The sequence below is a fragment of the Xenopus tropicalis genome, chromosome 1, assembly GCF_000004195.4.
Source record: "Xenopus tropicalis strain Nigerian chromosome 1, UCB_Xtro_10.0, whole genome shotgun sequence".
Classification (NCBI taxonomy): domain Eukaryota; kingdom Metazoa; phylum Chordata; class Amphibia; order Anura; family Pipidae; genus Xenopus; species Xenopus tropicalis.
Genome location: NC_030677.2, coordinates 112,698,555 through 112,842,733, shown reverse-complemented (window position 1 = coordinate 112,842,733; position 144,179 = coordinate 112,698,555). Strand labels below are relative to the sequence as shown.

At 39.2% G+C, this 144,179-nt stretch overlaps 6 protein-coding genes and 1 long non-coding RNA gene across 8 annotated transcripts; 5 read left to right on the top strand and 2 right to left on the bottom strand.

Annotated features, from left to right (window-relative positions):
- Window positions 1-29,762: 29,762 nt before the first annotated feature.
- On the top strand, window positions 29,763-35,825 carry jund.2 (jun D proto-oncogene, gene 2). 2 transcript variants are annotated; one of them, XM_004910909.4, is made up of 2 exons: window positions 29,763-30,030; window positions 30,705-35,825. In XM_004910909.4, the coding sequence occupies exon 2, from the start codon at window positions 30,852-30,854 to the stop codon at window positions 32,196-32,198; it is 1,347 nt and encodes a 448-aa protein (XP_004910966.1). In that variant the 5' UTR covers window positions 29,763-30,030; window positions 30,705-30,851; the 3' UTR covers window positions 32,199-35,825. The 2 variants fall into 2 exon arrangements, with proteins under 2 accessions (XP_004910966.1, XP_004910965.1); XM_004910908.4 differs by having other exon boundaries at window positions 29,763-30,320.
- Window positions 35,826-49,219: 13,394 nt separating this feature from the next.
- On the bottom strand, window positions 49,220-70,853 carry LOC108648926. The gene is made up of 3 exons (XR_001925398.2): window positions 70,782-70,853; window positions 51,397-51,489; window positions 49,220-50,974 (listed from the first exon to the last, which is right to left on the bottom strand). It is a non-coding gene; the product is annotated as an uncharacterized LOC108648926 (long non-coding RNA).
- thap1 (THAP domain containing, apoptosis associated protein 1) lies at window positions 69,756-76,036 on the top strand. The gene is made up of 3 exons (NM_001006737.1): window positions 69,756-70,007; window positions 72,664-72,859; window positions 75,114-76,036. Exons 1-3 carry the CDS (start codon window positions 69,937-69,939, stop codon window positions 75,522-75,524), a joined length of 678 nt encoding a protein of 225 aa, NP_001006738.1. The 5' UTR covers window positions 69,756-69,936; the 3' UTR covers window positions 75,525-76,036.
- A 5,069-nt stretch (window positions 76,037-81,105) lies between these two features.
- Window positions 81,106-100,450, top strand: LOC101733785 (coiled-coil domain-containing protein 17). The gene is made up of 13 exons (XM_012953560.3): window positions 81,106-81,502; window positions 84,939-85,025; window positions 85,792-85,927; window positions 87,240-87,393; window positions 88,155-88,280; window positions 89,134-89,270; window positions 89,732-89,872; window positions 93,541-93,722; window positions 94,095-94,180; window positions 96,266-96,475; window positions 96,828-97,050; window positions 97,827-97,937; window positions 98,774-100,450. Exons 1-13 carry the CDS (start codon window positions 81,368-81,370, stop codon window positions 98,906-98,908), a joined length of 1,863 nt encoding a protein of 620 aa, XP_012809014.1. The 5' UTR covers window positions 81,106-81,367; the 3' UTR covers window positions 98,909-100,450.
- Window positions 100,451-100,555: 105 nt separating this feature from the next.
- Window positions 100,556-106,626, bottom strand: LOC101733849. The gene is made up of 5 exons (XM_004910911.4): window positions 106,374-106,626; window positions 105,108-105,319; window positions 103,838-104,058; window positions 102,857-103,043; window positions 100,556-100,921 (listed from the first exon to the last, which is right to left on the bottom strand). The coding sequence occupies exons 1-5, from the start codon at window positions 106,439-106,441 to the stop codon at window positions 100,824-100,826; spliced, it is 786 nt and encodes a 261-aa protein (XP_004910968.1). The 5' UTR covers window positions 106,442-106,626; the 3' UTR covers window positions 100,556-100,823.
- A 12,838-nt stretch (window positions 106,627-119,464) lies between these two features.
- Window positions 119,465-121,837, top strand: LOC101733901. Its single transcript, XM_018097663.2, has one exon. The coding sequence runs from the start codon at window positions 119,696-119,698 to the stop codon at window positions 121,745-121,747; it is 2,052 nt and encodes a 683-aa protein (XP_017953152.1). The 5' UTR covers window positions 119,465-119,695; the 3' UTR covers window positions 121,748-121,837.
- LOC116406519 lies at window positions 121,761-127,257 on the top strand. Its single transcript, XM_031890216.1, has 2 exons — window positions 121,761-125,395; window positions 125,549-127,257. Exons 1-2 carry the CDS (start codon window positions 121,771-121,773, stop codon window positions 127,231-127,233), a joined length of 5,310 nt encoding a protein of 1,769 aa, XP_031746076.1. The 5' UTR covers window positions 121,761-121,770; the 3' UTR covers window positions 127,234-127,257.
- The last annotated feature ends 16,922 nt before the right edge of the window (window positions 127,258-144,179 follow it).

The window sequence follows — 144,179 nt, the reverse complement described above, 5'->3', positions numbered from 1 at the left end:
CAAGAGAGCTTAATTGAGGCTGAGCAGGATCCCTCTTAGGAGAGAGCAGGAGGATCCTGGCAGCAGAGTTTAAGATTGATTGCAGGGGAGAGAGGTGGGAGTCCGGGAGGCCGGTTAGTAGGAGATTGCAGTAATCTAAGCGGGAAAGGATAAGGGCATGGATTAGTGTTTTAGCTGTTACTTGTGAAAGAAAGGGGCGTATCTTGGCAATATTGTGGAGGAAAAAGCGGCAGGTTTTGGCAGTGTTATTAATATGGTTAGAGAAGGAGAGTGACTGGTCAAAGATAACCCCAAGGCAGCGTGCAGAATTTACAGGGTTGATGGTCATGCCATCAATAGTGATGGTGAAAGGAGGAGGAGGGCCAGGTTTGGGCGGGAAGACCATGAGTTCGGTTTTAGCTAGGTTAAGTTTGAGCTGGCGTCGGTTCATCCAGGAGGAGATAGCCAGGAGGCAGTTACCAATCTGGGTTTGAACATCAGTGGTTAGTGCAGGGGTGTCTAAATATATCTGGGTGTCATCTGCATATAAGTGATATTTAAGACCAAACGAAGAAATAAGGTCTCCCAAAGAGAGAGTGTACAGGGAGAACAGCAAAGGACCAAGCACAGAGCCATGAGGCACCCCCACACTAAGCGGAACCGGGGTAGAGTATTTGTTAGCGAGAGCGACAGAGAAGGAGCGGTTAGAGAGATAGGGGAGACCCAGGATGCAGCCTGATCCCGGATACCCAGAGAATGGAGAATTTGCATAAGAATAGAATGGTCGACAGTATCAAAAGCAGAGGAAAGGTCTAGGAGAATGAGAACTGAGTAGTGTCCCTTGGCTTTGGCAGTCTGGAGATCATTTGCCACTCTACATAAAGCCGTCTCAGTGGAGTGCGCAGGCCGAAAACCAGACTGCATAGGGTCCAGCAGATTATGGGTGCAGAGGAAGTTAGTTACACAAGAAAAGACAAGATGTTCCAGGAGTTTAGAGGCTAGGGCCAGGAGAGAGACGGGACGGTAGTTAGAAAGGCAGCGTAGCCTTTTTAAGAATGAGTTTGACACATGCTTGTTTGTATAGAGAGGGAAAAGTACCAGAAGCCAGAGAGGAATTGAATAAGTGGGTAAGAGCTGGAGTAAGGGCAGGGGCACACTGTTAGTAGGGATGGGGGCATAGGGCCCAGTGAGCAGGGAGTAGGGGGAGAGGAATTGAATAAGTGGGTAAGAGCTGGAGTAAGGGCAGGGGCACACTGTTAGTAGGGATGGGGGCATAGGGCCCAGTGAGCAGGGAGTAGGGGGAGAAAAACTGAATATGTGGGTAAGAGCTGGAGTAAGGGCAGGGGCACACTGTTTTAGTAGGGACAAGGGCATAGGATCCAGTGAGCAGGTAGTAGGCGAAGAGGATCGAAGAAGCTGAGAAACTTCAGACTCTGTTACGAGATTGAAGGAGCTGAATACGGAGAGAGGAGATTTAGGAGGGTTGAGATTACTGTGGCAGTGACGTGGCAGTGAGTGATTGCAGTAGAATCTTCTCTGGATTTCTCAGTTTGGCAATCCAGATAGGCAGTTTTGAATTGGACACTCCATTCAAAAATCAGGTTGTTCAGTTAAAAACTGCACAGGTTGCAGCCCTAGATGTAGTTCTTGTAGGGTAAGGTGACCAGATCACTTGAAAATTCAGGGACACATCTAATAAATACATGTTGCAGGGCAGCACTGATTGCATTTAAATTAAACTGCAATCAGATCAGCCCAGCTAGCTAAATTTTCAAGTGATCTGGTCATCCTATATGGTTCATTCTCAGAGGAGAATTATCTTGCATATCTAATAAAGCTTGGATTTTGCAGAGCTAGGGAGTGCAAATGTGATGTGATTTAGGAAATGTTTAGGTCCCTTTCAAAAGGATAATTAACTGGAGCAGGACCAGATCCTTGTGCAACATTAGTGGCATTCTTAGGTAAGAATAATGTTTTGTGCAGCCAGTAGTACTTTGACACATTTACATTGCATGATCATGGGCGTCTGCAGAAAATTTTCCAAGGGGGGGCAAGTAAGCTAGCATCATCCTGCAACAGACAAATATATATATATACATATACATGATGTAAACTCTCACTGGGTGCCAGACTGGAGTGGCTTTCAGGAGGTGGTGATGTTAAAGTCACGTGACCAGAATGTGGGCGAGGACAGTTTGAAGTCACTTAGGGGCGTGTCCAGCGCCTGTACCTGCTAGGGAAAAGCCCGCCTCCTCACAGTGCCACATGAGAAACGGGGAGAGGAGTTGAGGTGAAGGTTGTAGTAATAGGGGGCATGGACGGTGCAGATGTGTACAGATAGAGGGGCTGCGAGTGGAGCTGCGCTTAGGGAACTGGGGTGGGTGTGAGGGTCGTACCGGGCGGCTACAGGAGCTACAGAAAGGGCTTCAGGGAGCGGCCGGTGTGATGCGTCCAGTTGTGCGGCCGGAGGCGGGGCACCCTTTCATTTGTTTGGGATTTGGGGGGGAGGCATGGGAGTGTGTATGTGTAGGAATGCTTGGGGTGGGCAGGCTCTCTTAGCGGGGCAAATGGATAGGAGCAGCGATAGTGCTGCACATGTACATGTAGACAGAGGGCAACTGGAGTAGAACAGTATATAGTGTTGCACATATGTAATATCATACCTCCCAACATTTGAAAAATGAAAAGAGGGACAAAAAGATTTGGCGCGCGCAGCGCGGCAAATTTTTTTGATCACGCCCCCTTTTGTGGCCACGCCCCAATTACCACACCCCATTTTAAAAAAATACCCCTTTTATATAGATGAAATGGCGGGTGCAGACGAAAATGTGCTATACCCTCATACTGAACGACCTAAGAAAAACAACATAGCAACTCCTACATATAAAATACAAGTATAGAGAGAAGGCAGTGAGTTATAACTAAGTACCAGTTTTGCCGCCCCATACACAGTAGCCCCCCATACACAGTAGCCCCCCATAGACAGTAGCCCCCCATACACAGTACCCCCCCATACACAGTACCCCCCAATACACAGTAGTCTCCCATACACAGTGCCCCCATACACAGTAGCCCCCTATACACAGTAGCCCCCAATACACAGTAGCCCCCAATACACAGTAGCCCCCAATACACAGTGCCCCTATAAACAGTAGCCCCTAATACACAGTAGCCCCCAATACACAGTAGCCCCCAATACACAGTAGCCCCCATACACAGTAGCCCCCTATACACAGTAGCCCCCAATACACAGTAGCCCCCAATACACAGCAGCCCCCCATACACAGCAGCCCCCCATACACAGTAGCCCCCAACACACAGTAGCCCCCATACACAGTAGCCCCCCATACACAGTAGCCCCCAATACACAGTACCTCCCATAGGCGCAGCCTTCTTCTGCGGCTTCGTTATGCCTCTCCTTGCACTGTGCGACAGGTCCTTTTATAAGGTTGCGCCCCGTGCGTAATGACGTCACACCCACAGGCGCAACCTTATAAAAGGGCCTGTCGCGCAGCGCAAGGAGAGGCATAACGAAGCAGCCAATGAAGCAAGAACATCCGGCTACAGCAAGCGCATCCCGCTGTGCCGGATAGTTCCATGAATGTCCCGCAATGCTATCCGGGACAGCGGGACGCGCCATAAAAAGCGGGACTGTCCCGCGAAAAGCGTGGCGCAGCAGTATAGGGGTACATAGCAAGTGGCGCAGCAGTATAGGGGTACATAGCAAGTGGCGCAGCAGTATAAGTGTACATTTTTTATCATCTGAGTTTTTTGTGTTAGGGAAATTGGCTGACGAGATTTGTTGCTATGTGCAAGTGACAGATCTTCTGAAAATACCACTCCCTTCACTAACATTCATATCACAGCATATAAAACACCTTACTTGTGGCAATTCAGCATAAATGCTGAAATATGTGTAAGAAGGGAGAGGTATTTTCGTAAGATTTGTCGCCCACATAGCCAACAGTTCCCCCAGTCTCCCCTTTTGCCATAACCATTAGCACTGCTGTTGTCACGTCTCCCTCTTGTTGGTTACACGGTACCCATGGCCACCAATATGTGTTCTGGTTTTTAACCATTAGGCCTCTGGGGGGCCCTGATAGTTTTGTTGTACGGGGCCGCGTGATTTCTGATGGCAGCCCTGCCCATGTGCATGATCCCCTTACTTGTGTGCAGATGTTCTAAGGTGCAACAAGCTCAGCAGGCCTTTTCTGATGTGTGGAGGAGTGCAAAGTCCTGCAATGGCACTGAGAGAATACCGCAAAGCAATGTGAAACACAGTTTCAACACAAAAGGCAGCAAATTGGTTTTCTTCAAATCTTATTGACTTTATTTATAAAAGTAGACATTCAAAACAGTTATGTCCTTTTTTATTACACCAGTACTTATAGCTTTCTTTCACAAACCTTTACATACAGGTTGTAAGAACTGATAGCGTTTTTTAGCTCTTGATGGAAATGAAAAGCCCTATTTATTATAAAACTCTTCAAAAATAAAGGCAAAGAATTCTAAAAGACTGGTATCTAAAAGAGATTGTATAAAACAGGCTCAGAACATGTTGATTTTGATTTTTGGTTTAGCCATGTGCCACCTTAAAATAACTGAGACCGAGCGGCTGAGGTTCTTATATATCAACTATGTTCCTGCCTTGTGTTCATTTCTTTTCATCAAATGCTTTTCTGAATGACTAAAACTTTTTATTATAAAAACTGTAAGCAAAATGGACTTTGCTCTTTGCATCACTTTAATAAATGAGTCATTTTATGCCAGTTACCTGCAGATTTAGTTGCTGGTGCCTCAAGCACAGAGAGGTGATGCTGGGGGACTTCTTTGTCTGAAAATCACTAAGTGCTCTGCAGTGCATCCCTATGGGTATAACACCAGAGGTTCCCACAGGAGAACATTGAAGGTTTTAGATTAGTTGGGGGAAACTTAATCTACACTGTGCATTAAGATAGTGATTCAAGGGCATATTTAAGATGCTGATTTGGCTCCTACGGCTAATCTGCACGTGTATGGCCCCTTCCTGACTGCCTCCACAACAGATATGTGGTCAAAAATGTGTCCAGATACCTATCAGACAGGTTTGAATATCCCATTCGGTGAGGTCCACATTGGCATGTTGATGTGGCCTTCTGCCAGTAGGCCTGCAAAGAGCTCTATCATGGTCTGATTATTGGCCCATGGGCCAAAAATCAGATCAGTCCAATCTGGCCCAGCAGTAGGTGGCCAAATTAGCTCACTAAACAAGCGGGTCTTTATGTCTATGGCAAGCTTTAACTGTATTTGGTGCAGCCAAACACTGTAGGCCTTCCTGCAACATCACTCCACTGCCTAGCCCGCTATATTAAATAGTGGCACACTTGGCAACCTAGTTACCAGTGCAGCCCTAGCTTTAAGTAAAGGTATATTAAACTATCTATTTACAGGCACCCATTTCCTCTATTCGGTATTTGTTTTAACATATTACATGCTAACCCATTTTGTTCCAAGTTCAGTTTGAAAAAGAAACCATTAGTTGTATTTTGGTTGTATGATTGAACCATCATCTATTCTTTGTATAGATGTGAATCTCCCGTCCACCCATCTTTCCAGATCATCTATAAAAAAGAAAGGCATTTATTGTTGCATCAGGTTAAGTGGTCTAATTTTGGTCCAGCTCTCACTCTGCTGACCACCTCGAACAAAATAATGAAATGTCCGAAAATCTGGAATAAATTTAGGACAAACAGGCATGAGGTAATGTCTGAGACCCGAGAAAAAATATTTATCTGCCAGACAGATCTGTGGTGGATTGAATGTAAGCCAAACATGGGTGGAGATGGAGACTGCAGGGTTCTGCTTGTTCTGTTCAGCAGCAAAAATAATTTCATGAATCCATGTAAAAGTTATTTTGTACAGCCTGTTATAAACAACAAAAGTTACAGTGCCTGAACATGTTTTTTGGAAAGTTTGAAAAAATAGCAGATTATTATCAGTGTAAATAGAGAATATATATATAGAGAGAGAGAGATATAGTTATACAGTACCTGCATATAGTGCTGGAGAATGGAGGTTTCAAGTGCGATGATTTGCTATATATATATATATCAAACTCAACAGTAGAAAGCACTCACAGCTACAGCATCAATCAGGTCAGTGATTTATTTCAGCATACCATCTACGCGTTTCGATCACCACAGGATCGTCATCAGGATCCTGTGGTGATCGAAACGCGTAGATGGTATGCTGAAATAAATCACTGACCTGATTGATGCTGTAGCTGTGAGTGCTTTCTACTGTTGAGTTTGATGTATTATTTTTGTCAGCACCCAGCCTGTGCCCGATACTGGTGAGTGCCGATTCTTTGCAAGACTATATATATATATATATGTATATATATATACTGTATATATACACCTTAAAAAGCAACGTCACCGCACTCCCGTCACATCCCTCAACAACATATATGCTTGAAAAATCCACGGCACACGGATTATTTTCAAAAATTAAATTAAATTTGAATTTAAAAAAAGCACATGCCCTTTATCAAGCCAGATAAGATAAAGGACATGTGCTTTGCTCGAAACGTCACATATGTGATTCTATTTTTTTTAATACACACTTTTTGAAAATAGTCTGTGTGCCGCATCTTTTTCAAGCATATATACTGCCAGCAAAACATACAAAACAAATCATTCCTTACTTTTAGTACAAATCATAGTTTTTGTTCTTATACAGGACAGTCATAAAGACTTCATATGAGAACCAAATGTAGTGGTATTTTTTTTTTGTAGAAGTAGTTTTGTGACCATGCACCACTGTTTCACTGTACCAGGGAGAAGAGATACAATGAACCCCCCCCCCCCCCCCCCCCAAAGTACTAGCTGGTGGAGGCCTAAGGGTGTGTTAGGGTAAGATGTGTAGGAGTGTCTGTTTTCTTACGTATATGACTGTGTAACCTCAGCCTGAGGGTAAATTAGAGTGATATTTTGGAAGCACACTTGTTTGCTGTTCTAGGTAATTATTTGGACTATGGCTAAAAGTCTGATACATCAATATTTTCATACATGCCTAACCTTGTTATAAGCTAATGTAAGGGGGAGGGACTGACCAAATGTTGGACCACAAAGGGGTTTTACTGTAAAATACTAACATAAACAGTGACTTAAGTAGAGTAAAGGGACTGAATTCCATTCTATAACATTGTTAGTGCATGGCTCTGTGCTATACTCTGGCTTTTGGTAAAAGTATATACTGTAGATTTCAGAAACAACCAAGTGGGTTTATAGGCTGTGTGATTTTACTTGGCTTTGTCCCATGATCTGTCTTTCATTACTAAAACACAGTATGTGCCATAAGCCTAAAGAAAGGTGGCTGTAGCTTCATGTTTGGGATGCAAACAATAGTCACATAGATGCTTGTAAAGATCAAGGGAAAGAATGTTGTAAAATATATATGTAGATCATGGGGGAAGACATGCTTCAGCATAAAGTGAAAGCAACAATATAAAGGCTCAGCAAGAAGATTTTCAAGGGCATGGAAGGGGATGGAAGATTTATACTATGAGGTTAGCCTGTCAAGGTTGGGATTGTTTTCTCTGAAAAAAAGGTGCTTGCGAGGGGACATGATTACTCTGTACAAGTACATTAGAGGGGATTATAGGCAGATGGGGATGTTCTTTTTTCCCATAAAAACGATCAACGCACCAGAGGCCCCCCCTTAAAATAGAGGAAGGGAACTTTCATTTGAAGCAGCGTAGGTGGTTTTTCACAGCGAGGGCAGTGAGGTTGTGGAATGCCCTTCTTAGTGATGTAATGGCAGATTCTGTTAATGCCTGGATGAGTTCTTGAAGAAGCATAGTATCCAAGGCTATTGTGATACTAAAATCTGCAGTTAGTATTGATGTTGGTATATATGGTTTATGTATGTGTATGTGTAGGAGTGTATAGATAGGTCAGTATGGGTTTGTGTGTGCTGGGTTTACTTGGAAGGGTTGAACTTGATGGGCTTGATGGTCTTTTTTCAACCCTATGTAACTATGTAACATTCACTTGCCCTAATGCAGTACCCAAAGTGAATTTCAGACACAATTGACAAGTTTTTTTGCCCACAATGCACTTTGCACAATGCATTTTTTTCCCAGAATTCATGCACCATTGCAAGTGATTGGTAAATTAAACAGAGTTGCACCAAATATTTTGCCAGTCGGCCTGAGATCAATTGCTGTGTTTGCTTGTCATATTTCCTGTGTTCAGCATGTAAATGGTGGCTGCTCCCATTTATTTAGCTGCAAGTGCTCTGTATCTATTGAGGCAGGGAGCTGAGGGAACCCTGGAGCCATCGCTTGCTTAGGAAGTGATGGTAGCTCCAGGGTTAGCACAGCAATGTGTGTCAAAAGCCGCAACAAAATCAATTTGAAATGGAAAGCAGGAAGGACTGATCAGTGCTAAGCTGAAATATATGAAAGTGCACAGAGCGCATTTGGGAGCAAGCACCAAATGAGTGGTAGCACCTTTAAAGAAAGTGGCATAAAAGCAACTCACTGTGGGGAAAAGTTGTCCGCTGCATCTGCAGCCATAAATAAACACTTTATTGTACTCAGCTGGGCCAAATAAAGCCCACAACTGATCCTGATGGAGAATCTGTGGCAAAGCTTGAGGACATCAATTTACAGGCAATCGTCAAACAGAAGCACATCCAGTTTATCTCCCAGGGATGTTCTTCAGGTCTATGTCTATGTAAAAAAAGACAGTATAACAGTAGTTATACAATGTGATGAAATAAATGGCATTTATGGAATATAATAACATCTATTATAAAATGGATGGCAGAAAGAAATCAGTGACAGTTTATAAAATACGTTGTGATTAGAATGTGTTGATCTGATGAACACACAAAATTATCCAACCTTTATGTTTATTCCTAGTTATTGCCCTTTCACATAGCCAATGTATATAATGCATTAAGCAAACACAATTATGTGATTTTAAGCATTTATAGATAATTAAATTAGTAATACTGGTGCATCATAAACATTCATTTTTTTAACTATTGGGATGGGTTAGGTCTCTTATAGAGGGTATATTATAAGTCTAAACATAAAACTATTACCAACACATGCCTCCTCACTGGCAATGCATGATTTTTCTTATGAGTTTCATGTGCTCATTATCTGCCACATACAGAGGGAATACACATGCACACTGCCATGTATAATTGAATATATTTGCTTAAATTATATCTATTCCTCTTTGGACATGTTACAAGTTTATTCACATCCTCATATGATATCAATGAATTGTTTTGATTGGTTTCTCCTTTCACCCTCCTTTCAGCTGTCAGTTATATATTGCATGCAATTATTTCCATTCTGCATTTCTCATATTGCCCCTCTCTCCTCACCATCTATGAGTGTGTAACATTGGCATGGACATCAGGTCCCCCATTCTAGCACATACACAAGATTTTGGAGTGATGATGCAAAGCTTGCCTAAGAAAACAATATTGAAATCATCTATATAGTGTAAAGTTTATGTTGTTAACACAATAGAAAATCATTTGGAATTATTTCTTAGGGCAAGGGCCCAAAATTTTGTAGGCAGGCAGAGAAAAAAGATAATGATCTCTGTTTAAACAATCCCATCCTTTTAGTGCATTCTACCTTACAGATAAGCAAAAGTCCATTACGTAGGAGTTTTATCCATGCATCAGTAATCAAATTATTTACCTCACAAGAACAAGTAAGTTAGAAACATGAGTGGTCATTGACTTAACCGAAGGCAGTGTGCAAAGTGCAAACAAAGTCTGCAATCAGTCATTTTATCCTTAAAACAACAGGTAAAAATATGTTAAGCAAAAGCCCTATTCATTAAACTCATGTTGAGCAAGATAATGTACTTTAAATTAGATATATTGTAAGGTTGTGGAGATTTACTTTTGAGGTTGCAAGGTATTTACCCCTTTGTTATTATATCCAGTAATATAGATACAATAAAATGACACAAATAGTTGTAATACTTAAATGATAAAAGCATTTATTATACTTTCCTGACATAAACACCCACAATGACAATGACAGTTGCATCTAGTGGATGCCTCATGTTTCAGAATGAACCTTTATCAAGGAGACAATTGTGTATATAATTGGCTGCATTGTTTGCTTCTGTAAATTATTGCTATTGTTATTTCCTGCAGTGGAAGATAGATAAACTGAATAAGCCATGACAATGCAGGGTAATGAGTGCCCTCGCTTACTAGAGTTCGGACCGATTTTTTTTTCATATAGATTTGAACAGTACTTATTTACGTTGTAGAAAAAAACCTAAAACATTTCTTTAAATTGGACATGACCTTCATTGCCTCTTCTTTCATAACGGCTTCATCAGCAGCCACTTCATCCACAAGAGCTGTCAAATTTGCTAACAGCATTTACCTGGTAATCCATACCAGACTATAGTGAATTACATTTTCTATTTTGACTTTAGACATTTTTTCAGCCTACTTATAAATCACCTTATCAATTTGTATAACAGCTTACACACCATGAACAGGAGCAGTTAGATTAATCAGAGTTCGGGTGAGGCAGAAAAGATTATAGTCAAAGACAGGCAGCAAAATGCCATATCTGGGGGGAATCCATAGAGAAGATCATCGAGAAGACTCTGGAATTGGCACCAATATTTACATAATCATATTTTTAGGTAGTCTTGGATTATGCACAATAGAACGGTTAGAATAGAAAAGAAAATAGTAGAAACATTTTTGTGACTTTACCTGCTCACACTGGCTTGCAGGATTTCACAAAAAACAATTTATGTTGAAATGACCTTTCTGTCTATAATCCCCTCTAATGTATTTGTACAGAGTAATCATGTCCCCTCACAAGCGCCTCTTTTCCAGAGAAAACAACCCCAACCGTAACAGTCTAACATCATAGTTATATCTATCATCCCCTTTACCAGTTTAGTTGCAGTCTCTGCACTCTCTCCAGCTCATTAATATCCTTCTTAAAGACTGGAGCCCAAAACTGCACTGCATACTCAAGGTGAGGCCTTACCAGGGACCTATAAAGGGGCAAAATTATGTTCTCATCCCTTGAGTCAATGCCCTTTTTTATACAAGACAGCACTTTATTTGCTTTAGTAGCCACAGAATGACACTGCCTGGAATAAGACAACTTGTTATCTACAAAAACCCCCCCAGATCCTTCTCCATTAAGGATGCCCCCAACACACTACCATTTAGTGTATAACTTGCATTGATATTATTTCTACCAAAGTGCATAACTTTGCACTTTTCAACACTGAACCTCATTTTCCATTTTGCAATTGGGCTTATGTAATAAAAGGCACTAAATTTGCTCAGGAGCAAACCAATTGGATGTTTGTTTTTAAACAGGTGACCAGTAAATGCTACCTGCTGATTGGTTGCTATAGGTTACTGCTCCTCGTCAACCTTAGTTATTACCTAACCCCATATTTTTTTCGCTGTAATAATTAAACAGTACATTGTACTTGATCCCAACTAAGGTATCATTTATCCTTACTGGAGGCAAAACAGTCATATTAGGTTTATTTATTTGGTTGAATTATTGTTTTTTTGAGTAGGGAAATCAAAATTTCTGAAATATGCCTTATTTGGAAAACCCCAGGTCCTGAGCATCCCATACCTGTACTAATATCAATAAACCCTCTTGTAATATTGAATTGCACTGCTTGGCCACATGATATAACCCATGTTTTATCCTAATATAGCACTTGCTATAGAAAAGGCAAAACACAAGGCATGCAATAGGGTCCTCCATTTAGAGCTTGTGATAAAAGATTGAATAATACTTGTAGCATGTCTCCTAAACATATACCACAAACTATTTTCCAAGAAAGGCGCCAGAGTTTTGTTTTTTAGAATTTTTTGTTTTTGTTTCCTTTTTTATTACATCCCATGTGATAGGCTTTCAATACCAACCCTTATCTTTTCATTATAAATCTTTATAATTAATAGGCCATTAAAATGATAATGCAATAAAACTTTGTTTAGCCAAGCCAGTCAAACTCCTTCTATGTTACCCTAGTAACAATGTAATAAATATTCAGTGTCTGTCAGAACGTAGTAACTGACCCTTTGAATCACCCTCAAAATGTTACCCTGCCTCTATTACCTGACGATGAGTCAGAGAAAGCTGCTAATGTAAAGCCCACCACCATTCTAGCTGCAGGACTGTTTTACATAATTATGCTAAAGCTTTAGACTGATCCCAGCATGGAAGCACTTTACAGGCGTGTTTGAAAACACGTTATTTACTAAGCATTATACTCAATTTAGGAAAAAGGAAGTTTTTTTTTATTACCTTCTCAATAAGTTTTAAAGTATTGGTTACAGTTTTTCCTGTCATGGGTCATTGTTTTCAGATTTATTATAGTATTGATTAATGTTCCTATGACACATTTAGTATAATGTAGATATTAATTGCAGATATTTAATTGATAACATTTATTAAGATCATCTGCAATTTTTTCTGTTTTTCACTAGATTTTAAAGTACTATGTAGTCCGTAGCAATTCGGAAGTTGACAAGGGTGCAAGGGTGATTTCCTTCTAGGTGTGCACATCCAGGCCTGCCCCTCAGCCTGTCTTATACCATAAACATTTAGTAAATGTGGCCACACCAATCTGTTTATATGGAGTATTAGTTGAAAACATATAACTTAGTTTTGTTACATTAAAAACAAATAAACAGTACATTTTCATGGCTATATGATGTGCACAGACATGCTGATAAGTGCAAAAAAAATATAAATGGTATTTATACAATAATAATAGAATGTTAGTTTGTTGTAGCCTCCTTAATTGAGAAGTATTTGGGCACTTTTGTGGACAACAAGCTGTGTAACTCTAGGCAGTTTCATTCACTGGCTACTAAAGCAAATAAAGTGCTGTCTTGAGTAAAAAAGGTATTAACCCTGGTGAGGTCTCACCTTTAGTATGCAGTGCAGTTTTGGGCCCAGTCTTTAGGAAGGATATTAATGAGCTGGAGAGAGTGCAGAGACATGCAAATAAACTGGCTAAAGGAATAGAGTAAACTATTAGGAAAGGTTGAGAATGTTTTCTCTGGAGAAAAGGAGCTTGAGAGGGGACATGATTACTGTATACAAGTACATTAGACAGATAGCAGGAGATTTTTTCCCATAAAAAATATCAAAGAATCAGAGGCCACCCCTTTTGACTTGAGGAACTGGACTTTCATTTGAAGCAGCACAAATGGTTTTTCACCATGTGGGAAGTAAGGTTGAGGAATACTTGTGCACAGTGGAAATTGATTGGGGGGGTAGGTTTTACAGATGAATAATACTTTTCCTGCATACCCAGCTCCCTGCCCAACCACGCACACTGCACAGCTGGGTCCATGGCTGCCTTTGCCCTTACAGTTGTGACATGCATGCTGCCAGGTGATGTTTTAATGGCTTAGATTACTTCTTGGACAAGTATAATATTTTTATATATATTTTTATGACGTTATGTGACGTTAGGTCTTTATAGCTGTTTATATTGAAATATATATCTGCCCACTACACACATTAGAAATAGAGCTCTCTAGCGATAGTAAGTGAGTATATTCTGGAAAACAACCTGACCAGTATAAGGTACTAAGTAAATAAGGCACACATACACACATTTTATGAAATGTATAAAAGGTACCTTTATTTATACAAACAAGGTATCTATCAGCAATTTAAAATCATTAAAAACCTGCCATGATCATTAGCTGTTCAATGACTGCCAAATTGGTAAACAGAGGAAATAGTATTATTATTACCAAAGTATATAATATTCATATGGTGATCTAAGCACAAACCATATGGCACAAACGATACAGAAAAATATAACTCTAGAACTTAATCAAACCATGGGCTACAGTTTACTGTCACAGTCTGCAGTCAGCAAGGGAGTTGCTTTTCAACCAAGTGCATGGCCATACAGCAGGCATTAGTACGCGTATAGCTGCAGCACCCGGTGATCACTTCATAGAAAAGAGAGGCATTTCGCCCAGTGGGGGCTTTCTCAAGCAAGTACCACTCTCTCACTAAATGCATACTGTGACAATGGATTATCGCCCATGGGGTTGTTGAGTACTGGACTTATTGTTGGATCTGCTATATTTTGGGGTGTTTAGCTATTGCACTGAGACAGCCTAATCTTTAAATAAGTGATATATTTATTTACTATATAAAAAGTATAAAATAAAAAAGGAACTTAAATGGATGGTTGACGAAAGGGAGAGGAAAAGGTGCAATGGAGGGGGAAGTGCCTAACTAACAAGGTATTTGCAAATGCTGTTTATATACATGAGAAAAACCATTCATTCAAGCATAACCCATACTACCCTTTACCCAGTACAGCCCATTGAGTCCAATGCTGCAGGTATTCCTTGGCTGATCCAGCAGGCTCTTCTTTCTTTTGGAAACTCTGGCCCTGCACTCACACCAGTGTGTCCAGTGATGTGCATCTCTTTGATATAAACTGTATTGTAACTGTAAGGATTGTTTATGGCAGGGCATCTATTGTTCTGGCTTACATGTTCACAGCTGCCACATGATGGAAAGGAAGATATCTGTTAACCCATTGTGTGCATGTGGGCTCACTATGGAATATCCAAATGCAGTACTACAATATGATTATAATTTCTCTGTATGGCCTGTAACTGTGTAGGTCACTATATGAATATGAGATATTAATTATTATTAATTATTAAGCCCAATGTGTTTTGTGCCTGTTGGGACACTTATTCATAGGCCTATGAATAATTGCTCCAACAGGCATAAAACGTTTTAGGCTTTTTTTCTCTTGAATATGAATATATGAATTATTTGATTACAATGGACTCTATGGGAGATGGCCTTCCTGTAATTTGGAACTTTCTGTATAACGAGTTTGCAGACAATAGATGACACACCTGTACCTAATATACCAGCCTGTTTGTATAACATCAAACAACAAGCTAAAGACTTCAGTAAACATGTATGTTATCTACACATATTTCTTATAAACATTATTGTTCTTATAGTGACATCTATCTGCTACTAATAGATCTCTGCTATCGCGGGTGACTCACCGCTCCGAAATGACTTTCAACCGGTAACAATAGGAGTCGCCAGTGGAAAGCCCATCGCATTGCTTCATTTTCCGAAGTTGCATGCAGGAGGAAATTTCACTTGACTTTGGAAAACGAAGCATTGCGCAGTGTGGTGAAAACCACGGAAAGCCATTTCAGAGCGATTAGTCGCCCGCAATAGCAGAGATCTGTCAGGGGCGAATGAACCTCTCTCTTGGTCCGTACCCTAAGGGGCAGATTTATCAAAGTACGTATAAAAAATCGCATGAAATAAATGCCCGAAAAGTACGATTTTTTCGTATCTGAATGATCGTAAACTGCAGGAAAACCTTTCTGACTTTGATCCTTCTGTGCATGATTTTGGAAGCCTCCCATAGGACTCAATGGCACTCTGCAGCTCCAACCTGGCCAAAGGAAAGTCACGATAACGAAGCTTTAATGAATCCGAAACTTTCATACTCAGCCCAACAATATGATTTTGTTGCGCTTTTTGTCGCTCTAAAGATGGACATACAGATATTGTACTATCCTTATTTGTTTGTTTTGTTTTGGCTAAGACAAATGATAATACATTTTAATGCATAGTAAACCTAGTAAATCTAATTATAAGTCTAAGGCAAAGGATGACGTTCCTGACATGTTGTGAACTGTTCTTTTAACACGCATGGCCAGTCTGCTGACCAAACCTTTCTAACCATGATACTCACAAGACAGCAACCTTCAGGTTAATGATCTGTAATTCTATATAAGATCTACGATCTGTTACGAACATTTTTGGTTATACAATAATATCTCTGATCGTATGGCAGCCTTTAAGCATATGCTGCCCTATCAAAATATTTGTATAATGTAACAGATTCTGTATCATTATAATAATTTACCATTTGTCTCAGTTGAATCCTCATTCTTCAGCTAATCACAATAAATAGCAGCTCCTTATGCAGCATGCTCCAAAACAACCTCTTCCATGTCTGATACTAAAGGGTTGTGCCTCACTGTCTTAAAGCTTTTACCTGTTAGCAGTGCAATGAGCGCATATACTTTAAGAGCAAAAAAATAGGTTTTGCCAAAAAGCAGTTTTAATTACTCATAAAAAAGATCACGACAGCAAAATAGAAACAATTGCTTTCTCTGTCAAAAAACAACATATTGCATAAGGGGTTGGTAGTTTATTTCCCTGTCACTGAAACAGATGGCACCCTAAACACTGCCTGAATAACTCCTTCTCACAAGAGAACAGACGTGTGCGTTGTGTGGGAGGTTTAATCGATAACATGCATTTAACTGCCAGGCATCTTTGGTGAAGATCTTCTGCCATGGCTTCTGACTTGTTTTAGCGAACCAGGTTTTGAAGCAAAGAAACTGGGAATACTAGGAACCGAATAATTCTGGAAAGTTAAAAATATGAAGAACTTGTTTATCAATAATGATATGTACTTGTTAACTAAACTTGAAAAAATGCTAAACATATAAATAGCATTCATCGTTATGATATATATACAGGAGTACATTGTGATTTATGCAGGAGCCAGTGGCTTGAACTGCTTTGGAAAACACCTCTGAGCTTGTCACCTGCATTATCAGGCCAGTCACCCTCTGTCAGAAATATCACTCTAATTTTACTTACCTGACTCCTTGGTGAAAAGAGATGCACTAAGATCAGCATTGGACCGGGGCACTATTAAACTCTCTGCGATGCGGACCCCCGCGGCATCAATCATGTTGTGTTCCACCTGCGTTTGATGCTTACATGCACCTATGTGAGTACTGGAGCATTAGGAACAATAGGGTGCACTACCCCAGCAATACAGATTTTTCATTATTCACACATACAACTATGGACAATTTTATTAGGAGCCACTTTATTTTTTGAAGTGTGGGTGAAAACCAGAGTATCCTGAGAAAACCCGCACAGGCACAGGGAGAACATACAAACTCCTTGCAGATAGCGCCCAGGCTGGAATGGGTTAGAATAGACATACACATACCCACCAGCCATCATATTTGTGACATTTGTTTAATAAAAAAACCTGCACATTTCACTTACTGTGTTCTTAAAGAATACTAAATCTTAGCCAGCAAGTCTATTGGCATAGCAAAACTACTGACCTATGAATATATGGGCTCCTGCCAAGCACCACTCCAATCCCATCCCTTGTGTCATTTGATACTTACTCCACTGGTTGCCCCTGACCTCTAACCCTCATATTGCCACAATATTCTTAATGCCAGGCCCTACTCAGTGCAACTGTTACTGTTACACACTATGGCAAGCATGGGCATATCCTCCCCTGCTTTGTGGGGGGTTAGCTGCAAGAATTGGCAAAATATTTAACTAGTCTACATCTATCAATCTGCAGTTTGCTTTTTTGACTTTTATTGCCTAAAATCAGCAAACATCTGATTGGTTGCTATAGTTTCCCAATGCATGTTTTTTTTCCCATTGTTACCACCTAGGCCTTGCACATAACGTGCAATATTTAGCACTGTTTATTCAATTTTATGTTGCTAGTATATAAATAACTTAATCCAACGTAATTACTGTTATTCTGTTTATTGTTTTCAGTCAAATAAAACTTTGACATAATATGTCAAAGGATATAATTAGTTCTATTAGCAAGTTGAATGGACTGCAGAAGCAGTGGTACTTGAAAAATATGCTTGGCTATAGAAGAATGGCATGTGGTCTGGGCGACTTAAAATAACAGTAACACCAAAAAATGAAATTGTTTTTAATAATTAAAATATAACACACTGTAGACCTACACTGGTAAAAGATATAGTACGTGTTTGCTTCAGTAACACTACTATGTGTAGCCATGAGGGCTGCCATTCAGTCTTGAAAAGGCACAGGCTACAGATAAGCTCTGTAAAACACTATTGTAATCTATTACAGCGCTTATCTGTTATCTGCTATGTGTCTTTTCTCCTTTTTTCAGTTTGAATGGCTGCCCCCATGGCTACACAGCAACTTATTTATATAAACTATAGTAGTCTTTCTGAAGCAAACACACCGGTTTGACCAGTGCAGGGCAATATCACATTATATTTTAAAATACTTTCATTTTATGATGTTACTGTTCCTTTAAGATGACTATACAGTGAAAGATCTCCTTGGGGGATAGAGGGAACTATAGAGGAAGCAGACCACAGGGGGAAGGGGGACCACAGGTCAGCATCCTCTTTAGATAAGAAAATCCCCCTTCCACAGCCACTCTCCTACCTCTGCACAAGTGGATGGGAACCCAAGGAGAGGGTGGTGGTGGGGGAGGGTATGCTGTGCATGCCAGACCCCTCCTAAGATTTTTCTGTTGGGGGGGGTTAGCACCTTATAGTTACGCCCCTGGATCTTTCCCTGATATGCCCACCTTGACGTGGGTGATATCAGACTGGATGGATCACATGATGGGAATATAGGATGATTTTCAGCCAGATATTGGTATTGGTATATTGGATATTGGGAAGGCCCACTGTAGAGCCCCATACATAGGCAGATAAGATGCTGATTCATTCTGAAGGGGCTGAGTCGGCAGTCTATACCTGTCCATGTATGGCCACATTTAGATGTTGTAATATCCTGTCTTGCTAGGTATGCACAGTGTCAGATAAAAAGAACCTAGTGTCCAGGGCTGTGCCAGAAGATTAGAACATAGCAGGGAAGTAAATATACAATATGGAGAGCCAGCTATGTGTCAGGCTGATCTATCTAAACCTGTGTCATCACACCTGCATATTCCCACTCTGAAACCAGTCTTCTACTTCCTAGGAAAACACTATTCTAAACCATCGATGGTGTCTATGACTAAGTGCCCCATATAGACATGAAACTTGCCAGTCTGTACATGAGGTTAAAGGGTATATAAACTTTTTAAGGTCCTGTTTGTGCCAGTCCATTTGTGCAAGAACTGTTGGCTATTCTCCTTAAGCTAAGTCTGGGGCAAGTGCACCTGGACCCCCGTGTGATGTGGTGAGTCTACTGTTTCTCTTCTGGATACCTGGTCTAATCTTACAAATCCCATCAATGGTGTGACCTAAACAGATACCAATTTAATAACCTTCTGCTCTGTTCGAACAGCAGTGCCCCAAATGGTCAGAACATTCTATGCTCATATGCACACAGCCACCAAAGTGCCAGAATCTGTGTCTAATTTGCTTTAATGGAAAGCAAACATGAGTGCTGAGTGTAACCAGCACAGTGACACAATGGTTACCATTGCTACATTCAAGCACTGGGTTCAATTCTGATTGAGCACTATCTGCATGAAAGTTTTATAGTCATGGAATTCCTCCACATATTTCAATTATTTGCCATACTCCAAGAATGCATACAGACTAACAGCATACAGTTTAAATGGTTCCTCATGAAACTGACCATAATGTGTGTGAATGTGATATGGACCATAGACTGTAAGCTCTACTGAGTGTGGGACTGATGTGAATGATAAACAGTCACTGTTAAGTGCTTCACAAATGTGTCAGTGCTATATTATTATTATTATTATTAACATTTATTTATAAAGCACCAACATATTCCGCAGCACTGTATATAAATAATGGATAATAAATAGATATGATTCAGACCCTTCAGAAAATATGCCACTGATAGGACTGAGCTGCCCGGTGTCAGTGTGATCTCACTGAGATGCTAACCCAGATCTACTGAATTCCAAATGCCACACCCTGTTCCACCTCCCTACTAAACCCTAAAACAATGTGCTGTAGAAATGCTGTTTTTTTATATACTGAACTTACTGCACAGGCCTAAACTTTCCAGAATCTTTATAACAGCAATGATTCAGGCCTTTAAAGTTGTGCAAAGGGAGTCACCGTCTACGAGTGTCAGTGACACTCACATGCTCAGTGCACTCTGGGCACCTGTTGCTAAGCTTAGGGGTCATTGCAAATCCTCAAGCAGAAAATGAGGTTCATGTGCAATTAAAAAATATGCTACAGGACTGATTATAAAATTCTAATGCTAATTGCACAGGTTTCTGAGTTGCCATGGAACAAGAATCTTAATTAATTCCTAATCAGCCTTGTATTGTGACTTTTATATTTTAAATATACAGTACAGAGCATGTGCAGTGAATAAGCAGAAAAGAAGATGGGGAGCTACTGGGGGCATCTTTGGAGGCACAGATCTACCCTGCTAAAGAGTTGTGGTTGCCTTGGGCAGGTACAGAAGCCCAAAACATAACGTGAAGCATTTCTACCCTACTTCTTTGTAAGACTTTGTTTCTCCTTTAAGAGTTCAACATTTTAGTTGGAATGGTAACCTTGTGGCTTTCACCAAGCAGTGTACATCTTAGAGCATTGTTATCCAACTAGTGGCTCATGAGCAACATGTTGCTCACCAACCCATTGCATGTTGCTCCTTGTGGCCTCAAAGCAGGGGCTTATTTTTGAATTTCTGGTAAGGAGGCAAGCTTTGGTTGCATAAAAACCAAGTATAATGCCAAACAGAGCCTTCTATAGGCTGCCAGTCCACATGGGGGATATAAAGTAGCCAACTATAGCTCTTATTGGCACCCCCAGGAATCTTTTCATGCTTGTGTTGCTCCCCAACACTTTTTCCATTTAAATGTGGCTCCCGGGTATAAAAGGGTGGGGATCCCTGTCTTAGAGACACATATGGTTTTTGAAAAACTGTATACACTGTATTTGAATATTTGTAACTAGCACTTATGGACAGATCTCTTTAATTTTGAGGATTCTGCGGGCCATATTTACCAAAGCATGAAAATACACTCCTCTGTTTTTTATACCCCCTCAGAAACCTTGTACATTATCTGGCAATGTAAATACAGATTGGCACATTTTTAGAAGGTTTCTAGCAATTTAAAGATAAAAGCAAAAGTCCAATGCTTTTAGGGTAGTTAAGAGTACCATTAAGTGAATTATTGCCCCAAATATCCTATTAACAACACCAGATGGCAGTGGTGGATTTTATAGCTTTTATAATTAAAATTATTTTTTACCAATTGGATGCAAAGGGAAGACATGTTAAAAGGCCAGGAGTGAAATATCCATAATACGTTTTTACCTCACCACAGGATATTGGCAGATATACATCTTAGGCAGTGCCAAGTAAAGACAGTTTGTTTGTTTTTTTCCATCTCAGAAAGTCTCTACCAGTTTACTGAGTATTATTTCATATTGCCCTTGGCACAAGAAATATTGTCAGTAATTAGGTACTGTACAGACTTGCTGAGCTTATACCAAACTATGACTGAAAAGAAACAGAAAGAAAGGCCCAAAAGGGACATATTTATCAAAGAAGATAACATTTAGCAATGTGGCTTATAACCCTTGATAAATATGTGCCAGCATGAAGACATTTTTGGAGAATTAAAGTTGTTTTTTGTCCAAATTTCCAGTCCTGATAATCTCATGTTTAAGGTGTAAATTCATAATGCATGTGCCTGATGTTGGCGTTGTTTTGCTGGCAACACCCTATGGGCTAATTTAACAAGGAAACATTATGCCATATCCTTGTTTACTAAAGGTTTTGGGACAGGAAGCTTCATATACGAAGTGCAGGGCAGAGTTCAAAGAACAAAAAAACAGAACAAACCACCATGTTTTTTTAACTTTGCACCCTGCTTTAAACTTTGTGCTAGGCAGCATGAGCTTAAGTACAGAACTGTATTGCACTGACAGTGCAGCGCTTTGCACCTGATTCAAGACAAAGTGCAGGTGGCACTGGAGATTTAATAAATGACCCCTAATTATAAAAAGCAGGTGATTTCACTCTGGTGCAGTTCCTAGAGTCAACTAACAACTTATAGCCCCAATTAAGAGATGAAATCAGCCATCTTGCTGGCCCATTGCACACTTTGTTTTCCCACATGAGAGGTTAGTTACTCCATTAAAAGGGACACTATCATGAAGTACCGAAACCTGTTTCTAGAGACATGGAAGACAGGGGGCTAATCCAAAACAGGTGCAATCTGCCATGTTGTTGCACCTTCCACTCAAGGTCTCATTGGCCTGTCTATAGAAGCACTTTAATTATGAGGTGCAGGTAGGGGAGGCCTGTAGGCGTTGTAAACTGCATGTGTGGTTTGGCTTGAATTGCATTTTTTTAAGCCAGGTTGGTGTTGTTTTTTGAAGTTCGGCATGAGAGTGACGCATGTGCCCTATTCTTTACTGTGATGTGCCAACTGCCTGGTTGATGATTTTTTTTTTTGCATTTAAAGTGTTTGTCCCTGAAATACCCTGTGTACCATGTGCTTACTCAGCTGAGGTGCACATTTTTATATAAAGGCCTGGGTTAGTGGCACAAGGTGTGGTCATAAGCCCTTTTAAGCCAATGTCAGACCAGGCCTATGGCGTATATTTTCGGCAAGCTAAAAAACGCTGAAAATATACGCCATACACCTGGTCTGACATTAGCCTAAGAGCATTAATGACTGATTGAGATAACAGAAACTAACAGAAGACAGAAATAACACCCTAGCAATTTTAAAATGTTATTTTATAAACTTAAATTCTTACTGCAACTCACACATTCTTAAAGAATGAAGTGGAAGAACTGTAAGTAATATGGTATTACCATCTCATAATTTTAAACAACTAACATCCAAAAATATTATATATATTTTACTGACATTGCAAGTAAAGAATTACAGTGATTAACGCTGCTGCTGGAATATCAAGAGGAACACTAGTTAAACGGTTTGTAAACCCCAAAATACTATTCACCATAATGAAATGCAATTTTAAGCATCTTTCCAATATATATTATTTAGACATTTCCAATGCTAATATTTATAATATATAAATGTAATTGCTATTCAAAGCAGTATCTGTTCATCAGTGTAGCTAAAGCCAGTTGCCCTGCAGCCAAGACTCAAGTTCTGGCAATGGCATGCATTCTTCTCTGGACTTTTATTGACTGATTTCTGCTACCGTATATACTCGAGTATAAGCCGATCCGAATATAAGCCGAGGTACTTAATTTTACCTAAGAAAACTGGAAAAACGTATTGACTCGAATATAAGCCTACCCTAGGGTGGGAAAATGCAGCCGCTACGGCTACGTTTCAATAATCAAATAAATAACAGATAAATAAATAATAGATAACAAAAATGCTACAGCAGCAGATAAAAGCAAGTTTGGGAAGGCTAAGGAAGCTGCTACTAATTATCAAGTACTTGACACAGTTCACATGAGGGGTTGTTACTAGGGCAAAATAATTCTTGATGCTGGACTTAGAACAAATTTATTTTTTTTAAATAACAAGTTATTTTACCACTTACTGACTGGCTCGTTGTGCAGATACACTGTAGGCATTTAACACACCCTATATAGCATTAGTACTGTGTTTTTTTGTTATTTTCTATAATGGTGTGTAATACTAAGTAGGGGTCCAGATTACATCTGTATTAGCACCATGGTTTTACCTTCTTGCGCGCAACCTTGCTATCCCTTCTCTGCCCCCCCAGCCCCTCGCTATTCCTTCTCTGCCCCCCCAGCCCCTCCCTGTCCCTTCCCTGCCCCCCCCAGCCCCTTGCTGTCCCTTGTCCCCCCCAGCCCCTTGCTTTACTTGCAGCCCCAAGAGTATAAAGATAAAATAGCTGTAAATGACAGCAGGCAGAAATCGCAGTCGCACAACTGGTGGGAAATAAGCAGCAAGCAACTTACCGGCTGCCCAGCCAAGGTCACGGCGGCTCTATATCCTGCTCAGTGGGAAGTGGAGAGGAGTCTTCTAACTCGGCCTGAAACAGTCTGGATTCTAAACTGCCGCGCTTTGTCAGGTAACCCTTTCACCACCAGACGGACGGATGGTGTTATCTCCTTGCGCGGCCCCCCCTGTGAATGGACATGCGTTGTGCGTCCATGTGTACCTGTGCGCGTGGTGGAGATAAAACCATCTGCACAGCAAAGCGAGTCTGCACATCGATGCACGCCGCCCGGTGGGGGTGCGCGCGAGGAGGTAAAGCCATCATCTGCACAGAGAGTGAAAGTCTGCCTATCGATGCACGCCGCCCGGCCGTCCATTGGGGGGTTGCCCGCAAGCAGATAGAACCATCTTCAGAGCAAGTGAGACACTGCACATCAATGCACGCCGCCCCGGCCGTCCACAAGGGGTGCGAGCAAGGAGGTAAAACCATCTGCACAGCGAGTGAGAGACTGCACATCGATATACTTGAGTATAAGCCGAAGGTTACTTTTTGAGCACATTTTTAATGCTCAAAAACTCGGCTTATACTCGAGTATATACGGTACTTTGTTTTGAGACCCAAAACCTACAGAATGATACAGATTAGCATTAGTAGCAATTAAACTGAGACATAACTAATGCCATTAACAATTTTAATCAGGGTCGAGCCCACCAGGATACTGGGAAAAATCCTTTTGGGCCCAACCTTCTTGAGCCCTGCCACCTGCCCTCAAGACCTCTGTATCAAAACATCAATGCTCCCTACTCTGCTGCCATCTTTATTTATTAACAGAGAAGTAGCTATGGGGTATATTTATTATGCTGTGTAAAAAGTGGAGTAAAACATCACTGGTAATGTTGTTCATAGCAGCCAATCATATGCTTTGCTTTGGTTTTCTAACTGTTGAAATCTAATTGCTGATTGGTTGCCCTGGGCAACATCACCGGTAATGTTTCACTCCACTTTTTACACAGCATGATAAATGTACCCCAAGGGGTATATTTATCATGCTGTGTAAAAAGTGGAGTAAAACATCACTGGTGATGTTGCTCATAGCAGCCAATCAGATGCGTTGCTTTGATTTTCTAACTGTTGAAATCTAATTGCTGATTGGTTGCCCTGGGCAACATCACCGGTAATGCTTCACTCCACTTTTTACACAGCATGATAACTATAGCCCCAAGTGTAGCGGGAGAGGTAGTGGCTGGGGGGTGGAGAGGGAGTGGGGAACAGCGGTGTCTAGTGATGGCCCTTCGGTGGCTGGGCGGTGGGACTCTGAGTCTGATATCCAGTGGGCCCCAGGTACCCCAGTCTGACTCTGTTTTTAATGAATGTACATTGGAAAGTTGCTTAGAATAAATTTCCTTCTTTTATGACGACGACATAGAAGTTAAAGGAAACATCAACATCAATTAGAAATCATTGTAAGTAAAGCATATACTTCCTGACTGAAAGATGCAAGGCAAAGCAGACAAGCATGTTTCATCAACGGACTACACATATCAATCTAGGCAGGGAGTCAGCAGGCAAAGTAATGAAGGAGACTGAGTCAATAACTTTAAAGGGTGACTATAGTCAGATTGCAAAGGATAAACATCAAATACCCCTAAAAAATGCAGTAAAGTTGTGCAAAGAAACCAGGCAAAGGTCTACTGGAAAACAATTACATGGTCATGAGTCATTCTTCATCTATTCCTCACTAAACAGATGACTACTTCTGTGGTGCACGCCAAAGCCCTACAGACTTGAGTGGTAATTTCCATCCCACCTATGCACAGTTCTAAGAATGATTCCTTAGCAACTATTCCATGCCTGCGATATTTTAATTAAGAAATGTAATTTATCAAGTTGCAGGAATCAGTATTTTAATCTGCTGACACCAAAGTGTCACATGCACAAAAAAAAAACTGCTAACTGCAAAAAATCATGGTCAGTGACGGACTGGGGTACCTGAGTCCCATCGGAGAGCCTGACATCAAGATTTTACCAACACCTCCCACAGCCACCACTAACTACTGCTGCAACTGGGTGATCTGCTACCCCCTGCTACTCTGGTTTTACCAGTATGTTTTTACTAGAGTTATACCTGTCTGGTATTGTTTTCAATAGGGCTGTCCAGGTCAAAACTACCTGCCCGGATTTAGCAATTTGGAAAACCAAGCAGGATTCTCTAAGTTTGACATGGTGATTTGCCAATCGCTGATCACCACGTCATTGCCCTGCCCCCTTGATGGCGCGGCCCATCCCGTGATGTCACACCCCGCCTCCATGCCTGGAGTTCCAGGACAGTGGTGGCAACCCTAGCTTTTACCCTGTTAAAATAAAAAAAATAAACCACTGCTTTTTTTTTTCCTTTGCCTTCTTTTTATAATTTATATTCACCTCTACTTCTCTGGAATATGAATAGGAAAGGGCCTGAAAAGAAAGATATGCAATAAAAATAAAAGTAAAATAGAAAGCTGGAAAGAGTAAAAAGAGGAGAACAAATAATTTAAAAATGATAAAAAATAAAAAAATGAAGACCAACTGAAAAGTTGCTAATTACTGGCAATTATATAACACACTAACTTGATAGTGAACCATCCCTTTAAGCCTTCCTCACCTATTCTACTTTTCCCACTTTTTTCCATCTGCCAGTTTCTTCTCTTTATCTGCTTTTCCCACACATGTGCTGTTCTTTCCCAACCCATATTTTCAGTTCTCTGCATTCTACTACACCAAAGACCTTGTGCTATTCTCCCCATTATTCTTCCTCATTTTACTCATTCATTTACTCATGCACCACTTACTTTAGCTTCCCCCTTCAATCCACTGACCACAAAATCTGGTTCATTTCAACCATCATTAAGCCTCATTCTTCTCAAAGGCCCCTTTCCCAAGTTTTCCCCTAGTTTAATTTAAAGGACAGTGTACCTCATGTCAGAGTGCGCTGCTCCTTAGTATTGCTATAGAAATTGTTATCCTGAACTGCAGTGCATGCAGTTAAGTCTGAGAATGAGTCAGGATTCTCAGGACGGGTGTTCAAGATTTCCATGGTAATACTTAAAAGGAGTGTGCTCCAGCAGGTAATAGTTTGTATGTATATATTTCTTTATATAGCACCACAATTGTACGCAGTGCTTTACAAGGTGCGAACATAAACATGGGTATATTTATATTATTAATAATAATAATAATAATAATAATAATAGTTAAAAGGGGTACTAAACCCTGCTGCACTGCACAACCAAACTTTACTCAACTGTTGCTGGATTACAAACCCCAGAATAATGTAACATATAACAAGGTTGAGGCATGCTGGAAACTGTAGTCTAGCAACATCAGGGTTGTATTCTTAAAGCAATATTGCACAATAGAACTTTTCCAAATTTTTCACCAAATCTCCAAAGCCAGCAGCTGCATTAAAATGCAAAAAATCCTCAAATGAGAATCCCAGCTGATCTGTGTAAATAAGCCTCCCTGTTCTTTGTTCCTGCAATTGGCATTGGGAGCAATAAGCACAGTTTTCCAGCACTGAACAAGTCTGTTCTTTATTCCCATGTCTGATTCCAGTGTCATATAATAAAGGAAAAAAATTACATCATTATCTCTATATGTAAGATACCAGCAAGATCCCTGACGTAGTGCTGGGAGTCAGTGTTCTCATTGGTTACTTTTCTTGCATTTATAATGAGGTTTTTGGTCATTAGAATTCTCATTGGTAAATTTACTTGCATCTATAATTATGTATTTTAATAACTATAGCAAAACTAGGGGGCACAGTGGGACAGTCTTATGAATCATAGAACCCCCCCCACTGTAATTTTCACTGTGCCAAAATTTTAGAAAATACATTTTCCATTGACTTCAATGACACTGCAAAAGGTTTTACATGTCAAATTTAGCATTTTGATTTTTTTCCCCAATGGGTTCTGCTGGGAGGTCACCAGGGGTGAGGCTGCTTGGAGACACATTGTGGTAAGGAGGACAGGGGGTGCCCTGGGACCCACAGGTCACTAGTTACGTTACTTCTACAAATAGATGTATGCCAGGCATATTTTTCTTTAGCTTCAAGGTGTTTAAAAACAGTTTTATCTTGTAAACAAAGCCTTGTGTATCAAACTGCATTTCTTTCAGAAATTCTTTTATTTACCTTGAATTACTGGCCATTTTCCATAGAGTCCATTTTTAAAAATATTTTTTTTTTCTGTAAGGCTGATGCCACACAGGGCTGGTTCTCGGCCTGTGGAAAAACAGAGACTGATTGTCAGCCCCTATGCTGGCATCAGCTTTCTTTCTTGCTTGCTTGCTTACACCTGAAAACCACTGATCTGGCCCAGGTGTAGGCACACATGACAGATATTGCCTATGAAATGCATCCCCTTGTGCTTTTTCGGCACGTGGTTCCGGAGGCAGGCGAAGAAGGCGGCTGATACCAGTGCGTGGCATCAGCCAATAATAAAACAGTACCTTGTACTTGATGGTAACTAAACTGAAATAATCCATATCAGTGGCAAAACAATCCTATTGGGTTTATTTAATGTGTAAATGATTTTAGTGGACTTAAGATATAGTGAATAGTGAAGCATCTTAGGGTGGATAAAATATGACCACCCCCATACCTAATTTAAGACAGTATCTTTGCAGAAATTTATTTTTTGGCAGAATTTGTCCATATTCATAGAATTTCCCACAGTCCAATGCTTAGCTGCTGAGTTTTAGATTCACAAGGGAGTGTTGTACATAACCAAGCTACTGTTCAGATGTGCTTTTGTAGTAGCTTGCCTGTCGCCAAACATTTTTACTTTATGAAACAATTGCCTGTAAAGTAGTAAACAGGGTCTTTGCTGGTTTACAATACTTGAAAAAGTATTGCACATTGAGCTGTGTGGCTCTGTACGAACAGGGATGAAAATAAATGTTAAACTTAGAAAATCTCATCAGTTTCCTTCCAATAGCCAAATTATGTCAGATGGCAAATCTTTCATGTAGTCTACAAACCAGATTTTTATATCATATCCATTATTTTTAGACTTTTAAATTTGCTATAAAGCATGAAATAAACCCAATTGGATTGATTTGCCTCCAATATGAATTTATGCAGCTTAGTTACCATCACACACAAGGTACTGTTTTACTATTACAGAGAAAGTCTGTTACCAGCACAGGCAGGGAAAGCAGTTCACCTCTCTGTATATACTGGTTTTCAGCAGACAGAATCATAGATTTTGCAATCTTAAATGAGAAGTATGGGATCCTTTATCCATAAACCCATTGTCCAGAAAGTTTTGAATTATGGGAAGACCATCTCCCTTAGAGTCCACTTTAGTCTCTGTTTTTTCTATGATTTCCTTTATCCCTCAAATACAACTATTTGTATTTTAGTTACAAATACATACAAATATTGGAGTATCAAACATGCAGCAATAAACCCAGGACCATCTAGGATAGAAAAAAAGCTTCCAATAGACTGTCAAGCTGGGCTTCCAGGTGTATGTAGGAAAGCAAATGGACATTCTCCCCAATTCTCACCCTACCTGCCCCTCTGGCTGAGTCCCCCTGAATCTCTCCCAACTGGGGCCAGCCCCACAGTTTAGGAAGCAAAGCTCAAATGGTTTGCTACACTACATAACAAGAGGGTTTTTTTTGTTAATTTTAATTTGTGGATCCTGGCACTGTTCCCTATTTGGTACAGGCAATATCAACTCCTTTGGGGCCCACAGTAATATTCTTTAATGTGGTATAGACGTTTAGGAGGAGTATAAACAAAATCAATGGTAGATGGGGGGGGGGGGTAAAGAGCATAACTATACAGAAGGAAGGATGCTACTAATCTGATACAGATAAAGTGCATTGTAGTACATTGCAATGCTAATGTGAGGGCAGCAGGTGCTAAACTGAGTGATACGATTTAGTGGCAGAGCATTTACCTGTTGCTTTACCATTGGAGACCTGCCTGTCAGAACTATTGAACGAGTGCTGTTTAGCAGCCAGAGCTCGCCAGGAGGGGGCTACAGGTGGCTTTGTGCCCGTATGAGGCATTCTCTATAGAGAATTCGCCGCTGAAGGTCTATATGAAGCCCCTGCAGAAAGAGCAAGCCAATAAATATATATTTCTATGTAAGACAATACGCCAAGGCAGCAGCAATGGTGGATTTAACGCGAGTAAAGGAGGAGCCACAACACGTTTGACATCAGCTCTGCTGGAGGAGTTTCAGGAAATGCAACAAGCCAGCCACAGGGAGGGAGACAGACTTCTCATACCTTAGCGAATGGAAGAAGGGAGCGAGGGACCGATTTAGCCGCATTTGCTAAGTAAGGAGATGAAAACCCCAATTGCAGCTCTTCTGTGACAAAATTCCGCACCAACAAGCGACAACTTATTTAAACTAAGCGAAGAGCGGGAAGTGGCCGAGCTCGTCATCCCCATGCGGCGGGCTGTCTCTCTCGCATCCCTGTACTGAGCGATCCGATAAAGCGCCTGGATCCATTCAGCACTTTCCTACCGTCACATCCCTCTGCTGCTTCTGTCTCCCCGTGTGGCTGTCACAGTGACAGGAGGCAGCGGCAGTCGCATCTGCACGTCCATCCCACGGCGCTGCGGGGTAAGGTGCTCAGGCACGCGTGGGATCGCTATTGCGCACACACACACACGCGTGGGATCGCAGCGCTTTGCTACTAATGGCACACTGGCGCTAGTCAGCGGCTCTTTACTGTCTTGATTTAATGATACTGGAAATAAGAGCAGGTTAATATAATTAGAAGGCATCTAGCTGCTCAACTCCCGACAAAAGCCATTCAGGTGGTGCTGGGAGTTGTAATGTAACATCTGGCGAACACTAGTTATCCCCTCAAATAAAGAATGAAACGCTCACTAACAGCCCATATATACTATAGAGTTGCGTTGGGGAGAGTAGGTAGGGACCTTGCGCTTGGTGCCAGGGTTTGGGGTTGCGGTGGTAGTGACAATGTACTGTTTCTTTCCCCAGGTGTAGCTTGATAAAGAAGAGAAAGAGCTGCTTCAGTAATATTGCACTAAATATCGCTAACTGCCACCTGCCCCCCGTCAGGGACTTATAGGGGCAATCCGCCCTACAGACCGATTACCTTAACCCTTTGCCAAGAGTGACCGCACTATGATGATGACCAGCAGCACCAGCACTGACCATGTCAAGCTGGAACCCCCCTTCTACCATGAGGAAACGCTAAACCTGCAGGAGTTTGCCCAAATGGCGGGCTACAGTGCCAGCGGCTCTCCTGGCAGTAGCGGGAGCGGAGGGCAACAGCAGGGGGCACACCGAGAGCCTGGAGTCAGGTACCAGGACCATAAGCTGATGGGTGCCAACATCATTATTCAGGGAAGCAACCTGAAGAAGAAAAACATGGCTACGGTGGCTCCCGCAGTCATCCAGCAAGGCTTCCCCGGAGAGGCGCTCAAGTTGATGCCAGGGAGCGGGGAGACAGCGGTGGGGAATAACCCAGTGCCAGCTGCGGGGGAAGGAGGAGCTGGAGCCGGCGCTGTGCCGAGTGCGGCCGCGGGGAGCACTAGTAACAGCAACTCGAACGGCGCGGATGTGCCTCTCCTTCCTGGTACCGCCGCGGCCTCCTCCGCCGCCCTCAGCCTGCTCAAGCTCTCCCCACCGGAGATAGAGCACCTCCTCATCCAGGCAGCCAACTCCGGCAGCGCCCCCAGTCCCGCTTCTTCGGCACAGCAGCCGACAATCCAGATTCCCCCCTTCTTGTACCGGAGCCAGCCAGTTATTACACAGGAGCAGGAAGGCTTCGCAGACGGGTTCGTCAAGGCCCTGGCCGACTTGCACAAACAGAACCAGCTGCTGGGCGCGCCTATCTCCCCCACTGCCCTGGCTGCCGGGTCTCCCTCCTACCCTGTGGCGCGGACTCTGCTCCCGGCCGGGGAGGTGCCCGTCTACACAAACCTCAGCAGCTTTAACCCGGCGAACGCACAGCTCAGCCCACCTATCCCCCAGGCTCCCCAGCCTACTCCATACAGCGGCAACCCGTCCCCCGGTGCCGTACAGCTGCAGTTTCCAGGGCTGGGCCGCCTGCACGCAGGGAGGGGTCCTTTGGACGAACCCCAGACCGTCCCTGACGTGTCTCAGGCCGGAGCCGCTCCATCAGGGGGATCCACAGGGGGTACTGGGGATTCTGCTTCCCCCCCTACCCTCTCCCCCATCGATCTGGAAACTCAGGAGCGGATCAAAGCGGAGAGGAAGCGGCTGAGAAACCGAATCGCTGCCTCCAAATGCCGCAAGAGAAAGCTGGAGCGCATCGCCAGGCTGGAGGAGAAGGTGAAGGTGCTGAAGTCGCAGAACTCGGACTTGGCCTCCACCGCCAGTCTCCTGAGAGAACAAGTGTCTCAGCTCAAGCAGAAGGTCATGAGCCATGTCACCAGCGGCTGCCAGATAGCGGTCTCTAAGTCTGCCCCAGGGGGTAAAGGTGCGGGAGAGAGTCAGGGCTGCTGAGCAGGAACCCACAGCCATGGCCGACATCACAAACCCAGCCTGGCCCCTGAGCCTATGTTACCTAACAAACAGCGCTAAGTACTGCTTTTCAGTAATGGATGTCATTACAATAGCAGAGGGAAAAGGACTCCTGGCGCCGTTTTATTTCCCATAAACACATGGGATATAAGTTCTTTCCTCAAAGTCAATGATATCTACCTGATTACCCTCCAGATGTTGAGCTACAGCTCTCAGCCTTCAGGGACAGCCAGACTGTCAGTGCATGCTGGGAGCTGTAGTGCAGCAACTGGAGGCTGGATAGGTTACACATCCTTGGGCTCATGGCCTGGAAAGCTGGAGGAACAAATAAGCTATATATATATATATATATATAAGGAAGACCCACCCAAAATAATAGGGAGCTGAGGCACCCAACCAGTATTTATGTATGGAAACACAAGGCACAGTGCAAGTAAAGGTTTCACCATGATAAAGATAATGTTTTCTTGAGGCCTGGATTAGTGACATACACCAGCCATTACATGATCTTAATGGGGCTCAATTTCCAAATGGATGTGTTGTTTTGCAACAAAGCTAAATGCCTAGAAGGATACAAAAATGGATTAGGAATCTCCCAAGTTGGCCTCTGAGAGCTGCATTACACAGCCCCTCCCTTCCACCCAGACTAATGAACTTGCTGGACCTGTTTTGGTGTGCAGACTTCTCAAGAAAGGATACCCAGCCCAAGATACAAGAACTGCGCTGAGAAGAGGCCTCCCTGTTCAAGTGGCAAAAAGCCATTTAGGAATAGTTATGCAGGAGGGAGGCTAATGCACATGTTTAAAGCCTGGGTGTGTTACTGGAAAATGGAATGTAAATAGAAATCTTAACTTATGCAAGACTTTATTTAATACTGCTTGTGCCAAAAGGTTATTTTGTTTTTGTAAGTTTTGTTAAGTGATCTTAATTTAATCAGCAGGTATTAGTAGAGCTCTTCTTTCAGACCTTGCAGTACATTACACACTGCCATTATCAGCCACTCTAAGCTGAACAACGCTGTTAAACTCTTGTTTCAGAGCATTCTCACAATGTGTGGGAAATGCCCCAGTGTTTATTCACTTTGTTCATGGGGTAGATATTGACTGGTTAGTCAACACCCAACATCCCCTTTGCATTTTTACAGGGATGAGACTGTACAGTTGTGGGTGTCTGTTTATTAAACTTATTTTATGTCTAGGTAAACCTCAGTTCCTGTTCTGCTAAAATGTCTCACTGCAGATTTAAAGGAACAGTATACACCACTGTTGAACATGAGGCCAATAATAGGGCGCATGTTAAAAAAAAATTGAATCTGCTCATTGTTTTAATTAAAACAAATCTATGCTATTTGTTGAAGTGACTGATGCAGAACAGTGACATTGAAAATACTCTCCTTTTACAGTTGATCCCACCTTCTATGTTTTTTATTGGGAAGAGCACAAAGTTGAATTACCCTTCCCATTCAAACACTGTGCATAATGAACACATGAAAAGAAACGAGTAGGCAGAGAACATACAAGTGTATTTGGCTCAGGCTGAGAAATGGTGTATACTGAACCTTTAAAATGCTCAGTAAGGTAATATCCATATTATCTTAACAGGCTTTGACACTGGCATTTATTAAGCTTGTGTCTGATGACAGACCATGGTTTTCTAATCATTTCTTTGGCATCCAGTTAGTGAGTTTGTAAATATTTAAAGTACTTGGATGACAAACTTGGACTCCAACTAGTGGCAACTCTTATGTAACATACAGAGTGATTTGTGCAGGCATCGCCACAAGCAGAGCAGGCATTTTAACACTGCTTAGAAGACATTGGAATAAGTTAAGCAAATAGACCCTTTTTACTGTATATAGACAATGATATTACCTCAAGATATCTTGATGGTTTAAATGCACTTATAAGACTGAATAGATTCAAATTTGACAAAAGAGGTAATTTCATGAAATTCATCATGAATCCTTATTAGCCTAGATTTTTTTTTGGGATGCTAGATTTAACTGTTTAAGTGCTTAGACCGAAATTCATAGTTTATTTATTGCAGTCGGTCTTAAGAAACACATCAAGTATTACACTTGTTGAGATTTATTGCTATTGCACTAAGTTCTATAGTTTTGTACACCTAGTGACGTGTTATTCTCTACGCAATCTATTTAATGTTCATTTTATAAGGTCAATCTAGGGACCATTCTGATGTTTTGTCTCCTCAGTGCTTAAACATGAGAGTAACAAATACACGAAGACAATAATGAATTCAAAACTGGTGTTTAACCCTTTAAGTGCTGGCAAAAGTGAAATCTATGGTGCCAACATAAAAGCACCATAGCCATAGAATCTATATATCCAACACTGAAGTCAGTTTTGTATCAGATAAACCATATACATATATCTAAACATGGAGGACTGCGTTTTCACACAAATGAGTGTTGCAGAAGCCTCAACCTAACAGTTTAGTTTAAAACTGTTAAAAAAGGGCTTTTCACAACACTTTGTATAACGGAAAAAAAGTAATTCTAAACAACTTTTCTATGTATACATTTTCAGTGGATTTAAATGTATTTGTAAATGTAAGGCTAGTTGGATATGGGGCTGAATCTAAGCCTGCATTTATTCCCTTTGCTGGCATCGGTCTGCACCCAGATCCATTGTGTCAGCCTCAATACAGCTACACAGAGCAGATTTCAGCATCAGAACGCGCTGCTTCGTGTGCCTGCACCTGGGTTCCGGCATAGTGTTTCCGGGTGTAGCCAGTCTGATGCCAGCGCAGGGGCTGATTCTTGGCCTGTATTCATACACAGACAGATAATTAGCCTGAACTTTTGAAAGGAGCATCATTCTGGCTTATTCTGTTCTCTAGAGTCTGGTTCTGACTCCTGAAACAATGCCGCAAAAGTCCCTTCTGTTACATTGTTTCAGAGTCAGAAAACAGAAAGAGATAAATGAATGCTTCTTTCAACTGCAATTACAGTTACAAGCAACTTTTACAATCAACATATACTGGAAAGTTGCTTAGCATTATTAGTTGCATAGCAGTTTTTAGGTGGAAGTGCCCTTTAATTGGTACAGAATATAACTTCCTAGATTCAGAAACTAATGCGTAGACATATATTATAAATTTGACTGCCACAAATGTTAACACTTCAGACCAGATTAACCTTTCAAATGTTTTTATGGTATATATTTATTTTCTAAATATAAATGTTGTATTTTTGCTAGGATTTGATAAATATCTATTAAACAGTATAGTGGTTGAAGATAATATTCAGTTTGCAATTCACACAAATTGCATTTTGGAATGCCCATAGCATGAATGGAAGCCTTCTCAGATTAGGGCACCGAGAAAGTGCCAGAAGAACTCTGTGTTCGGTTATTAGGCAGTGTTTTATGGTCTTCAATTAAGCTGTTTTATTTTGTTCCAGTCATACTGTGGGCATCAATATTTTATTTATTTCTTAAAACTTGAAGATTTTTGGATGTCAAGTGAAACCTCTATTTTTGTATTAAATCTATAGTCTAGAGAGAGGCAGGTTATACAGAGGAGCAAGGAGCCATGATACGCCTCTCACCGTCACTGTGTACATTCCAGCTGGGGGATAGTATTTGTGAAGTCTGAAAGGAACAATAACACCCAATAATGAAAGTGTTTAAATAAGTATTTTGCCCTGCATTGGTGTGTTTGCTTCAGAAATACTACTATAGTTTATATAAATAAGCTGGTGTTGTAGCCATTGGGGCAGCCATTCAAGCTGGAAAAAAAGAAGGCGGCACAAGTTATGTAGCAGATAATAGATAAGCTCTGTAGAATACAATTGTGTTTTACAGAGCTTATCTGTTATCTGCTATGTAACCTGTGCCATTTTAGCCCTATTTCAATTTGAATAGCTACCCCATAGCTACACAGTAATTTTGTTTACATAAACAATAGTAGTGTTTCTGAAGCAAACACAACCTTTACCAGTGCAGGGCAACAGTACATTATATTTTAATTACTTTTGATACATTTTCATTTTTTTGGTGTTACTGTTCCTTTACTCACAAATCAGAACCCTGAAAAAAATGAAATGTAAAGGGCTCATGCTTTTCAGTTATAGTTTGTATTTTGTGTGAAAAATAGAAAGTAGTTTTAAAAACAGTGGTGACTGTAATGGAATCACTGTAATGTGGGGAAAAAAAGTATCTGGAGGAAGAGAAGCCCAGCATATGTATTTATAACCGGACATGCCTGACTATAAAAAAACAGTTTCATCTTGATGACTTTAATATACAAACGCAAATAAAGGGAAGTTAAACTGCATTGTTATATATTTCTTGCATTACAGTGGGCTTTAGAAAGATTGTATCTTTTTGATGTTCTGTGTGTTCATTTTGTAAATGGGTGCAAAACGATTTGTGATTTGTGCTCCACCAGTTTTCAGTAATTGTTTAATTATATTTTGTCTTGGTGAAGCTTGGTAAGCGAATGCAAAGATTTGATGTAGTTGCTGCAAACGCTTGTTTGTGCTGAGAGAAAAAAAAACTTGCTAGGTGTGTAAAATTGACCCTCCTGCACCTTTTTTTTTTTATATTTGTAGTAGCACATTTGGAGGGCCATCTGTACTACAGGAAAGGATTTTAATACCATGCTTTACTGTAAACAATTCTTTGCCTCTTGGTGGGTATGCCTTGTGCTAAAAACCAGAATATTATGGTGCACAAACACAGTAAGTTGCATTATTTAGACATATTGGATGCCAAGTTCAGTTGTTTGTGAGTGTGTGTGTTAGAAGCAGTAAGATCAGCATAGCTTTAAGTGCAACACCACATGTGCAGACTCTTCTCAATTTTACACCTTTACTTACATTGGCTGCCTGCAGGATTAATGATATTGTGAATAAAGTACCCCCCATTGTAAATATAAGGATATTATAAATAACCCAGGAGTTCCATGACCATTTAAAGGCACAAGGCCAATGTCCGAGTTTAGGTTATGGAACTCTGAGGCGACTTCTAATATTGCTAAATTTTACAACAGGGAGTACATTATTTATTATAATACACAAGTTTTGGTGAATTGTGACAGAAATTACATAACTGTACACCGATTATAACTGATGACATCACCAAGCATATAATTTGTAGTATATTCATTGCTCTTGTGTAGCAAGATGGGCTATGCACAATAGCACTTAGAGATGCTCTGGCCTGACTGCTCCTGACTTCTGCAGAACTCTACCTAGCAGAGGAATGGGTTGGTCTGTTACAGTTAGAGTTACCCTGGCTGTGGATATGATACAGTTCATCATGCTTTCAACACATTCAGATGTCTGTCTATAATTAGGCAGATAATATGGTGGCTCCCACTGTAAATTTAAATATGTTTTAGATATGTAAAATGAAAATGGTTTTCTATGGGTAGGTTAAGAGTTAAATTGGCATATAAAATTCTTTGAAAACGAAATTATTTACTCTTGTTGTCATGTCAGCTGAGGAACATGACAATGTCTACCCAATCGCACTAGCTTTTTGTGGCAAAATATTAAAGCCCCAGTATGCATTAGGCAACATTGCAAATCACATTGGCATATAACAGGGTACATGTTTATTTGCTTGCTGTCTATTCCAGTAAGTCATCTTTAGCCTTATTTTTCAAAAGCAGAAGCCCTGCCATGCTACCTTATGTTTTTGCAGCACCTGCCTGTTTACATGATGGGATTAGAAATAAACAGTGAATTTGTACAAGTCACCAGCTGTGCATTCTCTGAGATGCCAAATATGTTAAGCAATGTCATAGCCTCCAGGTGTATATCAAACCACCCATGTAGAAAAAAAGATAAGTATAACTTTATTTGTTATGCCAGTTCAGCCTGTAATGGATAACCCCAACCAAAGGTTCACGTGTAAACTGAACAAAACATTGTATGCATGGCATACTGCTGCAATGACAGGCACTTCTGGAGGTTGACTTCATGGAGAAAAAGTTGAGGTGCTTCTTCACAGTTTTGTAACATGCAGACTTTGCATGATTTGAGTTTTCATTTTAAAAAAATGGTAACACCAAAAAATTATCAAAGTAATTAAAATATAATGTACTGTTGCCCTGAATAAAAGTTGTGTGTTTGCTTCAGAAACACTACTATAGTTTATATAAACAAACCTGCTGTGTAGCCATGGGAGCAGCAATTCAAATTGAAATAGAGGTTAAATAGCAGATAACAAATAAGCTCTGCAAAACACCATTGTATTCTACAGGACTTATCTGTTATCTGCTATGTAACCTGTGCCCTTTTTCCAGACTGCCCCCATGGTTACCCAGCATTTTTTTTAAATTAACTTCAGTAGTCTTCCTGAAGCAAACACCATTTGTACCAGTGCAGGGAAGTAGTACATTATATTTAAATTACTTTAAACACTTTTTTGGAGTTACCATTCCTTTCCATATTTGTTCTCATGGACTGTAGTTCTAATCTTTAGTGCACTAGGTTACATGCAGTGGTAATATTTTATGCTTCTGGTTAAGCAAGAGACAAATGCTATAACTTTTATCCCTACATTCTTGCATTTGACATTTACCTAGCACAGGAAAGCAAAGCCACAAAGTGCAATTTATTTTTTGCTTGCCAATATCCCCCAGTGAATTCAAGCCAGTATAGAAACACTGCCGTGAACGTTAATGATTCCATGCCAGTGGCTTACTATTATTAATATACTTGTCAAGTTAAATTTGGGAGGAAAAAAATCTGAGTGAAACAGAAAGTGAGGCAATCTCCCCACGTAATTCCTAAAGCATTCAACTGGAATTAATCACCATAGTTCTTAGTTAAACATACAGGGTTGGGCAGCTTAAGATTCCATTGACTGAATGATACCATTCGTTGCAGCTGTGAGCTCCAAGGGAGGAGAACACAGATATTACTTGTTTGCTTTTCAGTGACATCCGACCAGAATGTATGTGTTTAGGAATGGTGACATTCCTTCTAATGTTGCCCTTATACAGTAAATGCCAAAGCCTTATAAAACCAGCAGCAGTGTAGGTTTGTAGAATCAGTAAGTATGATATAAATTAAGAGTACAGTTTTGCACTGAAGTTTTACTATTTCAAGGACATGTCAACTCTAAAAATAAAAGTTTGCCTTATAAAAGAAAACAATTCTGAGCAACTTTTCAATATGAATTTATTAAAAATGATTGTGCTATAATAGTTATGTGTAATTGCTATAGAAAGCAGCATTTTCTGAACTCCTGGTTGTTACTTTTTAAACAATGTTGCAAAGGTCAGTCAGGTCTGTCAGTCTGCTGCCTTGTGTTACATTGTTTAAAACTCCAGAGCCACCAGGGCAGAGAATAGAAAGGACAGGCAGACACTGTTTTTAATAGCAGTTATATATACAAATAACTAAAAAAAATTACAAATTTGTAATGAATGTATATTGCAAAGTTGCTTAAAATTAAGTTCTCTTTTATTAGGCAAAAAAATTTTTGGGGCTGACTTGTCCTTTAAAAACACGGTTAAAGGGAAACCACAGTATCAATGGAATAATCTTAGAAATCAGTGTATCTATGTGAATAATATGCCATCTGAGAAAAATTACAGGGGCCTTATATTTAAAATGCATGGTAACTCATTATGAAAAAAACATTTTGTACCCTTGTCTGGAAAAAAAAGTCCAGTGCTATAACAGAATACAATATATTTTGGAATAATTGGAAAATGTGCAAATTTATTTTCCAGGCAGATTAGGTTCTGAATGACTTCCTTAAAGGGAAAATAAAGCCCACATCACATAAAGGCTTTGGTGGGAAAGTAACACACCTATGGGCTTATTTATCAATTTTCGAGTTTGTCAATATTTTTCTAATTCAGATAAACTCACATCTTGAATGCTTGCTTATTTAGAATTAAAAAACTTGAATTGTCAAGTTTACAAACTAGAAACTCATATCTCAAATGAAAAATATGGCTTGACTTTGCTTAGGACAACATCCAATGTCCAAACTCTCAAGCTTTTAAATGGCGAAGTTTTACAATCGTTGTTTTGCACTTAATACCAGACGTGAGTTTTTGAACCAAAATTCGAATTTAAGTTTTTTTTAGTGCAAAAAAAAAACCTTGAATTGTGAAAAACAATCAAACTCAAATGTTGATAAATTACCCCCTTATTGATGATCAGCTGGCTGAAAAATCACCCAATGTACTGCCACTTTTTAGCCTGAAAATGTTTTTGTAGGAGGCCCCACATGTGCCATAGCCCCCAGGCTATTCCATGTTTAGCCCTCATTTACCTTCTGGGTTCCTCAGACATGACCTTCACTCTTTTCTAACACCATGTGCCACATTCATAGGCAATTAGGCAACTCCAGTGGTATCGGATTGGAAACAGAAATGTTGGAGGGAAAAAAGTTAGGGTTAACTTCAGTTTCCCTTTGAAAAGATGAGGTTATAGCTTATTATTATTAGCCTCAAATCTTTCTCATTCCCTGTCATCTAAATGCTAATTTGGGAAAATGTATATTGATTTGAAAGGGCAAATTATAGGGCAATAAATGCTTTTACACTTTTTTTTAAGGGAGTAATGAAATTTGCCTGTAGTGGCATTTTAATGTAATTTCCATTTAGAGCAATAAGCCTTTGGAATGTTTTTACCTACTGACTATAGCTAATTGCCTAAAAGTTGTCCTACAGGCCTTAGGAACAAGTAGTTGCTGTTACCTGAACTGAACTGAGAGGTGTGGTTTTAGGTTTGCAGAGAGTGCCTTGGCAAACAAGCCTCTGAGGCAGAAAGTAGTGAACGAAACTAAGAAATCAAGCACAAAAATAATGATATCAGTGGTAGAATCTCCCTAGTACAAACATGGGGTTAGGATGCTAATGACCCAGACCTTCAGAGTAAGGAGCTGATAACAAGTATATTTATTAGGGCTAGGCACTCATGGAGACATGCTAGAACAGTACAGAGAAAGTTAATTTAGCGTAAAAACATGCCAAGAAACAAGCTTAATGTGTTTGGTGCTTGAAGTCATGGGATCAGTACATAGAAAGTGCAACCTGTTTAAAAGGATAAACTCAGCCAATCAATAGCCACACTTGTAGAACCACTAAAATACAGGCAATGTGTCCAAATGCAAAAACTTTAACAATAAAGTTGGAACTAATAGGATACAACAAAATGTATACTTAAGTTTCATCATGAAGGACACAAATCCATTTGATTAAAACCAAGTGCCTTCAAGTATGGCAAGCATGAGGATGTTTCTTGGCATGTTCCTGCAATAGAAAAACGGTGGTGTTGCAGATTCAAATGGTAACTTGTGTGTGTGTGTGTGTATTGTAGCTGATTAATCATTCTGATGGCATGCCAGCATTGTCAGAAGCATTTATATAGAGGTAATACAGACATGAGCAGAGAGAGAGAGAGAGTTTGTGCTGGTATTATCTTGTGCACTGTGTTAAACATCAGTGCTGCTGGTCAAATTGGCCATTTCAACCAAACCGACTGACCATTACTACATATCCAGGGCAATTAGCCTGAAGTCTTTTCTAACTGTAAAGCTGGTTAACACTAGACTTCTGACTGCCCATGTGGGAGGTCAAATGTATTACAGCACAATTGCCCTTGCTTGTAAACAAGCAGCAATATTTGTCCACTTGGTCAAGATAATATCTGCCTTTATAGTTTCTTTCTTAGGGCAAAGACACACGTGGCATGCACAGGCCCAAGAGTGTTTGCTTATTAGAAACTGTTTATCTGTTGATCTATTCTGATCCTATACCTACTGAGAATCATTTCAAATTTAGTTCACCCTTTTACTCTGATTGTAAAACAATTTATGGGCCTAATTGCTTGGTAGAAATGGAGCATACCAGCACTGTTCTTCCCAACCTTCTATTTCTGAATGTATAAAGATATCACGTATGTGATAATATTGTGATCTATTTCAGGTTTAGTATGATTTTTTATTTGGTGGATTTTCCTGCCTGGCATGAAAATGTCTTACATTTTCAGGCAAATAATGACTCTCTTTATGGCTAAAAGAACATATAGGCTTCTTATTAATAATGAGCAATTTTTTCGGCAGGCATGGATTCGCAGCGAATTTCCGCATTTTGCCATTGGCGAATTGTTTTGCAAAACTTCTATGAAAACGAGCCGCATAAAAATTAGCTGCGCGTCAAAAAAAGTGTAGGCAACAAAAAAAAACAAAACGTGGGCGACCAAAAAACATGCGGGTGACAAAAAAGACGCGGGCGAATTATATGGCGAAGCGAAACAGGACAGATTCGCTAATCACTACTTTTTATATCTCAGTACAGGAAAATAATAAGCTAAGTCAGACAGATCCTCACCAGAGCTTGGTACAATTTACATAAGAATACTTTTTCTACATTTAGAAATCTAGTCCAGAGGGTTTTTACCCAATCATATTAAACATGCATGATCACACAGCTAAACTTAAATCTAAAACAGCTGTAAAGTAAAATATTTTTAAGAATTGTCAGCATATGTTTCTTATAAATTCAGCGCAAGGATTTTATTGACTCAAAGGTATATAATTGGCCAATTTTTTTTTAGAACCAAAAACGATTTTTAGATATATATTGTGTTATAGTAACTGGTTGTCATGCACATTGTGTATTTTGTCTCCTGTTATCTGAAGATTAAATGCAATGTTGTCATTTGTTTAATAAAGTCAAAGCTGTGAACAAGAAATTATTTATATTGTATGTTTAATTATGCTCTGTGCGTGATCATTGAATGTGTGCACTAGTATTTAGTAGGATTCAAGGCTGGGTTTAAAATAGACAGGATTACTGGTTATTCTCTCTTTCTCCCTTCAATATATTTAGGCTGGCCAACTACATCAAAGTCTTCCCTGGTATGGCCAGTCCTACTCTCAAAAAAAGCAGGCCAAGTTATTTTGCAGTTTTTAATTTGTTAAATTGCTAATATTTGTGGTTTCAAAGAATGTTTTTGCTCATATTTTTTCCTGCTTTTTTTGAGAGTAATAGTGAAGATTTATCGTGGGTGACTAATCTCCCCATGTGCCACTGACCCCTAGTCTAGTAGACGCACTGAGCTACCAGTAACAGCTGGCGCTGCGTATGCCATCCCACCGACAATTTACATTTTTGTCGTTTGGATGGCATATCGGGGAGATTAGTCGCCTGCGACAAGGGAGATTTGTCACAGGCGACTAATCTCCTCGTGTGCTACAGCCCTAAAGGTGAAGATGCACTGAGCTACTAGTAGCAGCTAATTTTTAAAGGAACAGTAACACCAAAAAATTCAAGTGTATAAAAGAAATTCCAATATAATATACTGCTGCCCTGCACTGGTACAACTGGTGAGTTTGCCTTAGAAACACTTATATGGTTTATATAAAGAATGCAGCTGTGTAGTCATGGGGGCAGCCATTCAAAGGAGAAAAGGCACAGGCACTTAGCAGATAACAGATAAAACACTATTGTATTCTACAGAACTTATCCATTATCTGCTATGTAACCTGTGCCTTTTCTCCTTTTTTCCAGCTTGAATGGCTGCCCCCGGGGCTACACAGCAGCTTATTATATATAAACTATAGTAGAGTTAAGCTGGCCATACACGTGGCGATCTCACGATGTTTCGTACGACCGTCGGTCGCACGAAACATCGTCAGATCCGCCACACACCATTCAGGGCTGAATCGGCAGGTAAGGAGGTAGAAACAATAGGATTTCTACCTCCTTCTGCCGATTCAGCTCTGAAGGGAGAATTTTGGTCAGGCGCCTTCTATGGCGCCCGATCAAAATTTTCTAACTTGGCCGATCGGCGAGCCGACCGATTTCAGCAGCTTCCTGCGATATCGGTCGGCTCGCTGACATGCCATACACGCACCGATTATCGTACGAAACGAGGTTTCGTACGATAATATCGGTGCGTGTATGGCCACCTTTACTGTAGCAAACACACAACTTTTACCAGTGCAGGGCAACAGTGCATTATATTTAATTTACTTTAAAACTGTTTAATTTTTTGGTGTCACTGTTCCTTTAATGGCTACTAGACTCCAGAAAATACCCTGTCATAGACAATACTGAGAATTTCCTCTGCTAAAACACACGTAGAGACAATTATCAGCAAATGATCAGCATTGTCTATTTTAGTAGCCACGACAAGTAGCTGCTACTAGTAGTCCTGTGTGTCTTCACCCTAAATGCTAGTTTCTCAGTAGTCTATGGAATTGTCTCAGGCAACTTTATTTCCCAATCTATAAAAGCATTTAAGATTTTCAGCTTCATTGAAAATAAATGGAACACTGTGATTTTAGCTGGTGTGTGAATTTTCTTCCTAGAAAAACTTTAACTATTCTGCCAAGGTTTTCTTTACATAAGCCAGTGCTTGGGAAAAAAAAAAAAAAAAAAAGTATGAAAAAGTTGTCTGTATTTTGTTGCATTTTTTTTTTTACACAAAATCTTGTCATGCAACAGACCAAGATTTTGTGGGATGCTACAAAATGTGATCCCCACAGCTGTACTACAAATCGGATCAAATAAAGTTGGATGGTGGGTTTTGTTCCTATACCTTCCTCTGGCAGTCAATGTATTCCAATGAGAAAAAAAATCTGTCAGACACCCTGATGAAGGCACAGGATGCAGCAGTTCCCCTCTAACAGGTGTGTCGTGATGACAACAGTTCATGCAGTTTACACAACAGATTGTCGCTATCATTCCAATTATTTTAAAGCCAGGCAACTACATCCAACCTCTAGAATGTGATCTATCGATCTGACGCCATCCTAAAGGCTGTGGCAGACGGGGAGATAAGTCGCCGGCGACTAATCTCCCCAAAATGCCATCCCACCGGCTAGAATGTAAATCGCCGGTGGGATGGCATACCACTCAAGGCAACTTCAGCAATTTTGCCAAATCACCACGCCGTGTATGCCATTCCCACCGGCGATTTACATTCTAGCCGGTGGGATGGCATTTCGGGGAATCTCCCTGTCTGTCATGGCTCTAAATAACCATTCATGTACTTTAGCCCTAATGTAAGTCAGATCAGATAAAGTTGTACGGTGTTGTTTGTTCCTGTATTTACATCCGAAAGTTAGTGTATTTCAACAAGAGTAAAAAATCTATCAGACACCATCAGATTTTATCATGCAGCATTCCCTTCCCACAGGTGTGTTCTGTCAAATGGCAAAGCTTCCATGCAGCTTACACATCTAGTTTTACTGTCATTCCCATTGTTTTTTTACCCATGCAAATATATCTGACTTGTAGGATGGGATCTGTCGATCCAAAACTATCCTACAAAATCTCCTGTGTAGTTTACCTCTAAATTAACATTTTTACTCAAATTTAATGGCCATTTTGGTTTAGTGAAACTTTTTTTAATTCCCCCCATATGTAAACTTTGCGGATTTGGTACATTTGCCTGGGTTTTTTCACCTATGCATAGAACAAGGGATTTCAGGTGACTGTCACACAAGTAAATGCTGGTTCTTTTAGCCTAGGGTGTTCAACTGCTAAAAAGTTGCTTCCCTACATCAGTTTTGGTGTGCCATTGCAGCCTAACTATTTATCATTCTTTTAAAAAAGATTTGCACTTTAAAAAAATATTGCACGTTATGCTCAAACATACACAGAATTAGGCCAGTATTAACATTACCCACATTCCCAATCCATGCATCACAATCCTATTTAGCTAATAGACCTGGGTTTTATGTATTTTTTTTTATATCCTTGAGAAAACAAAATAATATGCATAAAATGGTAAAAAAAAAATATAACCAAATTAGCAACATCTAAAAACATTGCATTGCATTAAAGTTACTTGGATATGTATTAGTAGCAATGTATTAGTTTTTAATTATTATTGGTTAACAGTAAAAATGTGGCCACATTACATTCTTTCTCCAGCACTGCAGATAGGAACCAGAAAGACTTTTAAACAGATGCAAGCCTTTTGTCCTCTCACTTTGAAGGAATGTGTTATAGAAAACTGACTGAAGCATGATATATGGCTAACCTCCAGGGATCTTAGACCAGACACACATAGCCTGTAAGTCAGAGTGACACACAATATGCATTTTAGCGGAATGATGGTGCTTCCTGTTATGGCACTGCTCCTTGCGTAATTGAGGTGGTGTGACAAAATCATCCTTGGCATTCCCCTTTGTCAGGTTTGTGATGTCTAGCACTGTCCCTTCTCTTTCTTTCTTTCCTTCTTTGGCAGCTGTTGTAGCTTTACCGCGTGTTTTGTCTAAAGCAGGACTCGTACATTATATCACTATCAGGGCAATGGTAGACACAAAGGCTCTTGGAGTGTCTCTGTCAATTCTGTCATCTTATATATATGCTACCTTACTAGCTCGTTCACTGGTTATCATGAAATGTGATTCTGTGTTCAAACATGTGGGTATGGAATCAACAAGGGATGCAATGAATCCACAATGTTTGGGTTTGGCCAAATCCACCACAAAATATTTGTTCAAATCCTGAACTGATTCTGAATCCTAAATTTCATATGCCAGTTTTTAATTCCCCACTGATAAAAATTAGAATATGAAAAAAATTCACTTTCAACTATTTTGACATTTTTGTAAAATAATTTAAATACTGTACTTTAAAAGGTTTGTTCACCTTTAAAGTACAGTTAACTTTTTGTATGATGTAAATTTTTTATTTTATTTTTTTAATTATTTCACTTTTTGTTCAGCAGCCAAATTACATTAGTAACCAGGATGTGGTTTGAATGAGAGGCTGGTTTATGAATAGGAGAGGACCTGAATAGAAAAATAATAAAATAGAAATAATAGAAAATGACCCCATTTGAATGCTAGGAAAAGTAAGAAGAAGAAGTCAAATAATTTAAAAACTATAAAAAATATGTAATGAAGACCAATTGAAGAGTTGCTTAAAATTTTCCATTGTATACTGAAAGTTAACTTAAAGATGACTAAAGAGGGGTATAGGTGTTTCCTAGCTAGAGCTCTGTCCTTAAAGAACAAGTTCTTCAGAGTCAGAGATAAGAAAAACTATAGTATGCATACGCTGTTTGCTTGCTTTATGGTAGTTCAATTGTCAAAGTGTGATCATTAAATAAACTATAATATGCCATGTGAGATTTATCTGCCCGCCTGTGGTACCTGTAATAAACTGTCCATAAGTTGCATATCTAGTTCCCTCATATAGTATGTCATAGGACACATTAGTCTGGATGTTAAGAAAAATTCTAGAAATATTGTGTTGTAATTTTGCAGATTATTTAAAAAATAAAAAGCAGTGGCATTTTAAGTGATTTATTGCCAAGTTTTTTGTTTTTACTCATCATGTAAAAGGCATTTATATATTATTTACAGTCCGTTTGTTTGGACTTCTCGATAACTATAGTTAGCTGTGGTTTTAAGATTAATCTTTGTGTTGAAGGACAGCATGGGGCACCCCAGTTACCATGTTTAACTTAGTGAGTTCTGTTGTATATTAAAGGGCAACTATAATCTAAAACTTGTTTCCCCCAGTGGACGTGTGGGCTAATAGAGCCCACATGCTGGCTAAGGGAAACAATAGTATTTTGTGTAGGACCCTCCCTCTTGTGAGTGCTACATGGAGTATAGGACTGGAGGATGATGCCTTATCTTACATCACACATATGCATAATAAGCGAGCTGGGGCAATAACTCATTATGCACATGTGTATGCCTCAACAGGGCCACCTGCAGACAAAGTAGTGCTTGTGAGGAGGTGTTACTTCCCACAGGAAGGTGTGGGCACCCTCAGGCCCGGATTTGTGGCTAGGCCACAAAGGCCTAGGGCGGCACAAATTTAGGGGTGGCATGCCGCCCTGCCGCAAACAAATTTTGACACTTCGCTCCCATAAGGAGCAATGGGGACTGCTCTGTACTGGAGTATAAATGCCTGCGCATGCACGCTTGCGGCGGTGTGGGGGGGGGAGGGGGTGGGAGAGAAGAGATGTTCGTGCATGTGCGATTGGGGAGATGGTTTGCGTGTTTGCGCATGCACGTGCAGGGTGGGGCGCAAATGGGGGTCGACCTCGGGGCACCCGGATTATTATTATTATTTTATTATTAACATTTATTTATAAAGTGCCAACATATTCCGCATCGCTGTACAATAAGTGTGTTTCATACATTGGACATTCAGAGTAACATATAAAGCAATCAATAACTGATACAAGAGGTGAAGAGAGCCCTGCCCAAAAGAGCTTACAATCTGCCCGGATTTGAAAATGGGGGAACTAATGCCCATGCTCATGCACAGGATACATAATTATAGGAAGAGGGAGGGGGAATGTGAGGAGTCATGTGACATTTGAAAAGTCCTAAATGGAAAAAAAAATTGTGTTCTAGCTTGCACTATAGGGGCTAATCTATTGGCAATAAAACGCCATTCCTTCTCCTTTAAGGCACACTTTAAATTGACTGCCTTTGAATTCTGGCAGTAGGACAGGGGCTGCTATTTTTATTCTCCTTTAACCCTAGGTTTTTTAATTGAATCCAAGTTCTGTAACTGTATATTTACATAAATGTATTTGGCATAAAAGGCATCAATTTTTTATTAAATCCAGATATTTTAGAAAAAGGTTTTGGAAGTCATGGAAACATACTTGTGTTTCCACAACCTCCATAACCCAACCTCATGATAGATTGAGATTTAACTAACTTCTATTGCCAAAAAGGCAATCCTTGTTAAATGGATGCATCTGATCCCTGGACAATAAGCTTTTGCATAAAAACAGGGTTGTACTTTCCATCCAGAAATGAACCTGTGAGAGCAGCATGGTCTGAGAGAAAATAAAGAAAATAAACCCTTTCTGGGTTTGTGTGTGTGTGTGTGTGTGTGTATATATATATATATATATATATATAAAACAAAATGTTATTTAGCACAGTGAAGCTATCCTTTAGAAGAAATGTACCTTCTTTTTGTTATAACCCAAATAAAAACAGAACGAAATAATTTGCAAATAGTTAAAACTTTATTTTTTATATATATATTTATTTTAATTTTAAGGCAGCAACACAAAGGTTAGGACAGGGCCAACAAAAACTAAAAAAGTTGTGTAATGCAAAAAAAAAAACAAAAAAAAAAACACCTGGTGGAACATCCCACCAATTGGCAACAGATTATTAACATGATTTGGTATAAAAAGAGGAAATCCCAGAGAGACTGAGTCTTTTAGAAGTAAAGTTGGGGAGGGGAACATCACTCTGTGAAAACATTGCAACAATTTAAGAAGAATGTTTTTCAATGTAAAATTGCAAAGAATAATATAATAATAGGCTGAAAGCTAATCTTCTTTAGGTGTAACTGCATTAGAAACAGACATGATTCTGTAGTAGAAATCACTGCATGTGCTCAGGAATACTTCCAAAAACCATTGTCCGCGAACACATTTTGTCGCTGCATCCACAAATGCAAGTTAAAACTTTACCAGGTGGAAACCATATATAAACACCCAACAACACTGCTGCCTTCTCTGGGCCAGGCTCATTTACAGTAAGATAGACTGAGGCCATGTGGAAAAATGTCCTGTGGTCTGATTAATAGTGATGAGAGAATATGTCCTGCTTTGCCAGAAAAAATTGATTGTGAATCGGTAAAAATATGCAAAACGCATAGAGAATTTTTTTGCCTATACATCGCAACTTTTTTTACTGTGTAACTTTTTTTGTGGCCATTTGAGTCTATTGGTGTTTTTATGCAGGGAAATCTGACAAATATTTTCACTCATCACTACTGACCATTTAATCATTTTAAATCATGGACATTACATCTTCCAGGCTCAAGACAGGAAGGATCATTCAGCTTGTTATTAGCACCCAGTTTAAAATCCAGCATCCATGATGGTATGGGGGTACATTAGTTCACAAGGTAGCTTGCACATCTGGAAGGTATCATTAATGCTGAAAGATATATACATGTTTAGAGGACCATATGCTGCCACCCAGACAGCATTTTTCAGGGAAAGCCTTGCTTATTTTATAAAGTCAATGCCAAACCACATTATGTATTCTATTGCACCTGCATGGCTCTGTCCTAAACTGCCCCCCTGCATTCCAGACCTGTCACCCACTGAAAAATTTGGCACATTATGAAATGAAAAATACAACAAAGGAGACCTCAAACAGTTGAGCACCTAAAATCCTATATCAGGCAAGAAGGGGTCGATATTTCACTTTCAAAACTACAGCAATTGAGCTCCACAGTTTCTAAATGATTACATAGTGTTGTTAAAAGAAGAGGAAATGGAAAACATGACACTGTCCCAACTTTTTTTGAAACGTGCTGCTGGCATCCAATTCAAAACTGCTGGCTGCTGCTGGCATCAAAACAATAACATTTTTCAATTTCAACATTTAATATGTTGCCTTTGTACTATTAGCAATTAAATACAGTGTATAGGGTTTCAAAGATTTGTACATTATCTCATTTTCTTTTTTTTATATTTCACAGTGTCCCAACTTCTTTGGGCATAGGGTTGTATTAAAGCAATGATCCCCAACCAGGGGCTCTTGAGCAACATGTTGCTCACCAACCTCTTGGATGTTGCTCCCAGTGTCCCCAAAGCAGGTGGTTTTTTTTTTGGTGGAAAGTATAAAAACAAAAGGTACTACCAACCAAAGCCTCCTGTAAGCTAATAGTGTGCATAGAGCAGGGGTGGGCAAACGGCCCGCGGGCCACGTCCGGCTTGTTGGTCTTTTTAATCTGGCCTGCCGAGGATTGGTGTGTCTCGCTTTTTCTAACAGAAACCGCAGTCTCCCCGTTTGCGCCTTATACTGTTGTTAAAAAGAAAAAAAGAGAGAGAAAAAAGACTTTACTTTTGTGTTGGTTGCCCATCGTGCCGGCCCTTCTGTCAGATTTTAAAAGTCAATGTGGCCCCTGAGCCTAAAAGTTTGCCCACCCCTGGCATAGAGGCTACCTAATAGCCAATCACAGGCCTTATTTGGCACCCCCATAATTTTTTATGATGTTTGTGTCCCCAAGTCCTTTTACATCTGAATGTGGCTCACGCGTAAGAAAGGTTGGGGAAAAAGAAATTCAAAAATAACTTCAAACTGTAAATTCATTAGATCCTAAAATACAGGCATACACATCTTACTATCCTGTGAGTAGAAGGATTTGCATTTATTACATGAATGCCTACTACAAGCTAAGCAACCGTTTTAATGATGTAAATGCATTTTCTTTTGTTACATACCACAGGTCAAAGATTATCTGAAGTGCCAACTGAAGAAGATGGATGTCCTAGCTTTAGCTGCAGTACGTTACTCTTCATATGAAACTTAAATTCCTAGAATGATGTGAAAATTTACATTCACTTAACAGATATTCTGTAGGTTTTTGAATGTTGTGCTTTCAGCAATACAAATAACCGATTAAGAAGCTTTAAATGGCATTGAATAATGCCTTCACCACCCAAGGCCATAAGTAAATGTTACAAAAATTGATGTGTTTGTACCAAAGTTTGGCCAAAATATGTAAGCTCACATGCCATGACCATACCTCCCAACATTTTGAAAACGGAAAGAGGGACAAAAATAAATGTTGCGCACAGTGCGGTGAATTTTTTTGACCACACCCCCTAAACACCACTCCTATTTCACTAAATTTGGCAGGTTATTTAAAGTTTGAACACATTTTTGGGGGTTTTGGAGTTTTATGTGTTATTACAGTTTTGCTGAAAAAGATGAAATTGCCCTTTTAGCTGCAAGCCTCCGTTCCCCCAAGATACCAGTTTATTAGTTATAATTGTATCTCAGTGCAGGTGGGGCTTTTTACCTTTCTGGGCTCTTTGCCAAAAGCCACTTATTTAATTAAAAGCGAGAAACAATGTTTCTAAGTGCAGGTGACGCTTGTTAAGATTTCTGGGCTCTCTGCCAAAAGCTACTTTTAATTAAATTTGTATATTTTTTAGCTTCAGAGCAGGAGATCAATAGGAAAAAAGGGACTTTTCAGTAAGAATCCAGGACTGCGGGTTTAGCTGTCAAAAGAGGGACTGTCGCGCTAAAATCGGGACAGTTGGGAGGTATGGCCATGACCCTCTCATAGGGTCATACCCGTGCCATCATCTGTTAGGATGTTATGGAATTTCAAATGATGTGGGAAAAAAAACATGGTGATTAAGCTCCAAATTGCACTTTGGTTACTCCATTTATAGACTTAAATGTACTTATTTACATATTTATGCTACCTTATATTAGTATGAATAATACTGTAGCTCTAGAACAAAGAAATTTGCTCCCATGGTTTCCGTGGTAATTTTAGTCTCCCTTTTTCATGATCTAAGTAGGTTTGTATCTCTGGTGAGCAGGGAATGATAGATGAAGCTGTTGCAATTCATTTAGCACTTATTAACTTACTTCTTAAAGGTCATCAGCTCTTTTATAAATCCTCTAACCTTCTTTCATTAAAGTGTAAATTAGATATAAGCTTTGCCACCAGTGTTAAAATCATAAGTAACTTCAATTTGCCTTTTGTTAATGAACCTCACCCAGGCCAGCATATACACAGAAGCATAGCCAGGCCTGGTTTCCACTGGATGCTGGATATAGCATTTATTTTAACACTCTCCAAATCACCAAGCATTAGTTTAATGTTCTTTGTCAATCATTTGCTTCTATAGGCATCATAGAAATACAGACATATTATATATTACTCTTTTATTGGAATTAATCTGCAGGGATATTGTCCAATAACGTACATTTGGTTGTATTGTATTGGTTTCCAGTCAAATTACTAATAATGTTAAACAGCTTAATATAAGACACTTTTTCACTGATCCCTATATTGTAACACTTCACTGCAACAAATGTTCAGAGCCAAAGTCCTCAGTAATGGTGCTTTTTACAGGAGATAAATTTAAACCCTACTATAATACAAACTTTTTTTTTTTTAATAGTAGATTACTCACAGTATGGTGCAATTTACTGAAGTCAGTGATTGAAAACAGATCTTTACAGGCTTACTGCCTTTGGTAGCAGAAATTCCACCCATTCCTCTGATCCAGCCAAAAGTAAATAGCTACCCCCACTCTCTAAACGAGTTCCTCCACAAATAAGATAGCAAGAGAAAAATTTGATTACCCAGAGTATAAAGTGAGTTGAATATTCAAGGGCACAACAACCTAAAGACTAATATTTGCTTTGGTACTAACACAGAGGAACATGCTAGACATTCTTTTATCTGTTTCTGCAGCAAATCATTTTGGACATACATAAGCCTATCTATGCTCCACTGCATAATCTGATCATTGGCTCCATGGGCAGAACTCTCCTGTTCATTCCTGCAACTCCACCAAAGCTGTCAGACCTGTTGGGTTATTATTATGCATCAGGCCAGAGGATGATCCATTATGATTGGATCATTGTCCGGGGGGGGGGGGGAGCAAATGATTGCAATCTCATCAAACTTCTGGATCTTAATATTTATGGGCAGCTTAGGTGATTAAGAAATAGTTGTTTGCTAAATCTGCAACTGAAACTAATAATGCACTAGAAGAGATTCCTAAAATGACCACATCTAGCATGGGATGTTAATAAAATCATCAAAAATGGCCTTAGTAGCATATGATTACTGCAAGATTATACAACAAAATAAAACTTACAAATTAAAATTTGCAACTGGTCTTCATTTTTTATTATTTTTGTTTTTTGAGTTATTTAGCTTTTTTTTTTTTTTTTTTTTTTTTAATTTTAGCCGCTATCTAGAGTCCAAATTACCCTAGCAAGTCACAACCAGTCAGTGGTTTGAATTAGAAACTAGGAGAGGCTTAAATAAAAAGATAATAAAAAGTAACAATAACGATACAATTGTAGCCTCACAGAGCAATAGTTTTCTGGCTGATGGGGTCAGTGATCCCCATTTGAAAGTTGTTAGGGAGTGAGAACAAGAAGGCACATCATTAAAAAAAACAATAAATAATATTTAATGAAGACCAGTTGAAAAGTTACTAGTTGCTACTACTAATTGCCAATTATATAACATACTAAAAGTTAATTTAAAGGTGAACCACCCCTTACTATTACACTCTAAGGGGCATATTCACTTACCCACGAACGGGCCGAATGCGTCCGATTGCGTTTTTTTTCGTAATGATCGGTATTTTGCGATTTTTTGGAAAATTGTCGCGACTTTTTCGTTGCCATTCCGAAAGTTGCGCAAAATGTTGCGATTTTTTGGTAGAGTTAAAACTTGCGCGAAAAGTCGCGCCTTTTTCGCAGCTTTCGCGCCGAGTACGAAACATTCGGATTCATTCAAGCTTCAGTATGGTGACTTTTCTTGGGCCAGGTTGGAGCTGCAGAGTGCCATTGAGTCCTATGGGAAGCTTCCAAAATCATGCTAAGTCTGAAAGTTTCGCCCGCCGCTTACGAGCGCTCAATACGAAAAAGTCGCAACAACATACGAGCGAATCGTAATGGCTACGAAAAAGTCCCTTTTTTTCGCGCAAATCGTATTGGTAACGAAAAAGTCGCGACAATTTCCGAAAAGTCGTAAAGGCGCCGAAAAAAATCGCAAAATATACAAAAAAGTCGCAAAATGTTCGTTTTCCAATTCGAATTCGTGTCTTAGTAAATCAGCCCCTAAGAGTGTAAGATAGTTAGGGCTGATCTAGAAAGAGTAGTTCTGAGCTCCAACATAGGAGTGGCATATTGGAGGTATCTTTCCCAGGTCATATTGCCTGTAGTGTGGGGATCCCAGTAGATGGGGAATCTGGATAGAGGAATTCCCTGATGTGATCCAGGCCACAACAGGGTGTCACGCAGGTGATGTGAGATACCTGCCAAGTCTGTTATCAGGGGAGTGTCAGCCTGTATTACACGCTGCATGTGATGTTGCCTGTACCACTTGCATCTGAGAAACTGTGCTGTGAACGTTCAATACACTCTTTCTGTGTTGTTGTTTGTAAGAACCTCTGGCACCTTCTGTCTTTATTTTTTTGAATAGCATGAAGAGTGGTGAAGTTGCACAACACCCTCACCTTTCTCTTCCACTTAGTGAAGGCCCATTCTGGGTGAGAGATTCCAGTGTAACCCATGTTCTACTGGTATTAGTCTGGGAAGGCAGTTATTGAGCCAAAACAGAGGTTATAGTAGCATTATATACATACAAATATACATTATTTATCAAATAGGCAGTGTTGTATGATTGATTCAATTTGTTGTGCTTTATGCTGGTTGCTTTATTTTCAAATTATTAAGCACCTAATTAGTTTATTTGGTGGGAAGTCACAGTACAACTAACTGGAAAGAAAATCTACAAGCATATATGTTTTATATATCTGGTTTTATGTTTTTGGCTAGATTTTGAATTCTAAATAACCCTGGGGTAAGCCCAAGTAATTCTTTAATATGCTTCAAGCAGTTAACTAAGACATTGCTTGTAAAAATATGATGAAAAAGCAGATTTCTTTTTTTTTTTTAATTCACTAAGGTGTGGCTCCTTCCAAAGTATGTGTTTGCTAACAATGTGTTCAGTTGCTGTGGGTAACAGCAAGCACATACTGGACTGCAGAAGGTTTAATCTGCAGCAGGGGTGGGGCTATCTGAGTTTGAATTTCCAGTTTACAGTGCCTTGAGACTGGGTTTACATTTTTCTGACTTTATGGAAAAAATGACTTTCCTAAGACATGACACAATTAATAAAGCGTACAATATATCTTCTATAGCTTCTGTTGCTAACAAGAGTCGTGTCAACTAAAAAATTATAGTCTGACTCCTAAAAAGCATTTTATACGGGCCGGACTGGCAATCTGTGGATTCAGGCAAATGCCAGAGTGCCTGCTGTACGATGCCATAGACAGTCACTATTTATTGGGCTGATAGGGGGGGCTGTTTGGGTCTCTGTGTACTTGAAATGCCAGGGCCTATTTTAAATTCTTGTTCGGACCTGATTGTATACATTTATTAAATGTATCTTTAAAGCAGATGTGCACTGAGTTTGAAAATGCCCACTACAAGTTAAAGCAGAGATCTGATTGCTTGCCATGGGTTATTGCAGGGGTGGGCAAACTACGGCCCGCGGGCCACATCCGGCCCCTTGGCCTTTTTAATCCGGCCCGCCGATGCCGCCAAGTCTCATCACGCGAGACTTGGTGTCATTGGCGTGCCGGAATTAAAGAGACGAAGGGGGCTGTAACGCTGGCCTGGCCATGCCCGCCCTGGCCCAGTCCGGCCCGGGGGTGAGTAAATGTGGCCCGTGAGCCAAAAAGTTTGCCCACCCCTGGGTTATTGCATTCTCAAATGGATGGTGAAAAGTTGTTGCGAATGGCGAATATAAACTTTACTGCAAATTAAGTTTTTTTTTTTACTTTCGGGTTATTCAGTTTTAAGAATGATTGCCAATTGATTTATAATATTACATATTTTTGTATATTTTTTAGTCTGTGGTAGTAGCCTGCAGAATTAACCATGAGCATTGCTTGCAGCAAGCTATTTAGAGAGGTGTCACTGTCTCAGCCACAAGTGATTCCTAAACCTGAGCACTGCATTTCTGGCAGTTTTTGCAGGCAGGATTGGCAGCTGCATAACACACTAGACAGTGGTTTTAGTGGAACTTATTACAGCTAGTGCCCATCAAAACTTTCAGGAAGATGATATGTTTTACAATAATAACGTGAAATTGCATGTCAATCGGAACCACATGGGGTTCTTAACTCTTCTGGATCTGGGCCTGCTGCCCCTATTTTTGCTCCTTGTACCAGAGAAGGTAGAACAGATTATGCCAATTTGTTTTTGCTGTGGCTTACACATTACTTACTTTTAGTCTCATTCATGCTTTTCCACATACACCACAGATTTGGCTATATATATTTATTTTGTTGTATACAATGTGCCTATGCTATTTTATGATACAGAATGCCAGTAAAGTCTGCTCCTTAATTTTCTAAGATTGTATGCTTTGATAAATGTGGGTAGGCTTGCCCCACATGGGTCACATTCCATATGCCCCACATGGGTTCAATTCCAGCTAGGGCACTAGATGAAAGGAATTTGTATGTTCTCTCTGACCTTGTCTGCAAAAACTTACAGTTACAGTCTTATTATACACTGGTGCAGGGGCTGATGTGTATAATAAACTGTGTACATTTGTTACCACTATAATAAACAGATAATTATCATGTGTATCAGCATTTTTACCTACATTGCATCTTTTAAAGAGCCACTTTCAACACCTTGCAGACTTGCCTAAGCAGCCAATGTTTCACTGACAGGCTGGACATAATTTTCATTATCATCAAGCAAAGGCAATGTCATTACAAGAAGTTAGAATGCATGTGGCTTAGCACTTCATGGAATATGGTCAGATAAACATTTTAGTAAATGGCACTTTCCCATAGTGAAGACAAATTTCTAGGTTTTCTCTTAACCGGACACGATAGCAAATGTCTGTAAAAAGCTGTTTTCTTCATTAAGATTTGAGGGTAAGGTGACCATAAAAACATATATTTCAATTCTGCACGACATTGCAATAGATGAAGGAAACATTAATGCTATAAAAAAGGTTCCTTATCATATTATCAGCCCACTACCCTATTCCAACCAGCTCAGTCCAAGCTTTGTTATAACATCAGATCATTTACCCCTGCTGCTGCATGCACAAACCAACTGGGGAAGGTCTGCCATAGGGACAATATGTTTGGAGAAAAATGTTCCCAGTGATACTTTCCCTTTCAGAATGACAATCTCTTTTTCAAGTTTCATTTGTAATCTGTGGCTAGATATATTAATGCTAGCGCTGTGTTATTTTCATTTTTTATCAAACATTAGTTTGAAGGAAATGTGTAGCTGCAACAGCAGTAATAACCGTTTGCTACATTGTAAACACAATACAATGGAATACAATGCAATACAGAAACACAAGAGTGTTTTTATGTTCAAATACAGCACAACATAGTTATAATGAAGTTATATGAATAGAAGCAATTGTGAATAGAACCAAATGTTACATGATTTTTAATGTTAGCAAGTTTGCACACTATGGGGGCCATTTACTAACAGTTTTTTTTTCCCAATTCTGATATTTTAGTGCTAAAAGTTGTAGGAAAAAAGCTGCAGCTTTTTTGAGATTTACTATGCAACAAAACTGCTACAATTCTGAATCTGAAGATACTCCATCTAAAACGTGTCAAAATCATGTAAAAGTCAATGGCAGATGTCCCTTCCCTTCCCTGGAAGATCCTTCTTTGCTTTGAATCTATAGGTTTTAGAACTTTTGATGCTGGCTTTTGTGCGCTATTAATGAATTTATTTGAATTTTATGAGAATGAGAAAAAAAAAATAGTTTTAGTAAATCTGCCTCTATGCATAGAGGACTGAGTCTGTGGAATAAAATGTGAGAGTGACTTTCTTTGCTTTCACTTGAAGTTTCTTTGAGGAGGGGTCCTTTGCCACATAGGCCTCCTATTCCCCTGTGGTAGGGCTAAGTAACTGATGTAAGAAAAATGAATCTGCACACTCTAACCTTGGGGCAGTTAAGCTAAAATACTGGAAACATTTTGTAATACTATGATAGTAGTATGTGTTTTCCAGTTAAGAACAGACAATTCGTAGTATTGTTATGAAACAGAATGTTACTATCACTAACATGAAAACATGAAACATTGTCTTTTGCCAAACATCTCCCAATACCGCTTTCAGGGGAAGTAATATTTTATAAAACTAACTTTAAAGGGACCGTCCATAAAAAGTTGCATAACTAAAGCCCCTTTCAAATTAAACCATCTGTTCAATTTATAAATGTATTTTAGATCTTAGCTGCCAACCATGTATTGCCTTTCTTGCCTTTATGCCACTGGCATAGCAATCACTTTACATACTGCACTTCCCATCTACTACTCACATTCCATCTTCCTTCTCACTGTCTATAATCTGACATAGCCGGTGATTGGGTGTGTACATCAGGCTTACATTTTTGGTGCATACATGAGATGTTAGAATGATGAAATATCTAGTCTTAAAGGACAAGAAAAGGCTTAACACAATAAAGGGTCTATGGAAAGGTATTCCTTAATACAGTCCAACAGAATTCCCACAATGCAGCGCTCTATTAGCAAGACCAAGACCAAACGCAGGCGCACTGAACAGTCTTCCGAGTAGGCGCAAGCACAGATAAACCTAATTGTGAGCGAGCTTCCCCATTGTGAGCCGGATCACTCACATATATTAGCACAGCCAAGCCTGCCCTCTCTCTGCTCGTGCGCTATTTTTGCACAGCAGGTACAAGCAGGGTAGAGCGGGCTCGCATGTGCAGTTGCTTATTCTCGTCCCTCTTTGTGACTTAGGCTCATTAAAGATGGTGGCTGCGACTGATACACGCATAGATCTGCAGATTGACGCAGCGACTGCTACAAGCAGTATGTAAGGATTTAAATTTAGCAATCTGGGAGAGGAAGGGGTGACTTATTAAATAATGTATACGTGAAAACAAGCCTTTCCTTCTCCTTTAATGGGTAATTTCCACAAAATGGCATCTGCCAGCTTGCTGTGACCATGGATTCCAAAATCCTCACGGAAACCAAGGTTTGACTAATTTATTCAGAAAGTTTACTTTACTTGATTAACAAGATAACCAAGACTAAAAATTTCCCCTTTACAGGGGATCTATAGTCAGGGAATGTTGCTGGTCTTAAATTTCTTGAGGTGCTAGATGTTCTGTTTCTAAAAAATTGGAAAAGTAAGACCCACACCCCACCCCCAAACTGGGATTCAACTGGCATTTTAAGTGCACAGAGGCCCAAACAGCCCTCCAGCTATGGCAGTGATCACCAACAAGTGGCTCATGAGCGACATGTTGCTCACCACCCCCTTTGATGTTGCTTAGAGGCAAGTTTTGGAAGCACATAGTTTTAGTCCACGCAGAGTCTCCTACAGGCTAGCAGCCCATGGGGTTATCAAATAGCCAATCCCAGTCCTTATTAGGCATAACCAAGGACATGGTTGGACCAAAAGTTTTTGTCAAGGTATGCATGTTAAAAACTAAATAAAACATTTATTTAAAAAAAAAAAAAAAAAAGTCAAGAACAAGACTTTTCTAGTTGGAAAAAACTTGTAGCCCTGATCCTTCTCCTTAAATGGAATATATGGCTGTATAGACCTGGAACAAACAAAAAAGATAATTTTTTTTTTATTCCAAATACTAAAACGGATACATACTAAAATATATACTCTGGGGGGCTATACACTCCAACCCAATCTCAGTATAAGGTAATGTGTAATCAATCTACCGGTACCCTTACTACTTCACTTTGACTTCCCTACCCTCACTCATCCATGTTAAATTGCCTTAATGTTTGTTTAACTTAATTAAAAATATAAAATGAAATGATCGCTTAATTTACTTGCTTTTTAAATATCATTTGATATTTGCTATGTAATGAAGTTTAATTAAAATTATTTTATAATAGAAGTTTTTCTGTTCTGAAACTACCCTTTAGTTATGTAGGGAAGAAAGAATTAAAAATATTAGTACTTGGGAATGAAGCTAACGTAATATTGGGACTATTTGGCAAAGCTTCTCCATCAGATGCTTGAGTGTAAGTTTGTAATGGAATAATGTTCAAGTTATTTTGGCTGAAGCCAAAGAAAACACATATGAAAATCATTATCAAACTGCATGACATCAGGTTTTTTGGCAGCTGAAAGTATGACCTCACTAAATGTTATATTTGTGTGATACAAGCCATGCAGGATGTTAAAGACCAGTGTGGTTGATGAATGTTACATTATGTACAATTTATCTGCATTCTGTATGTATATATATACAGTGGAGGAAATAATTATTTGACCCCTCACTGATTTTGTAAGTTTGTCCAATGACAAAGAAATGAAAAGTCTCAGAACAGTATCATTTCAATGGTAGGTTTATTTTAACAGTGGCAGATAGCACATCAAAAGGAAAATCGAAAAAATAACTTTAAATAAAAGATAGCAACTGATTTGTATTTCATTGAGTGAAATAAGTTTTTGAACCCTCTAACAAAAAAAGACTTAATACTTAGTGGAAAAACCCTTGTTTGCAAGCACAGAGGTCAAAAGTTTCTTGTAATTGATGACCAAGTTTGCGCACATTTTAGGAGGAATGTTGGTCCACTCCTCTTTGCAGATCATCTCTAAATCCCTAAGGTTTCGAGGCTGTCTCTGTGCAACTCTGAGCTTGAGCTCCCTCCATAGGTTTTCTATTGGATTAAGGTCCGGAGACTGACTAGGCCACTCCATGACCTTAATGTGCTTCTTCTTGAGCCACTCCTTTGTTGCCTTTGCTGTATGTTTTGGGTCATTGTCGTGCTGGAACACCCATCCACGACCCATTTTCAGTTTCCTGGCAGAGGGAAGGAGGTTGTCGTTCAGGATTTCACGATACATGGCTCCGTCCATTTTCCCGTTAATGCGAATAAGTTGTCCTGTGCCCTTAGCAGAAAAACACCCCCAAAGCAAAATGTTTCCACCCCCATGCTTGACGGTGGGGACGGTGTTTTGGGGGTCATAGGCAGCATTTTGAGTTAATGCCAAAGAGCTCTATTTTGGTCTCATAAGACCACAGCACCTTCTCCCTGTCACTCACAGAATCATTGAGGTGTTCATTGGCAAACTTCAGACGGGCCTGCACATGTGCCTTCTTGAGCAGGGGGACCTTGCGAGCCCTGCAGGATTTTAATCCATTGCAGTGTAATGTGTTTCCAATGGTTTTCTTGGTGACTGTGGTCCCTGCTAATTTGAGGTCATTAACTAACTCCTCCTGTGTAGTTCTAGGATGCTTTTTCACCTTTCTCAGAATCATTGACACCCCACGAGGTGAGATCTTGCGTGGAGCCCCAGAGCGAGGTCGATTGATGGTCATTTTGTGCTCCTTCCATTTTCGAACAATCGCACCAACAGTTGTCACCTTCTCTCCCAGCTTCTTGCTAATGGTTTTGTAGCCCATTCCAGCCTTGTGCAGGTCTACAATTTTGTCTCTGACATCCTTGGACAGCTCTTTGGTCTTTCCCATGTTGGAGAGTTTGGAGTCTGCTTGATTGATTGATTCTGTGGACAGGTGTCTTTTATACAGGTGACTAGTTAAGACAGGTATCCTTAATGAGGTTGACTAATTGAGTAGAAGTGTCTAACCACTCTGTGGGAGCCAGAACTCTTAATGGTTGGTAGGGGTTCAAAAACTTATTTCACTCAATGAAATGCAAATCAGTTGCTATCTTTTATTTAAAGTTATTTTTTCGATTTTCTTTTTGATGTGCTATCTGCCACTGTTAAAATAAACCTACCATTGAAATGATACTGTTCTGAGACTTTTCATTTCTTTGTCATTGGACAAACTTACAAAATCAGTGAGGGGTCAAATAATTATTTCCTCCATTGTATATATATATATATATATATATATATATATATATATATATATGTGTGTGTGTGTGTGTGTGTGTGTGTGTGTGTGTGTGTGTGTATATATTTATATATATTTCCTTGCAATTTTTATAACATTATGTATTTAATCATCAACGGCAACTAAAGAAAAAAATATTTAGCATTACATTGCTGTTTTATGAAGCAAGGCTAGAATATAAAGAATAAACTAATAAAAAGAAGATATATGGAACAAAAGATCAGTGGTTGGGTTTACTGATTTATGAAATCTATTATGCCAGTGGCACACAAGGCTTTTTATCTGTCTATGTAGAAATAGAACAGCTTGTAAACGCATGAAAGTGATACTGACACTAAAAAACTATTCAATATATTAATGTACATTAAAAGTTACCTAAAGGTCATACAAATTTTAGATGTAAAAAAATGTTTAATTTCTACAGTCAGTACCTTATAGAACACAGAGTGGAATGGAACAAATGGCCTTAAAGAAGAACTAAACCCTTTAGTATGGCCAGAAATGCCAGATTTGATATACTGAACCTGCTGCACTAGCCTAAAGGTTCAGCATTTCTATAACAGTTATAATTTAGGTTTTCACAGTTGTTACAGGAGAGCATCATGCTGGATTTTGTGAGGAGAGTCAGTGACACTGCACATGCTCAGTATGGTCTGAGCAACTGTTGAGAAACTAAGCTTAGGGGTCATTGCAAATCATCAAGCAGAATCTGTATTATTTAGATTTATATTCTATTTATACAGTAATTGTAAGTTGCTCCCTAAGCTAAGTGACAGCAACACAGAACATGTTCAGTGAATCAGCAGAAAAGAAGATGGGGAGCTAACTTTGGAGGCACAGACCTTCCCTGCTAAAGGGCTGTGGTTGCCTTGGGCTGGTACAGAAGCCCAAAATATAATTTCTAGCCTACTTCTGTTTTTACCAAAGAATACAATTAGAGCTCATTGCAATAAAACTCCATTGCTGTTTATTTCAATTGGATTTTTAGAGGCATATTTATCAGTGGGTTGAAGTAAAACACTAAGCCTCTAAAAATTCCATAGAAATGAACAGGGAGGGGTGGAATTTCTCTTTGATAGACTGTGCTCAGCTCTGATTTCAATCTTTACCACCGTAGCAAAAGCATCCAACTTTGCCGATGATAAAAAACCATCCCAAAATCTTATGTAGTGTTTCAATGCAACTTTTGAAGTATGGAATTTTGGTTGTATGTGTTTTTAAATAAGATGTTTGATTTACTGCAAAGGGCAAAACACCTGAAAAGCAGGGTGCAGACATGCATGGTACTCTCTTAAAGGAAAAGTAACACTAAAATTTTAAGTAAAAAAGCTATTCTACCCTGCACCAATAACTGCCCTATCCTGCAAACCACTTAGTATTTTGAATGTTTTAATAGAAAATACCTGCTAAAACTTGGCTTCCTGTCAATTGAACTACGGCGATGGAAGGAGCTGCATCCACTATGCGACGATCGATTGATCGAGCCTAGCCTTCCTTCTGTATAGGAAGAAGTCAGGCTAGGCTCGATCAATCGATCGTCGCATAGTAGATGCTAGTGGATACTGTAAATACTTCCAAATATAGTGTTGAAGTAATTTCTTGCCAGTATACGATTTTTTTTTTTTTTATTTCTGTGCAGCCACAGTTCAGACAGGCATTCCCCAGCTGGGCTAAATATAGTTCAGTGATGCCCTACCAGCGGCTTTCTCTTGCTTGGATATGCCCCAAATTCCAATAAGCATTTGTTTGCATCACAGTAAAAAGGGTGAGGCAGACTGGTGAACAATTAGGGTAACATTTAAGGATGAACACTGATTTCAAGTCTTGGATATCACTGGAACTCTATATGTGTATCTCCCTTATGAGCTAAGGAGGCCTGACAAAATGTATGGCACCAAAAGGGTGTAGACCCGCCTTAAACAAACATAGTAAATGTGCTCAAGAGGACTTAAAAAATGTTTTTAAGTTTCAATACGAGAAAACAATATGAACTGCATCTCTCAAAGTGTTGCACTTGGCAGGTCTTCCAGTATGATATGCCAATAAGGTTCAGAGGGATTTAACTTATGATGTATACTATTTTTACTGATATAGTACAACATAAATAATTCAAAAAATAACAAGAATGAAGAAGACAAAGATCAGGATTACAGCTAAAACTGACTCAACACAAGAATTGGAGTATACAGATATTAAATTGGTTATGCAGTAATTCTCAGGGGGAGAACCAAGGCATCATTTTCACAGTAATCTAAATGAAGACTTATTTTTGATTCATTGGTAAGTGCTGCAACCAGGCATTCAATGTTTTGAAAAGACCATTTAGCAAGATGGGCCAGGAATAAAACACAAGGTTGCCGCAGTTACAATAACCATAAAGGCTGTGACACAGGGGGAGATTAGTTGCTGTGCGACTAATCTTCCTTGACGCGGACAACTAATCTCCCCGAAATGCCATCCCACTGGCTGGAATGTAAATCGCCGGTGGGATGGCATACGCGGTGGTGTGATTTGCTGAAGTTTCCTCTGAAGGCAACTTGACTAATCTCCCCGTGTGTCACAGCCCTAAGGCTTTCAGATAAAGGATAGCTAATATTGTCAGCCCATACATAAAAAGATTCACTTATTTGGTGGGCCCAATTCAGTCCTAGCATGATGAGCCTTGTCAGGTCATCATTATGGTCCCAGACATAGGCCAAGAAAATGCACACTTTGGAGTGGCAGAGTTGGTAAGCATTATGCAGCCATCTTTGGTACAAACATAACCTTCTTTTCATTCATGGAATTATGGTTCCCACCTACCTTACACAGGAAGAAGAAAATCCATGACAGAAGGGGTAGTGAGGGGTGTAGAAACAATGGACACCAGCCACTTTGCATAACCATTAACTTTTATTTATATACTGCAAACATAACTACAAATCCCTTAATGCAGTGATCCCCAACCAGAGGCTTATGAACAACATGTTGCTCACTACCCTCTCTGATGTTGCTCCCAGTGGACTAAAAGCAGGTGCCCATTTTTAAATTTCTAGCTTAGAGACAAGTTTTAGAAGAATAGAGACCAAGCTGAGCCTCCTGCAGGCTAGCAGTCCACATGAGGTTACCAAATAGCCAATCACAGGCCTTATTTGGCATCCTCAAGGAAATGCTTTTATGCTTGTGCGGCTCACCAGCACTTTTTACATCTGAGTGTGGCTCATAAATAAAAAAAGGTTGGGGATCCCAGCCTTAATGAAAACCATACATTATTGACATTAGTCCCTGCCCCCAGTTTAAACTTACAATGAAAATCCCTTGTAAGTTTACAGTGTAACTCCCTATCATATTCACTTGTATATGGGGCCTGCCCATATACAGGGATTTTCCTATTGCCCCTTTGCCCTTTCTGGATCACAGAGCATTAACTCTTTTCTATCTTTTCCAGGTTCTGCTTGTGTTTCTTTTATTCCCAGCAGTGGGAAAGATAGGAAAGAGTTAGTTTAGAACTATGTGATGGGGTCATGAAATTGACAGAGACCTAATTTATTGCCACAGATAAACAGGAGAATCCAGAGAGGCTGTTAATACCAAACTGCTGGCAGGGGAAGTTTCCCAGGAAAAAAAATGTATAGAATGTAAATGGGAGAACAAGAGCTAATAGATTCCCATATATTTTCATGCCCAATTTTTTTTGTATTCAGCATTTACATGCACTCCTCAGTTCAGTCCCCCTAGAGAAGACTGGAGTCAGTCAACGCCTGCATTCCTGTGTTTTAAACACCCCTGTAAAAAATCTCTTAGGAGAGACAATGTGCTTGGGACCAGGGCAAAGATCTGATGCACAGGCTGGAGGACAAAGGTAAACAGTTCTCCCAAAGACCTTTGCAATACAGGTATGGGATCCATTATCCGGATACCCATTTTCTAGAAGTTCTGAATTATTCTCTGTAATAATAAAGCAGAACTTTGATCCCAACTGAGATATAATTAATCCTTACTGGAGGCAAAATACTACTACTGGGTTTATTTAATGTTTAAATAATTTCTTAATAGACAAATTATTTAGATATAAATTATGGTAAGATCCCTGATCTGGAAAACCCCAGGTACTGAGCATTCTGTATAAAAGGTCCCATGCCTGTACCAATATTGATGGAAGCTGTGTGCATGTAATATATACAACTGCACATTTCACTTCCTTTGGTGTTACTTTTTTAATGCTACACTAGGGGGCCCATTCATGAAAGCACAAATTTTGTGTGGTTAAAAGCACGATTGGAAAACATTCAGAGCAACCATGATAATTTCTGATGTCCGAAAATTTCATGAAAATTCTTTTATTGGTCGTACAAAAATATTGTGGTTGCGATCCAAAAGTCATGAACTTTTCGGATCCAAGCGATCGTAGACGTGAAAACCTTTCTGGCTTTGAAACTTCAATGTATGATTTTGGAAGCCTTTCATAGGACTCAATGGCACTCTACAGATCCAACCTGGCCACAAGAAAGTCATTAGTCAATACCGCAGCTTGAATGAATTCCGAAATGAAAACTTAGGCATCTGTTTGTTTTTGCATTCAATTGCAGTTATATTTGTAAGTCAGTGTACATTCACATCTATTGCTAAGCTATTCTACATATAGGTAATTGCACCCATATCTTGTATAAAATTTCCTCTCCACCTTTGACACAGGGTGACCTTTAAACAACTATTCATCCTAGGCGATCAATTTATATTTGTGATTTCAGTGAAATACATGAAGCATCAATAGCTACAATGTTGTAGTCTTTCAGTGGCTTAAATATATTTCAACTGTGACATTTAAATGAAACGATTAATAAATATCTATAAATGAATAAAGTTAGTAGTAATTGAAACAGGGTTATAAGAAGTGCAGAAATTATTAGATTACTGCATTGTAGAGTGCATTTTTTTGTATACTACAAAGGAATAATGAACACATTGTTATTGAGTGCTTTTTTTGTTTAATCACATACCTACGCACAATAAGTGGACTACATACTCTAGATTGCGCAATACAGCCCGACAGCTATCTAAGCATGAGAATCTAGTTCTGCAAGCCCTTTGGGTGTGACGAAACATGGTCACTGGCAAGAAACAAAGCAGGAACCCAGACAACTACATTAGACCATGGTCATTATTACAACCTGTAGGGTGTTATTTTGGTGAGTGGGGGAGGTGGGTTCTAGGACATGAATACAGGACTGACAGGCTTTACAAATGATCATAAAAGGCATTTAAAGCACAATTCTATGTGTTTGGTAAAAAGATTTAAATATCCTAATCTGCTGCTGGAAATTTACTTGCTGGTTTTTTTTCACATTTTTTTCCCCCTTGACCATGAAAATTGGTAAATAAACCTCCCCCTATGTTCCTATAACTTCTAATGCCAATATAGTTATTACTACTAGTCTTTCAGTTTTAACCGCTTTTGTACAATAATAAATCATTAACTTTCATTGGGATTGCAAGTGGATTGGGTAAACAACGCTCTTCGAGTTTATGATCAATGAGGACACATTTATCTTTATGTTGTAGTGATTGAGGAGGATTAAAAAAAATGAATGAATGTGTGTGTTTAATAAACAAGTTTATTTTAAAAGCATAAGTTATTTGTAAAAGCATAAACTAAGGTTAAAAGCACCGTGCATAGTTATTCTAAGGGCCATGGCTCAGAGGCAGATTAGTCACCCATGGTTAAAGGGCACCTATCAACCTATATTGTTTCCCCCACCATAGGTGCGGGCTAATAGAGCCCACACTCCAGTTGGGGGAAACAATTGATTAAAAAAAAACTCCCCCTCGCCAGCACTGGGCTACCCGCACCAGGAGGGAGCCATGTTGGTCGGCACGAATGCGCATGATAAGCACATGTGCCTGATGTAGGAGTGGTGAATGTAAATTACCCTTCTACGTCACACACATGTGCACAATGAGCGAGTTGCAGCACTCACACTCGCGCATACGTGTGCCCCGACATGGCTACCTGCAGTGGTGACTGTGGTGCAGTGGAAAAACTATTGTTTCCCCTATCCGGAGCATGGGCTCTATTAGGCTGCACCTCAGGTGGGGGAAACAACATAGGGGCAATTGGTGCACTTTAAGGGCTCTGGCCCTTAGTCGCCCGCGACAAATCTCCTGTGTCTCGGGCGACTAATCTCCCCGAAATGCCATCCCACCGCTGCCGTGTATGCTATCCTACCGGCGATTTACATTTTCGCCGGTGGTATGGCAATCTGGGGAGATTAGTCGCCCGCGAACAGGGAGTTTTGTCGCGGGCAACTAATCTCCCCGTGTGCCAGAGCCCTAAGGGCAGTGGCAGACTAAGAGATTAGTTGCCCCGCAACAATACGGCATATGCGTTGCTACGATTTCCCGAACTTGCCCTAAGTACTTTGGGTGAAATCGTAGCGACACGTATGCCATCCCACTGGCGATTTACATTCTTGCCGGTGGGATGGCTTTGCGGGGAGGTTACCCGCGGCAACAAAAATCTGACTAATTTCCCCTTGTGCCACTGCACTAAATCTCAGCTACTGTGGGTAACTAGTCTCCAGGAAATGCCTTTCCACAAAAAGCACTTCCTTTCCCAAAGTTACCTGCAGGAGGCCAAGTATGCCTTCCCACCTTTGGAGCATTGTTTCTCGTTACACACAGGTAACATTACAGACATACTACTCATACAGCACCCACAAGTTGGGCAGCGCTAGAGAGATTGTTTTTCATTCACACCAACTCGTACATAGTGGCGCTTACAATCCAACTTCCCTACCACTTTTAACTAGCGCACAAGCGGGCTGATTACGAACCGATTAACCTGTTCTCGCTAATCAATAATACACGCCAACTAAATAAGGGTACTGAAAGACATACATGTGTTTAATGATCATATAAAGGTACAAAGTCGCAAGCCCTTGTTACGCTTCTGATTACTAAAACAAATACGTCGAATAAAATCCTTTGAATCCTACATATACTCACACCTTCCGAGTAACCTACTCATTTTCTACAGAAATATAAAGAAACCCCGGCTGGCTAAATCAATTAGACGTAAACATAAGAATAGGCGGAGCAAATATTGCACCACGTGGTACACCCTCGCAAATCGTAGTCCAGCTCCCGCTCAGCGAACGTGACGCCGACCTGAAGCGCTGTCAGCCATCTTGGAGCCGGGAGGAGCGCAATTCACCAACAGTCTCTGCAAAATTATTGTAAATTAATTCGGTGGTGCTGTCAACTCGGTAGCCAGCGATACACCAGATCGAGAAATTAAAGCAATCTACGGAAAACCCGTCGCGCTTTTCAAGGTGCAATAAGGCGGTACCGTCTGTAGCAGAAGAAACTGGGCGCGTCGGAAAACATGGTGCAATCGTGCTCGGCTTACGGTTGCAAGAATCGCTACGATAAGGATAAACCCATCTCTTTTCACAAGTGAGTGCATTTTGCGCTTTGCCCGGTAATATTTAGCTGGATAGTATTCTCGGTCCCCTGAAAGCAAGAGACGCATGCGCGAAGCTCGGTGCTTGTTCTAATGCTAGGCGCCTGCCGATACCACGTGGTCAGGGGCTGGGAGTGCGCGGCCTCGCCTTGTGTTACTGTGTGTGAGCTGCATCCAGTTGTTCAAACTTTGAAATAAATGGACCTAAGAAGGGGAAGAGTGATTTTACCTCATTTTTATTTTATCATATAAATATGTGGACTGGTATATTTAACGCTTTTGCCTTTTTTTCTGGTAAAAATTGCCACAATTGTGCATGTTATCTGAGTGAAACTTGTCAGAAAATATTCCCCCTGTACATAGGGTTTATCTGTGAAACAGTTGTATGTTACACAGCCTTCTCCTTCTCCAACATTGACTTGGCAAATTTAAGCTCTCAGTGCCTATGTTAAATAAAAGAAAACCCAAACCCATAAATATTTGTTAATTTAAACAAATAAAAAGTATGTCCTATTCAATAATAATCTTAAAAAGCATTTGCACAAAGTAATGTATCATACTGCTAAAATACCCCTTGGGTATCAAGCCTATTCATAAGTTAAGATAATATCACTTAGGAACATCGCATTCCAGTTAGGGTATGGGTAGGGAAAAAAGGAAAGGGATTTTTTTCTGAATTGTAACACCCTGTTAAAGAGAAATACATATATTTTCCATTATTATATTGTTGCTGTAAAAGTTGCCTTTTATGCAGTAGCATACCTAACCTTGGGTACACTTATTCAACAGCGGCGTAGTCACATGATGGAAAACTCCTCCATTTTGCTTCTCTGGTGGGCCTAGAGGGGTGCATTTCACCCCCTTGTAGTTACGCCACTGCTTTTATGTATGCATCTTCTTTATGGCTAATTAACCAATCATTTAGATCCCTGCTGTTGTCTTGCAGTTGGCCATGGGGGCTATATTCAGCCCTTCAGTATGAGTATGTTGCATTTATTAAAATGTATTGTAGTGTAGTGTGCTCATTACCAACATCAAATCTAACCTGCAGTCCTTTTGATATGTCTGGGTTCAGTGTGAGACCCCTGAAACTTCAGATGTTGCTCAGCAATGCTGTAGACTGTTCTTGATTCTGTGATCAATGTGGCAAGAATCTAATTTAACTGTTAACACTTTTAGCACTGGGATTAAAATGTCTGAATTGAGGAAGCCGCAATTGAAATAATATACTCCATACTTTCTTACTTTGCAATAATTTGTTTTAATGTCTTATTTTAAAATTTAAATTGAATAAATATTTGACTTTTTAAGAACATTGTTAGTACCGTATATACTCGAGTATAAGCCGAGTTTTTCAGCCCTAATAATGTGCTCAAAAAGGCACCCTCGGCTTATACTCGAGTATATACGTTCTCCCGGCCGTGCGCTCGCTTGCTCACACCGCCCAACCCTGGACATATGCGCTCGCATGCTTGCGAGTGTTGACTTACTCTATTTCATTGATCCATCACCTCGGCAGCCATCGGCGCGCAACTTACTCTATTTCATATCCAGCACTGGGCATCCGTCGCAATCGCATGCATCCCCCCGTGCGCGTGACATGTGTGCGCGGATGCCTGGTGCTGGATACGTGCATGCGATCGCGCCCGATTGCTGGAAAGGTACGTGATATGTTGTGCGCGACGAATGCCCGGTTACAGCATGATGGCTGGCGCCCGATGGCTGGCGAGGTGCTGGATCGGTGCTGGATCAATGAAATAGAGTAAGTCAACAGCACAAAAGGGCATTTAAAAGAACTCAGAGTTGCAACATGGGTCAACTACAAGGTAAGGGCATATTAAGTTGTTCGCTTTGATATTTTGAGTTTTGCCACAGAGACAGGCCCTTAGGCAGCAGGGATACACAGACTGACACACATAGACTGTACACAGGCTGACAGCTGCTCACTTTACACCTCCTGCCTCAGACTTAAGGTTCATGATTTTTGGAACATGTCCTCCCTCTTAGGCAATGGTTGACAGTGAATTATTACTAAGAAACCTAATGGGTTAAATAGGAACTGTGATCGATATGTGTTACTATGAGTATAGGATAACGTGTGCACTGCTTTCCAATTTTTGCCTCCTAAAAACAGACACTGATCATTTTCTCCCCTGATATACCTAAAAAGCAGCTGCTCTAAAGTCTTTGCATTACCAGGGCTAATTAAATACAATAATGTTGCACAAACTAAGGTGGCTTAACACAAGCCAGTTTTCTTATGGCCGGTCATTTTGAGTGTTTGAGAGACTGGATATACAGTATGTTGTTTTGTCAAACGCAAGGGTGGTTCTGGATGCTTCTCAGCTGGCCGAAATACACAGGTGGAGAAAATGCCCAATTTATTTATCTATTTTATTAATATATTATTTTCTCATCTGCAATGTTTTCTCTATCTTCCATGATGATGATAGCGTTTTGTGCAGGTGTGTTAAAAGAAATGGATGCCTAGGCTTATACTCGAGTCAATAAGTTTTTCCAATTTTCTTAGGTAAAATTAGGTACCTCGGCTTATACTCGGATCGGCTTATACTCGAGTATATACGGTAATATGTTGAAGTTGAAGGACAACATTTTAAAAATTTGAATTCCTCTTCTTTGCCCCAATAGGTTTCCCCTTAAACGCCCGCTACTCTGCAGGAAATGGGAAGCAGCTGTACGTAGAGCTGACTTTAAACCTACAAAGTACAGTAGCATTTGCTCTGACCATTTTACAGCTGATTGCTTCAAAAGAGAATGCAACAATAAGCTTCTTAAGGATAATGCTGTGCCAACAATATTTGCACATACAGAAATAAAGAAAAAGGTAAGAAAATCTTTTTAAAATGTCCAGTGAGAAATCATCATGAGGTTTCAAAGATTTTCAGCACATAATTACCTAACAATTATGTAGTGCAATAATTGTGAGATATTTTATGGATACCTGTTACACTCTTGCACTAAGGCTTAAAGGAGAAGGAAAGGCTAAGTCACTTGGGGGTGCCAAAATGTTAGGCACCCCCAAGTGACTTACATGACCTACCTTGTACCCCAGGCTGGTGCCCCCGTTAGGAGAAAACAGCACCAGCCCGGGGCACCTGTAGACACCGCTTCCTCCTTCCTTTGCGCGCTGCTGGCGAAATCCGTGGGCCAGCGCATGCGCAGTAGAGTGAAAAGCCGACTTTAATGTTTAAGTTCGGCTTTTCACTCTACTGCGCATGCGCGCGCAAGCGAGGAGGAAGCAGGTAGCGCCGGCAGCTGCCCCGGGCTGGTGCTGTTCTCTCCGTACGGGGGCACCAGCCCGGGGTACAAGGTAGGCGTTCTAAGTCACTTGGGGGTGCCTAACATTTTGGCACCCCCAAGTGACTTAACCTTTCCTTCTCCTTTAAGCCACATGGGGCTAACTTTCGGCTTTTTGATAAATGCAGGCCAGTATTTAAAAAATATTACCAGCACTGTACTTGCTGGAAAAATTTGTAGTTTCTTTCCTTCTGTCCAGCCACCCTCACTAATGTTCCCTTTGATTTTTTCTTTGCTGCGTTTTTCTTGCGTGCACTTTTTAAACCCCTGTGCACACTTAAAAAAAACTGTGAGTCAGACTGACAAAATGATTTGTTTTCACAAAAAAATTCTTTGTGCACACTACAATTTGTGTGCCCTGGCTTCACAATTTGTGTGCACCCACACCTTAGAGGACCCATTAAAGTTGTCAATCCCTGCCTTTAGCATAGTCTGTTCTCCAGACCCACTATGCCCAGTCCCCATCCCCATGCTATCACGCCACTTGGAGACTGGTATGTTATACTGGCCAAGGCAGAATCTCTATTTTTATTGTCCTAATGTACTTGGCCAAAGGTAGTCTCATTGGAGCTGGCTCCTTTTCAGTTTGTTTTTATTGGTATGCAAATCTGCATACCAATAAATCTGTTGAGTTCAGTACAATTAATTTTTAGGTTGTTATTCATTTTAATAAACAATCTTTTAGTCATTTATTTGTGTGCCTCCCAAACATTTTCTTACTAGTAAAGGCTTACATGTATAGTAAATAGCATTTGAAAAAGCTGCAGTCTGGGTTACATTACAGTTAATTAACTTCCCATGCTGGTTTATATATAGAAACCAGGTATGAACATTTTTTGAGGTGCATATTAGGTCTCAACTGCTTTTTAAGACAACCAGTGCGCCATGCCACACCTATATAAGCCTCTAGTCTAAACTATATTGTAAATATGTTTGCACCATGAATGTCAATAAGATTCTGCTGGTAGTAATTCACTGACTTGATTAGAACATAATGTGGAAGTATATTAAGAAATGTGCCTTAGGAAAGAAAGGCACCTTATGAAATTTTATCAGATTATGTAATGCCTGCACAACTCACTGTTTTCAGAAAAAAAAAACTGAGTGTAAAGTGAGTAAGAGTAAAGGTGTCCATACACAGTAAGATTCTTTCCCCCAATATGCCCACCGAGGGCCAAATAATCACATTACAATGAACGGGATACGAAAAGTTTGATCCAACAAAAAAATTCAGTCTTCCGATCAACATCTGGCTGATTTTTGGCCAGATATCAGTCGGGTAAGGCCTCTGGGAAGGCCCCATGCACAGGCAAATAAGCTGCCAAATCATTCCAAAGGACGCAAAAAGGCAGTTTAAATCTGCTCATGTATGGCCACCTTAGGGGCCGTGACACACAGGGAGGTTAGCCACGACAAATGTCCCTGCAATGCCATCCCACCGGCTTGACTGTAAATCGTCAGCGGGATGGCATACGCGGTGTGGCGATTTGCCGAAGTCACCTGGTGGGATGGCATTGCGGAGAGATTTGTTGCGGCGCAACAAATCTCCCCGTGTACCCCTGCCCTGAGACAACAAGGTCATTGTGAGTGGAGGAGATAAAAAAGATTGTCTCTAGGCATGCAAAGTATATACACACAAAAAGTTGTAGCCATATGACAATACACACACTCTGTTTTTACTTAGTATAGTATTCACTGAAAAATTGCTACAGAATATGTCAATACTATATTAATGAAGGCTAATGTATGTGTATATATATATTTATTTTTTTTTGCAATAGAGTGGAAAAGCTGTTAAAAAGGAGCAGCTGCCAGCTGAACCTGAACCAGTCCCGTCTGTTCCTGAAGTAGACCCTGCTATTGGATTGCTACTCCCTCCTCTGTATACACCAAGTCACATTGCAGTGATTTGTGACCACAATTATACAGTGGAAGATACTGTTCATCAGAGGAGAAGGATACAACAGCTTGAAGAGCAAGTTGATAAACTTAGGAAAAAGCTGAAGATAGCTAACCAGAAGTGTCGAAGGCAGGAACGTAGTTTGGAAAAACTGGAGAGAGAGGTTTCTGAATATAGGGAAGCCAAGGGATCTGGCTACGTTATCTTCCCTGGCAATTATTATGAAGTCTTAAATGAAAATGAATACAAAGAACTGGCTCCAGAAATAACATATAAAGAAATCATTCTGTAACTTTCCTACCAATTTGACTTTACAGTAAACTAGTAAATTCCAGAAACCTATACAGTACAGAGTGATTTTTTTTTACTATAATTGCTTTGCTAAAAATGTTCTTGCTTATTTTAATACACATGCTTATAACAACCCATGTTTTCTATTAACTGTATCGTTACTTTCAAAGTTTTGAGATCTTGCCAAAAAAAACATTGAGTACAGAAATACTAAAAAAAAGGGCGGTTTCTTTTCAGTTGCGAGAATTTGTTTATGTATCTTAAATCTGATGTTAATGTGTTAGATATCATTTCAAGTTGCTGCTGTGATCATCACATCAGTATATGTATATAGGCTATTACATGCTTTCAGTTTTTATAAATCTGCTATTAACATGATTTCTGTAAGGCAAAGCAATTGCTAGTATATGTCTTTGAAATTTATTTGCCATGAAAGCATCCAACAGCATTTTTGCATGCCTTATTTTTGCTTTAGCCAGTTATAAAACAATAAATCTAATAACTGTCGAACAATATCATGCATTATGTCTTATTATTTGAAAACCAAAACCGATATGACTGATTTTTTTTCAAGTTACATTTTGTATTGTATTGTATTGCAGTATCTATTCCTAGAATATTTAGACATTTAGATTTATCAAAATGTGAGGTTAGAGTTTACTTCAGAGAAATTCACCCACTTTTTATTCATTCCTATCAGATTTTTAGAAGCGTATTTATCAAATGGTGAACTCTAACTTACACCCATTTATAAATACACTTCTAAAAATCTTATAGAAATGAATAGATAGTGAGTTTTCTGCTCCGCTTTGTTGTGGTAAACTTTAATTTCACATTTTGATAAATCTGCCCCAATCATCTAGAACTCTGAAGAGGTAGGTAAGTGGGGAGATAACAGTGGTGAAATCATGATTACCAGTACATGTATGGGATCCCTTATCCGGAAACCCATCTTCCAATTATCCAGAAAGCTCTGAATTACGGAAAACCCATCTCCCATAGACTTAAAACTGATTTCCTTGCAAAACAATCCTATTGGGTTTAATTAATGTTTTATTTATTTTTTAGGAGGCTTAAGGTATGGAGATCCAAATTATGAAAGACCCCTTATCTGGAATACCCTTGGTCCTGAGCATTCTGGATAGTGAGTCCTATACCTGTATGTTGAGAACCTTTGTCCAGTATCTGGATATATCAGGAAAAGAACATAGCTGAAGGGGTATTACATTGGTGGCAGGAGGAGTCTGGTCACCTTCCCATAGTATGAAGCCTACGTGGAGTTTTATGCAATTGGTGAATTTTCTTATATTGTACTAGTCAATCCCTGATTGAGATCAGGTAGTTAAAGCAATTGTTGGTAGCATCCTCCCAGTCCTCTTTTGTCACTTGGGAAATGTCAGAAGCCATCAGGCTTTAGCCTCCTCAAAGGTTTTTGGTCCCATTGAAAGGACAATACAGTATAGTTTAAAGACTAGTTTAGTGGTGTCAGATGTATGTGGAAGGTGTTCTAAAGTTAGCTTAATTTTGGTGTCAAGGAGGAGAATTTAGCATGAAATGCATGTCAGAGCTAAAAGCATTGGTACAGTTGCGGTTTGTCAGATTAATACTTTAGGGATATTTGTTCATAGAAGAGAGAGGTGGATTCTGCAAGGAGATCGCCCAGGAATTTGAGAACCTGAGTTGGCCAAAATATTAAGTCATGGAGCTATAGGAAATGTGGGAGGTACAAGTTACCCCACAAAGAGATATGAACAGATTTAGAATTTTATTCTAAAAAAATGTATTTTTCAAATTTTACGAACATGGAACATCCACTTTCCTGGTTTTTTTTTTTAATACTAGAAAGTGTCAGTATGAGAGATGCATGTCAAGCACAGTTTTTCCTCCTCAGAGTAAACTATCTCCCATAACTACCTGGAACTAGCTGTAAGTTTCTGATGCAACATTTTTGATTGTTTTATTCCTTCTTTTCCAGGCTATCTGAAATCTTGTTCCAGTATGACATTCATATCACTGCCTGGTTATTAAGTCATAGATGGGTTGTAGTTAAGATCCTGCACTAAAAAAGTACAGAAAAAAAAATATTTTAGAAAACGTAACATTCAAGGAACATTCTCTTTCAGTACTAGAAATAATGTGGTATTCTTTTCATTTTTCACAGGAGAAACCAAGCATAAATACTGGGGCAAATGTATTAAAAAGTTAAAATAGAGCTCCCCGCCATCAATAGAGAGTGGTGGAATTTCACTCTGGCTAACTTTATCAAGCTCTATTTTTCATAGTTTAATAAATATGACCCTTAGTGATGCTCGGGTGGCAATTGATTGAAAATTTTTTTTTAGAAAAATGTGTTTAATGGCATGGGCTACTCTAATTTAGAAACTTGCTAAAAAAGTTTCAAAAAAGAAATTCTGGAGTATTAAACAATTGAACTGAAATACATTTTGGAAGGTGAACTACCACTTTAACTCTAAACTAATGCCTAATTTTACAAACCGGATTCCAAAAAAGTTGGGACACTAAACAAATTGTGAATAAAAACTGAACGCAATGATGTGGAGGTGCCAACTTCTAATATTTTATTCAGAATAGAACATAAATCACGGAACAAAAGTTTAAACTGAGAGAATGTACCATTTTAAGGGAAAAATATGTTGATTCAGAATTTCATGGTGTCAACAAATCCCAAAAAAGTTGGGACAAGTAGCAATAAGAGGCTGGAAAAAGTAAATTTGAGCATAACGAAGAGCTGGAAGACCAAATAACACTAATTAGGTCAATTGGCAACATGATTGGGTATAAAAAGAGCTTCTCAGAGTGGCAGTGTCTCTCAGAAGCCAAGATGGGTAGAGGATCACCAATTCCCACAATGTTGCGCAGAAAGATAGTGGAGCAATATCAGAAAGGTGTTACCCAGCGAAAAATTGCAAAGATTTTGCATCTATCATCATCAACTATGCATAACATCATCCGCAGATTCAGAGAATCTGGAACAATCTCTGTGCGTAAGGGTCAAGGCCGTAAAACCATACTGGATGCCCGTGATCTCCGGGCCCTTAAACGACACTGCACCACAAACAGGTGCAGTTAAGGAAATCACAGAATGGGCTCAGGAATACTTCCAGAAACCATTGTCAGTGAACACAATCCACCGTGCCATCCGCCGTTGCCAGCTGAAACTCTGCAGTGCAAAGAAGAAGCCATTTCTAAGCAAGATCCACAAGCTCAGGCGTTTTCACTGGGCCAGGGATCAAAATGGAAGACTGTTCTGTGGTCAGACGAGTCACGATTCGAAGTTCTTTTTGGAAATCTGGGACGCCATGTCATCCGGACCAAAGAGGACATGGACAACCCAAGTTGTTATCAACGCTCAGTTCAGAAGCCTGCATCTCTGATGATATGGGGTTGCATGAGTGCGTGTGGCATGGGCAGCTTGCATGTCTGGAAAGGCAGCATCAATGCAGAAAATTATATTCAGGTTCTAGAACAACATATGCTCCCATCCAGACGTCATCTCTTTCAGGGAAGACCCTACATTTTTCAACAAGATAATGCCAGACCACATTCTGCATCAATCACAACATCATGGCTGCGTAGGAGAAGGATCCGGGTACTGAAATGGCCAGTCTGCAGTCCAGATCTTTCGCCTATAGAGAACATTTGGCGCATCATAAAGAGGAAGGTGCGACAAAGAAGGCCCAAGACGATTGAACAGTTAGAGGCCTGTATTAGACAAGAATGGGAGAGCATTCCTATTCCTAATCTTGAGAAACTGGTCTCCTCGGTCCCCAGACGTCTGTTGAGTGTTGTAAGAAGAAGGGGAGATGCCACACAGTGGTGAAAATGGCCTTGTCCCAACTTTTTTGGGATTTGTTGACACCATGAAATTCTGAATCAACATATTTTTCCCTTAAAATGGTACATTTTCTCAGTTTAAACTTTTGTTCTGTGATTTATGTTCTATTCTGAATAAAATATTAGAAGTTGGCACCTCCACATCATTGCATTCAGTTTTTATTCACAATTTGTTTAGTGTGGAATCCGGGTTGTACATTAGCTTTTACACTTTATACCAGATGTATGCCATCAAAGTAAAATGGACAAATTCAGGCAGATTACGTATTGGACCACTTTGACAACCTGCTTATCAATATCTGGCCCAACATTGACCATATATCTGTCAGGCACCTAAAAAAAATATAATTGCGCAAGGACCAAATTAAGTAGTTGATAAAGCCCTCTCCTAAGGGCAGTGTCCCACGGGGATCTCTGCAACCACGGATGACTTATCTCTCTGAAAAGTCTTCCAACCAGCAATAAAGGGAATTAGCGTTGGAAATGCCTACTCATCGCTTAAGCTTTCTGAAGTGGTTACCTCCTGCAGGCAACTTTCCACTAGTGATTCCCTTCATTGCTGGTGAAAAGGCTTTTCGGGGAGATTAGTAACCTGCAGTAGCAGAGATTTATCACAGTTGACTAATCTACCGGTTTGATACTACCCTTAAGATGGCCACACACGTGGAGATTTTCGATCTTTGCACGAAAGATCGTTCCAACCCTCCACTGACATTCAGGGCTGAATCTTCAGATATGGAGGTAGAAACAATAGGATTTCTACCTCCTTCTGTCGATTCAGCCCTGAAGGCAGATTCTGCTCAGTCGCTTCTGTGATATCAGTCGCCTCACCGAGTTGCCATACACGCACCGAATATCGTACGAAACAAGGTTTCATATGATATTATTGGTGTGTGTATGGCCAGCTTTAGGAGAGGGCTCTATTAACTACTTAATTTGGTCTTTGGACAGTAGTATCAGTTGTTAGCCTGGGGGCAAAATGATTAGATAAGCATAATTTGGCCTAACGCCAAAGGGTGCCAAACAAGGGATCTTGGATGTATAGCTAGCTATATGAACAGCTCACAAGTTATTACATATGATCACAATATAAAAAAGAATAAACACAGGAATGTATTGCCTGTTTGTCTAATGTTGAAGTTAATACTTTGTTCTAATCTTGTCACTTTCATTATAAGTGTTTTAATGGTGATCACAAATATATTTTAATCTGGGAATCACAGAGTTCTAAACTCTATGCTGGGATCTGCACTATGAGAGTTACATTTTGATTACTATATATTTATTTTATTTATTGCTGCCATTGTAGCCCAATTGTCCCTTTAGACTGAAATGACTGAACTATTAACTGTATTGTAAACATTTTTAGAACTGTGTATATAAGTAGCACTATATAAATATATGCATGCGTACATAAGTATTGGAATTAAAGAAAAACAACAGCGTATCAAATGTATTTGGGATTTCTATAATTTAATTTTCTACAATGTAATTTTATTACAGCTCTGCAAAAACAAAAGTTTGTGAACCTTTAATTCTAATTATTCTTTTTTTTCCCCTTTCTCCAGCTATAAGTGAGACAGTTGGAAGTAAATGATATACCAGGTCTGCCTGTAGGTGGTGCTCAAGGGTTTGTTGAAGCTGCATGCATGAGTACATTGCCATGATTGAAAACCTTTGTACACACAAACACAGGTTGCTATCCAACATTCATTGTTAGCATACAGCAACAGAGTGAAACTCCCACAAGCTTTGTCACTTGCGACAGCCTTAGAGATCCTATTTGTATTATTTTTATACCATTAGTTTAATACACATCAGTGTTTAAAATTTATATTTTTTTACTGGAAGCATAAATGATCTCATCTTCAGATGTATCTATGGAAAGGCACTGAGTCTGGCTATAAAACTGCTCCTGACTGTAAGTCCAATGTATAGAACTTTGCTGCTAAATATTGTTCATCACCAGCCCTGGGATTTCTGTTCAAAATGAATGACTATTTGAGATGCCCAAGCTGCAACATGACTTTTAAGTCATCTTTCTTACTGGAAAAACATAGAGAAAAGTTCTGTATTGGCGGAGACATTGGACGGGCAAGGCAAACACAGACACCAGAGGAAATGGTAACTATCTGGATTTGCATTTATTTTGTGTCATTTCAATCTACTTTTAACAGCTGCTTTGCCCAATATCAGTTTCATGTGTCAGTATCATGTTTATCACAATTATGCATCATCTTAGTGGAATACCTGTATGTATGTTTTTGTTTTGATTTGATGGGGTTTAAGTAAGTAAGAAAAGTAATTTCATTATAAGTTGAAATAAAGGAGGAATTTACTAATGTATCTCATGGTTTATCACTTGAAAACTCATGGATGATATTCAGTTCAAGGAGAAAAAACTTTTCTCCTAATTCAATGGCAGTTTTTTCCATATCCCTTTTCCCATTTTCAATCGAGTTTTAAAATGATAAATTTTAAGTTGAATTTTTCTCAATTGAATTGTATCTCAAATTGAATCTTGTCCATGAGTTTTTAGGTGATGAACCTTTTTCTCACTGAATTGAATCTGCCCCTTTATCTAAAATAACATCCCAAATTGTCTCCCGAAGAAACTTCAGCCCAAGAACTGTTCACAGAAAGCATCCGGGTTTTATGGGTTGTCAGAAGCAAACAAATCTTACATGCAAATGTTCATGCTACTCACTCACTCTGGAGTTGTGGAAATGCATTCTGTGGAGTGATAAATTGCATTTCATCATCTAGCAGTCTGATAAAAACTCTGGGGGAGATGCCAGGGGAACACATCCTGCCTTAAGGTGGCCATACATGTTGAGATCTGCTTATTTGGTGAGGGTGTCAAAGAAATGGATCTTCTCCCGATATGCCTATCGAAAGTGGGCAATACCAGGCTAATTTAATTGTTTGGCCCTAGAGCCAAATAATCAAACTACAACGACGGGCATAGGAGTCATCAGGCTGAGAACCTCATCAATAAACTGGATGAGAAAATCAAACCTGCCCAATCAACACCTGGTTTATTTTCAGCTAGGTATTGATCGGGGAGGCCCATCTAGTGATGTGCAATTTTTTTTATTTTGGGTGAAACATATTGTGGGGAGAAATTCATGGTGAACTTTGCTCACTTTTTGGAGCTTGATAGCAAACAAGGCTCATTGTCTTCTTGCAGAGGTGGTATAATCATGAGTGTTTGTGTGCACTGTGAACGCATGCCCAGCAATGACCCTTAGTTCATAATGTAAAATGGACATTGTGTGGATTGTAGACACAGTCAGAATCTGGGTCAGACACACACACTGCACACTGCATCCATATGCATTTGATACATATCGATAATCTATGCCCATGTGTATGAAGCCTTAAGATGACAGTACATTACTTTATGGTGGCCTACCTGATCACATCTGGCAGCATGGGGGATCACCTGGCCAGCCTTGGTGATTAATTAGGGTGAAGACACACAGAGCTACTTAGTAGCTGCTACTTTTTACGCCTACTAAACTCCAGAAAACACCCTGCCATAGACAATACTGAGAACTGCCTCTGCTAAAACACACGTAGAGACAGTTATCAGTAAATGATCAGCATTGTCTGTTTTAGTAGCCATGACAAGTAGCTGCTACTAGTAGCTCTGTGTGTCATCACCATTATATTACACATGAAAAATAGTTTGTGTGCCTACAATAGAAGGTACCATTGTTTTATATAGTCAAAGATTCAGCATTAAGTTTTCTTTAGAATTTCATTCTAAAATATTTGTTCATGTATAAATACTGTATGTCTGTGTTCCTGTGTGTGCTCAAATTTATGGGGATGTGAGCTTGTTTTTTTCCTGTTTTAACATAAAATGTTATTTAGGAGGAGTCTGACTTTTTTGTGAATGAGGAATTTTTCAGGTTTATGAAGTGGCATTTTCACAAAATGACATTTCAGCTTGAAAAAAACTATTTTTGTGATGGCTTATCAATCAGTAAATAAAAACAGGCCTGGGAGCATAGCAATTTTTTTGTAATTCTCCACAACCATGTTATTAAAGTGTCGAGAATTTCTGCACTTGATTACTAGTCTACAGAGAATAACACAGCTTTTTCTACATCCATAAATAAATATAGGCCCTCAAATATAAATGAACACAGGCTAAAAGCATCTGTATTCTTTTATTTCCTGCCAGTAATTCTCCTGTCTTGTACTTGACTGACAATACAGTACAGACGTTCTTGAGATCAGACTCAACTGGTACAAACTCAGAATGCTATACTGCCTGGTTGTCACAATTTGATAGAAAAATGATTTGCCAGTAGAAAATAGAATATATTTGTTCCTCAGGTTTTCATTTTTTTATCCTTATTATACTTCTGTACATAAAGGCATCTTGTTTTTATGTAAGCAGTTTTTAGGTGACCAAGAAGTGCAATGTTCTGGGTCCCACTAAGGTTAAAAAAAATCTATAGGCATAATCAGGGTAATTTTTTTACCTTACTCATAGGTTTAGGACTAAAGTTTTCACAGTCTTGAAAATATGAAATTCCTTCCTTCAAGGAAATGTTTAATTAATACATACACCAATATGGCCATACACATTAAGATCCTCTCATTTTGTGAGGTCGCCAAATGAGTGGATCTTCTCCCGATATGCCCACTTAAGGTGGGAGATATCAGGCTAATTCCGTTAGATTGGGCAAGTTGCAACAATGTCACAGAAGCCGTTGGACCGAGAACTGTATCAATGAGCGGATGTTGCCCCTGATCAGACAGGAAAATCAAACCTGCCCAATCGACACCTGCCCGATTTTCGCAAGATATTGAACAGGGAGGCCCATTGGGGGGCTCCATACCTGAGCAGATAAGCTACTGAATCAGTCTGAAGGCCTCGAATCGGCAGCTGCATCTTTGTGTAAGAAGCCTTTGTAAGAAGTGGATCAGAAATTTAGAACTCTGGCAGTACAGCATTTAAGAGGGGCAGCTACCAACTGCAGGAAATACATACCTGTATGTGCTAAATTAAGCTTATACAATTAACATATTTACATACCTTTAAGTTATTTGAAAAGATTGATACAACAAACCAACAGATATGCTTAAGGTAACATTAATCAAGTGGGATTTTAATTTGACAAAGCCAGGGTGACAGAGACCAGTGGCAGGGAATTAGGAGGTCATATATTATCCACCCTTCCACAAACTCTGGAAATGCGATGCATCCCCTTCACATGTCGCTTCCCCCCCCAACTTATGGTTTGATCCACCATTTAACTTTTTTTAGGGCGGGTTCTCAAAATTAAATAAATACTTCCAGCACTTACTTATAACTCCTCACCACCTACTTGCAAGGGACCAGAGATGGGGGATCTTAGGTTTTGGTGTTAGTATCTCATAAAGTACCCTTCTTTCTAAGGCACCAAAGTTGTTACACCAATGGTATTTGTTTCCATCTATAAATATCTTCAAAAATATCTTATATGGATAGATTGGCTGTTGGATATTAGTTGTATTAAGCTTTGTTAAGGCTCAGATACTACATAATATGGCCTTTTTTTAGGTTAACAGGTTTTATTCAAGAAGAAAACCTGTAGAACAACTGAGGACTCATAAAATGAATGAAACATTGGAAGAGAAGACAATGAAAGTATGTAGCTATCTATCAGATGCACTAATTAAGGCTGTTTCAAGCTAGTACTTCAGTTACCTTAAAAACGCAGTCTCAATGTAACTGTTTGCTCATGCTAACCTAAGCATGTGGTGATTATTCAAAATCTTCTAAAAGTGTGTGGCACAGATACTGACATGAAAGAGCACCTTGAGCATATGAGAGCTGCTTTCATTTATTAAAAGAAGGGGATGAGCCGAAAAATGTTGACAGAAGGTGACTCCTTATATACTTCCACCTCTAACTTGACATTTTGTTGATAAAAAGAAAGTTTAACTTATGTGCAAATAGAAAAGGTTATATAATTGGTCTTATAAGTTATTTTATTACCCAGGAACTGATTGGTTAGATGCACATTGCTAGATTTATTGGCCTCAGAGAGAATTGCAGTGGTTAAAAGAAACATCTTCACCATGCTATTGTATTGTTCCCATCTTATGGCAGATGCTGATCTTGCTTTAGTATTCCCAAGCACTGCCTAACTGACAGTGCCAGCATCTTCAACTGGAAGTGTTTTGGATTACTATGTTTCTGCCAGAGAGGACCCTAGTGGTCACTGGCCTGCATGGAGTATGCAATAAGTAGGAACACCCATGTTAGGTACAACCAGGCCCCTTAGATTGTTTGTGGGAAGCAAGTACTCTGGTAGGGAGTCTATTTATCTGAGGTAAATAGTGCATACTTAGAGGGCAAGCAAAAAGAACTGCCTACAGGTCTGGCTTATTGATCATCTTTACCCTTTCAGGTCACTGAAAATCCCACAGAGGAACCCAGCAGGACCAAAGAGCATGAAGCACAACTGCGTTATCTTTCAGAAGCTCACAGGCATCAAATAAATGAAATTATGACTCAAAATAATATTCTAGAAAAACAACGCGATGGTATGATAAATGGCAAGTCTCGTTATAATAAATCCTTCAGTGTGAGGCAAGATTTTTACCTTGCCTAATGGCACAAATGGCACTGTTAATATATTTAAACATATAAACTGTTGTACACAAGTTTCCACACTCCATTATATATTTCTCTAGTTTAGGCTGCAAGGCTATATAAGCAGATAATAAAGCATCTAGTAATAACCATTGGCTGGAAGAAAGGTTTATAAAAACTGGAAGTAATTTGGTGCAAGAATACATTTTAATTTCTTTATACATGGAATGCCCTTGAGACTGAGCCTCACCCTCTGGGTTTTAAAACACAGCCTTTGCCTTTGTGATAAAAGCTCTGACCAGACCACTTTAGGGACCACTCTGCTTTGTTGAATGAGAGTATGTAGAGTTTTTATTGTTTCTCTTTCTTTTGATACCTTCTCCTATTCATTTTCCATTCTGACTTCTAACCTGCTTCCTGGTAATAAAGCTGGATAGTAGCTGAACTTCCAGGCCAGAGAGTTGTAGGTAATAAATATATGTAGTTTTTTGGAATGTTGCTGTCTACGTCATGCTAATAATTAAGGTAACCTGCCATTTTAATTGTAATGAGAGGGCCACAAGACTTTATGAGGAGATTAGGATATATTCATATTGCATAACATACAGTGCTAGGTTGTAGCCAAGCATTCCCCTCCTACACCATAATAGCATAAGTCAAAAATCAATCTCTGGCGCTATACACCAAGAAATCCCCCCATTTCTAATTGTATTTTTTCATTTTATTTTTTGTTATATTTGCAAGATATTAATTTAATTACTAATTTAAATACCCCTTAGCAGAGCTTTTAAGTCACACTGTCTATTCAAACCTCTAGAGTTTATGATTTGAAGAGTATAAATCCAAAATGTCTCCCTTTGTTTTATCCTTCCTTATCACCACTTCATTTGTTTCTTTGGGAATAGGATGACTACTTCGTTGTCATATGTGAGTTGCTGAAGGAGGCTTGAAATACTCAGCAGTCATTTTTAAAATCTTTCTAAAATGGCATATGAAGCATATTTGTATAGCAAAAATCATAAATTTTTTCCACTGCAAATACTTGTTTTTATGTTTACTTGCCTGCCAACTGTTAACATTTTTCAAGAACAGTGCTAAAATGAAAAGTACGCATGCAACATAGAAAGGGCTACATCAGATCAGCAGTTTATTGAAAATATTTTCAAAACAAAATGCACCAATCACAGTTTTAGATTAATAAATAAAGAGTGTGGTGTTGACTTTATAATTTCAGTTTTAAACAAACTTTTGGCTTTATTCTAGATATCGTGCAGAGACTGAATGAAATAACAGCTCAGAGCAAAAATACAAGCTACCTTGACAAAATGTTAAAGCATTTAACTGCTCAAGAACAAAAGAATGAACTTCTCTTAGCAGCCATGAAACAACAAATTGACATGCTGCAAATGGAGTCCATGTAAGATTTTAAGGAAATTTGGGGCAGATTAATGCTATTTAGGACCTTGGCTGGTACTAAAATCATATGGCACCCTCATCCTATCTGTCCTTTCCATCAAGACTAGAGTTTTACTGGGGCTCAATTTATCAACATGGGTTACTGCCCAGGTGCACATTTGCCCACCGTTGATAAATGACTATGTTCAGTGTAGTAGTATTGTGCAACTAAATTACTGTTTGAATTTCTAGTGCTTTGGGGACCAGTAGTGGTGGTGGGTTACCTTCATAAGCCATGCAGAAGCTAACCTTCTGGGACACTTGAGTGTCTGGCAGCCAATTCAAGCTGGCTCTGTGTGGAGAACTTTTTTGGTTATCGGCAGGGTGAAGGTGGTATAACTAAAAAAAACCCATTTGCACTGGCTAAGGGCACGAGAGGACACAAATTATGACACATTTCAAGCTTGCCTTGGTTGCCATATTGCTCTTTTCAATTTTAAGTTTTTTCTGTTGCCCTCTGCAAAGTTTGCTTGTATGCTAATCCGTGCTCGGTTTAAGCACCTCTAGAACTGATTTTTCATCTCTTTACTGTGTAGGGACTTTTCTGCCAAAAACTTAAAAGTTAGAACATAAAGGTTTTAGAGATCAGCACATACCAAGACAAACTATTTAATTCATTTCAGAAGCATGTTTTCCTGTGCATTATTTTTTTTTTCTCTCTGATTGTTGTCCTTATAATGATAAACCTTCCAATTTAACATATTTGTACATTTTTATTTGAAGGAAGAGAAGAAATAAGAGCAGACAAAGTGAAACACCATCCTCTCGAAAAGCAGAAAAAGCACAGCCATCTTTTCATCCAACCTACATCCCCCTTTATGGAAATGGCAGCCTATGCACAGAAATCAGGCAAATATCTAAGATCATCTTGCAGTCATAGCATTGTGTTAAAATAAGCAAATAATTCTATTTTTTTTTTAAATGATTTCCTTTATCTCTGTAATAATAAAACAGTACCTTGTACTTGATCCCAAATAAGAGCATTTTCCATACCTGTATATCTTCTGGATACTCAATAATTTTATACCAGTTAAACTGGTATACAAGTTTGTCAATTGCACTGTATCCTGCTTTGAGGGCTTTTCTTTTTGCACCTACTATTTTAATTGTAGAGATACATTTCACTGTATTAACAGGGAATCATGGAGACCCAACCTAACGGCATGAGGATCAGTTTCTGGATCATGACCCATAGGTTAAGAATCTCTGCTATAGATAGGTTACTGAGTGAAAGCACAAAGATAGTAATAGAACATGAATAGTTTCTTTAAGGAATGAAAAAATAGATATTGTATAGAAGCAGGGTTTTACACCAGAACATTTGATCAGAGAAATATTGTTATTGTATTTGTAGCAATTAAATAATGGGCTATTTTATTTTGTTTTATCATTCCCCATAGGTGTGGTACATTGCCTGTGTTACCTACTCATTGGGCATCATATATTAAGATTGTGTATATCTGGCACAGTAAGCAATAACAACCAATTAGTAATTAGCTTTGATTGATCTACTTCAGATGTTATTATAAGCAAATCTCTGATTGCTTGCTATAAGGTATTGCACACCTATTGCTATTGAATGAACCCCAATGTTTACTATCACCCACTACAGTGGATAACCAGCCTTCACCCTGCATGCATTGCTTTTCTGTATCGCTTGTAAATATCCTGACATATCTTTTGCTTTAATATGTATACACAGTGCTTTACGACTGACTTACATACAGAGTGGGGGAAATGATCAACTGATTTTGGCTCACCTGCAGGACCTATTAACTGAAGCACAAGTGTTGGAGCAGAAAGAAAAACGCCTACGAACTGTCAGAAAGAGAAACAAAAGTAGGCTGCATACTGAATTGGATTTGCTTTCAAACTTTATTACACTGTCACTTTAATATAAATGTTGCTTTTAAGTATTCTTTGCTTGTTACTAAGGCTGGATTATGAATTATGCATGACTTTAATAAAGTTAATGTCAGTCATTGTTACATTTCTGCTACACATTTAGCAGGCTTTGAATGAGAAAGTAAAATGATTTGTCATACTTTAATTATTGGGGTGAAAGGCATTGCCACTTATCGTAGTGTGAGTGAGTCAGTGCTCTTTCTATTTTATGCTGATATATTGAACTGTTTTTCTTTTTTGTAATTGTCTAGTTTCTGTAAAATGCAAGGTATTGGTGGCAATGTACATGTATATCATTTAACTTAAGATGAGTCAGGACTATAGCCTATGCTCAGTATCCCATTTCTCTTGGGGACTTGCGTCATTAGCTTTGCATTGTTTTATTCTTACTGTAGAAGGCTATGGGAATCCAAACCTGCACCTGAATGATAAGCTAATTAATCTGGAAATGGAAAATCAACAACTGGAAGATCACATTTTCAAACTTCAGCTTCAAAGGCAAAGGAATATACGACTTCCCAAGACATCAGTTAGAGGTAATATTTGTAAAAGTACAACAATGTAGACAAAATTTGCTACCAGCATAAAATCAAGCACAGTGGTTCATATATCAGTACTAAGAGAACACTTTTAAAATCTGCTATGCCAACTATCAGTTAATCTGGTTTGGAATAATTAATAATGAGGTCTTATTTGTCAGTAATCAAGGTAAAAAGGCAGAGAAGCATGCAAAAACCTCATATCTGTTATAAGTTCTGATAAGACAAAGGTGGTAAATCTTACCTTCCTGATACTATATTCCCTGTAAATTTGTAAGATAGGATAGGTAGAATAATATGGAATAATAACATAACAATCAATATGAATAAAAGTAAAAATAAGTCAAAGAAACACCAGCTGAATGAGAACAAAAGTAGGGCTGAAGGTGGATTTAGGGCTGAATGACCAGATCATCTACAATTTTAATTGTATACAAACTTATGGAGAAGACAATCAGATGATAAAGGAAGAACATTTGGCTTATGCTACACAAGGCTGAATCTCATCCTGCGGATAAACACAGGGCAAGGATCAGCCCCTATGCTCCGATCAGCTTACTCCTGTGAGCCACTGCGTCAACCCAGGTGCAGACACACAGAGCAAAATATGCATTTTGGCACTGAAATTCACCCAGGCAAAGGTGTGTGTGTATCCACAGACTGGTGTGGCCTTAGCCTTTCTTCCACTCTTCAAACTATTCAGGCCTCTGTAAATATATTGACATAAAACAGCCTATAATTAAAACACTGTATTATATAAGTAACACACCTTTCTAATAGTATGTGCCATTGTATCCATATTAAGTATATGTATATATATTTTGTACATGCTATTTGGATTATAATTTCTTTTAGATAGGAGTAAACAATTACAGGTATGGGATCCCTTATCTGGAAATCCGTTATCCAGAAAGTCCTGAATTACGGAAAGGCCCTCTCCCATAGGCTCCATTATAAGCAAATAATCCTAATTTTTAAAAATGATTTCCCTTTTTCCTGTAATAATAAAACAGTACCTTGTACTTGATCCCAACTAAGATATAATTAATCCTTATTGGATGCAAAACAATCCTTTTGGGTTTATTCAATATTTACATGATTTTTAGCAGACTTAAGTTATGGAGATCCAAAAGATCCCTTATCCGGAAAACCCCAGGTCCTGAGCATTCTGGATAATAGGTCCCATACCTGTACTGTATTAAGTACATCTCTGATATTTTTTAAATGCCAGCTGCCATTTAAAGCTTTTTTATTACTGGTTTCTTTACCATTTTGGTTACCCAGAGTGGCCAATCAGAAATTAGTTTAATCATTACAAGTTACAAAATGAAGCAAAGATCCCATTTGTGTTAATGGGTAACTGCAGCAGTGCAACCTGGCAACTAAGTTAGTAAAGCAATTCCAATATGTTTCTAATTAACAAATAATAATAATATTTATATAGAAATAAGGTGCATCATAAATATGCCTTCAATCCCAGACAGAATTTATGTGGCATATCTTGTTGGTGCAGTAGTCCTTTATTTGTGTGGGGTATCAGTAAGGTGAGCTCATACCTAGTAACTAAGAATACACAATGTTTAATTAATTGATTGGGCAATGTTAGGTGAGATTAGTCTAAATAAATAAAGGCGTAGCTGAAGCTTAGTTACCTTTAATTGTTACCAAAACAAAAATCATCTCTCTGGAAATATGGTAAATAATTGCTACTGTACATGTGAATATCTTTAACTGGATTTCACAACAATTAACAGTTAGAGGCAGATTTACTAAAACTTTAACTTTTCTCATTTTTTTATTTTAAAAAATTCTAATAAACTAAAGTTCGGGAATATCTGACAGTTATTAAAAAGTCTGAACCGAAAAATTCTGTAAAGAGAAAAAAGTCGTAAAACCTTGACTTTTTAAAAAATTGTTGTGCCGAAACCTCTACTTTTTTGAATTGTCGCACAAAAAAACGAGCGTAAAAAATCCAAAAGCCTGTAATGTTTCAAAGCAAAGAGGGATCTTCCAGGGAAGGGAACAGACACCTGCCATTTACTTCTACATGATTTTCACAAGTTTTAGCCAGCGAATTGTCAGATTCAGATTTTTAGCCTGTTTGTTGTATTTTAAATCTTGAAAAAGTAGCAATTTTTTTTGGTGACTTTTATCACTAAAAACTTTGGATTGTGAAAAATAAATCCGACTCTTAGTAAATGGCCCCCTAACAGCCATGTACATTGAAGAATTAACACTTCTCAATGAGAATCGTGGTACCATTGTGACTGGATCACACCTCTAGTTCAATGGAACCATTGTTATTGGATGTTGGTGTCTGTATTAGCCTGAGGCTGATGCCACATGTGGCGTTTTTACGCTGCGTATTTTCTAATTCTCTCAGCGGCTGAAAAACGCCCGATATCATCATCCATAGAAATAACTTGAAAAGACTCGAAGCAAACCACACAATGCGTAAATACGCTAGAAAACGCCTTACCACGGATTTTTCAAGCGTTGGCTGAAATACGCCAGTATTTGCAAATCAAGCTATTCCTATGTATACACGAAGGCAGCTGCCAGACCTAGTGGAAATACGCTGCGTTTTTTACTATTTCGCACTATTAGCACCATGGAAACGGGATTTGCTACGTCACCAGTACTAGGCTGAAAACCGCCATAGTCAGGGGCTGTGTGGCTTGTGCGGCGTTTTGAGGCTGAGAAAAAACGCAGCGTAAAAACGCCACGTGTGGCATCAGCCTTAAGGGTTTAAATGCCAGGAAAGTTCATCCTTCAATTATCTTTTATATGAGGTAAACATTTTGCAATTGGTTTCCAGTGTTTAAACTTTCTTACACAAAGCTGTAATTAATCTTCTCTCTGATTTCTATGGTAATTGCCTATAAACACAACACCAGACAACGGTTTGAGCATTAGCCTAGAAAATGAAGTACTGCAGAGGACCAGGGCCATTTTAACAAATGAGCAAAAGGCTATTTACTCAAACAAAGGGCATTTGCCCAAGGCCGCTCAGGACAGAAGTTCCACCATCAGACCATTGCCTAGTATAATATTTAACTGAAGGATTCCCCAGAAATGGCAATTTTCAATGTATTACTTTTTTGTTTTTACATTTTCTCTTGTTATATGATTATGATTTTTCCACTCCCATAACTGTTGGTCAAGAGCGGCTCACCTAGTCCTTATGTCTATTTCAGTAAGCACATTTCACTTTTTCTACTGCCTGCAGGGACTGCAGTAAGGATAGGCAGAAAAGGCACATACCCAGGGCACAACTATGGGGAGGGTGCTAGGACCCTAGTACGACTGCCTGCCTTATGTTTAACTGCACTTGTTTTATGGTAGTTATATCTTCCTGGCTGGGGGGGCACCAATGAGATCTCTTCTCTACATCCATTGGCATGTTAAAGTTGCCCTCTAAAGGACTGTTTTTTATTAGTAGATAACCATAGAACCCAAGGGTATTTCTTGAGAAAATAGGACATTTCCGATAAGGGCTGAATGTAATGGACATATGCTTTGTTTATTCTAATCTTCTGTTTTACTGTGGGCTGATATTTGTTGAGCTCTTGCATTGAGAAAGTACAATAGCAACAGTGTCTGCCTACAGCTGCCAAATCACAATGTTATTGGCTATAATATCCACTCTCACTTTACTGTTTCAGAAGTGGAGAAAAGCTCACAGTTCCCATGGTTCGTGAAAGAGCATACGCACAAAAACCTAAAGGCCCTAAATGCAGAAATGGAAGTTCTAAAACAAGATTTAGAAATACAGAGACTAAAAAAGCGAATAAAGACAGCTGGAATGCAGCGTGCCAATCGTCTAATATCTGCATTCCCCCATATGGTACAGTAACTGCAGCATAATGATACATTACATTTCATTTCATACATATGACCTGTCAATGAGTAGAGGTGAGTAAACTACTCACTGCATGCTTAGAAAGTCTGCCCTATCCAAATTCATCTGTTATATAGAAAGTTATTGGTGTTTGTGCATTGTATCAGTAACATCAGGTGGCAGCCATCCTAGCATAAGCTGACCATTGGAGTGACTGCCCTAGTGTTGTCATGCATCCAATTAGTTTTCTCTGCATACAGGTGGAAAGGTTTGGTAGTGTTTCCAATAGCCATTCTAGCCATTTTAGAAAAGAGGCTGAGAATCAAATCTTATATATTCTGCTTTGCCATGAAAATAGCTAAATGTATACTTTCACAGGAAGGACAAAAGCCAGTGACATTAAATTATGTGAAAAATGCATTAGACTATGACAATGAGTTGGAGCCTGCTCCCTACGATCCGATGTAAGTGCTCTTTTCTTAAAATGTAATTCAACTTTAATAAATTTTTTCTTATGTTATAGAATGTTCTATTCTTATTATCTCTTATAGTTTTTGAATGATTTGTTTTCCTTCCTCTCTTTCTTGCTTTTCCAAAAAATATTGTTCTCTGGGTCTACAATTTTGTTATTATTGTTACTTTCCATTCCTTATCTTTCTGTAGGGGTCCTTGCATTCTCTTACTCAAACCACTTCCTGGTTGATAGGGTAAATTGGACCCTAGCAACCAGATACCTGCTGAAATTCCAACCTGGACAACTGCTAAACAAAAAGCTTAATAATTTAAAAAACACAAAAATTAAAAAAACATTGTCTCAGAATATCACTAAAAGTTAATTTTAAGGTGAACAACCCCCTTGCACTGATGAGCAAAACTCGTGTTGCTTCCCTCCAGCATACATTTTTTCACCAAGTTTTTTCTTGCACAAATGCTTAGAGTCAATGGCTGTTTTTTTCTTGCATCCTTCTTTTGGGCCAAATTCATAGTAGTCAATGGGCATTTTTTTATGCCTAATGCATTGGAGTCATGGGGTGGGTTTATATTTCTCGTGGATTTTCATGCTTTTTTCCCCATGTGAAACAAAACACATGGCACAGATTAGCAACAGTTTTCACCATGATTCTATTACATGATGATCAATTAATGGTATACTTCTTTAACACACTTGTTGCTTGCTTGATTTATTGGGCCCTTATAAAGACAAATACTTGAATACACCTTACATTTAGCAGTTACACCATGTGGTTGTATTGTATTATAAAATAGAGGAACAAGCCATTTCACAGAATGGGCCAAATTCAGTTAGACGAGAAAGACTTGCCTTCTAATTCAATTATAGATCATCCCTCAGAGCCATATGCAATGAGGAAAACGTATCTCGCTGTTTATCACATGACAACTCTATTGAAGTCAATGGGAAAAACTGTAACTGAAATAGGAGAAAAGTTTTTTCTCCTCTAATTGATTCTGGACCATAAGTTTTCACACAATAAACCATAAAATAACATTAAGTCATCTAATTGTATTTGGCACTATATGCTCAGAATAAACTGAACCTCATGCTCTTCCTTGCTGTCACCCACAACCGAGACTCTCATAATGATCTTTGCAGGATGTTCTTCATCAAAAGCCAAAAGGTTGTGCCTCTTCTAAATTCCATTTCAGGCTTTCAAATGTAGAATTTCAGTCAGTGCAGTGCTGTTTCTTTCCGTGGTAAAATTATAAGGTCCCTTTGCCTGTATGTAAATATGCAGAGGCAATAGTTTCAAGTTTATTGTCATATACAAATAACAATGAAGCATCATTACTGTAATGAAATTTTTTTGACCCGTGTTCCTCCCAACTTTACATAGACAAAAAAAAATTACAAATATTAAATATCATAGGAGATGATTTTTTGCAGGTTGCAAAAAAACTAAAAAATAACACAACAAACATAAGAAAAAAGCAAAGTTGAGGAGGACACTGAGCAACGGCTGCCATCCTCACCGGCGCCATCTTGAATAATAGGTCCTTGTAACTAGCTAAAAAAGCAATACTTTTGATTGGTCTGCCCTCTTCATGGCAATTTAAATACTTCATATTAGATCTGAAATGTGCAAGTATCAAATTTCAATCCGGATGATGTAGATTGGGATAAACAATAGGAGCTAAAGGCAGCAGTGATGCAAATACAAGCCACAGCAAAACCCACTTGCATTCTTACTTGGAGATCTGGTGCCTGGATTCTACTATACCTGCTTATTTATTATTAAAGAAATGATACTGATTGTAAATACTTAATATTATTCACTGCCTTATTATTAACAATTTTTAAGATGACTAATGTAAGCACATACAGTAATGATTCATTAAATAATTACATACATACGTACACATACATATGTCTTTGCAGGGTTTAATCTATCTATATCTATCTATCTATCTATCTATCTATCTATCCTTTGCCATAGGCTAAATGTAGCAGTTAATTATCTTGGAGGTTGTACCTACAGTATGGAATTGAGGATGTTGAAGATGTGACTTGACGGATTATGTTTGCCTTACAGTTCTGGCTTTGTTGTATTTTATGACTTTCTCCTTGGGCTTGATCCATCTTACCGGGTATGCCGATTAGCGGTGAGCCTTTGTAGTGGTGGACTGGAGGTTGGAAGTTCTTCATCCCTACCCCCTGTCTATTGTGGAGCTGCTCTGTCCACATTCCATGACAACAAAAGGCAGAACACAGCTGTTTTAGCCACAAAACAGGCTGTGCCCCGGTAAGTACTGAAGTGTTGTAGCAGTTAATGATATTGTATGTAGAATTAATGGTATGGAACTGTAATTTGAAGAATCAGCTAGTGAAACACACATTCAGGTTCTGAGTCAAATAGGCAGACTTACGTGTGTGTAACCAGTTTTATAGCCTCAAGCAACCCAGAGATTTATACTTAAGAGAATATAATAACAAATACAGTACAGATCACAATGAGATAAGTAAAAAGTGCCACAATGTACCTGGAAATATTGTGCTAAAGCACAAAGTGCTTAAGTGCCATTTATAAAACTAATATTGCTACCTTGTCATTTTAATCTTGAAGTGATTTTTTTCTGTCTTCAATTTAATTTTAGGCTGAGACCCTCACCAACTACTTCACTGATAATGGAGCTTCAGGCATCTGGAGGATATGATCCCTATGGCCATGAAGTGAGCCAATTAATCCCCAGAGGATGGGTTAAAATTGATATTTTTGATCAACAAAACAGAGTGATAAGTGGTCAATGGAAAGTTCCAATTCGCATCCTTCCAGTCAAACCTTCCCTGACAACAGGAGCGCTAAATGCTGTACCACAGGTGCTTATTTTTACAATTGGGAGTTTAAGTTTGTCAAAATAATTGTAAAATCTAAGGGGGTTATGTAATAAATGCTGCAATGTTTGTTACACCTCTAACCACCTATAGCAACCAGTCAGCAGATATCATTAACTGGTCATCTGTTTAAAAGAGAATTCTAATTGGTTGCTATGAGTTACTTTACCTAGGCAAACTTTGTGCTTTTTATTCCTTATGGCGGGCAGTGATTTAATTCCTAAAACGACTATATAAATAATATTTAGAGCATAGTTGTTTCTATTGCTGCAGTAACAGTAGTTAGAGTTTTACCTTAACTGCAGGAGGAGCTAGTGAAAGATAAATTTAATGCAATGTGTGTATACATTGTAGAGCTTATGTATGATTGCAAGGTGCAGTGTAAAGCTCAAAATTGCATTCCAATAAAAATGGTGTTTTACAGGTAATTGCACTGATACATTCCCCTCTATGGTATATAACGTCTTTGCTGTGTTAGGTACAAGCGCAAAGTATAGCCAACTTTTTACCCTGTTATTACTACAGAAAAGTCCAGTATCCAGCCATTATTTTACCAAATGGAGTGTTATGAGCTCACAGAGCCAATAAATACAGTTTAAACACTAATGATGAATCTAAGCCACACTTGAAACTACAGAACGTTTTCCATATTGGCCTGCCCCAGCCAGAGCACGAATGTGACCACATTGACCAGTGGTACAAATATGCACTTAGAATGCCTTATGCTTACTATACTTACAATAATTTTTTTTTTTAAATAGTTAGAATATGCTGAACTGTATATCCGCCTTGTCAATGCAAGAGACGCTGACACACAAAGTGCATTGCCTATTGACATCAAGAATGCCATGATCTACAAGTACCCGCCTTTGGTAGGTTACCAATCTTTATCATGCATTTGTTCAGTTTCATGCTCTTGTAAATAACATTATTAACCCACATCTATGGTAATTAAACATGGGCATATTATATAAGGAGTGTTAACAGACAAATAGCAGAATTTATTCGGTTGCATTTTATCCTTCTCCTGGATTCTATAGAAAGTAAAGTCCCCTGCCTAACACATATGCAATAGGGTGATAAAAGTACCTGTATTGCAAAATGCTCAAGCATTTTGGTGCTGATGTCTATCTGTCATAGATCCACGTGTCTCTAATAGGGTGTTTTATATTAAATAGTATTAGGAGCGGCGACAGTCCACCTCTATTTATACTGAAAGGCAGCAGGAGACAAATTGCCTTGAGTGACATAATTCTGGGGGCAAAGGAACGTGAGATGTTTTCTAGCCATATTAGGCTCACAGGCAAGCCAGCAACCAAACACTTAAATATACCTTTCCATTAAATAGCATTGTCATTGTTGTATATCACTGCTGGTACACTTATGTTATGGTTCACAAATGTTCAGGGCTGCTCTTTCTGGGAACCACTGTTCTAAGTTCTGGTTTTGACCTACAAATGATATATAAATGTCTGGTGTTTTAATTTCTAGTACTGAGGGCCAGGCCAAATTAGACACCCCCCCCCAGGCCCAGAATCATTAATATTGCCAGCCTAGGCAATTGCCTTTTCTACCTACCTCAGGCCCTGCTAGTACTCCTAGGAAAGAGATGAAAGATGACTGTGGGCATCTTAATATCACATTGTTGGGATAACTTTGTTACTGACAGCTGGTGTCTCAGGTTAACAATATTGTTTTTCTTTTGTAGACTGCAGCATATAATTTTCCAGAAGACACCATGTTTCCATCTACATATTACCCATCATACTTTTTGCCAAATATGCAACATACACATGGAGATGAGGATTCCCCACCTTCAAGACGAAGAATCATGACACAATAGTATTTTGTAAAAAAAAAAAATGAACCAAAAAAGACTTCCAAAACCAATTGTGATTTTTTTTGTTCACAATAAATGTTTACATTTTATTGAAGTGATTAATATTAGGTTGAGCTGGTCCTTTTATCATGAAAATGTATACAAGGGGGGATCTTAGATTGATGTTCAATACATATTAAAGCAGAAGGAAAGCTACTGATGCAGTTTCTTCCAAATAGATTAGTCACAACAGGGCAAGCTAGAACACTATTTATTCTATAGAATGCTTTACCATACCTGAGTAAACAGCACTAAAAGCTCTCTGTGTTTGTTTAAGAAAGCAGCTGCCATATTGCTTGGTCTAATGTAACTTCCATATCCTTCTGCATGTGTCTCTAGCTGGCTCCTAGCTCTTAGTTCAGATTACAGCAGGGAGAGAAGGAGGGAGATGGAGGGGGAGAGGGAGAGAGGAGCAAGCTGAGCAGACTCACATCTGTGCCCTGTAGGTTTGAGCTGAGGGAAGGAAATCTGATACCGAAGCCCATGTGTAAACAATAGAAGCAAAGGAATGCTGGGTTTCTTTGCAAAGAGGACTCAGAGCAGCATTTTATCTGACATTGGTCAAAAAAACATGAAATTTATCCATTGTCCAATTGTTTGCAGGGCCAAGCAGGCAGCTACCCACAGTTTTCCTTCTTCAGCTAGATGATTTCGCTTGAAATGGTCATTGCATACTTTTAAACTTTTTGTTTCAAGATGAGCTTGGTTGTACAATAATGAAAAGATCTTTTAAAAATCTATACAAGTATGGCTACCTTAAAGGTGCCCATAAACTCACCGATTTTATCATATGATAATCGGTAAGTGTATGGTGGGAGACAAGGTGCTATTGGCAAAGGCCTTGGATATCGGCTGTCTTGCTGATCAGGCAGTTTAGAAAATTTTGATTGGGTGTCTTTGAAGGCGCATTGGCCAGCATTCTTCCATGTTTCTCCAGTTCAGGCTAGCAGAAAGTGCATCACGCATTAAAGAGAAGGTTTTACATACTGTATATGGTCGTTGCTCCTGATTCTTATATTTAAGCAAAAGTGGACCTGCAATATTATTATGGGCATGAAAACAGTAGATCTGGTTAAATGTTGATACGTATATTACTATATTATGTACATTTGTGTTACTTTTATCCCATAGCCTTTGGTGCTGGATGGGAGATCAACAATTTTTCCCTGTGCAAAATCATTACACTTATTCAGTGGCCTGTTTTGTAGCAAATACAGATTTTTTTTGCCTGGCGTACATATTTAAACCCATTAATTGGTAGATCATAGAAATATATTTACTTTCTATTTGTATTTGACATTATACACTGCATTGCTGGTAAAAAAAAAACACGGCAAATTGGGTCTGAAAATTGCACTTTGCACTTTGTAAGTAACTGACCCTTCTAACCTTAAAACTGTCTGCATTTGCCAAAACAGAGAACTGCAGGGTATGCAACAAATGAAACAACTCAGCGGTTTTCATAGTATATTGGAAAAGGTGTATCTTTTATGTAGGAAGTGCATTGTTTTTGTTCCAGTGGAGCTAGGTGCTCATTCCTGTTATCCCATTATAATTAGAATAGCTACAGAGCATTGCGGCAAATGTAATCATTTATTTGCAATAAGTAAATAAATTCTGAATGATTCCTTTATTTAGGTTTGGTTCTTTGTTAACAGGATGATATCAACTGTGTGTGATACTATAACAGTGAGAATGAAAGAATGCTATTGATGCATTAGAGGATTTCTGAATCATGGTTCTGCTACTGATCTGCATACTAAAATCACACCTGCATGCAGACATGTATATTAAATCCCAGCTGGCTATTTATTATAAAGAAAATGTAATGATGTGTTGCCTGTCTTGATCTGGTTGTTATTCCAGTTACTAGATCAGCTCAAAAGAGTGAGGTCCAAAGAAAGGGTTGCTCCTTTAGTTTTCCAAGCGCATTGACACTGGTCTTTCCCCAGGTCTTCCCAATAGCAAACATCTGACCTAATTCAAAAAGTAAGCAAAATGTAAAATGGGTTTTGTTTATAACACAACATTAAAGGGATTCTGTCATGATTTTTACGGTGAACTTTTTATTTCTAAATTACACTGTTTACACAGCAAATAACTTTACCATTTAAAATTGTATTCTTGAACCAACAAATGTATTTTTTTAGCTGTAATATTGGTGTGTAGGCAGCCATCTCAGTGCATTGTGCCTGAGTCTGAGCTTTCAGAAAGAGCCAGCGCTACAGAACTGCTTTCTGGTAACCTATTGTTTCTCCTACTCCCATGTAACTGGAGGAGTCCCAAGCCAGACTTGACTGTCTTACTATTGAGTGCTATTCTGATACCTACTGAAAGCTGCTATCTTGCTACCTTCCCATTGTTCTGCTGATTGCCTTCTGGGAGGGGGTGATACCACTCCAACTTGCATCTCAGCAGTAAAATGTGACTGAAGTTTATCACACAGGTCACATGGCTGTGGCACCCTGGGAAATGTAGAAGATGACTAGCACCATGTGAAATTTCAAAACTTATGTGTTTTGAAAAAAAAAAAAATTCCCGCTACAGTATTCCTAAATGTAAACATATACCTTCTTTATAAGTAGTCTTTACATAAAATGTATAGCACTTTAACCATATAGTGGAATGCATTTGCTTGGGCAATTCTATTTGGTAAATCTTATTTTCCTTAGGGATCATGACTACATGCAGCAAAGACAATACACTAAGGGGCCCATTCATTAAAGTAATATGGGCACGATTACAAAAAAATTGTATTTTTTCTAAACTTTAGTACTGTTAATGATAATATCGTTAAAAAAGTACGACTTTTTAGTGATACGTTCATTCTTCCACGAAAAAGCCACACTTTTCGTACTTTGTGCAATGATAACGAAATTTTCGTTATTCATTCAAGCTTTTGTATCGGGACTATCTTCTGGCCAGGTTGGAGCTGCAGAGTGCCATTGAGTCCTATGGAAGGCTTCCAAAATCATGCAATGAAGTTTCAAAGTCAGAAAGGTTTTTTTGCCGTTTACGATCGTTCGGATATGAAAATTTCGTAACTTTCGGATTGCTACCACGATTTTTGAAATGACCAAGGAAAGAATTTTCGTACATTTTCAAACATCAGAAATTATTATGGTTAGTACAAATTTTTTCCAATCGTACTTAGAACAATCCGAAATTCGTACTTTAATGGATGGGCCCCTAAGCCTACTTGCACTCATCTAAAGTAGAATTGTGGGCCAATTTGCTACTTGAGTTAGCTCGCTACATATTAAGGGAGCCCCTTATCTAACATCTGCCTTGAACAAGTGGCTTGCATGTTGTGCCTATAGGTGCTCAATGTTTTAATAAATCACATGCATGTGTTGTCCCTTACCTTACAAGTGCTGATTGCACAAATATGTGCACAGTTTAACCGGGGCTAACCTGATTACAGCAGACATACCTACAGTACAATTTTGCATGGGTTTAAATGGGGGAGCCGTGGCTTTACTTTTCATTTTGCGTGGTTAAAATCCCTTCTTGTTCTTTCTCTCACCTACATTTTCAGTAATGACCTCTGACTCTATGGGAAAGATTTTGTTCATTCAAATGGGATTTTAAGAAGCATATTTATCAATCGGTGAAAGCCAACTTTCACCTATTGATAAATACACTTCTAAATATTTCGTAAGAATGAATAGAACATGGAAAAGTTTTTATGTATTAAACTCTAAACTCGCATTTTAATAAACATGCACTTTAGGTGGGGATTTACAATACTGCCTTACAAGCTTGTGAAGAGATTATGCTACCAATGTAAAAAAAGATATATTTGTAATTGAAAGTATTTAGCCAATTACAGCATTTCTGGTTAAAAAACTGAATATAAAAATAACGTATCTAAGAGAAAGCCTCATGGTATAAGTAGCCAAAACTTCTTACCAGGTATGTATCCTCCATAATTAGGAAGGATTCCAGAATCAGTTCGGTAAATCAGTCTTTCTTGTTGCTCGTGATTATTGTAATTTGTTTTGTATGAGTTTGGTATCGGGTCGCTCTCATTTCTTTCTTTCTTAAGCAATCTCTCCTTTTTCTCTGCATATGGAGAAAGCCTTGGCAATGGGCGCTCCTGTAGAAAGTGAAAATATAGCAACAGTCATTGTGGGTACACAGGTTATAGATACACCACTGGGAATAATCCACAAATTTAGTCGCAAAACTGCACCACTACAGTAACTCATAGAAACCAGTTAGCTATTCACTTCAATTATCTAACATACAATAGACTTAAAAGCCAAGTGCTGATTGGTTGGTATAGTCTACTACACTTCTTCAGTATATGGCTTATCATAAGTAATAGAGCTTGACTGACCTATGTAATATACTAAATAAATAGCTGCTACCCATTCTGAATATTTTACATAATATAGGGAATTTCAATATACTACAATGCAGTAACATTGCCTCCAAAGATTGTGGTGGCAAAAAAAAGGTACCTTATAAAATTAGGTGATACTTAGGAATAACAGGGGTAGACAATTGTCAAAATCACAGCTCAGTAAAACGTTTGTGAGAAATTAAAATGACAGAAAAGCAGAAAATGAGTTATGTTCCAGACCACTGCCTGTCAGCAAGCTAGGTAAGCAAGGTAATTGATTATCAAGTAGATTGCCAAGGGGTTGGGTAGATGAAAGTGCTGTTCCTGAGTCTCATTCATCCATTCTTATTCACTCTGCAGGATAACAAAACCTGTCTGAATGCTTCATGAAAAGTCTCTTATTCCCAAAGTTTAAGGGAGCCCTAAAAGGTTTACCGTGCATATGCCATAACTACAATTATCATTTATATTTTGCATAAAAACAAATTAGCAAAATCAGCTAAATATACTTGTACTGAGATATATTTAATCGATTCAAAATCTACCTGCTCAGATCTTCCGTGAAAAGTAGCTTGTCTTGAACTTCCCCCAGGTCTCCCCAAATGCCCACTGGTGTCACTGATATATGTCTTCCACTGACCAGGGCTGTGTAACTCATGTTTTATTCCTTCCACTGTCTGTATAGCGGATGAAATCCTCAGGTCTCCATTATACACGGTATTTATTCCTGTAGCATAATTTCTTCCATTTACTGGATACAAATATCCTTGATATGAAAATGGTAATTAAATTATTACTGATAGATAGTTATTAACATCACAGCTGAAGTTTTACCCCATTCCCCTAACCAATAGCAATAGCTTTCTGTTTGTAAATGTATGGGATTTATTATCCAAAATACTTGGGACCTGGAGACCCTTAGAGATCTTTCCATAATATGGATCACCATACCTTATGGCAGTGTATTAAAAATCATTTAAACATTATATAAAACCAGTAGGATGCAGTTTAGTTGGGATTAAGTATGAGGTACTGTTTTATTATTTAAGAAAAAAAGGAAATCATTTTTTAAATTTGAATAATATACTTAAAATAAAGTTTATGGGAGACAGCTTTTTCATAATTCTGGATAATGGGTTTCCAGATAAAGGATCCCATATCTATACTAGACCATGAACAGTTTACTGTTGACTTTTTGTTGTGTTGGGCTGGGATAACACCACTAAATATTTTTGAACTATTGGGCATTATTATGGCCACACAATTTATACAGATGAAATCCTCTACACTCTAAGGGGCGCATTTACTGATCCACAAATCTGAATCCCGAATGGGAAAAAATCGGATTGGAAACAAAAATTTTGCGACTTTTTCGTCGCGTCACGTTTTTTTTCGTATTTTGTGCGATTTTTTTCGTCGCCATCATGACTTTATCGTATTTTGCGAGACTTTTTCATCACCGTCGCAATTTTTTCAGATTGAGCAATTGTACACGGCGGAAAAACCAATCCGATTTTTTCGCGACGGAAAAATACGGCGAAAATATACGATAAAGTCATAACGGCGACAAAAAAAATTGCGGGAAATATGAAAAAGTCGCGACGGCGGCGAAAAAGTCGCCAATATACAGATCATTACAAAAGAACGCGTTCGGTCGCTTTCGGTTCATTCGTGCATTAGTAAATCTGCCCCTAAGTCTCTTATTGTGTCATGTTTCCAGTAATAATTTTCCTAAAAATCACCACTGTTAGGATCTTAACTGCAGTAGAAATATTGTGTGTATATATATATATAATATGTATGTAAGAACCATACCTTTTTTAACATTCCAGCTTTCAGCCTGCTCTTTAGGGATGGCTCTTGTGCCAGAGTGCATAGTGATGACTGGTCCTTGTCTATCACACCATCCTGTGAGAGGCAAGTTTGTAGCTCTATGTACACCTGGTTCATGGTTAACTACCGTTTGGGTAGCGTTGCCGTATATGTTTCCAGTGTCGCTTCGAAGCTTTGGAATTTGGGTTGTATAACTGAAATAGCGGGTGTTAAGAAATTAATTTCATGTTCTATCGTTCTTATACCAGGCCCATGCTTCTGAGCCAAAAAGAACTATAGATCTTACGCTAGGCTCAAACTCCTGACAATTAAAAACATTGCTTTCTCATCATGCACCAATTACAAGTAGATGATCATATGTATAACCCAGCCACCAGTGCCATATAGCTAGTTCAGTTATCATTAATGTAAAGTGATCTCTATACAAAGTCACAAAGGTAAAAGTTGTATAAAAAAATCTAGGTATGGCATCAGTTAAGCCTATGTTATTTATTGTTTAGAAATGTTTGGAAAATAAAGTTCTGGTTTTTATACCAATTAATAAAGTTAATATTAGGAGGTATAATTAAGAGAATGTGTATTTTTAAGCATTCAGCATTGATATTTTAATTCTACCTGACATGTCATTTTATAAAGATGCCTTTTAAATTGCTATAGTATGCTATTCCTTTGGAGGAGTTTGTATCAGGATACAATGAAGGTATGACCCTCACTAAATGCAATATTTCTGACTCCTATTGAACTAATTAAGCCCCAGGGACTCTCTCTGTATACAACCAAAAATTACAGCATATTTTGCATATTTTTTATTGGTCTCTCCTTACTGTTAGCATTGTAGCATAACAAAATATTCATTGCAACTCATGTCAAAGAGTGGCTCTTTGTATCTCTTAAAACTGTATTACTGCACACTCCATCACGTTCATGTACAATATAAAGCACTTAAATACCCAGCTATAAAACTCACCCTCATTTTCATGTCTGCAATGAAAAACAACAGAACAATATTTTATTTACCACAAACCTGCTGCTTAGTAACTATTGCCCCGCCTTAAAGTACATGTATATATATACACAATACAGTATATTTGTTTGATACAGTATGTAAGTAACACATCGTACATAGGCTTAGTAAATGAATTTTGTTATCAAATACCACAAATTATTTGTTACCTAATTATTTACATATAATTCTGACAAAAATTCATGTTTAGTAGAATATTACCTGTAGAAGAAGACACGGCTTACCCTGGTATGTACTGTGGGTCATATGTAGAAAACATTACTTCGGGAAGCTGTGGCAGAATGATGGGCATTTTCTTCTTAAATAGAAAGAGCAGAGCTTTCAGTTCTCCAGAGCTTTTTAGTTGCTTTCAAATTAGTAACCAGACACTCACTAATTGGTTTGTCATCACAACCACTGACTTGTTTCTAGGCACAAACATTCATAGCCATCATCTACTACATATTCTCAGCCAGACGAACAGACGAAGGTTTGAAGTTGTCACATCCGGAAATTTGGGAAGTCTCTCTCATCCAATAATTATACAACATTCACGTTACCTAGTATTTATTATAAAATGTTACAGAGGTTAAATACATGGTGTCCTTGTGACAATAAACACAAAAAATCAAATCATGTAGAAAAGAAAAACAGTTAATTGCTTTATTTTTTTATATGTTAAAGGCATGTACACTTTGTCCTGTATTCATTTTTAAGTGCTAAAAGATTGAAAAGAAGACATTTAGCTTGTGTTTGTAATTGCTATAGAAACTAACAGGGCCACAAAAGTACAAGAACAATACCCTCTAGTGTCATGTTAGGGTTACTGCATAAAGTACCCATGTGAAATATAAAGTATTCTCATATGAAAAGATGTGTATGTATATGAGATTGGATATATATATATATATATATATATATACACACACTGCACACACATATACACACATTTAAAACATCAGCAGGACTCCTTATAGAATATCTGTGAAATGATGCATATAATCTTCTTGGTTAAAGTTATAGCAAACTTTTTAGAAAAATCCAAAACGTAGCACTGTATAATATAATATAATGCACTTAATATATATAACATACCTCCCAACATTTGAAAAATTAAAAGAGGGACAAAAAGAGTTGGCGCACGCCCACGCCTCAATTACCACACCCCATCCATTTTTTTTTTAAAAAAAATACTCCTTTTATATAGTTGAAATGGCGGGATCAGACACAAAATGTGCTATACCCTCATACTGTACTACCTAAGGAAAACAATATAGCAACTCCCACATATACAATACAATTATAGAGAGAAGGCAGTCAGTTATAAGTGAGTTATAACTATGTACCACTTTTGCCCCCCCCATACACAGTACCCCCAATGGCCCAATAGACAGTACCCCCCATACACAGTGCTCCCATAGACAGTACCCCCCATACACAGTGCCCCCATAGAAAGTGCCCCCAATTGCCCTCATACACAGTTCCCCCCATACACCGTGCCCCAATTGCCCCCATAGACAGTAACCCCCCCATACACAGTGCCCCCATAGAAAGTACCCCCCATACACAGTGCCCCCTCTATGCACATGTTTCATTCTTCTTCAGTTGCTGCTCTGCTTATGCGGCTCCTTTCCTGGCGGTGACAGGCCCTTTTATAAGGTTGCGCCCCGTGTGTACGTGTGACGTCAATACGCACGGGGTGCAACCTTATAAAAGGGCCTGTCACCGGCACGAAAGGGGCCGCATACGCAGAGGAGCCACTGAAGAAGAAGAAGGAGTGCCAGCGCATCGCGCTGTCCCGGATACTTCAATGAATGTTTCGCATTTCTGTAATCTATGCAGGACATTCATGGAACTATCCGGGACTGTCCTGCTGAAAGCGGTACAGTTGGGGGTATGAAATAATAATTTGCCAAAATACCCCTGTATGGCAATGTGTCAGAATGCAATTATAGATCACTTGCAACTTAATATTGCTTTATTGGCAGCTAAGGGCTTATTTATCAATATTTGTGTAGTTTTCATATTTTTCCTACTTTTAATACCCTAAAAATGTTAGGAACATAAATGTTACTATTTTTAAATTAAAAAATCTGTATTAGATAAGTGTGACCAAATACATTTTCACATTTTTGACTTCTATGTGACCTTGTTTAGAAGCCAAAGATTTACATTTGCAATTTTTGTGTTCTTTTTTACTTAATAAATATTGAGTAAAAAATTACAAATGTTGATAAATACCATCACAGGATATTATCAGTCGATCAGCAGCTCAAAGTATGAAGATAAAATTGCAACAATTCCAATGCTTACAAAGACCTTAAAATCAAACTTATAAATATACATAATAGTGATGTGAGGGGGGGCAGGTTTGCCGGTAGGTTGGGCCCGACCTTCACACAGTACTTGCGGGTTGTGTCCAGGTTTAGGCTGAGCTCTCCCTTCCGCACACCCACAAACCTTACTCCCTTACCCACATTCCCCCTTGTGATGTTGGGGATGGGGCGAGCGGGTCTATAAATACAGGTGCCTTGCTGGGTCAGGATGGGTGCAGGTTGGGAGCGGGCAAGTTAGGGTCAGGTGTATGTTTACATTTTGTCGACCCGCACATCACTTATACATAAAGATCATTAGGGCTCATTTGGGTTCATTTATCAAGCCAGGGAAATGTGTAAACCGCAAAAAATGGGGCAAAAGCAGCCAGTATTTTGCACTTCACACTTTGCCCCTAAGGTTGGAGAGGAAAGAGCACATATATTGTTAAATAGGAATCGCAGATACTTGTTGATAAGAGCTCCTAAATGTCATTTTGAATATATTAATTATTTTATAATTTGTCCAGTGTTTTAGAGCAAGCGTTGTTTTTCTCATTTTGAGGTATTTTGTTATAGGGTGTAAGGGAAAACCAGGAAAAAAAGCCAGGGCTGCCTTCAAGACACAGTGGTACAACATTCCCTATTAACTGAACTACATTAAACCTTGTTGTCTCCTCACTCCCAGCTCGGATTTAAGGGAGTTGATTGTTACTCAGATATAAAGCAGAGTTTCTCATACCAATATATAAGAATAGGGCCCTTACCCACGAGGTGATCCTATCCTGGAAAGCCTTGTAGCACAAGATTTTGATTTATTTGTGCATTACCTTTAGATTACTGCTGTGTTTTGTCAATATGTAATCCAGACGCACACCAACATGCAAACTAATATGGCTACAACTATTATAGTCACAGCGGCACCCTATGGAATTGCCTCATAGAAGAGTGGACATTGGAAATACTTTAGGGCAGCCCTTAGGGGTAAGAGATCGCCCTTAGCTAGCCAAAAACATAGACTAAAAGTACTAAAAGTATTAAAAGTATTACTGTCCCCATGCACAATAATCCTTAATTCCCCCTCAAGTTAAGTTACTCTAGGATACAGACTCTGGGCAAACAAAGGTACTGTATCTAGTCTATGTACAAAATTATTCATTTAGGAAAATTAGCTTCCTGGGATTCCATTAAAGATAAGTTTGATGTCTTGCCAAATAACCCACTACAGTGGCTTGCAAAAGTATTCGGCCCCCTTGAACTTTTCCACATTTTGTCACATTACAGCCACAAACATGAATCAATTTTATTGGAATTCCACGTGAAAGACCAATACAAAGTGGTGTACACGTGAGAAGTGGAAGGAAAATCATACATGATTCCAAACATTTTTTACAAATAAATAACTGCAAAGTGGGGTGTGCGTAATTATTCAGCCCCCTGAGTCAATACTTTGTAGAACCACCTTTTGCTGCAATTACAGCTGCCAGGCTTTTAAGGTATGTCTCTACCAGCTTTGCACATCTAGAGACTGAAATCCTTGCCCATTCTTCTTTGCAAAACAGCTCCAGCTCAGTCAGATTAGACAGCGTTTGTGAACAGCAGTTTTCAGATCTTTCCACAGATTCTCGATTGGATTTAGATCTGGACTTTGACTGGGCCATTCTAACACATGGATATGTTTAGTTTTAAACCATTCCATTGTTGCCCTGGCTTTATGTTTAGGGTCGTTGTCCTGCTGGAAGGTGAACCTCCGCCCCAGTCTCAAGTCTTTTGCAGACTCCAAGAGGTTTTCTTCCAAGATTGCCCTGTATTTGGCTCCTTCCATCTTCCCATCAACTCTGACCAGCTTCCCTGTCCCTGCTGAAGAGAAGCCCCCCCAGAGCATGATGCTGCCACCACCATATTTGACAGTGGGGATGGTGTGTTCAGAGTGATGTGCAGTGTTAGTTTTCCGCCACACATAGCGTTTTGCATTTTGGCCAAAAAGTTCCATTTTGGTCTCATCTGACCAGAGCACCTTCTTCCACATGTTTGCTGTGTCCCCCATATGGCTTGTGGCAAACTGCAAACGGGACTTCTTATGGTTTTCTGTTAACAATGGCTTTCTTCTTGCCACTCTTCCATAAAGGCCAACTTTGTGCAGTGCACAACTAATAGTTGTCCTATGGGCAGATTCCCCCACCTGAGCTGTAGATCTCTGCAGCTCGTCCGGAGTCACCATGGGCCTCTTGGCTGCATTTCTGATCAGCGCTCTCCTTGTTCGGCCTGTGAGTTTAGGTGGACGGCCTTGTCTTGGTAGGTTTACAGTTGTGCCATACTCCTTCCATTTCTGAATGATCGCTTGAACAGTGCTCCGTGGGATGTTCAAGGCTTTGGAAATCTTTTTGTAGCCTAAGCCTGCTTTAAATTTCTCAATAACTTTATCCCTGACCTATCTGGTGTGTTCTTTGGACTTCATGGTGTTGTTCCTCCCAATATTCTCTTAGACAACCTCTGAGGCCGTCACAGAGCAGCTGTATTTGTACTGACATTAGATTACACACAGGTGCACTCTATTTAGTCATTAGCACTCATCAGGCAATGTCTATGGGCAACTGACTGCACTCAGACCAAAGGGGGCTGAATAATTACGCACACCCCACTTTGCAGTTATTTATTTGTAAAAAATGTTTGAAATCATGTATGATTTTCGTTCCACTTCTCACGTGTACACCACTTTGTATTGGTCTTTCACGTGGAATTCCAATAAAATTGATTCATGTTTGTGGCTGTAATGTAACAAAATGTGGAAAAGTTCAAGGGGGCCGAATACTTTTGCAAGCCACTGTATATCAAGCCTGTATCGATGGATGAACAAAGTCTGATCTACTTGGGGACATGGCAAATACTTGATTGAATGTTATTATTAAAGAAGAACTTTATAAAATCTTCTATAATTAGTAATAATAGTATCCCCACACATATATAGAAATGGGATTCAGGCTACCAGGGAACATGCTTTTGGGTTTGCTGTGCAGTGGCAGAATAATTGGTGGGTATGCCCGGCAATACAGCAAGGCCAGACCCCATCAGGCAGAGGCTGATGGAATGGGCCAGTGTTGGGGGCCGGTGGCGAGGCCCAGAGAAGACAGTCTTGGGAGCTGGTTTAGGTGAGTAACCTGCGTCTCTGTCTTTCTGTACTTAGGGTTGGGGTGGGCTTTTGTATTGAGTAAATACTGTATATGTATATATGTGCAGAGTTATCTTACCGACATATTTATCTTTATACTTTGGTTGAAGTTGGTTAAATGCATGTAAATATATGTATATAAGTTCAAGTTTATTGATGCACATTTTGTTTATATTTATGGATTTTTGTTTTTCAATATTAAAAATAAATGGCAGAAGCACATGGAATGGGCCACTTTTGGGGGGCTGGTGGTGTGGGCCAAAGACAGCAGCCAGTGAAAGGGGATGCAGGCAGAGGCCGATGAAGTGTGCCAGTGTTGGGGGGGGCAGGTGGCAAGGCACAGAGACAGCAGCTGGTGGAAGGGGCTGCAGGCAGAGGCCGGTGGAGTGGGCCAGTGTTGGGGGGGGCGGGTGGCAAGGCACAAAGACAGCAGCCGGTGGAAGGGGCTGCAGGCAGAGGCCGGTGGAGTGGGCCAGTGTTGGGGGGGGGCGGGTGGCAAGGCACAGAGACAGCAGCCGGTGGAAGGGGCTGCAGGCAGAAGCCGGTGGAGTGGGCCAGTGTTGGGGGGGCGGGTGGCAAGGCACAGAGACCGCAGCCGGTGGAAGGGGCTGCAGGCAGAGGCTGATGGAGTGGGCCAGTGTTGGGGGGGGGGGCGGGTGGCAAGGCACAGAGACAGCAGCCGGTGGAAGGGGCTGCAGGCAGAGGCCGGTGGAGTGGGCCAGTGTTGGGGGGGCGGGGGCAAGGCACAGAGACCGCAGCCGGTGGAAGGGGCTGCAGGCAGAGGCTGATGGAGTGGGCCGGTGTTGGGGGGGCCAGTGCCAGGGCACAGAGACAGCAGCCAGTGGAAGGGGCTGCAGGCAGAGGCTGATGGAGTGGGCCGGTGTTGGGGGCCAGTGGTGTGGGCCAGAGACAGCAGCCGGTGGAATGACCTGCAAGCAGAGGCCGATGGAATGGGCCATTTGGGAGCCATTCTGCCTGCTGCCATTCTCACAGTATTAACACCAGGGTCCCCAAACCTTTCAGTTAGTCACTAGGGGACTGCAGTTTTAGTTTTAAAAAGTGGGCAGAGCCACCAACAACCAATCAGATTTCATCTATTGAATTTTATTGGGTTGATGCCAGGGTTCCCAAACTTTGCACAGTTTGTCACTGGGTGACTACATTCCAAGTGGAAAGTAGGCGGGCCAACAACAGCCAATCAGATTTCACCTATAGACTTCTTACCTTTACATTTAAACTGTTGCTGTTTGTTAACTATTAATCCTAGAGTCCCTGAACTTTGCAGAGTAAGTCACAGGGTAACTGCAGTTCCAGGTTAGAAAAAGTGAGCCACCAATCGCCAATAAGATAGAATAAAGTCGTTGACTTTCAGTGGGGAAATTTAAATTGCTGCCATTCAGACACTAATATAGCTGCAACTACGCGGCGGAGCGATTTCGCACAAATCGCCGAAAAAGACTTGCGAGTCTTTTTCGCCGATTTCCTGAAATCGCCCCGCTGTGTCTGCCATCCCGCCGGCGACTTACATGTTTGCCGGTGGGATGGCAGGGGTAGGCAACTCGGGGAGATTAGTCGCCCGCGAACAGGGAGTTTTGCCGCGGGCGACTAATCTCCCCGTGTGCCAGAGCCCTAAAAATCTGGAATGTGTCACTATCTCTTTAAGGATCACCAACCTGGGTAAAATAAAACTTTATTTCAATGTGAGGGCACGTGTCTTAACATTTTAGCACCCCAATGTAAAGCCTTTCCTTGTCCTTTATGACTGTGACTTGCCATTCAGGGCAGATACTGACAAGACATGTATAGATCTATACTGGATCTTTAGTATCATAAAAGAAAACAGAAGATCCAGCACAAATCCTTGAGGTACATCACTTAACAGGGGAATAGATTATGGGCGCATTTGGCACAAACACAGTAAGACAAGCTCTCACCTTCTTGAGTGGTTTCTAGCCTACAATTTCTTTTCCTTGGACTTTGGACAGAGAACTATATGGCACTGTTGTCCTACAGAACTACTTGCTTAGGCTTAGTGAATAGTACAAACCTCAGGAACACAATGACATCTCGTTCCTGGCCGGCTCCATAGCAGAAGAGGTATGAATCATGCTGAGGGAAATAAATGTTTGCTTCAAGTAACTTTATATCTTCAGTTGTCTCTTGGCTTCTTCTATGGCCAGAGATCCCATCAGAAATTGTGGCTCTGTACAACCTGAATGGCACCCAATAACAATTCTAGTACTTTATAAAAATAAAATATGTTTGGCTAAAGGATATGAAGCCTGCCACCACGTCAAGGTAGACTCGCTGAGCAGGTCCCTAACCTATCCTAACCATCTTATTAAATGAGTAAAATATAAGTACTGTGGTATTTGGAATATATATTTCTATTCAACTAAACTTTTATGGCTAGCTCTTGAGAGAAACAACTTCATTCTCCCTCATGTCTAAGCGGCACTGATCAGCATAAGAGCTGCTTGGCCCTGACATAGAGAAGTTAGCCCTAAAAACGCAATATTTTATCCAAACAGGTACCAACAAGTACTAATATTTTACCTTTAGACTAATATGGCTGCAACTATTCTATCCACCTTATTAAATAATACTCTGTTGCTAGTTTGTTGAATTCCAATATTAATTTCCACTATAACTATTCTATCCATCTTATTACGTTTATGGAATTTCTTTTATACTACTTTACGTTCCTCTACTACTATTCTATCCATCTTCTTAAATCACCTAGTTACTTCTACCCTGTATTACATCCACTAACTCTAAAATACATGGGCCAGAGAAGCCAGTCCCATTTCACTTCTGATCGCTTAGGTGACATTAAATAGCAGCCATTGCCTTTAATGTTATTCTTTTCAGCTAAATTTTATGATAATCTATTTTTATTTTCTGCCATCCTATGTTATATATTTCATTCTACTTGTATTCTATTTACCTTACACTGTACTCCTTTAAGCTATAAGTTCAGGCCAGCACTAGCATATTTGTCCTATTAAGATGGCAGTAAGTGAAAGTGATTCTATAATGAGGAAATATGTAACTATCCTTATTTTTTTACCATCTTATCCTTATTTTGTATTATTTTTATTATTATTATTTTTATTTCTTTATTCTGTATCCTCATTGTTGTATTCCTTATCATTATTATCCTAATTTAAATTTCTTATCCTTATTAATTTATTATTTAGCTTTATTTCTTTTTACAATTTTTTATGATCTAATGTTATGTATTCTTTGATATTTAGTGCTTCTGATATAATATTTTTAATCATTTCATCTTATCCAATCCTGCTGAACTTTATCTATATACAATTATGGGATACATTATCCAAAATGTTTGGGAGTTGTGGTTTTTCTATAATTTGGAAGTATTACAAGGTACTATCTACTTATTAAGGGGGGAAAATATGGTTAAATTTAAGCTTAAACTTTAAATCATTAAATTCCTATTTATCTTAAAGATGATCAAGAGGAAGGAAAAAAAAAACCCTCGGAGGCTGTGTCAAATGTGTCTCAAAAGGGGAAAAAAATCCTTCCTGACTCCAATATGGTAATTGTACTGGTCCCTGGGTCGCTAATGTACTATGTGTAGTGGTCCTTATTTATTCTGGTAGCCTATATTCGGGTAGTCTTTTTAATGTTTATGGTTCTGTCCCTTCCTAATTATACCATATGGCTAAACAATGTAAATCTACCTCTTCATTTTTAAAATACGAGTCCTTTAGTTATATCCTTTGCCACACATAATAGATATAATCAATGGAGCTGAATCTGGACCCAAAGGTGTAGATAATTCTAGGGTTTAAGCTTGGGGCTACTCAAAGTGTTGGGGGGCCAGTGGCAAGGCACAGAGATGCAGCCGGTGGAAGGGGCTGCAGGCTGAGGCCGATGGAGTGGGCCAGTGTTGCGGGGGGTGGTGGCAAGGCACAGAGATGCAGCCGGTGGAAGGGGCTGCAGGCTGAGGCCAATGGAGTGGGCCAGTGTTGCGGGGGGTGGTGGCAAGGCACAGAGATGCAGCCAGTGGAAGGGGCTGCAGGCCGACGCCGATGGAGTGGGCCAGTGTTGGGGGGGGCGGTGGCAAGTGACAGAGACAGCAGCCGGTGGAAGGGCTGCAGGCAAAGGCCGATGGAGTGGGCCAGTGTTGGGGGGGGGGTGGCAAGGTAAAGAGACAGCAGCCACTGGAAGGGGCTGCGGGCAGAGGCAGATGGAGTGGGCCGGTGTTGGGGGGGCGGTGGCAAGTGACAGAGACAGCAGCCGGTGGAAGCGGCTGCAGGCAAAGGCCGATGGAGTGGGCTGGTGTTGGGGGGGCCAGTGGCAAGGCACAGAGACAGCAGCCGGTGGAAGGGGCTGCAGGCAAAGGCTGATGGAGTGGGCCAGTGTTGGGGGGGCCGGTGGCAAGGTACAGAGACAGCAGCAGCTGGAAGGGGCTGCGGGCAGAGGCCGATGGAGTGGGCCAGTGTTGGGGGGGCCGGTGGTAAGGCACAGAGACAGAAGCCAGTGGAAGGGGCTGCAGGCAGAGGCAGATGGAGTGGGCCAGTGTTGGGGGGGGCGGTGGCAAGGCACAGAGACAGCAGCTGGTGGAAGGGGCTGCAGGCAGAGGCCGATGGAGTGGGCCAGTGTTGGGGGGGCCGGTGGCAAGGCACAGAGATAGCAGCCGGTGGAAGGGGCTGCAGCCAGAGGCCGATGAAGTGGACCACTGTTGGGGGGGGGGCGGTGGCAAGGCACAGAGAAGGCAGCCGGTGGAAGGGGCTGCAGGCAAAGGCCGATGGAGTGGGCCAGTGGTGGGGGGGCCGGTGGCAAGGCACAGAGATAGGTGCCGGTGGAAGGGGCTGCGGGCAGAGGCCGATGGAGTGGGCCAGTGTTATGTGGGTTCTCATATTTCAAAATTTCTACATCACCCATGGTTAATACACCATTAAAGAGACAATCAGAAAGTAGATCACTTAAAGGTCACTTTAAATCTTTTTGTAGGGTCGTGTTCCAGTGAGATGTATGTCTCTTTATCAGTTAGTTGTCTCATTACCTCTGCTACATAAGCCGAGGCATCCAAGACAACCACTGAGCCACCTTTGTCTGCCTTTTTAATAACAATACTTTCATTGTGGCTCAAAGATTGCAATGCTTTACGTTCGACCATAGTAATATTCCTATATTTAGTCATTCTCCTTCTATTACCCTTATCCTCAATATTATTCTGAACCAACTTGTGAAACATTACTATCTGTTGACTCTAGGAATTATTGGATAGAAATCAGAGTGTTTATTCATTCCAGAAACAGTCGCTACTTTTTTAGGAGTCTCTCTCCATCTGAGTGGATCCCTCATCTTCCAGATCCTGTAAATCAGATCACAAAAGTCCTGAAACCCATCTTGGCATACCAATATATTTTCCACAGGGAATCTTCTATTTAATCATCTTTTTTGTTAGTAGTCATAATTCCATCCTCAGAAATATCATTTTCATCCCTTAATTCAAGTGATTCTCCAACAACACTTTAAGTAGCAAAATGACGTTTCAAAGTTAACAGTCTCACAAATTTATTAAGATCCAAAATGGTGGAGAACATATCCAATTCACTATCCAGAATAAAGTTCAGATCCCTAAACAACAAACTACACTAATCGGGGGATAGGACACAAGAGGATAGATTTAGAACATTGTTAAAGGATTCTGAGATAGTCAAACCATTGACATTATCTGTATATTCATTAGGAGTGTACGTAGCAGGATGAGATGTGGATAGGTCGACATATGTATTATTCGATACATCAGAGATAACTTTAACTACATGACTTATTACCACCATGACGGCTTCCTGTTCCTCACTGAACGTTTTACGTATGTCTATTGGCCTGCCTCGCCATCCACCTCTCCTCTGTTGCCTCGATACCTGCGTGTCTTTATTGGCTCTTTCCTCTGTGTCGAAGACTTTCCCCTCTTTACAAACTGCATAGTGGATTCCCGGCTCTCACCTGGATCGCTCCCTGACAGATCAGGGCCTGACATTAAAAAGGAGAAGGGGGAACAAGACCGTGACTCTTGAGCGATATAAGGCTTCCCCTCATGTTCCGCAAATTGGACAGACTTGCTTGATTTTAAAATTGGTATTTCTTATGTCTTTTAAAATGCCGCTGAGGGGTAAAGGATTCATGATTAATATTATTCCATATATAAACCATATCATAATCATGTTTATTCCGCATGAATTTCTTTCTTTTAGCATTCTTAACAACATATTTATATTGTTTAACCTGGTTAGTAAGTTTATCCAGTTGTATCACATCTCGTGACTCTGCTCCTGCATGGAAGCGAACATTCAGCTGTAAATCAGTCACTTCCTTTTGCACACGTTCCAATTCCTGCTTGTCATATGTTACAATGAGCTCCATAAGCTTTCTAGAGCAATCAGACAAAATTAAATTCCATGCCAATACAAAATCCTGTGGAACATCAGTAAAAGGGGGGGAACTTTTTGATCCTCAGGTCTAATTTTCTATTCTATATTGTTTATCCCAGTGTCGGATTTTCAGATAAGATAATTATTAATTACAAGAATATTCTGATTTGTTAATGATAACGTGATTATGTTACTTAATAGAATATATATTCATGAATGATATTATGCTTTTTGATGAATCATATAGGAATAAATAATGAATGTTATTTTGTTTAGTTGATCAGAAACGTATATGTTGAAAGGAGGTTTGTATCGGATTACTAGCCCAGATGTATAACCTTTGTGTTAAAGCAAATATCAAAGGTTATATAATCCTTGGTGTCTAGGTGAACAAGATGAGAACACCTTAAAGGATCTTACAAACTCTCCACAATATAGAGCATACCTGTTGAGAGGGTAATAATTAATCAAGGACAGACCAATGACATATATTGTATGTGTACTAAGGTATTAAGTAGTTACACAGCATTGTTCTAGTGTGGAGCAATGTCAACAATAGTGTGTAACATCGAATTAAGGAAGGTCAAAAGTTATTTTATATTTTCTGAATATTTTCAGACCACAATATTGAGGAAACAGTGACATCCACAGATGGTGGAGGACATTACGGGTCCAAAGGTCACTGTAATAAATATTTAAATCAACTGGTGATAGTTTAACTTAAAGACTGCCCTTTGATGCCAGTTGGCTAGTTGATAAATCCCTGAGGTGGAGTTTTAGATAGAGATGAGGGATAAGTTAGGAGACAAGAGGACTAGAGAAAAAAAGAAAGGACTAAGAACTAATAAGAAAAAAGAGGGATCTAAAAGAAAGAACCTGAAAAAGAAAATCTAAGGGGATCTAAAAACTGGAAGAGGAAGGAGAAACTACTCTCAACTATAAGAAAACTCTACTCTGGTAAATATAAATTTTATTATACTTTTTCTCGATTAAGTTGTATGCTTGGATATTTATTATTCCTATGTATATTATAGTCTTACCCTAAACATTGACTTTCCCAGAGTTGCAAACTGGGAATAATCTGCTTAATTTGGGTCCATTTTATTTTTCATTAGTATAGATATATGATATCCAAGTTAGCGATTTAATGGAGAAATAAGAAAATTTAAGGATAGAATTCCTTAAGACCTCAAAATCAATTATTTACCCTTCCTTTGATTCAACATATTTAATTACCTTGTTATTAAGTATTGAAAGTGAACGTACATATATAATCTTGTGGATGCTTGCCATTTATTGAAGAATGTCTATTGGTCAATGTTCATTTTGATTAATTATTAGATAGATATCAGGGAGTGTTAAGTAATAATTTCATTTTTGTAATATTCATATTTAAATAAATTAATTATTTTATTAAATAATTGTCATGATTTCTCACCTTTGTACCAATTGATTGGGAAAGCTCGATATCGAATTCAGAGTTGGGCATATATTATTTAAGACTCCTCCTGTTACTAATAAGGAGCCTTGAATTCTTTTAGATATACGCAGAATTAGCCCGACATATATTTGGAGGCACTGCTGAGATAGAGATTATTTTCTCATATTGGTACAAATAGTGAAAAACCATTCCAATACTTCTGTCAAGCTAATTATTTTGTTTATTAATTGAGACCATGAGTGTTGCAAGCAGTGAGAATGGGAATACCCCAGAGCAAATGATCCACAGAATTGTTGAATTCATATATACACGGGTAAAATTTGATCAAGGAATGGATGTTTGGATTAATGATTTGAAGAGAAATGCTAGAGCAGACCTTAATGATATCTGGGCAACAGACGGCCTGGTTGAACGCTATTTAACATGTATGAACTTAGCCTCTAACAGTTCAGAAAAAGAAAAAAAATTAATATGTGCTCTACCTCCTGTTTTATATGCATTAATGGAGGTAGATACCCTATCAAAAGCTAGAAAAGAAAATGTAGAAAAATTGATGTCTCAGTTACATGAGATAGAATCAGATATCCAACATATGAAATCTGATAAAAACCAATTAGAGATAGATATCTCAAACAAGGAAGCTTTTATTAGGGATTTAGAAACTGATGCTGAACGTAGTCGCATAGCATACTGTAAGCTCAGAAAGGATTTCGAAGAATTACAGCAACAGCACATTAAAAGTCAACAGTCAGGTGTATATGGTGTTGAGAGATCTCCTGATCCTCCAATAATCACTCCCCAATATAAACATTGGGCACCATATATTTCTAGAGCCAAACCAATTGATAATGTTGATTCAGAGGCACAAGATGTTTTGGGCCGGTTGGCTGAAGCATGCCAAGCTGTGACCACCTTAATAGGTAATCACAGAACAAGGGTTCTTAGAGATTCTTCTTCAGACACATCCCCAGAGAGGAATGTGATGAATGTGCGAAATCAAACACCTATGTCAAATGTATCCCATAGAAGTAGCGTTTCCAATACTGATGCAAGTGAAGTTGAGAGTGATGAGAGAGCATGGGGATCCGGTCCTTTCCCAAACAGGGGGAAGAATACCCATAAGAGGGGTTCAAAAGGGAAAAATCCCCAATCTCCAAAAGAAAAACAAAATTCTGCCAGCATAATTAAATTTTTAAATACTGCTATACCAAAATTTTCTAAGAAAGGTTCTTCCCAAATTGCAAACCACTTAGAACTATATGAATCTACTATAGATTCATTAAAATTATCTGAGGCAGACAAAATCAGGTTTCTTCCATGGGCCTTTGATGACAGATACCGTCATTACTTTTCCTCCTTTAAAGAGAGAGGAATCACCAAATGGCAGTCAGTCCTACATGAAATTAAATCGGAATTTGGGCCCTATCGAACTATCACTGCCGCAAAGAGAGAAATTTATAAACTTACATGTAGATCTAATCAAAGCCCTCGAGAATTTCTCTCTGTACTTAAAAATGCCTATGGTTTAGCTTACAGAAACCCCGATTGGGAATCTGTGGAATTTAAACAAGTATTCTATGAGGCCTTACCAACCCAGATCAAATTAAGTCTAGCTCATGATCTGGATTTTGAAAACCCTCTAGAAAGACTGGTAACATCAGCAACTTTGCTGTTTAACATTAGTGAGGGCCAAAACTTAAATGATAGGAAATTTAAAAAATTCCCAGAGCACAATGTTGATGAGTCCAGGGTAAAATCTCATTTAAATTTTGAGTCCCAGCCAAAGAAAATACCTTCAGCCACTGGGCCTAATCAACAAAACCAAAAACAGCTAAATCCCAGACAAACTAAACCTCAAATTGCCAAGGGGTCAGAAGGAAATAGTTCAGGTTCTGGAAGCCAAGATTACCGTCCTCGTTTCAACCAAGGTTACCAAGGATACCGAGGTAACCAAAGATATGGGGGTTACCAAGGATACCGAGGTAACCAAAGATATGGGGGTTACCAAGGATACCGGGATCCCCAGGGATACAAACGTTGGAACAATAGGCCCAGGCAGCAATGGAGAAAAGGGCAGGAATCACCAGATTCACCCAGGGGTAAATCACCCACAGGGAACCAAAATGGTCCACGGAATCAAAACCCAGGTAGACCTAGCAGATTTGATCAGCTTGCAGATCAGGTTTCCAAGTTAACTGACATTGTAAGTAAATTATCTCAAGTTTCTGCAGGAAAACAACCTGAAGTTTTTTTAGAGGTAAAAGCGGGGCCAAGCTCCGCCAAATAAAGGAAGCAGAACCAAATTGCTATATGGAAATGGACAGGAAAGAATTAAATACAGTCAATGATCATGTTTTGCATTGCCCCGACCCTAAATTCAGGGCCGGGAAGGGAAAATCTAATATTTCATCTGTTTTACAGCCTAATAAGGACAATTCTTATAATCCGGTGTTATTTGAACCAGTGTGTGAAGTACCTTCGGTTCAGTCTGTTCCATTAATAGAATCCATAGGAACACATATGCCCTGCAGACAGAACAAGGAGGAGCAATCTCCAAATATCCTGACGCTGCAGAGAGATCACTTTTTAAATCAACAGATGATAAAACACTCCAATTTCCTCTGTAATCTCTTACAGTTAGATGGCCGGTATTTTATAGATATTTGTCTTCAGGATGGATGTGTCGGACCAATCCAAGGTTTATTGGATACCGGATCTCAGGTCACTATTTTGTCTTTCAGCTATTTCCAACAGATCTTAGAGTCCTCAAAGAATAAACCGAGATTGACGGTATTTGATGGATCTCTGGTAAGTGTAGGTGGTGATAGTCTACAAGTGAAAGGCAAGTCCTGGCTGACATATAAGATTGGTAAAAAGACCATTAGACATCCAACGTTGATTGTAGATCTTCCATATGATCGGCTGATCATTGGAATTGATCTGCTCAAAAGGTTAAGATCCATAATTGACTTTATTAATGAAGCAATATGGACTCAGGTAAAAACCCCAATCTCTTTTGAACGTGCCCACAATGCAAAACCGCAAAATAGTTGCCATATGATTGAAGAAAGACCTAATTCTGTCGAAATCCATTTCCGGAACAGTCAGGTACCAGATGTCTCAATCCTAAAAAACGGTAAACCTGAAGAAAGCATTAATACTTCCTTCCACATCATTAATATCCAAAAGGACAAAATTGAAAAGATAATCCTAGAGGATGATGTGTTAACCATTTCTCTTAAAGGGGGAAATCGGGAAGTAGCAAGCATAACCAGACATATCCAATCATTGGTTAAAATCGAGAAGACCAATGATACTATGCTGGTTCCCGTACAGGTAAATAATATTGCCCGGGTGAAATATGCCAAGCTGGATCTCAAGTCCGAAGTCAGCTATATAAGTTTAGGACTTCTAAAGCAGGTTACAAATCCTCAGATGATTAAATTTTCTTCCTTACAGGAATGGGTTTATGACCTGGACAAAGATGACCAGAGTCAAAATGTGATTGCAAAATGCATTTTATCTATCTCCCTAGGAAACAAATCTGCGGAACACGTTTTCAATGTGTTAAAGGAACCACAATATCAAATGTATTTAGGAAATGACATTATACATCGGTTTGCCATACAAGTTGATTTGATCAATAATGTTTTGTGGTCCAGACTATCAGGGAATCCAGAGGAATTCCAGGATAAAGAACAAGCCTTGAGATGGGGACAACGAATACCCTATGCAGTGGATATCTTAGTCGCCGGAAAGGTAAAAATCCCTGAGGGATGTAAATCATTTCTTTTACCCATTCGAGTAAAGAAAGGGCAAAAGCTGAGGAATCCAGATGCATTAATTTGCTTATCCAATCGAATGCAACAATTTGGATTGAAGGTAAAACCGAATCCTATAATAAATATTCATCAGGATCCATTATATATGGTTATCGATAACATGAGTCCTTATAACATTATGTTACAAGAGGACACAATGATTGGCCTAGCCATCGATTCAGAATATTATACTTTTGGGTTCCAAAATGATATAATTGGATTAATACCTGACGAATATCTAACAGAAGAACAAATGGTGGATCAACATTGCTTTTCAACACCTGAGGGATTGTTCAGTATTCACTCTGTTTATCCTTTCAATCCTGAGGATGGTACATGTTACGTTGAGGAGACATCATTGATCTTTAACCATGAAATCGAGAAAGGTGAGTATGAGTCATTCCAACAGGGGAAAGATCAGATATATCACACCCCAGATGACCTGACCAGCAAGCTTGAAGAAGCTTATGAGGTAAATCAACCTGAAATTTTCCCAGAATTTCAAGAGCGGGTGGAAGAGCAACTCTCTATAGCTGATGCATGTTCTGATGAATCAGAACGACAACAGCTAAAAGAACTATTTTGGGAATTCCAGGATATGTTTGCCAAGGATTCTTATGACTGCGGGGAAACTAACCTACATGTTACAAGAATCCAGACCGATCCAGATGCACCCCCTGTATTTATTAAACAATACCGACTTCCGTTAGCGGCTTATGAGTCACTCTCGGAAATCGTTAAAAATCTGGAGAAGAAGGGTATCATCCGCCCAGTACATAGTTCTTTTAATCATCCAATACTTGGAGTCCTTAAACCCAATGGTCAGTTTCGTCTTTGCTCAGACTTGAGACAGTTGAACAAACAAGTCTACATGTCTGGTTGGCCTGTACCATACATTGACCAATGCTTGGCACAAATCCAAGGGTCTAAAATTTTTACCGCCCTTGATTGCGCACAAGGATATTGGACAATTAAAATAGATGAAAGGGATCAATATAAACTAGCCTTTACATTTGGAAAGCAACAATATGCATGGACCCGATTACCTTTCGGATACATTAATGCAGGCCATGAGTTTGCTGTATTCATGCACAAAGCCATGCCTGATGCTGCTGAACGAGGTACATTATCATATGTGGATGACATATTGATAAAAAGTACAACTTTTGGAGAACATATTGCAGAATTGAGATATGTATTAAATCAACTAAAGAAGGCAGGTGTTAAACTTTCTTTACAGAAGGCTCAATGGTGCCGATCTAAGGTAAATTTCCTTGGACATGAAATTACTGCCGAAGGAATCAATCCACAGAAAAAGAAAGTGGAAGCGATAAAGAACATGAAAACTCCTACAGATCTCAAGGAGCTAAGATCGTTCCTGGGTATGATGAATTATTCACGTAAGTTCATAGACAACTATGCAGAAATTACAAAACCTCTTTTGCAGTTGCTGAAGAAAGGAGCAAAATGGAAATGGGATGAATGTCACGATCAAGCAATATCTGAACTTAAAACTAAGCTTATCCAGGCTCCATGCCTTGCATATCCAGAAGGTGGAAAACCCTTCTATATCGAAACAGGTTTTACCAACAAAAGTGTAAGTGCGGTTCTTTTCCAAAAACAAGAAAAACTGAATAAAATAATCGCTTATGCCAGCAAGTCGTTATCATCAGTTGAAATAAAATTTAATAACTGTGAAAAAGCATTATTAGCAACTGTATGGGCTTTGCAATATTTCAGGAGTTTTATTCAAGGTGAAAAGATAATTGTGGAAACTGCACATCAATCACTACAATATTTACAGAGTGGTCGATTAAAGGATGGAAACCTGTCAAATAGTAGGATAACTGCATGGACAATGTCCCTTATGGGATGGCCATTGGAGATCAGATATAAACAGGATACTAAAAATCCAGTTGCTCAAGGATTAGCTGAACTCCATGATTGTATTAATGTTGAACACAAAGATGAGTCACCAGAAAATGACTTTCTGGAGGAACAATCACTATCTCCATATAAATCATATGAAGAAGAATACTGCAAATCATTACCATGTGTATATGTTGATGGCTGTTCTTTCCATACAGAAGAAGCTGAAAAGATGCTAGTTGCAGGTATTGGGATAGTATGGAATAATATATTCCCAGAGATATCCACAGGATACAAGATTGGTTCCAAAAGTAGCCAAGTCGCAGAGCTTGCCGCTGTGTACAAAGCCGTACAAATGGCTATTGAATATGATATTAAAGAATTTGTTTTAATTACAGATTCCGATTATGTTCGGAACAGCTTTGTGGAATATTTTCCCGGATGGAAAAGATCCAATATGATGAGAAGTAATAAGAAACCAGTCAAACATGGTAAGTTGTTTTGTAAAATCGATGAATTAGTTACTACCCACGGCCTTAACATATATTGGAAGAAGGTAAGGGGTCATTCGAAACATCCAGGTGCAGATAAAGATGGAAATGACTTAGCAGATTCCCTTGCCAAGAAAGCAGCCATGGAGGGAGAGATCTTGGATATTGATGACCTCATGGGAACTATCCAAGTGAATGCCACAACAAGGAGTCAGACCCAAAAGGAATCTCAACCTAATGTGGCAATGTGGAGCCAAGATTCCCCTAGCGAAGATCTCATTGAGAGTCAGAAAGGGGATCCTATTATTGGTTTATTTTATAAATATATTCAAAATCCAAAGGATCATCCCATAACCATGGAAGAATGTGCTGATAAAGAGGAGTTACGTATTTTGGTGAAAGGCGAGTCCCAATTTTCATTACAAGATGGATTGCTGATACGAACCTCGAAAAATGGTATTACACAATGGGTAGTACCCGCAGCATATCGGGGTTTGATGTTACAACATGCTCATGATGCCCCGACAGCTGGTCATCGAGGAGAGAAAATAACATATGAATTGTTAAGGGATTATGCTTATTGGCCACACATGTTACAGGATGTCAGGACTTATTGTCAAGGATGTTTGATATGTCCTCAATTCCAGCCACAAGGACCCAATCACCGGGCACCGCTGATGAAAAGAGGAATATCCATGCCATGGTCAGACCTCCAAATTGATTTCATTGGACCAGTAACAACATCCTCAAAAGGAAACCGGTATATGCTAACTGTAACTTGTTTATTTACAAAATGGGTAGAATGTTTGCCATGTAAGACGTGTAGTTCTAGTGTATGCGCATCACTGCTCATTAACCATATATTTTCCAGATTTGGTCTTCCCCAACGTATTGAATCTGACCGCGGAAGTCACTTCACCAGCGAAATAATGACTAAGATGTGGGAAATTCTAGGAGTAAAAAGGAAGCTACACATAGCTTACAGACCAGCTTCTAGTGGTGGAGTAGAGCGTTACAATCAATCAATCATAAACATTCTGAAAAAGTTTGTCAAAGAATCTGGTAAAGACTGGGATGTCAAATTACCACTAGTTCTCATGGCTATTAGAGCCACCCCGAGTGCGGCAACCAAAATTTCTCCATTTGAGATGATTACGGGTAGAAAAATGGTATTACCTCAACATCTACTTTATAGAACCACAGATCACAATTTGATGAATGCAATGACTGCACATCAATATGTAGAAAATTTACGAAAGCATCTACAGCATGCTTTTGCGTTTGCTCAAAGAAATATTGAGAAAGCTGCAGTAAGTACGAAAACGTACTATGATCTAAAAACAACTCAAAAGGAATATCAGGTTGATGATAAAGTTTATCTTTATAACTTTGCCAGAGACCAAGTAAAGGAAAGGAAATTCTTACCTTCCTGGAAAGGTCCATATATAATCACTGATAAATTATCTCCTGTGGTTTATAAAGTTAAAATTCCTAATGGGGATGATTTTGTTGAAAAATGGGTGCACATTAACCAATTACGTGTTTGTCATCCTAGCCAACAGCTTCGGAGAATAGAGCAAGTCGAGAGCTGAGTAGTAAGAAATCAGGAGATTTTAGTTAAAGATGGAAGTAGAGATTAATATTGTATATAGATGTTGTATCATGATATGCCTATGTCTCTCTACCTTCTAAATATCCTTTATCTTCTCAGTGAACTGAAACTTGCTATGTATATATGACGGCTGAACCTAATGATTTCTTTTGATTATCTATAGGCGCAAAGATGCCATCCAAGATGATCGCTATTTTATATACAGTTCTGATCTTGGGGAAAGAGTTACACGCTGAGCGGATTGTGATGCCAGGTCCATCATCCGGGATCATGCTACAGGATACAGCGGGATTCATCATGACCAACAAGAGAATCTTGTCCCAGAAGATTTATATGAGCCTAGATCCACGTTGTGTCATCGAAAGACAAGTCAACGTATCCAATATTCGATCACCGGAGATTCAAACATGGTACCAGCTGCATATTGAATATTCACAAAAGCGGATTACTCAAATCCTGGAGCAAACCCGGAAAACTTTAATCAGAGAGCCTTTTTCGTCAAACCAAAGACCAAAACGGTTCATTTCTGCTATTGTTGCTGCTATAATCTTTGCAGTAATAGGAAACGTGTTTGCAACCGGAGTAACAATCGCTAATTCCATATCCTGTAAACATTGAGGACACTGAAGGAGAGGTGGAAAGCATTGATGCATTCCAAAATCAGGAGATTACCATAAGTCCGGATTTAAAATTTTTGTTGGACAATAAGCCCAGCCATACCATCCGTATGGTTATAAAAAAACATAATATCACCATGGATACTCCACAATTTTCACCAACCGATGACGAAATACTGTTTCCTTCTGTTAGGTCATGGGGGGAAAACTATATAAGGAGTATATTGATCACAATTATAGTAGGATGGTTAACTGTAATCACCATCTTAGCAATTCGTTGGATGAAGATCATCAAAAAGACTCTAGATAAACTATGGCTTAAATCTCGCCGATCAAGTTTACATAATGAGTATGATGAAGGAAGAGTTTGAAAACCCTAAGTAATTTTCCTAAAATGTTCATATTATAAGAAACATTTTAGAAAAATAAGGGGGATTTGTCGGATTTTCAGATAAGATAATTATTAATTACAAGAATATTCTGATTTGTTAATGATAACGTGATTATGTTACTTAATAGAATATATATTCATGAATGATATTATGCTTTTTGATGAATCATATAGGAATAAATAATGAATGTTATTTTGTTTAGTTGATCAGAAACGTATATGTTGAAAAGGAGGTTTGTATCGGATTACTAGCCCAGATGTATAACCTTTGTGTTAAAGCAAATATCAAAGGTTATATAATCCTTGGTGTCTAGGTGAACAAGATGAGAACACCTTAAAGGATCTTACAAACTCTCCACAATATAGAGCATACCTGTTGAGAGGGTAATAATTAATCAAGGACAGACCAATGACATATATTGTATGTGTACTAAGGTATTAAGTAGTTACACAGCATTGTTCTAGTGTGGAGCAATGTCAACAATAGTGTGTAACATCGAATTAAGGAAGGTCAAAAGTTATTTTATATTTTCTGAATATTTTCAGACCACAATATTGAGGAAACAGTGACATCCACAGATGGTGGAGGACATTACGGGTCCAAAGGTCACTGTAATAAATATTTAAATCAACTGGTGATAGTTTAACTTAAAGACTGCCCTTTGATGCCAGTTGGCTAGTTGATAAATCCCTGAGGTGGAGTTTTAGATAGAGATGCGGGATAAGTTAGGAGACAAGAGGACTAGAGAAAAAAAGAAAGGACTAAGAACTAATAAGAAAAAAGAGGGATCTAAAAGAAAGAACCTGAAAAAGAAAATCTAAGGGGATCTAAAAACTGGAAGAGGAAGGAGAAACTACTCTCAACTATAAGAAAACTCTACTCTGGTAAATATAAATTTTATTATACTTTTTCTCGATTAAGTTGTATGCTTGGATATTTATTATTCCTATGTATATTATAGTCTTACCCTAAACATTGACTTTCCCAGAGTTGCAAACTGGGAATAATCTGCTTAATTTGGGTCCATTTTATTTTTCATTAGTATAGATATATGATATCCAAGTTAGCGATTTAATGGAGAAATAAGAAAATTTAAGGATAGAATTCCTTAAGACCTCAAAATCAATTATTTACCCTTCCTTTGATTCAACATATTTAATTACCTTGTTATTAAGTATTGAAAGTGAACGTACATATATAATCTTGTGGATGCTTGCCATTTATTGAAGAATGTCTATTGGTCAATGTTCATTTTGATTAATTATTAGATAGATATCAGGGAGTGTTAAGTAATAATTTCATTTTTGTAATATTCATATTTAAATAAATTAATTATTTTATTAAATAATTGTCATGATTTCTCACCTTTGTACCAATTGATTGGGAAAGCTCGATATCGAATTCAGAGTTGGGCATATATTATTTAAGACTCCTCCTGTTACTAATAAGGAGCCTTGAATTCTTTTAGATATACGCAGAATTAGCCCGACACCAGTCTTGCTCTACTGTGTAATTTATGTAATTACTTTATCAATTACTTCTATTGTCTTTCTCACTGTAAGCTATCTTTTTATTTATTTATATTTACTTAATGTATCCTTTGTAACATAGATATATATATTTACTTATTGTATTCTTAAGGTGGCCACACACGTGGCGATTTGGGATCTTTAAACCTGGGCGATCGGCGAGTCAACCGATATCAGTAGCCTCCTGCGATATTGGTCGACTCGCCGACTTGCCATACACGCACCGAATATCGTACGAAACGATGTTTCGTACGATATTATCGGTGCGTGTATGGCCAGCTTTAGTTTTTACTGTCTAATATATTTTAAGTATTATTATATGTCTTTACCTATTGTCTTCTGTCTCATAGATCACTAAACATCCTTGTTTTCTTGTCTTATTTATTTTTTCTATCCTCGTTTTCTATTTTATTTTACAAATGTATTCTGTGCTTAAGCACTACTGGCTTCTCTAGCTTTATATTTTATCTTTTATAATATATGCATTTTATCCTTGCCTTTTACTGTGCAAGTTATATTTATATTCTACTGTAGCTTTTTGCTTGTCCAGAGAAAGTTGTCTCCAGCCTTTCTGACACCTGAACTGGCAATTTAATAATTCCCTGGATTAAGGTGTTACAATATTTACTAATGCCTGCAAAAAAAGTTATTCTGGTTTGTTATTATATTTCACCAATCCTTATCTTCTGCTGTATATTCTACAGGTATTTATCCTATAATTATTTTATCTTATTCTATGTTAATACCTTCATAGTTTATTAAGTCCTATCATATCCTAGAATTTATTAGCAGATTGTATCTATGATATTAGATTTTTATTTTCTGCTGTCTAAATGTAATGTATCTTATCCTTAAACCTATATATGAAGCTGATTAAAGAGAGCTACTTGGGTGTGAATCCAATGTGAGGGCTTTAGATAAAGCTGACTGCAAAAAATTAAGCCATTAGCGGCGTAATAATTAAAGGCACTAGAAGAGCCCTGAAACTTAACAATAATAAGTTAGAAAATAGTTTTTCCAAGATTTTGGAAAAGTCAAATTTGTAACCTATTTACAGACTCAACTGGGATTTTACTGCTTGTTCACCAGCAGGTAATCCAGTTTTCAGGGGAAGCCCTTTTAGTCAGATTATATTATTTCCAATACATTGATAAGTAAAGTAGAAACTTGATTTGGAATTAAAATGGTAAGGTTAAGGAGGCATTACTCAGACAATGGGTTGAATTCCCTTACTCAAAAAATGACACAGTCCTGAATTAGGATTAGCCTCACAAACTCAATAATACACAGTAGTTAAAGTTCGGGCTGCCCTAGGCACATATGATTGATGGCACCAATCAAACCCTTATGTCATCAGGTCATCCCTTACCAGTTCTTTAATCTTCTCCCCTTATGCCCAATGCCTTGCTTATTAAACACACACACACACACAAAAATCTCAGTTGACAGCAGGATAGCCATGCATGGACTTTTATATAAGTACCTTCAGAAACAAAATAGTGTAATGGTTTTGTTGTTGTTGTTGTTTTAACAAAACCATATTTTTTGCAGAGCCCAGTTGCCAGATAATACAGCCTAAAGCTAATTGCTAGAGGAGACCTGCTTTAATCAATATATACCTGTAATTCTGCACCTTTTTGGGGAATCACAACTCCCCTTTAAAGAAACAGCGAATCTTCACATCAGTGAACAGAAAAAAAAACCACAGATGACAGTACATGTTTACTCACTATAGGATAGCCATTTGTATAAAGGTATTGCATGCTGTCACTCCCTGATGACAATCCCTAAATGAAGATACTCCAGGCCACATACCAACTCTGCTGCATAGAAGCTTTTCAAAAGAGAAAAAGATTACATATTATGGGGTTATACAGGGGCTATACAGTTCTTTTAACTTTGTATTATAACATATTATATGAAATAATTTCACTGGAAATTCCAAGTTGGATTAACAAAATATCTAATAATGTCTCACTCCAAACCATATAACTGTCCCCAAATCGCCCTAGAATGTAACTTACATTATACTATCCTTTACTCAGGGAACGTTCATTATCGAGAAGAGCCTCCATGCAGTTTTCTTACAAATAAGGAAATGACTCTTCCAGCAGGCATTGTGCACAAAATTACAATGAAGATAATGCACAATTTAATAAAGGGCTTCTAGGTACAAAAAAATGGAGGAAAGAAGATGGACACTAAAAGTATTAAACATTTCCCTACAGAACCTGAAAAGCTTTTCCCCTTATGCCACTTTGTGCCCCTTTCAGTTTGGTACTCCTGAATGTTAACATATGTACATATATACTGTATAATTACACAAATCCCACAGGCTCATCTTGGTACTATATTCTAATACAGCCCTTGAGCACCATAAAGATAGAGTATAATGTACCCCCTACTGTAATATGGTCTATCTAATAGATGAAAATGTATGTGAAAATGTATGTGACCATATAAAAAGCATCAGACTATAGGTCAGCCCTTTTACTCTGAGCAGTGAGAGGTGGACTTTGCATAAAGGAACAGTTCAGTGTGAATATGAAACTAGGTAAATAGACTGTGCAAAATAATAAATATTTCTAATATAGTTAGTAAGGCAAAAATGTAATCTATAAGGGCTGGAATGAGCAGATGCCTAACATATTAACCAGTACTCTACTTCCTGCTTTCAGCTCTTTAACGTCTTAGTTAGTCAGTGACTTTAGGGGGTGCCACATGGGACATAACTGCTCAGGTAGTTTATGAGCATGCAGGTCAGATTTAAAAGCAAACTAACTTAACAGTTATGTCCCATATGGCTCTCCCTCAAGTCACTAATTGCTTACTGACCGATAACAGATTAGACAGCTGTAAAGGAGGAAGTTGAGTTCTGGCTATTATGTTAGACATCTGTTCAATCCAGCCTTTATAGATTACATTTTTGGCTTGGACCATGGACTTGGGAATACAATATGTACAGGCTACTTTTATATACTTCATAGCTAGCTGGTGGGTAAAGTAGAGGAAGCAATGCAGGGTTTTTAAGTTAAGGGGGGAAACATAAACCCATGGGATAATGAGCCTTAGTTTAAGTACAGCAAGGGTGCTGGTTGATTCCTAAATAAAAAAAACTAGCATTTTCTAGCAAAAAGGAAGAACAATTGCAAATTGTCTCAGAATATCACCATCTACATCATATTAAAAATTAAAGCTAAACTATTTAGTTAAATTTTAACATCTGTGCATCATATACTGAATTACTCTCCTTAAACTATAAATTGGATCTAAGAAATATCAACATCACAATTATAGTGTATTAAATCATTAAGCTAAAACAAATGACGTGTGGCCATGTGGCTTCAAAGGTCGTATCAACAGTATTTTTTATTCTGTGGATCACTACCAATCCCATCATTCTTAGATGAGAATTTCCTATTCATATTAGATGGACAAATAAGCAAATCTATGCAGCACTGAGTGAATTATTAATGAGCATACAAATCATTCTCCAAAATTCTTTAAAAGTATGATTTATAATATCTAGTAGTTTTGGACAAACTTCTTAATGGTCCCATTTTCTATGGAAAAAGCCCTGAATAATGGGCTCTCAAAGGGTGAAGCTTACTAGACAGTACTAGACTAGAAAGTAGACAGAGTTTTGCTCTATGTCCCAAGTATTATGAATCCATATATTCTCTTGGGGTTATCGCCGACTGGAAAGAAGATGAATACTTTTTGTTAAATGTGGTATTAAATAACAAAGTAATGCTCATATTTCTTTCCAGAAATATTTTGACAGATGATACAGTAATTTCTGCAATGTGAGTATCTAAATCTATAATTTTACCTTTTGCATGTCTCTTTTTTAAAAAACTTTCTGTGTCTTATCTTAACATGTTGGCATGGTGCACAGTGATGCTTTATCATCACTTTATCATCAATTTCTTTGTTTCTATCATCATTTTCTGAAGCCCTTAATGACCTTGCTTGATATGAAAGAAAATCCCAGCAATATTTAAGTTATATATGAATTTCAATTTTATAAATTTTATCAACCTTATAGTTGTTATAAGAACTGTAGGTGTGGAAAAAAACTCACAAGGCCTCTTTAACAAATGCAGATGCAAGTGCAGAACACTAAATTAATGTGAAATAGAGCTTGCTTCAACACTATTCAACTATTAAGTTGAGCTAATTCTCATCATTTAGCTCAGCATAACTGCAACCGAGACTGTGATAGGATGTGAAGCAGTCAGATATGGTGACCACCAACTGTGCTGTGCAACTCTGAATTTGTGACATAAGTACAGGAAAATGTGGATCCCTTTCTGGATGATGTGTTTGGAGATGGTGGGCTTTGAAGTCAGGTTAAGTGCTCATTTTAAGGTAAAGTATTAAGGTTAAGTGTTCAGGAAAAAATCTATCTAGAATGGCTACACTGACTCCTTGTAATTAATTTATGTTTGAAGTCAGGGCAGCCTGGCAACCTGCATTTATTAGGGCTATGTCAAATGTGGCATAAAAATGCCAAATAAGCATTAAACACTGCAATATACTTGTTGTAAAACACACATATAATGCAAGAATTTAATCCTCTGTTATTATATGGCACCATTACATAACAATGTTACATGGTGATACATGGAATACAGCAATACTACTACAAGAGTCATTATACATTGCTACAAATGATTTGACGTTATTGCACATCGCATTATTATTGTGAACAAATCATGTGCAATGTAGAAATAAGCCTAGCTGACTGGCAGGCTAATATAGGATTTTTTTTTTTAAATTGCATTTTCGTAATAACACTGCATAAACACAACGCATGTGATATAGCCCTTAGAAGTGTCCATAAACCTTATATTGTGGTTTCTCTATTACTGCTACAACAAAGCTATAACTTTGTCACTTAGTGATTTTTTCCTTCACAGTAACTCAAAGGTAATCAAAAAAGTTGTCCTGGAAATTGTTACTGAGCTATAACTGTCGACCACTTTTGTTTCCCTAAAGATGTGTCACGATTTACAGACATACTTTTTATGCACTGCAAAAATGTTATTTCATCTAGAAATTTAGCTTCGCTTAGTTTTAGGTACACAAGGTACTGAACAAAATGCAGGCAAAGCTCTTGTATAAAAGCTGGAAGAGGATTAGATACTTAAATGTAGTGTGTTTATGCAGGGCTAACAAGTGCAGTTTAGGTTTATTTAAATGAGAACATGTCAATGGGCAACTTAAAAGACAAAGCAAACCAAAAATGTGGGGTGCTAATTTGTAAGGCAGCCTCCCCAAGGACCACAGTCTCTCATCTGTAAGCACTGGCAGGTGTCCCTCACCTTTAAGATCAGTGGCATAACTTAACAAAGCAAAAAATTCTAGGAGAGCGGCTAGTTGGCAACCTGAGACGGCTCAGGTTTCTCCACTGGTGTCTGTTGTAGGGTAGTTACGCCATTGTTAAAGAGCACTGTCAGGTCCAGACTGGGATTTAAAAATAGGCCCTGGCATTTCAAATACACAGAGGCCCAAAAGCCCCCACCAGCCCAATAAATAGTGGCTGTCTGTGGCATCTTACAGCAGCCCACAGATTGCCAGTCTGCGCTTCAGCACCGGTGAGATATGATTTGCTAGCTGGAAATTTACAGTAAAATGTTGTTTAAAGCATGTACCACAAGGTGGTGCTGTGGATCGACTTAGTTTAAAAAAGTTAAAGCGACTGATATCATAAAGGGCATTTATTTATATTAATACTAGTTTTAGGCTGCAGCATAATCACACTGGCACCCCTTAATGCATGTAGCCACAGCAGTTAATTATAAATAATGGTGCCCTTAAAACACCCGAGTGTTGGTGTGCAGGATTGGTTACAGGCACATTAAAACAAAATACACCCCCACTTCTCTGAGCATTTTACAGTCTAGAAATTGGACCATTCAGTTTTCCTATGCCTCCTAATAGTTCCCCCCCCCATGTTGGTTCTAACCACAGCATTCAGCTCTTGTGTTCTGACTCATATAAAAAGATTTCCCCTCATTGCGTGGCTACATTGATGTCCTCCAATGTCAATCACAAAGCTACTCACTATTATGGCTACAGGCAGGAAGGGCAGTTTTTATTGGCAGCAAATTGTCTCAGAATACCAATGTCTGCAAGTTAATATAAGAGTGAACTACCCCTTTAAGGCAAACATACAATGTCAGTCACTATCAAGCAATTGGAGGATACAATACAAGTGGAATGACACCCCCTTTCCATGATTTCTTTTGTTTAGGCAACCATTCAAACAAATGGAACTGCAAATGAAAAATAAAGGGTTCCCATTACTTACTCATCCACCAGTGCATAATGCACAGACCAACATGGTGCATGGGCTATGATAAAAGGAACAGCTATATATCTCTTAACCCTTTAGTTTAGTAGAGATGATAAGGAAAAATTAGGGGCCTATTTGGCGTTGAATACTATAGGGCTCATTTACGATATAACTTAAGCACAGTTGTGTTAGTCAATTGCCCTGCCAGGTGATGTTGTGATGGCAGATTCTATTAATATATTTGAGGCTAATGACATACAGAGCATATTCTCAGCAAGCCAAAAAATGTTTGCCGAGAATATGCACCACTGCTGTAGATTCCTCCTACATGTGCCTGTAACTGAAAGCATTGAATACGCTTGGGTGCAGGCACATGTAGTCAATGTCCACCAAAAATGCAAGGTCTTGCGTCTTTTGTCGCCCTGCTCTGAGCGTATTCAGTGCTTTTGGGTGAAGGCACTTAAGCATATTCAAAACTCTCAAGCTAATGCCACACATTGGGGCAAATTTACTAATCCATGAACGTCCGAAAAGTGTCCGAATGCGTTTTTTTCGTAATGATCAGTATTTTGCGATTTTTTCGTAGCCATTACGACTTGCTCGTAAATTTCGCGACTTTTTCGTAGCCATTGCGACTTGCTCATAAATTGTTGCGACTTTTTTGTAGCCGTCACGCCGAGTACGAAAGTTTCGGATTCATTCAAGCTTCAGTATCGTGACTTTCCTTGGGCCAGGTTGGAGCTGCAGAGTGCCATTGAGTCCTATGGGAGGCTTCCAAAATCAAGCAAAGTCGCAAAGGTTTGCCCGCCATTTACGAACGCTCAATACGGAAAAGTCGCAACAATTTATGAGCAAGTCGTAATGGCTACGAAAAAGTTGCGACAATTTACGAGCAAGTCGTAATGGCTACGAAAAAGTCGCGACAATTTACGAGCAAGTCGTAATGGCTACGAAAAAGTCGCAAAATGTTCGTTTCCAATCCGATTTATTCCCATTTGTGATTCGGATTCGTGGATTAGTAAATCAGCCCCATTGTGTATTCTTAGAAAACTGAAAAGCGATTGCCAAGAATACGCAACATGTGGCATTAGCCAAGAGTGTCTTGGATGATTTATTGAACAAGTATAATATCCAATGGTATTGTGATCTTATGACCTACAATTAGTTTGGATAGGTATATATAGTATATATATGTGAGTGTATGAATAGGTCTGTATAGGTATGTGTATATACAGTAAAAGCCGCATTTTACATTTTTTAAGGGACCCAGAAAATGGTGTAAAATCTGAGATAATGCAAAATCAGGGAAACGATTTATGCATTATATATTGGACTGACTGCAAAAATCAGTATAAAATGAGGGAAAACATAACACTGTAAAACTGAGGTGTCACTGTCTGAGCACTGGGGTTCATTTGGAGGGGCTGACCTTGACAGACTTGACTTTTTTTAATCTAACTTAACTACAAGTAACTTTCATTAAAGGTTTGTGCATCAAAATCCACTCCTTGCACTTCTGTGTACTTGCACTTGAAGCCATTGCCTTTCTGTTCTGAATGAAGCGCTGACCTTTTTTACCCGTGAGCCACATTCAAACATAAAAAGTCTTGGAGAGCAACACAAGCATAAAATATGTTCCAGGCTTCTTATGTTCCTGGGGTGCCAAATAAGGACTGTTATTGCCTGTTTAGTAGCCCCTATATGGACTGGAAGCCTATAGGATGTTGTGTTTGGCAGTACATCTGGTTTTTATGCAACCTACTTTAAGGCCACTGGGAGAAACATCCAAGGGGTTGGTGACATGTTGCTCACGAGCCACTGGTTGGGGATCACTGGTCTAAAGAATAGGCCGCATGCATCACTTGCACAACAAACTCCAGAAATGTCGTCAAGCAGACATCTTAAATATTTGGTTGTGACATTGTCTAAACACTTGCATTAAATTTTGACACGTGTGCTGCAATCACAACAATGCTGGAGGGCGCTGGGAAATGGCTGCATTACATTTAAAAACATGGCGATTGTGCTTGAAATTGCACCTTGCTTACTACACTCCCGGACATAAATGAGCATTTATATATTTTGTGCATATTGTAGGTCAGTCGGGGACAGTGCCCATTTTGGGGCTGCTGCCTCCTGCCTCCCCCCACTCCACACTTAGAATAAAAGCATCAGAGCGGGAATGGGGGGCCAAAATGCTAGTGCAGAGAGCGCAATTTGCATTTTAGGGTGAGGTCACACGAAGCATAGATCTGATACTCTCAGCCTTGAGTTCTTTCTTCAGACTGAGAGAAGCGGATCCCTTTTCCTATGTTGCCCATGTGCCTGTAGGGAAAAATACAGAATCAGCTTCAGTGCAGTCTGTAAAACATGAAAGCAGGCATTTATGGGTGGACCTACACTCTGCTGCGTGTGGCTACAATGAAGCAGATTCTGTAGTTTTCAGGTCAGGCACATGGAAAGCAGATCCGCATCTCTCAGCCTGACAGAAAAACACAGAGATGAGAGAAACAGATCTATGCTTCGTGTGACCTCACCCTTAAGGGCCGTGACACATGGGGAGATTAATCGCGCCACTACAAATCTCGGTTGTCGTGAGCGACTAATCTCCCCACAATGCCATCCTACTGGCTAGAATGTAAATCGCTGATGGGATGGCATACGCAGTGCCGTGATTTGCCCGAAGTTGCCGAAGTTTCATCTCAAGGCAACTTCGGCAAATCGCAGTGCCGTGTATGCCATCCCACCAGCGATTTACATTCTAGCCAGTGGGATGGCATTGCGGGGAGATTAGTCGCTCGCGACAACAGCGATTTGTCGCAGTGCGACTAATCTCCCTGTGAGTCATGGCCCTTAAGTTACCAGGGGCAGCTTTTTGGTTCTTGCCTTATAGCAGGAGCTGCTCTGATTGAGGTGAGATTTGGGGCAAATACTTATTTGCTGCCCCAGATATTCTTGGATGTATAACAAGATATGTTCTCAGCAATCGGTTTCTATCGCTGTAACCTTGTAGTGAGCTTAATAGGTGCCCTGAAGGGACCCCAAAGAGTGGAACCACAGATACTGTGACTACAACAATGTGACCAAACTGTGACAATTCCAAAGGCATGGCTAAAACTGTTTCTTTCAAAAGTCAAAGTTAACTAAGGGACCACCGGCAGGGGGAGCCAATGAGTCTGCAAACTGTCTGGAAATAAAGTGAAGAGAGAGAGAGAAAAAAATATAGGGAAAATGTAATGGGATGGGGCAGTGGGGAGGAAGGAGAACAAATCAGCTTAGAACAAAAGGAGAACACGCTCAGCTATAGAGGGTGTTCCGCAAGGGCACTGGAACAGGCTGCTAAGGATTCTGGGAGTCTGGCACATACGGGGTTATTCTGGCTGCCTGCTGTGGGGGGGCTAAGGGAAGGTTAGTACCCAGCAGGGATGAGACCATCAACGCAACTGGAAAGTGACTGAAAGTTGCCCTTCAACAGGAGCCGGGGGAGAGAGGGAGAGAGAAGCCGCTGCCGTGTCTGCCGTGTCCTGCATGCTCAGCTCTTTGTGTCTGGGAGAGAGAGGAAGCAGGCGAGAAGGGGCGGCTGGAGCACATAACGGGCTGGGAAGTGGGGAATTCACAGGAAATTTAAGAGCATCCGGCCTCACAGAGAGAAGGAGGGGCAGGGTGCAAAGTGACAGAGGGGCCACAGGAAACTCACATGGGAAAAGAGTGTGGGTGAGTAATTAGCTGTCAGCTTTCACTGCATGCAAAAATCAGCAATACTGAGTTATCAATATCCTATGTTATTAGATGGTATATATTCATGTTAATATCATATATGAATTATTTTATGGTGTGTGTAAATTCATTCACAAATAGAAGTGGATATCTGTATGTATAACATATATATTATATTATATATATATATATACTCCCTATCAGAACTGACATGCTCATACTTAGACCCACCTTATAGTGTATGTATGCTTTGTATATACAGTATATCCTGTAGGTATGATCTGTGTGTTTCATATATGAGGCTTCTTAACTCCTGTGAGCCAGTCCTGATACATTTATTTGTAGGCGCCTTTCTATCAGAGCAGCTGGTAAAACCAAAGAAGGATTTTCCTGTCAATTAGGAATTGGCTTGGCAGACCTGAGTGCAGCATATGATATACTGTCAGCTCTGAGAGTCAAAGGGTTAAACAGCGTGTATGTTGGTCCCCCTATAATCTGATGGTTATAAGAAGCCTAAATGCTAGATGTTCTGTAGTTCTGTGTTATAATACCAAGTGTGTGCTTGTCACAGAATCTTTCTAGCCCAACGTGCATACTGAGACTTTCCTTTTTTTAGTGTGTAATTTATGCTGCGGCGTTGTACAGAAACGTATAATTTGGAGCACAGAGTTCTCTCTCTCTTCTCACATCAGCATGGGGGGGGTTATTATAATTTTCATCTCTCTCCCTATCTGTATTATCCCATCCTAGTACTTAGTGGAGCCAGAAAGAAAAAAAAAAAAAATACAAGTTTGAAAGCATATTCCACTAAGGGGAAATGCTCTGACATGTGGAGTCAACAGGCATAGAGCAAATGCCATGCTCTCCTTGGGTGCCGCTTCCAAACCCTAGCCCGTCTGACATACACAGGACACAGTGCACAGGACATACAAGTGAGTATTGCGTCCTCCCCTATGGATTTCAGGCATATTTATGAGCACTGTTTGTGCCGCAGGTCTCTGCAGAAGGGTTAATTACATGATTAATTATGGGCAGGTGTGTTGAGAAAATGTGGTGAGTGAGCTGTAAAGTAAAATGCAGATGCTTTCAAAATAAACCCCCAAAGTCTGCATTTCTTTTGAAAAATGCTTAAAAAGGAGTTGTTCACCTTCAAATTCACTTTTAGTATTACATAGACATTGATATCCTGGGACAGTATGCAATTGGTTGTTATTTTTTTCAGTTATTTAGCTTTCTCTTCAGCAGCTCTCCTGTTTGGAATTTCATCTGGTTGCTAGGGTCTTGTTAACCTTAGCAACCAGGCAGTGGTGTGAATGAGTGTCAGGAATATAAATAGGACAGGATATGAATATAAATATAATAATAATAATAATAATACAATTGTAAGCTGTAACTGTAAGAGCATTTGAGAGCTGGAAAGATGTACAAAAGGAAGGCTAACAAAAAATGATAAAAAAAAAATAAAATAATGAAGACCAATTGCAAAGTTGCTAGGAATCGGATATTCCTAGAAAATACACATACACAATACAGTTAACTTAAAGCGGACCCACCCCTTTAAATGGTGGAAATAGCTCAGAACGTAATGAGAAAGGTGAAATAAGGGGTCACTAACTAAGTGCAGGACAAGGTGCAAAAAGCATAAAATGGGGGGCAATCCAACATGTTTATTTCACTTTACCAGCGTGCCCCATGAATATATCCCTGTCTGTGTTCTGCAGTTCTGTGTACATAAGGGGCAGGCGCTTAGGAGCCCCCCTCCAGCCCCTGATTAACGTTAAACTGGTGTGTCATTGAGACCCACAAGTTGGGAGGACACAGACTACAGTGGAGCTACAGTGCAACCTTATGCCTGTTGGCACCACACTCTTCATCAGGCGCAGACCTCATACGCAAGTTCTTTTTAAATGAGCACTCATGTGTACTTGGAGGGGTCTTTGGAACCTGCACTTCTAAAGAGTATTTTTCACTTGTTTAGATTAAAGTTGACTGGACTGATAAGAGGGATGATGGAGCAGCAGCTCCAGGCCTTTAGATAAAAATAGTCCTTGATGCTGGAAGCTCTCTTAATGTTGGGGGATACACTTAGCGCCATATTTAGCACATACTTAGTCACTGACATTTTTTGGTGTGGGTAACTCATTATGCAGATTGTACAAAGCATGTAGAAAACAACTAAAGGACATGGTTCTCATATGTTGGGATGTGGTCTATAAAACTGTGAATAGTCTGCCTCAATAGTTTTTCCAGTGATAGGCCTATTGTAAATGTACAGCTTTAGTCTATAATCAGACCCTTGCAAAAGGAAATAACTTTGGATGAAAGGTGTTCACAGTTTGCCCAAGTCCAGCAGGGCTCTTTACTGATGGGGCCAAATTATTAGACCATTGACCATTTAGGCCCCCAGGTTCGTGTGGCCTTGCCAACCGGTAGAATGAGGCCATAATTTAAAACAAAAATAAATTCCCCAAATTCCTCCAACCAAACCCTGCCAACCCTCCCAAAAGCCCTACTCCTTTACACTGTAAATTTTATGTCTCTTTGAGCCCCTGACTGGAATACCCCTCGTACCCCCCTAATGGCTGCAGTGGGATGGGTTTTTCCTTGATGTTTTTTATAAGTAGACAAAACATACACACTGGTCCGAATCATCCACCATACGATCCCAATGAAAGTGCCTGAAAGACCCTGTCACACTTACAGTGTTTTGGTTGTGCTTGTTTTGGCTACTAAAAAAATCAGTGGTTAAACACCAGAAATCAACCTGTGTGCCTTTCTACTATGTACCCCTCCCCATAAGGTTATTCATTCAAGCATGGCTGCCATCAGGGGGGGATAGGGGGGAACTTTGTCCCAAGCCCTGTGTTTTTTTAGGGTCTTAGGGGAGCCCTGTAATGCTGCACTTAGATTAGCCAGCCCTGCTGCTGTCAGTGAGCTGCAGGCTTGAGAAGGGAGGGCAGAAGCTTGGGGGCGTGCATCTTCTATCCTCTAAAAGCTTTCCACACTTCTCATTTGTCAATGAAGGTTAAGTACTGGTAAAGGCATATGGGGATTGGATGGGCTGGAGGAGAAGTTCAAGCTTCACCCATCCAATCCCTGTGTGGCTCTACTGGGACTTAAAGGAGAAGGAAAGGTTAAAACTAAGTAAGCTTTATCAGAAAGGCCTATGTAAATACAGCCATAAACACTTACAGAAACGCTGCACTGAGTTCTCTGTCAAAAGAAACAGGATTTGTTGTCTCTTTGTTTTCCTGTGCCAGAAACACGCAGCTCTCTCCCCCTCCTGCTCCCCCTTCCCTCAGGAATGCTAAGAACTCCCTCCCCTTCCCTAGGAATGTATGATCTGAGCCAGCAGGAAGCTTTTACATTACATTACATTAACATTTATTTATAAAGCGCCAACATATTCCGCAGCGCTGTACAATAAGTGGGTTACATACATTGGACATACAGAGTAACATATAGTTACATAGTTACATAGGGTTGAAAAAAGACCAGTGTCCATCAAGTTCAACCCATCCAAGTAAACCCAGCACACCCAACCCACACCTACCAATCTATACACTCACATACATACACTATATATACAACCACTAGTACTAACTGTAGATATTAGTATTACAATAGCCTTGGATATTCTGATTGATCAAGAACTCATCCAGGCCCCTCTTAAAGGCATTAACAGAATCTGCCATTACCACATCACTAGGAAGGGCATTCCATAACCTCACTGCCCTCACCGTGAAAAACCGCCTACGCTGCTTCAAATGGAAGCTCCTTTCCTCTAATCTAAAGGGGTGACCTCTGGTGCGCTGATTGTTTTTATGGGAAAAAAGAACATCCCCCAACTGCCTATAATCCCCTCTAATGTACTTGTACAGAGTAATCATGTCCCCTCGCAAGCGCCTCTTTTCCAGAGAAAACAACCCCAACCTTGACAGTCTCACCTCATAGTTAAAATCTTCCATCCCCTTAACCAGTTTAGTTGCACGTCTCTGCACTCTCTCCAGCTCATTAATACCCTTCTTAAGGACTGGAGCCCAAAACTGCACTGCATACTCAAGGTGAGGCCTTACCAGGGACCTATAAAGGGGCAAAATTATGTTCTCATCCCTTGAGTCAATGCCCTTTTTTATACAAGACAGCACTTTATTTGCTTTAGTAGCCACAGAATGACACTGCCTGGCATTAGACAACTTGTTATCAACAAAAACCCCTAGATCCTTCTCCATTAAGGAAACCCCCAACACACTACCATTCAGTAGATAGTTTGCGTTTATATTATTTCTACAAAAGTGCATAACTTTGCACTTATCAACATTGAACCTCATTTTCCAGTTTGCTGCCCAGTTATCTAATTTTGTCAAATC

Coding starts and splice junctions, on each gene's coding strand:
- jund.2 (XM_004910909.4), top strand. CDS start 30,852: ATGATGATGACCAGCAGCACCAGCACTGACCATGTCAAGCTGGAACCC.
- thap1 (NM_001006737.1), top strand. CDS start 69,937: ATGGTGCAATCGTGCTCGGCTTACGGTTGCAAGAATCGCTACGATAAG. Junction 70,008..72,663: donor AAACCCATCTCTTTTCACAA/GTGAGTGCATTT, acceptor TTGCCCCAATAG/GTTTCCCCTTAAACGCCCGC. Junction 72,860..75,113: donor ATACAGAAATAAAGAAAAAG/GTAAGAAAATCT, acceptor TTTTTGCAATAG/AGTGGAAAAGCTGTTAAAAA.
- LOC101733785 (XM_012953560.3), top strand. CDS start 81,368: ATGAATGACTATTTGAGATGCCCAAGCTGCAACATGACTTTTAAGTCA. Junction 88,281..89,133: donor AGCCTATGCACAGAAATCAG/GCAAATATCTAA, acceptor ATGTATACACAG/TGCTTTACGACTGACTTACA. Junction 89,271..89,731: donor TGTCAGAAAGAGAAACAAAA/GTAGGCTGCATA, acceptor TTCTTACTGTAG/AAGGCTATGGGAATCCAAAC.
- LOC101733849 (XM_004910911.4), bottom strand. CDS start 106,441: ATGCCCATCATTCTGCCACAGCTTCCCGAAGTAATGTTTTCTACATAT. Junction 104,059..105,107: donor AAGCTGGAATGTTAAAAAAG/GTATGGTTCTTA, acceptor TTTCATATCAAG/GATATTTGTATCCAGTAAAT. Junction 103,044..103,837: donor TTCACGGAAGATCTGAGCAG/GTAGATTTTGAA, acceptor CACTTTCTACAG/GAGCGCCCATTGCCAAGGCT.
- LOC101733901 (XM_018097663.2), top strand. CDS start 119,696: ATGAGTGTTGCAAGCAGTGAGAATGGGAATACCCCAGAGCAAATGATC.
- LOC116406519 (XM_031890216.1), top strand. CDS start 121,771: ATGGAAATGGACAGGAAAGAATTAAATACAGTCAATGATCATGTTTTG. Junction 125,396..125,548: donor TGAAAAGATGCTAGTTGCAG/GTATTGGGATAG, acceptor TTTTAATTACAG/ATTCCGATTATGTTCGGAAC.